The following is a 144,179-nucleotide window of genomic DNA, read 5'->3' as shown; positions in this document are numbered from 1 at the left end:
GAAATCTGCATCTCCATAAAGTTGGTCAGCAGCAGGAAGCATGAAGTGCTCTAAAACTTCCTGGTAGACGGCTGCGTTGACCTTGGACCTCAGAAAACACAATGGACCAACACCAGCATGACATGGCACACCAAACCAAACCATCAATGACTGTGGAAACTTTACACTGGACCTCAAGCAACGTGGATTATGTGCCTCTCCTCTCTTCCTCCAGACTCTGGGACCTTGTTTTCCAAAGGAAATGCAAAAGTTACTTTCATCAGAGAACATAACTTTGGACCACTCATCAGCAGTCCAGTCCTTTTTGTCTTTAGCCCAGGCAAGAGGCTTCTGACGCTGTCTCTTGTTCAAGAGTGGCTTACATTTATATTTACATTTATTCATTTAGCTGACACTTTTATCCAAAGCGACTTACAATTGCTATATATGTCAGAGGTCGCACGCCTCTGGAGCAACTAGGGGTTAAGTGTCTTGCTCAGGGACACATTGGTGTCTCACAGTGGATTCGAACCCGGGTCTCTCACAAAGGCATGTGTCTTATCCACTGCGCCATCACCACCTCTTGACACAAGGAATGCGACAGCTGAAACCCATGTCTTGCATACGTCTGTGCGTGGTGGTTCTTGAAGCACTGACTCCAGCTGCAGTCCACTCTTTGTGAATCTCCCCCACATTTTTTAATGGGTTTTGTTTCACAATCCTCTCCAGGGTGCGGTTATCCCTATTGCTTGTACACTTTTTTCTACCACATCTTGTCCTTCCCTTTCATTAGTTGTCAGTTATAATCATCAAAATTAAAGGAAATAAACATTTGAAATATGTCAGTATGTGTGTAATGAATGAATCTAATATACAAGTTTCACTTTTTGAATGGTATTACTGAAATAAATCTACTTTTTCATGATATTCTAATGTTATGACCATTACCTGTATATGATTATGCATATATACACACAGTCACTGTGTGGTGCGGGAGAGAAGCACTTATATGACGAAGATAACAATAAACAGTATTTAATAATCCACATATGGGTAATCCATAGCAAGGAAGCAGCATACACACACACCAGGGTAATACAGACGTAAGACCGGCTGATGAAACACTGAACTGAATACAACTTAAAGGGAGGTTAATTGACAAGGCACACTTGAACATAATGACACAATCAGACATAGACAGAAACTAGGTCACACAGAGCACATGGGGAATGAAAAAAAACAACAAAACAGTCCTGGGGTGTGACACATACATACATACCGTACCTACGTAGGCTACATAAGTTATTTTGCTATATAAAAATAAAGAAGCAAATTACAAACCATAAAATAAATATGATAGATAAAATTAAATATTAAATAAACAGTTTTTTTTCTAATACTGTAGGTTTATTTAACATGTATACATTTATTTAACATCTTTTGTTGTTTGATTAACATTAATGAGACAGACAGGTATTTAATTAGGCTGCTGTCCCTTTAAGACCGAATGAACGTAATATACTGACACATATCCGGTTTTCACCCACCTGTTTACGTTATTGGTAAGCCATAAGAGACACTGTATTTACGTGAGATTCTCCACACGATGGACATTTTGACAGCTATGTGTGTATTTGACAATGGTGCAAGGAGAACTGATCGCAGAACTGGGATCGCGCAGGCGCGCATCCGAGAGAGCGGTTCTGGTGTCTGTCATTCAGCGTGATTCCGCCTATCTTCACTTACTGAAAGTTAATCGATAACGAATTGTGATTGGATGGTAATTTTGTTCTAGGACAAGCTTAGTTACCTTTGATTAGGCTGTTCTCGCATGCCAGAGCACTAATAATACTTGGCCAGGCATAAAGAAGTTTTGAAATACTGGACAAAACATGATTGTTTTTTAATTTAATTTAATTTTTAATTAAGTCGGGACACTGAAAATAGAGCTGAAATACGGGACTGTCCTGGGAAAAACAGGACGTCTGGTCACTCTATATAAATTGCAGGCTGTAATCTAAAGCGTTACCCAATAATCACTTTAGAATCCATACAACTGTAACAGTGGATGACTATTATGCTGTTGCGCAGAACTGAGAAAGAACTTATGATGGCACAGGTTTTTCTAACCTAAATGTAAAAATGAAAAATCAAGCCGAATACTTGTTTTATTTTTTGTTTATTTATTTGGGGGAAAAAATAATAATTGAAAAAAGCATTGTTTTATTGTTTTTCTGCTTTCAGTATAAAAAAATAAAAAATTAACACAACATACATGGACCCCAATAGCATATGTAAGACACAAGTTTAGTAGTTTACTTGCTGTTGCTTCTTGTCTCAGATGAATCACTGATTATTTTGCAACCTTTTCACAACCCTAAGAGTACTTGATAATACAGGGCTTCATGTCTTCATCTCATCACAAGTAGTCTGGACACTTCATGCTACATTAATGAAGCACCAATTACTCAAAGTACTGAGCTGGCCTGCCCTTCCTAGAACACGATGTTCCTAGGTGCCAGAGCTTATCTGTGCAACGTAATTAGCATTCTCAATAAACAACTCACTCTTTAAAAACTGCATTTCCCAGGCCCTTTTTCAGAAAGACAGAACGCAACACTTTCATTCTTACACCTCTTTGACACCTCTGGAATTGTTGGGGTCACTCTGATTCTGTGAGGCTATGTAATTATCCTGGGGTCACTGTTCCTATTTTCCCCCTGTGGAGGCTGAGTTGTCTTGGGTTTACCTCTGCCCTGTGATGTTGCATCAGCAAAGCTTTTAATTACCTGCTAACTTTTACACAGATTACACTGAATTATTCATGTCCTTAATCCTTGTGAGAGAGAGAAAGATGGCGACAACTGCCAGTGTTATCTATCTATCTATCTATCTATCTATCTATCTATCTATCTATCTATCTATCTATCTATCTATCTATCTATCTATCTATCTATCTATCTATCTATCTATCTATCTATCTATCTATCTATCTATCTATCTGCCATAAGAACTTTTTTCTCATTATTAATTACCTCCTGGGTGCAGAGTCCTGTTGAAAGCAGAAAAAGGTCTCTTAATGTCCAAGCTCTACTTTGCTCTTTGCACACCAAAACAAACCTTTTATTTTATCCAGTCCTGTAAAAAAAGAGAGATGCTTGAGACATTTCAACCCTTTATCTGTCTAATTACAGGAGAACACCGGACTCACACTTGGCCCCAGCAATTCCATAGCCCAGGTTTTACATTCATTACTGTTCACTGTACTATCAAACATTTTGATGATATAATGTTTAGTACGGTGGCATCCTGGAGGACTGCAAGATAGCATCCCTAGTAATTATCCCTCTTTGTAACTGAGTGCGCTTCATGTTTACTAGATTCTAAACATGGCAATAGAGCTTCATTTCTACAGTAACAACTGGTGCAGTCCTCAAATGGAGACAAACATATGTGGCCTCATCACCATGACAATACTGGGAAAATAACAACAAGAACAACAAATATTGGATAGTTAATTTATCTAATCAGGGAGGAAGCCTCCAGCAGGATCTCATTTGTGCAGTGCTGAAATGGTTCAGAGCAGAGTGATAAACCCCTGGGCTTAGCCAAATAACAGCATTATTGAGGAGACCATGGCTCCCTATACATAAGTTTGTGTGGATTCATTTGAGAATTTTAAGTCTTTTTTTGTGATATAACCGTCTATTTGTGTTGCTACTGTATATTATTGTTTTCTGTGTTCATCTCTCACCAAGTAATGAAAGTGACAAAGCATCAGTTTGCACAAACCACTCATTATTTTTTAGGCGTCTCCAACTTGACTCAACAAGATGACAAGATCAGAGTAATACACTTACTGACAAGCAACAGTGTTCCATTGTAAACTTATTTGTCAGGATTTTCTCAAGAGATTTTAGCATCCCCTCTCTAATGGTATGACCTAGTTTACCATATTATGCAAGCAGGAACCCATTAGCTGACTAAAAGTCACATTTGATTATACACTAAATGCTCTACAGCCTTTGGCCTCCCATAAGAGATTGTGACAGATGGGAACGTTAAAGCCAGATTTGAAGACAGTCTGGTTTTGGTCCAAGAAGAAGATTTGGGTGAGTCATCCCACTTTTGCCTGAAGTTTATCTCCAGAGACACACTCTGCAAATTACATAAAATAAATTAATGGATTGTAGAAGGAAACCATATTTAAAAGTCATGCTAAGAGAATTTTTAAGCATACTAATTCATGTTTAAATAAATGCAATTGAAAAGGGACTTTCCAGTGACTACAAATTAGAGGAGGGACAAATAATTGAATTATCCAATAGATCCTTTGAGAAATAAATGTGATTTAAATGTGAAATGCAGATACTGTCTCTAATCTGATGAAATGAGTGCATACTTTTTCTCCAAAACAAATAGATTAATTACCAGCTATCTGGCCATTGAATTCAGGACACCGTTTGTATCTAAAAACCCACATATACAGGGAGAGAAAGAGAGAGAGAGAGAGAGTGAGAGAAAGAGTGGCAGTGTGTTGAGCATGTTAGTGATTCAAGGAGAGACACATGGGCATAAATTATATAGGGCAATGGTGCAAAACACTTCATGGAGGGCCACAGCCCTGCAAAGTTCCAAGCCTGCTCCAACACACTTACCATGTAGTTTTCAAATAAGCCTGAAGAACTTGATTAGCTGCATCAAGTGTGTTTGATTATGGTTGAATCTTAAACTCTTCAGGCCTGTGGCCCTCCATGAACATAGTTTTTCACCCTTTATTTAGGGTGAAATGGAAAAGACAAGAGTGTTTCTTTCCTACTAAATCAAATTTCTAAAACTAATTTCTAAAACCATAAAATGTTAAAAAGGGTATTATTTCTCAGTTGATTCATTTGATAATAATAATAACAATAATAATAATAAATATAGCTGCAAGCAGCGATTACAGGGGTTCAAGCACTTTAAGGCCTTTATGACTTCTATGCTGTTAAGGTGTAGGCCAATGTGAAATGCAGATCTGACACCAGAACACATCTACAAAGGAGAATTCATTAACACCGTCTTTCTCTCTCTCTCTGTCAAATACACACACAGAGAGAAATGAAAGGTTTAACAACACTGATACACAGTAAGCATGCTAACACACACACACACACACACACAAACAAACGTTGTTGTAGATATGAAATAGTCATTCTCAACTCCATTACTAGAGACCTTCTGCTGTGTGCTGCCTTGCTTATTGACCACACCTGATTTAAATCACCGGCTTGTTAGAAGAGAGCTCCATGAAGATTTAAACACTTTAATGCCTGTTTGACATTTATGGTGTTAAGGTCTAGGCCAACGTGAAATGCAGGGCTAACAATAGAATGCATTCACAATGGAGAATTCATTAAAACTGGCTCTCTCTCTGTCACACACACACACACACACACACACACACAGAGAAACGAAAGGTTTAAAAATACTTAAACAGTAAGCACACACACACACACAGAGACATACAGAGAAATTAAAGGTTTAATAATACTTAATACACAGCAAGCATGCTAACACACACACACTCTCACATTGTTGCAGATATAAAATAGTGATTTTCAACTCCATTATTAGATACCTTCTGGTCTGTGCTGCCTTATTGACCACACCTGATTCAGATCATCGGCTCATTAGAAGAGAGCTCCATGAACTGAGTGGAGTGTGTGAGATAAGAAAGAAATACAGTATATTATTACCAACGCATGGCTGACAGTAAAAGACATCCAAAATGGAGAATAGGCTCACAGACACATATACAGAACAATTTAATGGTTAAACTATTATATTAATACCCAATAAGCATGCTTTCACACACACACAGAGACACACACATACACAGACATACATGCACACACATTTTGTTGCAGAGATATATATTTGAAATAAATGATAAGTGACAATACTTATTGCAAGTCTTCTCTTTTTAAGAGTTTGTCATGTCATGTTTTACTGTAATCATAATCTGGCATAATTGTAAAAACTGATAAGGCTGTATGAACAAAATGGTAAACTTTGACTAAATGTGATTTAAAATTTTATAACAGTGATTTTATAATGTCCAAGCATGAATCCATCAAACTTATGAACAGTACTGTTTAAGTTAGTTGAATGAGCCCATTAGTGGTCTTCTGCTGCCATCTAGTGGTTATAAATTGCAATTTCTCACACAACACTGTGTTTTTAACCTTTATAACTATTATAGTGTTATTTTTTGCCCAATCTCTCTTCAAATTTTGCATGCTTGTTTAGAATGAAATTATATATCATTTTACACAGTTTTGAGAATTTGTGGGCTTTGTTTTAGGATTCATAGGCCTTTGGGTACACTATGTAAACAACATATTATAAAATGACCGGTTTATAGTTGTCCAAATGCAAATGTTCAATTTGTTTTTGATAATTATTGACCTAGAGAGTCTAGAGAATAGTACTGCACTGATTTGATTGATTTTGAGTTGAAAACTGAGGGCTGGTTCACAGAAGAAGTTTTTTTTAAGTAATCTCAGATACTTAAAGAACAGTTTGATTGACAGCAGTGATCCGAGAGGCAAAGTTGATCAGAATGAGAAGATATATCATATGATATGAAGATATAGTGTATAAGTGAATATTATGAACATTTTATTAGGTCATTTACTATAAAAATATTGTGTTTTAAAGGCCTTTTTCACTGTTATAGCGCCACCTGTGGTCCAATCTCCATGAAACTCTGCATGCTTGTTAGGAGTCATCTGACACATGTTTTCAACAAGTTTCATAAAGTTTTCGTTTAGGTTTTATAGGCATTTGGGTACATGTAGCCACGCCCCTTTCCCAAATGACCGGTTATTCCTAACCAAAGGACAAAATTCAACATTATTTTTGATAATTATTGATCTACAGAGTCCAGAGAATATTACTGCAGTGGTTTGATCGAGATTGAGCGAAAAATCAGAGATTAGTTCGCAAAAGTAGGTTTTTCTGATATTTGTGAATAATTAATGAACGATTTGATTGAAAGCAATAGCTCTTGAGGCAAAGTTGCTCATCATGAGGAGATCTATCAAATGATGTGCATATTGTGTGGATATGTAAAACACCACGTGATTACTGATCCAAAAAACTCGTCAGCGCCAACTAGTGGCCGATTTATTTCAAAATTCTTACAGACCTTTAGGGCCATGAGTCGAACATGCCCACCGAGTTTCGTTCTGATCGACCTCTTTGAACCTTGTCAAATAGGTGCTTAAATTTGTTTGGCCATGTTTTTTTAGATATGCGAAGAGTTTTGTGCCATTTCAGACAAAGACACTGCATACCAATTTTCAAGTCGATCGGACCAACGGTCACGTAGTTATAGCTGTTTTTATGTTTTTCCCTCTGACAACGCCACCAAGTGGCAGAGCTGCGCAGTTTTTTTTATATTTGACCAAAGATTAAGCTCATACACGTGTTTGGTGAAGATATTTCATTATTTTCACGATTTATAGCCTTTTTCGTAAAATTGGTCAGCGACATTTAAACGTTTTGGGGTACGAAATTTCAAAGTTTTTTTCATAATTATTGATAAGGGAAGTCGTGGTCTAAAGGTCTCTGCACACTGAGTCCGAAATTTTCGCATGCGTTTTTTCGCATTCGCAATCTTAAAAATTCGTCACGCACAGAGACCTTGCACACTGAGTCCGATGCGTTTTAATTAATCCGTTGCGAAAAAATTCGCAAAACTATACAAAATGTCTTTAAGTAGTGAGGATGATTTTGTTGTCCTCTCTCTTTTTAAAAAAAAGAAAAAGAAAAAGGAAATATTGGGTCCATCCAATCCTTAGATTGCGCAGAGAGGAAGGTTCCACCTCCTTATCAAAGAGCTGCGGGATTATCCCGAGAGATTCAAAGTTTATTTCAGGATGTCAATGCCTCAGTTTGATACTTTGCAAGCGATACTGAATCCACATAATAAAAAGACCACCAATTTCCGTGAACCAATTTATCCTGAACAGAGACTGTCTGAGGTATGGACACACACACACACACACACACAAACACACACAGACACACACACACATACACACACCGAACTGCGGCATCGGAAAGGTGCGCGCCAGGCATAAAAAATAGGCTACAGCAGTTCTTTATATTCTGTATTCCGCAATTTGTTTGTCATAAAGTGCGCTGTGCTGCAAGACGAAGTGTATTAATTTGTCTGACACTATTTTGGATTTTGGCTTTCGCTTGTACGGTGGCTCTGAATTGTCAAAACACCTTCTCAAAGCATCTCAAAATGCTTTATACGGATGCGAATAACGCAAAAAATCGAACCCGATCCGAATTTTTTTTTGACGGACGAAAATTTCGGAGGCAGTGTGCAAACGTGATTGACAAAACGTGAGGTCGTATTTATTTTTCAACGTTTCGATTTCAATAGGATACCTGGGGTAGTTGCTAGGGTGTTGCTATGCGGTTGCTAGGGTACCCGGGTTGTTGCTAGGGTGTTGCTAGGCTGTTCCTATTGTACCCGGGGGTGGGGGGTTGCTAGGGTACTTGGGGTGGTTGTTAAGGTGTTGCCATGCGGTTGCTATGGTACCCGGGGTGGTTGCTAGGATATTGCTATGCAGTTGCTAGGGTACTTGCGGTGGTTGCTAGGGTACCAGGGATGGTTGCTAGGGTGTTGCTAGGCAGTTGCTATGGTACCCGGGTGGTCGCTAAGGTGTTGCTCGGCGGTTGCTAAGGTACCCGGTGTTGTTGCTAAGGTGTTGCTATGCAGTTTCTAGGGTACTCGGGTTGTTGTTAGGCGGTTGCTATTGTACCCGGGGGGGTGGTTGCTAGGGTGTTGCTATGTGGTTGCTAAGGCTCCCGGGGTGGTTGATAGGCTGTTGCTATACGGTTGCTAAGGTACTTGGAGTGGTTGCCAGGGTGTTGCTATGCGGTTGCTAGGGTACCCGGGATGGTTGCTAGGGTGTTGCTAGGCAGTTTCCATGGTACCCAGGTGGTTGCCTAGGTGTTGCTAAGTTGTTGCTCTGCGGTTGCTAGGGTTCCCGGGTTGTTGTTAGGGTGTTGCTAGGAGGTTGTTATTGTACCTGGGGGATGGTTGCTAGGGAACTTGGGGTGGTTGCTAAAGTGTTGACATGTCGTTGCTATGGTACCCGGGGTGGTTGCTAGGGTATTGCTAGGCAGTTGCTATGGTAGCCAGGGCGGTTGCTAAGGTGTTGCTAAGGTACTCGGGTTTGTTGAGCTGATAAAATGTAAAAAACTGTAATTTGAATGCAATGTAAGTCACTTTGGATAAAAGCGTCTGCTAAATGCATAAATGTAAAATGTAAATGTAAAAAAATGTAAACGTAAATGTTTGTTTCTAAAGTGTTGCTATTGTACTTGGGGTGGTTGCTAGGTTGTTGCTATGTGGTTGCTAAGGCACCCGGGGTGGTTGCTAGGGTGTTGCTAGGTTACTTGGGGTGGTTGCTAGGGTGTTGCAATGTGGTTGCTAAGGTACCCGGGGTGGTTGCTAAGGTGTTACTAGCATGTTGTTAGCGTGATTAGCAAGTTACTAGCATGTTGCTAACATGATTATATGTTACTAGCTTTTTGCTAGCCTGTTTTCAAACATGCTTAGCATGTCGCTAGCTTGATTCTAGCATGATTAGCATGTTACTAGCAGGTTGTTAGCATGATTAGCAAGTTACTAGCATGTTGCTAGTATGATTCTAGCATGATTAACGTGTAGCACGGCCACATAAAGGGAAGTTTATTTTTAGTTGCAGGTTCCAATAAGGACGGGGCTGTTTATTATATCTATCTTCCTGTGTATCATTTTCCCTTTGTATTGCTGTGTTTGACTCCGAACCATTATCGCGAGATTCAGCTCGCGCTCGGTCGGCACGTGATGTGTCGTCATCCTAGCGGGAAGTGAGGAAGGTGTGGGATGTTCTTCATAGGAAGCGGGGTTTCCTGTGTGGAGAGAGGCGTCGCTCACTACTCTCTTTCACGTTTCCCAAGGATGGATTAAGAGTATTATCCAACGCATTGGCGATGTTTTCATTTTTTCCTCTTCTTTGGAGCCGTTTATGGAATACTTGCCTCGAAGGACATTTGAAAGGCTAGCGCTGGGTGGATTTGCGCTCCTGGAATACAGACATTACTGGTGAGACCGATCCGAACTCTTTTTCTCCTTTTTTGTATATGAAATCCGGCTGGGACTTTGAGAGACATTACACACGCACATACTCACTGAGAGATTTTTGTAGTTTTATTTGGGAGTATTTACTGTTATATTATATGCATAATACACTGGTTTTGGATATTGGACTTATATTGTGATTTTCCTTGATTCCTCGTTCTCCCCTTGTTTCATTTGTGTAGGTCCCACGCTTTACTGGGAACTGTTACAAGCGTGTCATTAGCATGTTGTTAGCATGATTAGCAAGTTACTACCATGTTTCTAGCATGATTATAGCATGATTTGCAAGTTAATAGCATGATTCTAGCATGATTAGCAAGTTACTAGCATGTTGCTAGCATGATTAGCGTGTTACATGTTGTTCGCATGATTAGCAAGTTACTAGAATGTTTCTAGCATGATTAGCAAGTTACTAGCATGTTACTAGTATGATTAATAAGTTACTAGCATGATTTATATAGATTAGAAATATTAGAGTGGAAGTTTGAATGAGTTTGAATGGGTTAAAATAGTACATAGAAGGGAAGCTTGATTGAGTCTAATGGGCTTCAGTGTGTTTAGACTTGAATGTTTGACATTTGGAGTTTGAATAGTCTTGGCTCATCTGAACATTCCGTCAGTGTAAGTCTATGGTATTTTTTGGTGGTTTTGATAGGCTGGTTTTCGAAAACCGTTAGCCGGATCAGTCTGAAAAGATATAGCACACCGAGTCAGACCAGTCTGAAGGTCTGGGCTGAGCTTGGTGGTTCTAGCTTGAAAGCTCTAGGAGGAGATAGGTATAACTAGAATAACTAGAAGCTAAAGCCAGAGTACTTGTCTGTCCAGCGTTCTTGAGCTGCCCTGCTGCAAAAAAAATTCAAATAAAAAGCCTACTAAGTTATGACAACAGCTTGAACAGAGTTGGCTAGCTGGATGCGAAATAAGAAATCCCATTTATTGTTTTCCTGTTTGTTATTTCAAAGTCCTGTCACCAAAGCGTTGTGGGCAACGACACAGAAGGTAACTGAAATAATGCGGTTTAGCTCAAGGCTATCATCTGGGTCCAAGCGCAATGTAGATGATGTAATTACACAATGGACATGTCTCTTTTCAAGTAAATTATGAGTCCTTATAAGTGTACTATTAGATGCACAATATGAAAATAGATAACTAATATAGTGTCCCTTCTTCAGTTGAACGTACATTGTTATGCGTGACAACTTACAAATAAGAAAAAGTAACTAAAACTAAAAGTTAACACTCTGTAAATACTCTATACACACACATTTAAGAAAATACAGAAATTAAATAAAATTGACAAATGCATACAACAACATTTCAATAGTAAACAAATGGAAAAATAAATAAAAATAAAAAGCGATAGGCCTACTTATATCTTTTGCCGGTGTCCCAGCCCGGTGGAGTCGCACGGTAGAGTCCATGGTCTTCACACTAATAACACGAGGGCTGCCGCGACCGCTGCCGCGGTATAACCTTTTTTATACCTATCTAACAAATCACTACTACAATTCAGCTGAACCCACTTTCCTATTAATCACTAAAAGTGGCCAAGCAAGTGCAGACACTGACAAGATATGCGATACAGTATGAGTCCAAACGCCATTTCAGCAACTCTCTATAATATAATATAATATAATATAATATTGTAATTTTAAGCAGCAATTATTGATTATTATGTGACTTGTTAAATTGTTATTTAAAAATTATAAGATATAAACAATATAATGATGAAAAAAGTACTGTCTTCATAAAATTTTCAATAGACACTACTGTCTTCATAAAACTTTCAATAGAAATATTTTGTATTGTAATGAAGGTTTTCATGACAACCAAAATTATAATTACTAAAAAATAAACACTAATTTAATTCATAATGTTTTCATTCATTTCAAAAACTAAACTTCAAGTAGCCTACTTCTGACATTTTAAGCTGCTTGTACGAACTGGTATAATGTGTGACAGCTCTATGAACAAAATTTTTCGATCTGATCGACGGAATATGGCGAATTTGATCATTTTTAATCGGGAGAATTTTCTGAAAATAATGCTGTGCAGTTTTTCAAGATCTATGCATGTTTCTTGAAGTTACGAGCTAAAACATAAAAGGACTGCTACCTCTGTTTGTTTTTTTTGTTTGTTTGTTTTTTTTGCTTAGCTTCATGTCCTAATTCTGTTTTATGTATTATAGCTGTATAAACGAAATGTTTAGATATCCTTTATTTTTTAATTAATCTTGTGTGTTTGTCCAAGAGAAGTGATGATAAATGCTGTCCGGAGCGAGCTGCGCATTGCTCTGCAGTTAGAGAGAAAAAAAATCTCACAACCAGTCATAAGCACTAATTTTATTATGTACTTCTATGTACTGTGTTCGATAGCTGGAATGTTTTGATTTATAAGGCTGCCCTGATAGCACACATACATCTCGGAGACGTCGATTTGATGTCTGCATTTACATCTTCAAGACGTATTTTTTAGGGTGTTTGCTCATCTGCAATACGTCTATAGGATGTTTTGTTTTAGATGTCAAATAGACGTCTATTAGATGTCTTTAAGATGTTTATGATTTAGATTGTATGTAAGACTGACATCTGAAAGACGTCTGCCAGACGTTTGTAGACAGCAGATGCTTTCCAGATCAAGAGATCTTTAACAGACATCTTGCAGACGTACATGTGCTATCTGGGTGTAAAACACATGGAAATTATGTAGTTTGTTGTATGTATTTCTCCTTTCAAACGCGGAGGGCAGCTGCCGCGATTGCGACGTGCTGCATGTCAGTAAAACATTAAAAAACAGCTCACATGCACTCAATTTAGCTTTGCACTATGTTATTCTACATGTTTTATGATAAGTCGCTGGTGTCCTTTAACTTAAAAGGTTGAAAGAAGTGCAAATAAACAAGTTTAAGAGGACACTGCAGTGAGCTCGCGATGTCCACGCTCCGGGAGCGATCGACACAGACTGTTTCACACTAAAACAGCTCACAAACACCTGGATTTAGCTCTTGTTTTGTTCTAATTAGAGTATTGCATGCAATCGCTGGAATGTTTTTTTAAAAGGCTCTAAAACACTTATAAATGCTGTTGTTGTGAGCACGTTCAGACTGCACTCGTTGATCGGTGTGGTGAGAGTTCGCTCGTGTTTAACACTGTTCTCTGGCCAGAGAATCATTATTAATGAGCCCTGACCCGGTAATAATCAGATATGTTGGTTTAGCTTGTCAGTGTGAATGAAACTGATGTATTTATTTGTATTTTTAACCGATGTAAAAGTGAAACTGATCGAGTCATTCGGCTCCGCCCGAGGGGAATTGCTCCTATAGGGGCGCAATTTTTCTCAGACAATGGAAGTATATGGGAAATTTGTCATTTTTAAAAATTAATAAAAAAAAAAACTGCAAGTCTGATCAGTCTGAAAAGATATAGCACACTTCTCGCAATCAGGGTTCAGGTCTCTGCCGAATTTGGGGCGTGTGGCTTTAAAGCCCTAGGAGCAGTAGCAGTTAGTAAATTAACTCTCAGAAGAAAATATAATAATAAAAAGAAGTTTAAATAGCATATTGGCCTTCGCCAAGCCAACATAATAACTAGAATGTACATTTCCTAAAGAAAATGTGAGTGGTGCTTGCCTTGGCAAAACTCGGCACTAGGCCGTCAGTACAGCTTTCAGCATGATTGTAGAGAGCCAACTCCCATGTCTGTATGATGTTGTGGAGCTGAGATATGGCTTCTTTATGTTGCTATACGGTTGCTAGGGTGCTCTGTATAGTTACTAGGGTGTAGCTGCACAGTCGCCATGGTGATACTTACAGACTGGTTTTTCAGCCCAAACAAAAGAGGCCAGCCCCATATCTATACCACTTTCTGGTGCTGAGAAATTGCTTATTCATGTGTTTGTTCAGTTGCTAAGGTACTCTAAATGGTTGCTATGGTGTGCCTATACAGTTTATGGGATGGTATTTAAAGACTATTTGACAGTCTGAATCATCAGAGCCCAACGCCATGTTTCTGCAATGTTTTGGTGCTGAAAGATTGTTTGTTAATGTCCTTTTACGGTTGCTAGGGTGCTGTAAGTGGCTGCTACGGTATAGCTATGAAGTTGTCATGCCAGTACTTATTGGCTGCTTGATAGGCTGAGTCAAATGAGCCCTCCCCCAAGTCTCTGTGACCTCCTGATCCAAAGATATAATCTCACTAATTTTGTTCCAATGTTAAGTCTATGGGACTTTTTCGCCCAAATGTTTTCGTCCACCAGACGAACATCGTACATTCAATTACTTATAAAAGATATAGCACACCTCTCCTCAATATGTAGCATGATTTGCCATCTAATTCATGGGTCTACGACAAAAGGTGCAGGAGGAGTAGCGCGCCAAAGTTTTCTGAAGAAAATGTGAGTGGTGCTTGACGTGACAAAACTTGCCCCTCGGGGTGTTTCTAAGCAGTTGCTAGGGTGTTCTGGGTGGTTACTATCGTGTTGCTAAGCAGTTGGTAGTTGTCACACAACATTACTATGTAGTTTTATAGAGTTCTTAGTATATTCTTAGCCTGGTTTAACACTTAGCTAATCACTATTAGCATGTAGTTATTCACTGCTAGCATGTGTAGCATGCATGAGGGAAGTCCTGTTTGCTATCACGAGTCAAAAGACCAAAATACGCATGTTTCTATGACACTTCTATCCAAAGATGTCCGTCTTGATCTGTTTTCAATGGAGGTCTATGGGGTGGTTGTTAGGGTGCTGTAAGTGGTTGCTAGGGTGTGGCTATTGTAGCGCCCCCATGAATACGTTTTAAGGGGGAAGGCTAACCTGAGTTCTTTTACATCTAATAGACAGTAAAATGTCTGTTATTCGGATAAGGGCAAAAGATTAATTGGTTCGCTCCTGTTCTCAAATAAACTTGCAGTGATAAAGGAAATAAAATAACATAACAGAATAAGCAACAATAATTAAAGCAAACAGATAAACTTTACTGAAAATAAAATAGAATAGTAAACACAAAGACATGAATTGGAAGATAATCAAAAGAAAATGGACAGTTTAACTTTTTCCTGATCCTAAATAAACTAACAGCCGGCAGAAATCAAATTAAACAGTTCTCGTTGCAGGCCTTGGGTTCATAGTAGCCTAAACTCGTCGTGGCTACTTCACTCCAAGGAGCAAAATAAAATAAATAAAAGGAATGAGCTCACCGCGCACGTATCATGTAATAGCACCGTCTGTAGATCGTGCAGCGTTCTCTCAGTCTCAGGGCAGCACTCTATCCAGTCGTACGGCCCAGACTGTACAGGTGCTGGTCATAAAATTAGAATATCATGAAAAAGTTGATTTATTTCAGTAATACCATTCAAAAAGTGAAACTTGTATATTAGATTCATTCATTACACACAGACTGATATATTTCAAATATTTATTTCCTTTAATTTTGATGATTATAACTGACAACTAATGAAAGTCCCAAATTCAGTATCTCAGAAAATTTGAATATTGTGAAAATGTTCAATATTGAAGACACCTGGTGCCACACTCTAATCAGCTAATTAACTCAAAACACCTGCAAAAGCCTTTAAATGGTCTCTCAGTCTAGTTCTGTAGGCTACACAATCATGGGGAAGACTGCTGACTTGACAGTTGTCCAAAAGACGACCATTGACACCTTGCACAAGGAGGGCAAGACACAAAAGGTCATTGCTAAAGAGGCTTTCTGTTCACAGAGCTCTGTGTCCAAGCACATTAATAGAGAGGCGAAGGGAAGGACAAGATGTGGTAGAAAAAAGTGTACAAGCAATAGGGATAACCGCACCCTGGAGAGGATTGTAAAACAAAACCCATTAAAAAATGTGGGGGAGATTCACAAAGAGTGGACTGCAGCTGGAGTCAGTGCTTCAAGAACCACCACGCACAGACGTATGCAAGACATGGGTTTCAGCTGTCCCATTCCTTGTGTCAAGCCACTCTTGAACAAGAGACAGCATCAGAAGCGTCTTGCCTGGTCTAAAGACAAAAAGGACTGGACTGCTGCTGAGTGGTCCAAAGTTATGTTCTCTGATGAAAGTAAATTTTGCATTTCCTTTGGAAATCAAGGTCCCAGAGTCTGGAGGAAGAGAGGAGAGGCACATAATCCACGTTGCTTGAGGTCCAGTGTAAAGTTTCCACAGTCATTGATGGTTTGGGGTGCCATGTCATCTGCTGGTGTTGGTCCATTGTGTTTTCTGAGGTCCAAGGTCAACGCAGCCATCTACCAGGAAGTTTTAGAGCACTTCATGCTTCCTGCTGCTGACCAACTTTATGGAGATGCAGATTTCATTTTCCAACAGGACTTGGCAGGTGCACACACTGCCAAAGCTACCAGTACCTGGTTTAAGGTCCATGGTATCCCTGTTCTTGATTGGCCAGCAAACTCGCCTGACCTTAACCCCATAGAAAACCTATGGGGTATTGTGAAGAGGAAGATGCAATACGCCAGACCCAACAATTCAGAAGAGCTGAAGGCCACTATCAGAGCAACATGGGCTCTCATAACACCTGAGCAGTGCCACAGGCAGATCGACTCCACGCCACGCCACATTGCTGCAGTAATCCAGGCCAAAGGAGCCCCAACTAAATATTGAGTGCTGTACATGCTCATACTTTTCAGTTGGCCAACATTTCTAAAAATCTTTTTTTTTGCATTGGTCTTAATTGATATTCTAATTTTCTGAGATACTGAATTTGGGACTTTCATTAGTTGTCAGTTATAATCATCAAAATTAAAGGAAATAAACATTTGAAATATATCAGTCTGTGTGTAATGAATGAATCTAATATACAAGTTTCACTTTTTGAATGGTATTACTGAAATAAACTTTTTCATGATATTCAAATTTTATGACCAGCACCTGTACGTCCAGTCTGTTTAGTCAACAAATGTGTACAGTCTCTCGTCCCGCGCAGCACTCGCGCTAGCAGCTAGAGGCAAGCGTGCGACTCCAAAGTCCAAGCTGTCCATGAATCAACCGAATCCAGCCTTTAGTCAAAGCACTAATCAGCGTTGAGATATCATCTGATAGCTCGTAAGGATTAGTCATCCTAATCTATCAGATGTCAACCCAGAAATATGTTATTCACATATTACTGTCTCTATTCCTCGCGCTGTCTGCGCACTGCCTTTTTTTACTCCGACATAATCCCCTTCTTCTTCGGCACCTCCACAATACACCCGGTGAGACTCTAACTGTCACTTCATAAAATAAAGTAAACATTTTACATGTCAAGCGACTATAATGAATATTTCTTTTACAGAACTGAAAAAATTTACAATATGAAAATAAACAAATTTAACAAATCACAGACTCATGTCTCATTTATTATATTACCCCATTTACACTGGGTTACACCATGAAGATCATAGGTCATTACTTATTGGTCACTTAAAAGATGAGTCAAATTAGTGTGTGTGAGTTACAGAGAGAGAGAGAGAGAGAGAGAAGGGTTTTCTAAGGGTCTGCTTGTGTGTGTGTGTGTGAGAAAGTGACAGTTGAGATTCAAATTCACGAACATTCCGCCATTGTAAGTCAATGGGACTTTTTTGCCTAATTTGTTCGTCCGCTGTGTGAACATCGTAGATCCGATCGCTTAGAAAAGATATAGCACACCTCTCCCCAATGAGCCGGTTGATTTGACACCTCATTCATGGGTATGAGACAAACGGTGCAGGAGGAGTAGCGAACCAAAGTTTTGTCCAGAAGAAGAAGAAGAAGCAGAACTAGAATGTACATTTCCTGAAGAAAATGTGAGTGGGTGCTTGCAGTGGCAAAACTCGCCACTCGGTTGCTAGGGCACTCTGTTTTGTTACTAGGGAGTGGCTTGGCAGCTGCCAATCATGAAACTCCAAAGGCTGCTTGTCAGTCTGAATGATATTAACCAACTCCCATGCCTCTGCGACATTCAGAATGGAAGATATCCCTCTTTGGATTTTGGTTGCTAGGGTACTCTATTTGGTTGCTAGGGAGTGGCTTGGCAGCTGCCAATCATGAAACTCCAAAGGCTGCTTGTCAGTATGAATTATATTAACCAACTCCCATGCCTGTGTGACATTCAGAATGGAAGATACCCCTCTTTCAATTTTGGTTGCTATGGTACTCTGTTTGGTTGCTATGGAGTTGCTTGGCAGCTGCCAATGATGAAACTGCAAAGGCTTCTTGTCACTATGAAGGATATAAATCAACTCCCATGCCTCTGTGACATTCAGAATGGAAGATATCCCTCTTTGGATTTTGGTTGCTAGGGTACTCTGTTTGGTTGCTATGGAGTTGCTTGGTAGCTGCCAAAGATGAAACTGCAAAGGCTTCTTGTCACTATGAATGATATAAACCAACTCCCGTGCCTCTGTGACATTCAGAATGGAAGATATCCCTCTTTGGATTTTGGTTGCTAGGGTACTCTGTTTGGTTGCTATGGAGTTGCTTGGCAGCTGCCAATGATTAAACTGCAAAGGCTTCTTGTCACTATGAATGATATAAACCAACTCCCATGCCTCTGTGACATTCAGAATGGAAGATATACCTCTTTGGATTTTGGTTGCTAAGGTGCTCGACAATGGTTGCTAGGGAGGGGCTAGGAAGTGTTCAGGTGATTCATGATTGGCTGTTTGCTGCCCCGAGTCAAATGAGACCACCCTCATGTTTCTATGACAATTCAGTCCGGAGATATCCCTTTAATCTCTTTCAATGGATGTCTATGGAACTTGTTGCTAAGGTGCTCTAAATGGTTGCTAGGGCGTGGCTTGATAGCTTCACAATGATCCTGAGAGATTGATTGGTCGTCTGAGTAAAATGAGCCCGCCCCCTTGTCTCTATGACACTGTGATCCAGAGCTATGTTCAATACAAAATCCCTATGCAATTTACCATAGTAGGTGAAACGCATGCATTTCATGGGACGTCCTGCTCCATAGTAAGTCAATGGGAAATTGTGGGCAGCTCCTGCCCCCCAGGAGTGCAACTTTTACCCCATTGTGAGGCATGTTCTCACAGAGCCAGCCAGCCTCTTCAAATGTGGCAAATCACAAGTTTCCGTGAAATCCTCGCTCTGAGCTATGACTCGTCAAAATTTGTCGCAATGTTAAGTCTATGGGATTTTTTGGCCACTTTTTCGCCCCTGGGGCGAACACCGTACCCCCGATCACTTATAAAAGTCATAGCACACCATTCCCGAATAATCCGCACCATTTGACGCAATAAGAAAATAAGTATGAGCAAGCACCCACTAATAAGCATGCAAGATAACAATAGTGATGCCTTGCCCTTGGCAAGCACCACTAATAATAATAAGTATGCAAGATAACAATAGTGATGCCTTGCCTTTGGCAAGCACCACTAATAAGTTTAAATAGGATTTCAGTAAGTTGGCTTTCTCAAGCCAACTTAATAATAATAAGTTTAAATAGGATTTCAGTAAGTTGGCTCTCAAGCCAACTTAATAATAAGTTTAAATAGGATTTCAGTAAGTTGGCTTTCTCAAGCCAACTTAAGTAATAATAAATATTGCAAGATAACAATAGTGATGCATTGCCTTTGGCAAGCACCACTAATAAGCAGAAATATAGCTACAAACAGCGATTACCGGGGCCAAGCCCGCGAATGAGCTGTAGCGCGGCACAGAGCGCAAAGAGCAGAAAAAGCAGAAATAGAACGTACATAGAAAAAACAGATAGGTTCAGAAGCACAGAAGTTCAAAATTGAACAGAAGTTGGGATGAGAATGAACAAACTGTTAAGACTTAAAGAATGTTAAGATTATTAGCATAAGACAATGAACACAGGTACGGTCATCTTCCAAGAGGCATTTCTCGGGAACGGTAGTGAATATAAAAAATCTGTTCAGTCATTTCTGTGCAGGTCGGTCCAAAGATCATATGATTCGATTTTGGACAAAATTGGACAAACTTTGAATGAGGAGTGGCGAAAAAACAGTTTTTCATTTACTTCAATATGGCTGACAGGCACATTCATGGAAAATGACAAATGAGACATCTTCACAATCGGTATATTTTATATAACTTTGGCATATTTCCTCAGTTCATGGTGTTGATGAAGCATGCCAAGTTTTGTGTCGATTGATCAAAGTTTGGCCGAGATACAGCCTCTGAAACTATTTTGGGTCGATCTTGTTAACTTCACAGCATCATAACTTATTTTTTCACCAGTAGGTCAAAAAATTCTGTTCAGTCATTTCTAAGATCATGTGTGCCAAGTTTGGGAAGAATTAGACAGATTTTGAAGGAGGAGTAGCAATAAAATTAGGAGTAGCAATTCAATATGGCTGAGTATATTAATGGAAAATGACAAATGAGACATCATCAGAATCGGCATAACCCAGGGAACGAAACGACATAATGACACATTTTGGACAACATTTTAAAAAGTTTCAAAAGTGCTTTTGCAAGAATCATTATATCTCTGGAACACTAGGTGACGCTGTCTTCATTTTTCCGGGGTACCTCAAGGACATCGTGTTCATATGATCCCTACCGACTTTTGTGCAGATATGTGAAATGGTTCAAAAGATATTGCAATTTATGACAAATTTCAAAATGGCAGACACGTGGTTCAGCCAATCCTGACATCCTGTGATTCGGCATGACCCAAGGAATCCATAGACACAAAGATTATAATTTTCTGACTGACTGTTCAAAATTTATAAGCGAAAATGTGAATTTTTGGTTTGTCACAACCCATAGGTGGCGCTGTTCCCAACTTTGGCATGGACCCTCAGATCATGGTGTTGATGAAGCGTACCAAGTTTCGTTTTGATTGATCAACGTTTGGATAAGATACAGCCTCTGAACCAATTTTGGGTCAATTTTGTTAAGTTCGCAACATCATAACTTTTGAACAAAGATGAATTAAAAAAACCTGTTCAGTCATTTCTGTGCAGCTCAGTCCAAAGATCATCCGATCCAATTTTGGGAAGAATTGGAAACATTTTGAAGGAAGAGTAGCGAAAACTAAGAATACTGTACTTTTTAAAATGGCCGCTACTGTAATGGGTGGAGTCTTAATGTAAGGTATCGATTGTGATCAGCATGCAGAGAGTAATTAGGTGTACTAAGTTTAATTTTTCTAGAATTAGGGGTTCAGGAGTTTATTACCATTTCAATGTTGAATTTTTGAACTGGTGGTGGCGCTATAGAGTTGGTCCTAGAGACCCCAAAGTTGGTCAGATCACTGTTCATGGCCATCACTACAAGTGTGCCAAATTTCATAATTTTCCTATATTTCCTTCATAGGGCTGCCATAGACTCCCATTGGACGAAAAGAAAAATCATACAGAAACAATAGGGGCTACAGCCCTTCGGGCTTGGCCCCTAATAATAATAAGTATGCAAGATAACAATAGCGATGCCTTACCTTTGGCAAGCACCACTAATAATAAGATTAAATAGATCAGTAAGTTGGCTTTTTCAAGCCAACTTAATCACTGTCCAGAGAACATTTCTGCAGTCTTATGGTTCCGATTGGGTGAAAAACCTATAACTAGTTCGCAAAAGTAGGTTTTGAAAATAACTTTCTGTAATAGTTGCATATCCTCAGTGTGGACAGATGAATCTCAAAATCATACAGTCATTGTTGGAAAGGGTTCAAATACACAAAAATGCTGGAAAACCAAAGAATTTGTGGGACCTGAAGGTTTTTTCTGAAGAACAGCAGGCAGTTTAACTGTTCAGGACAAACAAGGGACTCATGAACAACTATCACTAAACAAAAAAAAAAAAACAGCTTTGGATCGTTCAGGTATTGTTACGGGGCTGACGAGACGTGAGATGTGCGGATCCATATGCAAGGCTTTATTATAGAACATGGTCAGAAACAGGCAGGGTAAGACAGTGGCAAACAGGTATGGCAAGGGCAAGACAGAGCAATCCGTGGAGCAAGCGTGGGTCAACGATCAGCGAACAGTATCCGAAGGGGCAAGGCAGAGAGATAATCCAGAGTCGACAGCAATAATCCAAACGGGGAGCAAACACAGTCCAAACGGCAAGGCAAAGGGGTAAATCCAGAAAACACGGGCAGGGTCAGACACGGCAGGAAAACAAGGCAAGACTAAGAATGGCTCTGTAAAGTTGCTATCTCTAGATGAGTGATATACGCTAACAATACTCGGCCCTGAGCAAGAGCAAGTCCCAGGCTTATATGGTGTGTGGTGGTGATTGGAAAATGGTGATCAGGTGTGTGTGATGTGTGAATGGTGACAGCTGTGATCTGTGCAATGGATTGTGGGAAATGGAGTCCAATGTGCTGTGAGTGTAAAAGTCACTGTGGTGAACGGGTGACCTCTAGTGGTGGTTGACAGGGAGAGCATGGACCAGATTCGTGACATAGCCCCCCCCCCCCCAAGGAGCGGCTTCCAGACGCTCCTACACAATCCAGGAGGGCGGTGGAGCGGAGGCGGAACAGGGGGAGGGACGGAGGGCCAGGTCCTTGAGGAAGTGGGAAGACCGGGGACAGAGGCAGAACCGGCAGAGCAGGAAACCAGGGCGGAGCCAGAGACCAGTTCAGGACCGACAGAGCAGAAGACCACCAGACTCAAGCAGAGGACCACTACGGCGGAGCAGATGACCACCAGACCCGAGCAGAAGACCACCACGGTGGGGCAGACGACCACCAGACCCGGGCAGAAGACCCCCATGGCGGAGCAGACGACCACCAGACCCGAGCAGAAGACCACCACAGGGAGGCAGACAGGGCAGGAACCCATGACAGAGACTGGGATCTGAGGAGAACAAGGACAGACAACACAGAGAGAGCAGAGACAGACAACACTGGGAGAGTCTTCGTTGCAGGACAGGACGGGACCAGAGCCCACCTGGGCGGAGCAGGAGACCCCCAGAGCCAGACAACTGACCACCACGGCGGAGTAGACGGAGCCGGAGCCCACCAGTGTGGCGTAGACAGGGCAGAGTATCTCCACGGCAGAGCGGACTGGTCAGGAAGCCATGACAGGATCAGGGATCTGGGGAGAACAGAGACAGACACCACAGAGAGAGTCCCCATGGTCACAGGAGCCGTGACCGAGCAGGTCGAGAGTTCATGGACGGTCTCTATGGCTGTGGCAGGACAGGGCGAGAGCTCACAGACGGCCTCTTTAGCCGTGACAGGACAGGGCGAGAGCTCACAGACGGCCTCTTTGGCCGTGACAGGACAGACAGTGAGTTCAGAAACGGCCTCCGTGGCCGTGACAGGGCAGACCATGAGGTCAGGAACGGCCTCCGTGGCCGTGACAAGGCAGACCGTGAGTTCAGGAACAGCCTCCGTGGCCGTGACAGGGCAGACAGTGACGTCAGGAACGGCCTCCATGGCCGTGACAGGGCAGACCATGAGGTCAGGAACGGCCTCCGTGGCCGTGACAGGGCAGACAGCGAGTTCAGGAACAGGTGCCACCACTTCGGGAGGTTCTGCAGCAGAAGCCGCCACCTCTGGAGGCACTGGAGCAGACTCGTGGACAGGAGAGGCCTCAGGAGCACAGTGTGCAGCCCACACACTCAAAATGGCAACCGCCATAACGGGAAGTACTGAGGTCAGGGGAACAGTCTCTGTAACAGACAGGGTTGAGGCCCTGGGAATGCCAGCTACTCGCACTGACATCAGTGGTGGGTCCATCACACTGGATATCAGACAGGGAACTTGAAGGACTGACCTTAAATCCTTGGGTGTGACAGACTCTGGCTGGAGCACTGTGACGTGGTGTGACTCTGGCTTGACAGCGGAGACGTGGTGTGACTCTGGCTTGACAGCGACGACGTGAGCAGACTCTGGCTTGACAGCGACGACGTGAGCAGACTCTGGCTTGACAGCGACGACGTGAGCAGACTCTGGCTTGACAGCGACGACGTGAGCAGACTCTGGCTTGGCAGGCATGACGTGAAGGGGTGCTGTTGCTGCCGCCATTTTGTGAGTGAGTGAGGTGTCGCGTTCCTCCGCGACACCCACAGTAAAAGAGGAGCCCACACACAGTAAAGCATAGTCCATAAATTGAGAGATGAACGGGGACCCTCGCGGATTAACCTTGACCGGAGCGGCTGATTGATGCCCTCACAAAAAAAGGCTATTAGTGCATAGTCCGGCAGATCAGAAAAATAGGCGAGATCTAAGTACTCCTGTATGTATTCCTCGAGCGGTCTCAAACCCTGCTCGAGGGTTAACAACAGTCGTGCAGTGTCCATACCTGGCCAATGTCCTCTGGAAAAGCCGCTGGATCCTTGTGTGGCCGAGTATTCTGTTACGGGGCTGACGAGACGTGAGATGTGCGGATCCATATGCAAGGCTTTATTATAGAACATGGTCAGAAACAGGCAGGGTCAGACAGTGGCAAACAGGTATGGCAAGGGCAAGACAGAGCAATCCGTGGAGCAAGCGTGAGTCAACGATCAGCGAACAGTATCCGAAGGGGCAAGGCAGAGAGATAATCCAGAGTCGACAGCAATAATCCAAACGGGGAGCAAACACAGTCCAAACGGCAAGGCAAAGGGGTAAATCCAGAAAACACGGGCAGGGTCAGACACGTCAGGAAAACAAGGCAAGACTAAGACTATAAGAATGGCTCTGTAAAGTTGCTATCTCTAGATGAGTGATATACGCTAACAATACTCGGCCCTGAGCAAGAGCAAGTCCCAGGCTTATATGGTGTGTGGTGGTGATTGGAAAATGGTGATCAGGTGTGTGTGATGTGTGAATGGTGACAGCTGTGATCTGTGCAATGGATTGTGGGAAATGGAGTCCAATGTGCTGTGAGTGTAAAAGTCACTGTGGTGAACGGGTGACCTCTAGTGGTGGTTGACAGGGAGAGCATGGACCAGATTCGTGACAGGTATCAACACAGTATTAAGAATCAAGTGTATGTAAACTTTTGAATGGGGTCATTTTTATAAATTCAACTATTATTTTCTCTTGTGGACTACATGTAAACATGTTTTATGTGAAATATCTTATTCAGGTCAGTACCAAATAAACAATAGCATGCATTTTGTATGATCCCTCTTATTTTGGTAAAATAATCAACATTTTGCAGATTCTGCAAGGTGTATGTAAACTTTTGACTTCAACTATATGTAGCAGGGTGGTTGAATCCATCTATGGGAATGTCATACACCTGCGCTTAGTTTAATTCCCCTCCCCTTTTTCGTTGGATATAAGGGATATGTTATGGCCACTTGGCACGCGTCTCGGTACAGCCCTTGTGACGTCATCCGTAGTTGCTGCAGGTATGTGACTCGTTCGGGGGTGAACCGGTGCTTCTCGGGCTGTACAGGCGGTTGATGAGAATTTCTTTCGTTGTTAGGTTTAGACGGTAAGCTGGTTTCCCCCCGCCTGCTGTGTGCTGGCTCCCGACTCCTCACAGGTATGAGTAGCCGTTTTTTTATATAACAAGGAGAAATTGACCACGGTTGGTTATTTACGATTTGTTTCGTTTTGGTGGCATTGATAGTATGTCACTTATGTTCCTGACTGAGCTGCTGTATTGCAATATGGTGCGCGACTATGAAGTGGTTTGTGTGCAGTGAGCATCCCGCGGTATGTAGGATCGTAGTTTTGTGTGTTAGTAACTTGTTTTCTCTTTTTAACACATTATCTTTGTGCTTGGCAGGTTCCCCTGCATAACTGAGGGTCTCTTGGGCTATTTGTGGGAATTGAGCGTCAACGTTGAACTGTGATTGTGTATAATTGCGACTATGTCGTTGTTTTGCCTCGACTTTTATTATGACAGCAACCATTAACTGCTATGGTTTTGTCGCACGTTGCTATCGAGGATTGTGCCTTCGTCTGACTGTACGGGCTGGCAGACTAACGTTACCTCCTTTGGCCGCCGCCTGTTTGACTGCCGTTGGTCTGTAAGCATCTTGTATGTATGTTTAATTTTGGGTAACGTTTTGTTTGATTATTTGGTTTTCTTTTGTTCATTTTCTGTTTAATGTTTTGTTTGTCACTGCAAACCTGAGTGAATTTGGTTTATTTCAATGTTAACTTGTCTTCCTGTGGTATTGAGAGTCCTAATTTTGTTGAGTAGTTTAGATTTTTGAATTATTTAATATTATTTCTGCTTCGATTTAGATTCATGTGTTTTTTTTTTTTTTTTTTTTCCCCTTTCTTTGTTGCAGGAGCTGTGGGGGTTTCTGGAGGGTGAAGGCGACACTGCCATTCGTGTGGTGTTCACACCTAGTGCTGTGTGTCTTCTGGCATCTAACCTTCACGTGTGCGTTTGGGTAGTTGTAGTGGTTTATTCAGGGGGGGTTTTCCAATGTGGCAGCTGGCCCGTCCCTCCAGATACCTCTGCTCTTGGATAATTTGTTTCCTTTAAATTTGAGTTTGTTATTCACTGTTTCCTTTAAGTTTGAGTTTATTTATTGTGTGTGTATGAATAGATGCAAATTGATGGTGTTCACCATTACTAAAATGTTAATGTAGGAGGTTTTAACTTTGAATCTTTTTTTAGTTATATATTTGACATTGATTAAAATAACCTTTTTTTCCTATTTATATGTATACGACTCATGTTTCCTCACTCAAAACGAATCTGTGTGCCCTTAGGGCTATTATTTCCCTGGTTTTCCAGGGTGGCGTAGTCGATCATATATTGCCATTTCTGGCGTCTCTAGTGGAGAATGAGGTATCCACCCCTCACTTTCCTCTACTCCTTTGTACCACAACGCTACATATACATACTGTTAGTATCCTGTCACTGGGGTCTGTCATGTTTGCTAACAGGATCATAACACCCATGTTCCATGTTTGTTTGTTTGCTTGTTTTTGTGTCTGGCTGTTCACACAGCTTCAGGGTTTTTCTCCTTGGCTGTGCACTTTCTACCTATTGTGCTTGGAGCATGGGGTCTGGATCCTGTCGCTTCTGTCTAGTTTATTTTTGGTTCACTGTTTGTATCTTGATACTCGTGCTCCATGTCATTTCTTTCATTGTGAGCAAATCATGGGAGTTATTTGTTCCTGTGCCATGCTCCCTTGTGTCTTTTGTCAAGCATATGGACTATTGTTGTGTTTGTTTGCCATGCACTCTTGTTGTGTTATGTTTATTTTTAGCATATGTCATGTTGGGTGTGAGACATAGCTTCTGTCATATTTGTGTGTGCCATGTGCTCTTATGTCTAATGTCTTGAATCTGTCTCATTGTTTTCTCATTATTGTTTAATTCACCCCATATGCTCTCCCTTGTAACATCCTCATTTACTTCCCTATTCATTCTCTATGCTCTATACTGTCAGATTTTCACCAATGAGGCATGGGTATAGATTTATATGTGTTTAGACTCAGGATTGAGACACTCTGCTGTCACCACACCTGGTCCAGACACCTAGTTACAGATTCCAAAGCTCACAAATCACCATGGAAACACAACAGATAATGAGGCATCAATGCCTCAGCCTTTGACGATATTCATTGGCAAGTGTGAGATGTGTGTGTCCAGGATGATGGGAACCTATAATGGTACACGCCAATGAGACTATAATAAGTATATTTGTATATTTAGATTTGAGCTGTAATAAGTATATTTGTAATTCATATACGACAGAGCATTACATGTTTAAAACACACAGAAAATATTTATATTGTTTAACAAGTTAAGGAAATATGATCCACAATACCTTATTTGGCTGTAGATGCTATGGATTTTTCTGTTCCTTCTGTGTTTGTTTTTGTGTGTGTGTGTGTGTGTGTGTGGTGCCACCTCGCTGAGCTCATCTGGATGACTGGTTGAGGGGAGATGAATGTTGATGGGCAGAGACAGACAGAACAAAGAGAAGGTGTCATCACAGATTAGTGTACTGATGGTAAATGAGCCGCAGGAATCCAATGACTCTTTTACTCTGCATTGCAAATCAAGGCGATTCTGACATGACTCAAGATCGAGGGCCTCCCTGACATCCCTGAGGAATGATGACTCTTATGGTGCCAGGATATCTGATTCTGCACTGGATTATATAACCACAAAACATGCGGAGATTAAGGAAATTTCAGTTATTTTCACACATTAGATATACTTCTTAAATGAAATACTAAAATGACTTTAATATTTAATGTTTTAACCTGTGCAGTATTTTACCTGCATTTATTGTTTGCTTTGTTTTGTTTAGGCAGGTTCAATTTGATTGGTTTCACATTTCTGGCAAACGCCATTATTGGCTAATTTATGAGTCCATTGGAAGAGCTATATTTCAGCTCAGAGTGGCAAACATCAAACAGAGAGAAAATTGAATTAGCTTTTTTTAAAATGAATTTCAATTGTTATGCATACACATATCTACAAAGAGGAGAAATTGCAGTTTATATTTTAATTATTTAATTATGCTTTATTCATTTGTTTATTTACATTTACATTTATTCATTTAGCTGACGCTTTTATCCAAAGCGACTTACAATTCCTATATATGTCAGAGGTCGCACGCCTCTGGAGCAACTAGGGGTTAAGTGTCTTGCTCAGGGACACATTGGTGTCTCACAGTGGATTCGAACCCGGGTCTCTCACACCAAAGGCATGTGTCTTATCCACTGCACCATCGCCACCCCTATATATATATGTTTATTTTAAGGATATATGTAAGGACTGCATAATTACCCAATCCCATACCACCATGTGTGGAACCATTGTGTGTCTAATCCTCAGAGCTCAAGGGTGACAAAATGTCTTTCTATTTTTGAGTATTAATTTAAGTGAATCTTCCGAGTTTAAGTGATTTTATGTCAACTGCTGAGAAGAAGTTTTAACAGCTTTGTGAGTGTTTGAGTGCAGCTTTATTAAACAAGCCACTGACAATGAAGAACCTCTCTATGCATTTTTTTTTAATGAAGAATTTTATATATTGTTTAAAATGTATTTTATTTATTATTTTATTACCACATAAACAAAGGTAGTGTGATTTCTCTGGCCGGTGTTTAGTTGAAATGCTCTGAAATGCGAACTGGTATCTCTACATACAAAAAAGGCTTTTGATGTTAATCTGTTAGAGGGCTGGATGCACATTCACAGAATTTCATCAGAAATGCAAGAGACATGCTGAGAGGCTGCTTCCTGTCTGTCAGTAATGAGAATTTCATCCCAGCTGGGAGAACTCTGGATGTGGAGATGTCAGCTTTTGAACATAACCTTGATTTGTGCTTATTATGTGGCCTCTCTGGCTGTGAGTATGAATATTCACCAACCCTTTTGTTTCTTCCTGCCCTGAGATGGATTAACATTCAGCTATGCTTAACACTACAGTTAGCAACTGTACCTATTTTATAACTATGACAGCAATTCATGGGAATCTTATTCATGTGTGATTTTATAGAAAACAAAATCAACAACAACAAAACAACCTCATGCTTCTGTCAGGATGACACTAATGTTCAATAGTTATGGGATAATTTTTAATGTTTTGAATTGAAGCTCCTTATGCTCACCAAGGCTGCATTTAATTGATTAAACATAAGAACAGTAATAGTGTGAATTGTTACAATTCAAAATTGCTTTTCTATGATAATAATCTAATTTAATCTATTTAATGCTGATTTGGTGCTCAAGGAACATCTTTTATTGTTATCGACTTTGAAATCAGTTGTGCTGCTTTTGTGGAAATTCAGTTTGAAATATTCATTTTTTCCCCCTTTTTCGCAAAAATTTAAAAGTTTTTACTTTCACTATTGATCAGTTTAATGCACCCTTGCTGAATAAATGTAATCATGTCTTACATTTATAACAACAATAATAAAATCATACTGAACCTAAACTTTTGAATGGTAGTGTACATGTAAGAAAATTTGTAATTCCAAATAATTTTATTTATTTATTCAGTTAAGCCCTATTTGGACAGGACTAGTTTTCTCAACTACGTTTGCGTTTTGATCCTTATCACCTGACGTCTGCGATTTTCATGTACCAATTCAGACGGGACTAACATCTCCGTGTTTGTTACAGAGGTGGGAGGGTCTGTTTTGGACATCTGGGCGTTTCAGAGATCACGCGCTCTGTATGAGTGCATTGGATATCATTCGGATTGATTACCATAATCACACAAATACTATGGTGAAGCTAAATGGCTAGTATAATGTATAATGGCTAGTATGGCAAAACCATGTTAATGTGTGGTTACTGTACTTTTACTTTAGTTATTTATTAATTTCATAAAAAGGTACACATGTAATTAAAACATTATGTAACAGTGCAGAAATGAACGCAAATAATTTTACCTGATGCTGATATTACATTACAATACAATACAATACACTTTATTGTCCCCAATGGGGAAATTTGTCTTGGACCCTGGAGCCCACATACACATACACTGATCAACATTACATTTCATGATTAAATTAAAAACCACATTCCAAACTGCAGTAAGAATCATAACCAGCAAGGGTTACATAAATTACATATTTAAAAGTCTAATTGACATAGGTACAAAAGACTTCTTAAAACGAATATATCTGCACATAGGCAGCCTATATCGTCTGCCAGAAGGCAACAACTCATACTCAGGTACAACTATGTGAAGGATCAGATAATATCTTAGTGACCTCCTGAAGGACAGACTGCTCATAAGATGATTCCAAAGTTTGATATTCCCTTTTTCCTATTGTTCCCATTGCCGTCTTTACCAGACGTGCCAATTTGGCTTTAGATTGAACTGTTATGTTTCCAAACCAAACAGTGTAACCGTAATGCAGTACACTTCCAATTACAGCCTGGTAAAATAGATACATTACTTTCTGCTGAACCCCATAAACTCTCAGCCTTCGAAGAAAATGTAACCTCTGCTGTACACGGGAACAGATACGATCTACATGGGGTCCCCGTAAGTGAATTATCCATATAAACACCCAGGTATTTATAGGAGCACACTTGTTTAATGGGTTCCTCATGAATAAATAAGGGTGAATGGTTCCCAACTGACTTGGGGTCAAAAACCATTTCCTCAGTTTTTTTTTAAATATTTATAATGAGATGATTTAGGTCACACCATTTCGAAAACCTTTCTACCTCTGAGTAATATACTGATGGATTAGTATCATTATACAAGAGGCTCAGCAGGGCTGTATTTATTTTTATTTATTTAACCAGGAAATTTAAAAACTGAAATTTAAAATCTCATTTACAAGAGGGTCCTGGCCAAGATAGGCAGCACATTTAGTTACACATAAAACAAAATACATTAGTTGACATACACAAAAACATACACAATTCACTCAAAACATTTACAATCAGGTGACTCTACAACTAGATCCTTTAAAATACATCTAAAATCATTTAGTGATACCAACTCTTTTAAGCATAACTTAGCTTGTAATTGATTCCAATCAAATGGAGCGGCATAACTGAATGCCCGTTTACTAGGGGTGGCACGGTACACAGATGTCACGGTTCGGTACGTACCTAGGTTCGGGGGTCACGGTTCGATACAATTTCGGTACAACAGGGAAAAAAAAGACATCTACTTTGCTCAGTTTCTTTTATTTTGATGTGAAAATGCTAAATATTATTACATGTTATATATATAAAATCTGTTTTGTTTTCATTGTGAGTGTACACAAATAAAAGCAGACCTTTAACTACAAGCAACAGCACAAATAAAAATACAATAGAGTAAAGATACAAATAAAATAATCAGTGATTTTCAGGGGTTTTTTTAGGTACAGAAATTGAAGTACGATTAAAGTAATCAAAGGTAAAACAGCATTGCATATTTGACTGTATAAATTAAAGATTACTCTTTATTAAAGTTACAAAAGCGATTCAATCAAGAGCAGTGAGTGATTTCTTTGTTGTTGCTGTTTATTTAATATTAACTGTCACTTTAAGAGAAAGCACTGATACTGTACGCCCAGCCGGCTATGTCTGCTATAGGATACTTACCAAGACGGGCATTTTGACAGAATTTTGTGTGAATTTATCCATTAAAACACAATACTTCAGAGAGAGCTTCATATTTGCGCGCGTTCTGAGGCGCAGGTTTGTGCGCTTCTGATGAGCGCACGCACAAATCTTGTCACTGCGCGCGCGAGCTCGCGTCCTCAGGCTCTTAAATATTTGAGCTGGCAAAGCTTACATGACTTTAGTCTAAACACCGATATCAACGTGTGCTGTTCAGGTCTCACCTGTGCGCGCGCTATCGGAAGGTGATGACGGAATAAATGCTCATATTCCAGCATACGGCACTCGCATTGAACAAGAGTGAATGATTTGTCCACTTATTTTTTTTTTTTTTCTTTCTCATCGCTGTTGTTATAATGTACTGGGAAGCCAGAATGCGCATCCATTAACAGAAACATACATTAGCCGAACCCTATTTGTTTTACGTGTTATTTATAACAAACCACATGCGTTGTCAGAATTCAGTTGAACCGCGGTCCTAGCGCGTGCCGAACCGTGTGTGGAGAACCGTGCGGTTCGGTTTTTTTCCGCGAACCGTGCCACCGCTACCGTTTACCCATATTAGTACGAACTTTAGGTATGCTTAAAAGATAATAGTCCTGTGAGCGAAGCCCATAATTCTTTACATCTTTTTGAAAGATATTCTGCTGTAAATATGAGGGACGTAAACCTAAAATGACTTTATATAGAAATAAATACCAATGCTTAAGTCTACGGGATGACAATCCCGGCCATCCAACCCAAGAGTACAAAGAACAATGATGAGTAAGGGCTTTTGAATTTGTGATGAACCTTAATGCTCCATGATAAACTGAATCCAACGCCTGTAAACAATGCTTAGGTGCTTGCATATATATGATATCACAGTAATCCAACACTGACAAAAATGTAGCTGCTACCAATCTCTTCCTTGCTGCAAGAGAAAGACAATACTTGACTCTAAAAAAAGAGGCCCAGTTTCGACTTTAATTTTATCACAAGATTCTGAATATCAGGCCCAAAAGAAAGAGAATCATCAATTAAAAAACCCAGGTATTTATACTTAGATACTGCTTCAATTTCCAAACCCTGAAGAGTAGTAATTGAGCATAAGTTTGAATGTGCAGACTTTCTTTTTGTAAACATCATAAATTTAGATTTCTCTGCATTTAGAACAAGTTTTAATTTGCTCAGTGTATGCTGAACTGCATCAAAATCAGATTGAAGATGATTCACAGCCTGGTCCAATGTTGGTGCACAAGAGTAAATCACCATATCATCAGCGTATAGGTGAAAACTTGAATGTACAAGGTTATTCCCAATATTATTAATATATAAAATAAATAATAATGGCCCGAGAACCGATCCCTGTGGTACGCCAATCTTTACATTCCGAGTACTAGAAGTGAGTCCCTCTATATTTATACATTGAGATCTATCCGATAAGTAATTAACAAACCATCCAACAGTATTTACTGATAAACCTACGCTAAGTAGCCTCTGCTTCAAACTTTCATGATCTACGAGATCAAAAGCCTTAGATAAATCAATAAAAAGAGCAGCACTATGGTTTTTATTATCCAATGAAACCATTAAATCATTTAATACTTTTATAATTGCTGTGGATGTACTGTGTTTTTTCCTAAAACCGGATTGGAACTCTGATAAGACATTTTTAGAAGATAGAAACTCTTTTAATTGATCATTTACAAGCGATTCCAAAACCTTTGATAAAACAGACAATTTCGAAATAGGCCTATAATTATTCAATACAGTTGGATCACCCCCTTTAAATAATGGCCGAACATAAGCAGTTTTCCAGATACAAGGAATTTCATTTGTAGATAAAGAAAGATTAAAAAGATAGGTTAGTGGTGGCGCAATAATATCAGCTTAATATCAGCTGCCAACTTTAAGAAATGTGGATCCAACTTATCTGGACCAGCCTGTTTCCTCCTATCTAAAGATTTAAGTGCCTTATTAACCTCTGAAACTGTTACTGGATTAAAATCAAATAATTGATCTACCTTAAAATGATTTCCACTAGAGTAAACAGTTAAGGAGTTGTCATGGGTCAAATTTTGGGACTCATGAAGTGAACCAATGGCCACAAAATGTTCATTTAAACAATCTATTATCTTAGCTTTATCCACAATTTTACATGAATCCTTAATAATACATGATGGAAAATCTGAATGACTTCCAATGAGACTTTTAATATTTTTCCAAATTTTTTTCGAATTATTTATATTATTTGAAATTTCTAAAAGAAAGTAGTCAACCTTAGTCTTTCTAATTGCAGCAGTGGACATATTAAGCAATTGTCTGAAAATCAACCAGTCTTCATTTAGATTAGTACTTCTGGCTTTAGACCAAGCCAAGTTACGATCTCGAAGTAGATTTGACAATTTGGGGGTAAACCATACATTATGTCTACCTTTAACTCTAAATTTTCTAAAAGGAGCATGCTTATTTATAAAATAGGTAAAACTTAAATAAAAATAATTCCATGCACTTTCAACTTCTGGAATAAGATACATTTTTCCCCAATCAAAATGATATAAATCATGTAAAAAACCTTGTTCCTTAAAGTGTTTCATATCGCGTTTAGTAATAATACATGGTTTAGATTTGGGAATTTTTGTATTCCTAACCGTAGCAACTACATAGTGGTCACATATAATTTGCGAATACAGATGCCATGGAATATTTATGAGGGACATTAGTTATAATTAAATCAATTGATGAATTTTCAGGACATTTTAAATTAGGTCTAGTTGGACTATTTACTATCTGAAAAAGATTAATAGAATTACAGTAAGCTTTTAAATCATCAGATACTGGTTGCAACCAATTCCAATTTAAATCACCGATCAGAACTAATTCTTTAGGGTCTAGATCTGATATTATCTGTGCCAAAGAAGATAAGGTTTCATTTACTGCTGAGGATGGCCTATAGCAACCAACTAATGTAATATTGCAGGTTTTAGAAACCTCAATATTTAAAGCTAAAAGATCAAATTGATTTTTTACTGATTTAGATAAAAGTACATTCGTAATATATTTATTTTTAATAAAAACTGCAACTCCACCTCCTCTATTAGATCAATCAGCCCTATAAATATTATAACCGACAATGCTAATGTCCTTATTTGAAATATAATTTAACCATGTCTCTGATAAAACCATAATATCTGCATCAGTTGTATCTGCCCAGATACGTAACATATCCAACTTTGCGAGTAAACTGCGAACATTTAAATGAACAATCCCAAGACCAGTCCTTGATTTAAAATCAGAAGGTGTGTTAAAACTTGTGACAACATCAGGACCTGGATTCGGTTTGAACATTTCCAGAAATCAGAAGTAACAATACGATAAGCGCCCTCTTCATTTTAGATTTCTTGGATAATTTTTCCTCCTTTAAGTTCCTGAAAAAAACCAGCGAACTACCTGGAGTAAAAACTAAATATTCTTGCACAACCACGATTCTGGTAAACCTTGTCAAGTGCACAGAATCGAAGCTACTAATTAAAAAAGAAAATAGTGGGGTAACACTCGTTATATTTTCGAGCGTGCCCTTTTTCAAACAATTATCAACTGAGCATGTAGAACTTACACGGAATTGTTCTACTCCGTGAAAACCTCCACTACAGCTCATCATAAAGAAAAAAGAAATAATACAAAAAGGTACAATGCCATTTTTAGCTTATTCCTGATTTTGACACAAATATACAATTTGTTGGGAAAAATTGTTCAGTATGTCCCAAAAATTTTCCTAAGGCCGTTTCAAATGGCGGTGATATAATTGTGTCTCAAAAGTTCCAGGGTTGAGGACTATTGAAACAATACTTCATCCGGTAAAGTGCGGTACTCATCAAGGCCAAACGATCTCACATCATAAATCCGAATTCGGGAATGCGCTCTAGAAAATCCAAAGCCCATCTTTGTTGTCCCTTAAGGTGCGATACTGATTAATTAAAAACCACCCTGAACAGTATCAACATGTCTTGTGTAACATAGAGAAAATAACAAAAGCACTTTCCTTTATCCGGTAAGGTGTGGTACTCATCAAGGCCAAACAATCTCACATCATGAATCCGAATTCGGGAATGCGCTCCAGAAGATCCAAAGCCCATCTTTGTTGTCCCTTAAGGTGTGATACTGATTAATTAAATACCACCCTGAACAGTATCAACATGTCTTGTGTTACATAGAGAAAATAGCAAAAGCACTTTCCTTTATCCGGTAAGGTGTGGTACTCAAGGCCAAACGATCTCACATCATGAATCCGAATTGGGGAAAACACTCCAAAAGATCCAAAAGCCCATCTTTGTTATCCCTAAGGTGCAATACTCTTCAAGGTCTAAAAAACCATCACATCATACATCCAGTTGAGAGAGATCTGCTTCAGAAAGTCCAAAATCTGACAAGACCCCTTGTTCAATTTGTAAAACCCTTAGAATATTTTTAGATCTAAAAGAAGTAGTCTTAATTTATAAAGCAATGAAAATGATGCACAAGTTAGACAACCACATGCTCAACAAACACAACAGAAAAGACATGCCGCCATCTTGGAATGTATCATCTGAATATTTTATTATGAGGTTACTAGGATCATGACTTGTACATTCATTTGTATACAACGTAAAGAGAATTGGGGAGCTGACACAACCTTGTGGAACTCCTGTACTTGTCCTTCTAACCTCTGATAAACTATGATTAACCTTGACCTGCTGCCTACGATCAGTTAAAAAAGAATAATACCATTTTAATAAAAATGGATTAACACCCAACTGCCTCAATTTTTAGATCACACAATGGGGTTTAGCTGTATCAAAAGCCGAACTAAAGTCGACGAACAACAACCGCGCATAGGCGTTTGGATTCTCAAGATGTTTTACAATAGCATAAGTTATGTTATTAATAGCGTCCACTGTACCACGGCCTTGTCTGTAGGTGAACTGGAGTGGATCTAAAACAGGTTTTACCTCAGTCTTTAACACGGACACCATATACCTCTCGAAGCACTTCATAACACATGTCAAGGCTATTGGCCTATAATCATTGTTCTCCACTGGACATGATATCTTTGGTACAGGAACAATAACAGATTTTTTCCAAGTATCTGGGACAATATGACAATCCACAGATCGCTGAAAAACAGGACACCATGCAGTTGTAATCTCCTCAGCTCATGATTTTAAAAGGGCAGCTGAAATACCATCAGGTCCTGTGGACTTCCTAATATCAATTTGATTGAAAAATGAACAAACCTTCTGGGGGTCAATTATCACTCTGAAAGAAGTATCCTCGTTTACAGAGGTCTCTGGAAGGTACATACCTTCCTGAATATGAGCCTGTATATCAAATCTGAGGTAAAACTCATTTAATTCATTTGCCTTCTCTAAATCATTGTTAGTACAGAGATGCTTATGTCTAGTATTCATATTTGTCATCACCTTGATAGTGTCCCATAACTTTTTAGATGAAGTGGAGGTGAACTTCTGCTCCAATATTTCCTTCTGTCTTTTTCTAGCACCTCTCAACATGCCAGTGAGTTCTTCTTGTACCACTCTCAGTCCAACCCAGTCCTTCTCTTTAAATGCCCGTTTCTTCCGATTAATACAATCTTTAATTTCTTTAGTGATGTATGGTTTGTTATTAGGAAAGACAGTTACACATTTCTTTTCCAAAACGTTGTGTCAGTAGCCTCATGAATGTCCCCATTCTGTAGGATTTCCCAGTCAGTACTCAGAAAGCATCCTTTAAGTGTCTCTACACTGTCCTCTGACCACACAGATATAGTCTTGACCTCTGGTTTACTGCTCTTAAAAACAGTTCTATAAGTTGGAATTAAATGGATCATATTGTGGTCAGAATTTGACAACAGAGGCTTCGCCTTTGCAATATATGCTTTTTTAACATTGCCATAGCATTTGTCCAGAATCCTCTTATCCTGTGTTTCACATCTGACATACTGATCATAGCCAGGCAATGCTAATTCTAACTTACAATGGTTAAAATCACCCATAATAAAAACAGAAGCACAGGGAGTTCTTTGTAGTTGATTCTGGACACAATCAGCGATTTGAGCCGCTGCTTTCGCAGCATTACCATCCGGTGGAACATAAACCACGCATAAAATAATGTTCCCGAATTCCCTGGGTAGGTACATGGGTCTTAAGGACAGGCAAAGCAGCTCCAGGTCAGGGTTACATACCTTGTCCCGTACAGCGTGCTGAGCACACCAGTCGTCTTTGATGTAGACACCGAATCCTCCTCCTCTACTCTTCCTGGTCGTGTCCATCCTATCCAGACGCACAAGTGAGAATCCATCCAGTTCAAACAGCGAGTCAGGAATGCTTTGATGTAACCAGGTCTCTGTTAGCGCTATGATGCCAGCTTCACGATGTGATGTTTTATTAACAAATTTCGGGAGGAGCACGCGCAGATAATTAACACGGCCAATTCACCATCAGCAATCACTCAGTCTATCCTATCAGCCGAGAGAGAACTTCTATAAATAGACCAAGCCATCTTACCTTCATTCTCTCTACAGTTTCTAGCATTCGGTTTTGCTCCTTTGCTATCATATCACAGACGCATCTTTTTCTGGAGAATGAAAAACCTGGACCAGAGATTTTCGTATCACATCGCAATCTGCAAGCTCTAGGCTCACTCCCTTTCCGTCAGTCACCACCGCCGAGCACCAGGCTTCATCGCAGCAGGTGCGCTGCTAGACCAGCCACATGCTCTCCACAATGCCGAGGTTTAACCTCGCCTCAACCGACATCCTCGTCTCATTCGGCCATTCCAATATATCATCCGATCGGAGTCTGTATTTAAGCCCGAAGCAAATGCTGATTTATTCTGACGAATCCTTCTCGCAGAGGGCAAACAAAGCGGATACGTGCGATCCGTTCGTTACACTGCAAATCAGCCAACCTCACTCCTAAATCCACTCCAGGCGCAAAGGCGGCCAATAGATCGAGCAAAGCCCCGATCTCGCCTCACTCTCCACCATCATCGTCCCGTACAAGACCAGGCTCTCCTAGAGCATTGGGTCGCAGTGGCAGGCCTCAAACGAGCAAAACCTCACTCGGCTCTTCTATTCTCCGCAGTTCTTCTGGCCGCAGTGCTATATGTAGCCGGACCTCCAGCTCTCGTAGCAGTCAGCGCGAGGCTGCCTCCGGTAGCGGCGCAGGCCATGTTGCAAACAAACGTTTGTGTGAAGGCAAGTCATTTGTTGCTAAAAAATCGTCAAACAATGTGATGACATTATGGACGTGATGTCATTTCAGTAACCATGACGCAACTGCGCAGATCACGTAAGGAAATGATTCATTTTCTGTATTAATTTTCACCAGCATTTTACATGTATTTTAAATTGCACATTACTCCGATAGACGGATAAGGTGTAAAAGATTGTCGGAACTTAATTCTTAGGAAATCATTGTGCCTAAATGAACAATTACAGGTGCAAACTAACAGCTAAGGCGTATCATAAAGAACCATTCATGCCATTATTGAACAATGCAACCCACCTTGCATGTGTCGTGCATACGACTAGGCACCCCTCTTCTACCAACCGATGTACGGCTTGCCTGGTCAGCTGCTCAAATACTTTCTTCTTTTCATGTGGTTAAGAGGAAAAACATGTACTTTCATAATTTTAAAACTTTTTAAAAAGTTGTTAAAAGCCGCCATATTTTCTCCTGCTACATCTAACCCCTCTTTCTTTTTCTCCAGCTCCCACAGCACACGCTAGCTTGAGTCTGCCTCCGCTAGCTGCGCAGGCTGCACAGGCTCTCCAGCTATTTTTCTCAGAATATCACAAGCCTCCACGGCCTACAGCTGCAGAAGCTGAAACGAGCACAAAGTTGCTCATACTGGCAACACATGCCCTCACATCTCAGTCCTTTCCTCCCGTTACTCCAAATCCTTTTCCTTTTCAGCGGTCTCCAGCTCCCACAGCACACGCTAGCTTGAGTCTGCCTCCGCTAGCTGCGCAGGCTGCACAGGCTCTCCAGCTATTTCTCTCAGAATATCACAAGCCTCCACGGCCTACAGCTGCAGAAGCTGAAACGAGCACAAAGTTGCTTATGCTGCCTCTGCGTGCCCCCACATCTCGGGCTTTTCTAATGACCCCTTTTTCTTTTCAGTCACCTCCAGCTCCCATGGCAGACACTAGCCCAGAGGCCTATTGAAAAGTAAGGCTGCCTCTGCTGCAGGGTTGCGAAATAAATTAGGATTTGAATATTTGTCGAGTTCAAAATAAAAATCCTCATTCGAATACAAACGATGCATTCGAATTTTAGGCGTGTCAGGCAGCCTTATCAGTGGCACACAGAATGCATATCTTGCACATTTTCTAGAGTGACCTTACTTTCAGACTCGCATCTCGCACGAGAGAAGCATGTTTAGAAAGCCATGTAAATGTCTAATTGTCTCTCGTCTCCTTAAATCAAACCATGCATACATGATACTGCTGGTTCACAATTGTTTAAGCAACTTGATTTATATTCGGTTCATAAAGATTATGCACCTTTTCACAGATAGTCATGTTGTTTTATTGCTTTAATAAACGTGCATTAGTAATATTTTGCTCTATGCACCTTCACGTGGCCTAAGGAGAGAAGCCAAAAGCTTTTACCCCTAACCGAAATCATGCCTTTCAAATTTGAATAGAACTCGAATATTGATAATATTTAGGTGGGAAATTCAATTTCGTCTTTCAGCCATTTCTGACAGCCCTACTCTGCCGTCAGGTGTGTCCCATGCTCCTTTCCCCCACAGCTCCCTACTTCTTTCAAATAACATTGTCTTTTTCCAGATCAAGTTCCGGCTCCCCTCGAGATTCAAGACGCAGCAGGCCATCAGCAAGCATGGGTTACGTCCCAGACTCAGCCGCTCCTCACACTGCATTGCCTCTCTCCTCTTCTCAATAAATCACTGCGGCGCCTTCAACTACAGCGCCTCATGCAATGCCGCTGGTTTAGCTTCCCAAACTCCTATCCTTCGCACTCCCTTCTATCAACGGCAGGCAGCCCCTGCTACAGACATCCAAGTAGGGCATCATCAGCCGGCAATGCAACCTTACTGGCCTTCTCCCTCATTTCCTTCTACCTCTTCCTACATGCTTCCCTAAGCACCAAAGGCTAATCCGTGCGTAAGGCTGCCTCCGAAAACGGTTTCGGACCCTCCCTATCTTCCTTTTAACCCTTCTCTGCAATCTAAACCCCCGTACACTTCATTTACTCATCGCAGTCCCACTACCTACCCCACTGAATTTTGCAGCTCCAGAACTACCCCGTATGCCAATACCATCAAGTCTCAGATTCTCACAGAAATTCTAAGTGCTGGCTCCGGAGGCGGACCCATCGCCAACTCGCATCCCTATAACACATCCTTCAAACCTCTCCTCGACATGTTACTAAGTTCCTTCCTCCAAGCAGGTTCACCCAGTACCATCCATTCATATCCAACAGCTGATCCAAGCTCTCGGTCAACGGTCATCGGACGCCTTCAAGAGCTATATCAGGACCAATAATTTTCACAAGGAAGCCATCTAACTCTGATCAGTTTAGTGAAATTTGATACTGCCACTGCAGTGCCCTGCCCATTTAATACCACCGCTGCGGTGCCCCGCGTAATTCAATACTGCCAGTGCCACCGCAGTGCCCTGCTCATTTGATAATGCGGCTGCAGTGCCCCATTCGATTAATGCTGCCGCAGTGCCTCGTTCTATTTTCAGACGCCGCAGCAGCGCCTGCTTCCGCAGAAGCCACATTCCTTTTCAGATGCCGCAGCAGTGCCTGCTTCCGCAGAAACCACATTCTCTTTTCAGATGCCACAGCAGTGCCTGCTTCCGCAGAAGCCACATTCCCTTTCAGATGAAACAGCAGTGCCCGCTTCCGCAGAAGCCACATTCCTTTTCAGACGCCGCAGCAGGGCCCGCTTCCGCAGAAGCCACATTCCTTTTCAGATGCCGCAGCAGTGCCTGCTTCCGCAGAAGCCACATTCCCTTTCAGATGCCACAGCAGTGCCCGCTTCCACAGAAGCCACATTCTCTTTTCAGATTCCGCAGCAGTGCCTGCTTCCGCAGAAGCCACATTCTCTTTTCAGATGCCGCAGCAGTGCCTGCTTCCGCAGAAACCACATTCCTTTTCAGATGCCACAGCAGTGCCCACTTCCGCAGAAGCCACATTCTCTTTTCAGATGCCGCAGCAGTGCCTGCTTCTGCAGAAGCCACACTCTTTTTCAGATGCCGCAGCAGTGCCCGCGTCCGCAGACGCCATATTCTTCCAAAGGCTGCAGCAGTGCCCCGCTTGCCCGATACTGCCGCAGCAGTGCCTGCTTCCGCAGAAGCCACATTCCCTTTCAGATGCCACAGCAGTGCCCGCTTCCGCAGAAGCCACATTCTCTTTCAAATACTACAAGCAGTGCCCTATTCATTCGATACCGCCGCAGCAGTGCCTGTTTCCGCAGAAGCCACATTCTCTTTCAGATGCCACAGCAGTGCTCGCTTCCGCAGAAGCCACATTCTCTTTCAAATACTACAAGCAGTGCCCTATTCATTCGATACCGCCGCAGCAGTGCGTGTTTCCGCAGAAGCCACATTCTCTTTCAGATGCCACAGCAGTGCCCGCTTCCGCAGAAGCCACATTCTCTTTCAAATACTACAAGCAGTGCCCTATTCATTCGATACCGCCGCAGCAGTGCCTGTTTCCGCAGAAGCCACATTCTCTTTCAGATGCCACAGCAGTGCTCGCTTCCGCAGAAGCCACATTCTCTTTCAAATACTACAAGCAGTGCCCTATTCATTCGATACCGCCGCAGCAGTGCCCGCTTCCGCAGAAGCCACATTCTCTTTCAAATACTACAAGCAGTGCCCTATTCATTCGATACCGCCGCAGCAGTGCCTGTTTCCGCAGAAGCCACATTCTCTTTCAGATGCCACAGCAGTGCTCGCTTCCGCAGAAGCCACATTCTCTTTCAAATACTACAAGCAGTGCCCTATTCATTCGATACCGCCGCAGCAGTGCGTGTTTCCGCAGAAGCCACATTCTCTTTCAGATGCCACAGCAGTGCCCGCTTCCGCAGAAGCCACATTCCTTTTCAGACGCCGCAGCAGTGCCCGTTTCCGCAGAAGCCACATTCTCTTTCAGATGCATTCTCTTTCCAGATGCGGCAGCAGAGCCGCTTCCACAGAAGCCGCATTCTCTTTCAGATGCCACAGCAGTGCCCGCTTCCGCGGAAGCCACATTCTCTTTCAGATGCATTCTCTTTCCAGATACCACCGCAACAATTCCACTCCAAGCGACGTCCAGCGCCTCTCCATCCTGAAGCCTTGCAAATTTCGGGGGATTATCAACGCCCCACTCCGGCTGCTGTCCCGCGCTAATCGCATCTTTGGGGGGAGCGCTCTGGGTCCGGGCTAAATGCCGAGCTCGGACCCCTCTCCCCGGACAGGGGGAGTGCCCCGGGTTCGGGAGTAATTTACAGAGCTCGGAGCCCTCTCCCCGGACAGCACGCCAAATACGCATAAACCTTGACTCTGTTCATTATACGCAAGGGCGAACTCGTGAAGTGATGTTTTATTAACAAATTTCGGGAGGAGCACGCGCAGATAATTAACACGGCCAATTCACCATCAGCAATCACTCAGTCTATCCTATCAGCCGAGAGAGAACTTCTATAAATAGACCAAGCCATCTTACCTTCATTCTCTCTACAGTTTCTAGCATCCCACCTCTACCCCAACTCCTCACCATCAGCCCGCTCCTACCCCAGCGTGGGGAGGAGCTCGGGGGGAGCGCTCTGGGTCCGGGCTAAATGCCGAGCTCGGACCCCTCTCCCCGGACAGGGGGAGTGCCCCGGGTTCGGGAGTAATTTACAGAGCTCGGAGCCCTCTCCCCGGACAGCACGCCAAATACGCATAAACCTTGACTCTGTTCATTATACGCAAGGGCGAACTCGTGAAACTCGTAACACACCCGAGCATTGATGTGAAGCTCCTCTATTTTCCGTCTTAATGAACGCACATTCCCAGCAATGACCGATGGAAGCGGAGGCCTGTTGCCTCTTCTGACTCATTGTCGTATTCCGCCTCGCCGACCTCTCTTGCGCAGACGGTTCCGACGTAGTAGCTGCTCTTCCGCAGCCACAGCAAAATCAACTGCCGGAATAACGTTAATGTCCTTTATGCGAAGAGACAACAGTGCGTCTCTAGAGAACGTGAGCGGCGGCAAACTTCCGTCCTCCGTGCTCCTCGACGTAGTACAGCATTTTCCACACAGTCCGAATATTATTAGCCCAAGAAAAACAAGAGCAGTGGTACTCGTTGTCCAGGCCAGCATTATGCTAACAAAAAGTCACTCAATTGCATAATATCCAAAATAACTCTAAAAAGCGTTACTTAAAACCAACAAACATGATCAGTGTAGCATAGCAGCACCTGAGTCCGGGTTGCCAGCAGAGCAGCTCCACCGGAAGTATTTTGGACAGTCTTAACAGTTTATGTGCTCTTGATTGTATTTATTTAAATTTTTAGGGGAGGCAAATATATAAAATGTGCGCAAGTTAAGAGGGTCTACAGTAATTCACGTTGGACAAAACACAAGGAAAATAAATTCACCGGCAATCACAGACATCGCATTCGGACGGGATTAGTTTTCTCAAAGGATCACAGAGTTTGCTGAAAAACAGTAGGTAATTTGCTCTGGAATTATTACAGAGGTTGTCTGAGAAAAACACAGACATGGCAGATGCGTACGGGATTAAAATCACCAAGTACGTCTGTGAAACACAAATGTTTCTAACGACCCCCTGTAAAACTAGGCCCGTCCGAATAGGGTTTAGTAAGTTTAGGCTATCATATGTACCCCGTGATTAAAAATACCTACAGCAGGCCTATAATAGAATACCAATGTATTATTATAAAAAGTGTGTCTTCTTACTAAATCACTCCCAAACATAAGTTTGTCGTTTAGCATAGGTCATTAATATTAATATTATAATACAATAGGTACCCCTTAGTTTCAAAAGACTTACAGGATCAATTATTTATAATTTTTTCCAGGTTGTTACCCCTTTATTCCCCAAACTTTGCATATTATTCCCTTATACATACACGGAGGAGTTGAACAATGGAGTCCAATGACGGTTAATACTCAGGTGTTGGCGCCCTCTGGTGGTGATCAGAGGGAGCCACAGAGGCTGAGTTTGTGACAAAGCCCCTCCCCTGTGAGCGGCTCCTGACGCGAGGCAAACGACGCCGGGGTCTTCCTCGAGGTCTTGGGGCAGGTGTGTCCGTGTGGTCTCTATGAAAATCAGTAGTGAGTGAAGGGTCTAGAATGTCATCAGCATTGATCCAGGACCACTCCTCCGGACTGTATCCCTCCCAGTCCACGAGACACTGGAGGAACCTGCCCCGACGACGAGAGTCCAGGATTTCATGGACCTGGTATGCCTCCTGGCCGTCGATGATGAGGGGAGGAGCCCTCTGGTCACCAGCCTCGTCTAGGACCTCCTCTCGGACCACCAGCAGGCTTGAGCAAAGAGACATGAAAAGTGGGTGAGATACGATAATGGGCAGTTAAGGCTAATCTAAATGAAACTGGGGTGATTTGTCTGATTATTTGGAAAGGACCCACGTACCTGGGATTGAGCTTCTTGCAGGGTAACCGAAGCCGTATGTCACGGGTGGATAGCCAAACCCATTGCCCTGGTTGGTAGTTGGGATTGGCTCGTCGATGACGATTTGCCTGTTCTCTGGTGCGACGAACTGCTCTTTGTAGATGGACATGAGCATTGTTCACACATCTCCACACTGCGTTGCAACCATGAGTTAACTGCAGGCAAGTCTGAGGGGTCGCCTGACCACGGAAACAATGGGGGTCAATTACCTGCTGGCCTCCTTCATCCATTACCCATCCCACAACGGCCATGGTCACACATGACCACAGAAACAATGGGGGTTGACCATGGAAGGCTGAGGATGATGGGATTAAGTGGAGATTGGAAGACAAACAAGCGGATGGTCGGCCATCTAGCGCTGCGACTGCCAAGTGAGAGTCACAGGGAACAAGAGGAATATTATCATTTGCGAATGACACGATGAAGTTTCCTGCAGCCCCTGAGTCGATCAATGCTACCGTCTCAACGACCCTCCCATTGACTTCCAGAGTGACTGCAATCTCTAGACTGGTATCGGAGTTAGAAATTGGACTCACCGCAGCAGGATTGCAAGATGGACGAGTGGGACAGGATGCTCGTAGATGTCCTGGTAATCCGCAGTACAAACATAAGCTCTGTCGAATGGGTCTCTCTCTCCTTCTCGCTGATGCGTGTCAAGCCAATTTGCCTGGGTTCTACGTCTGAGTTAACTGCTGACGGTGTCATGGGAAAAGTGGGCAGACGGTTGGTGCGACGAGATCGAAGGAGATTGTCAATCATGATGGACAGCTCAATGAATTGTTCTAGTGACTTTCCCTCGTCACGACAGGCGAGTTCGGATTGCAGCTCCATAGACACCATAGAGATAGCGGTTGCTCACCGACTTCCTTTCCTCCAGCAGAGTGCTCGAACACCTCCTTGAAGCGTTGAATAAATGCTCTGAACGAAGGGAAGGTTGGTCTGTTCTCACTCCATACTGCAGTAGCCCAATCCAGCGCTTTCCCCGTGAGAAGCAAACACACGAATGCTATGCGGCTCTCGTCTGCAGGGTACAACATGGGTTGTTGATTGACAAACATAGAACATTGAAGTAAGAAGCCCTTACATTTGTCTGGGGATCCATCAAACTTCTCTGGAAAGGCGAGATGAGGGCTAGAGGTGTTGGGAATAGCATGTACCTGAGGTGGATTGGGGATTGGAGCAGGATCATTGGGTGCTTGGAGACGAAGCGTTTGTAAAGCCTTTACCAGTTCTTCGGTAATCGAGGTCAATCGGTTGAGCGGCTGCTGGTGTGTGGCCAGGACCGTTGCTTGAGCAGAGACCTCGGTGGTGAAGTGGTAGAATGCTGCTGGATCGAGATCTGGTGAAGTCTTCTGTAACGAGGAGTCAGTGACGTTAGAATCCATGTGCTGCTTTATTAAAACAGAATGCAAGTCAAACAGGCTGAGTTCAATCACGGGCTTCAAACACAACGTAGATAAGGCAGAATCAAAGTCAGAGTTCAGGCTAGAGATCAGGGCAGGCAGCAAACACACAGGATAATCAAATGACAAGGCAGATTGAATTCGAATAGGCAGGCGGCAGAGAATCAGAGTCCAGTAAACAGTCCAGGTCATACACGGGGAATCTCACTCACAAATTTTTTTTGTAATTTTTTTGTAAGGGATGTACTTACTTTACGCATACATGTCCTGGTGTATAGATGGCCAGTTATCTTCTCATGAATATTGTCTTCGTTTATCTCATGTTACTCATTCATCTCAATACTTTAGACTCTACTCACTGTTTGACAGCTTTTTGTATCTTGCATACATCCCTTCAAGCGTATCAAAAATATTCAGATACTCCCATGTTACATATAGGGTTCTCACTCAGCTCAACAAATGTAACCGTCATTACCCATCCACATTTCTTCAAGATTCAATAGCTTACCTCCACAATTCCCTTGTGAAATCTACAATGTTAGTATTTACTAGAATTGGGCAAAGGCCACCTTAAGACATTAGTTTCTTATTTGTGTTTGTTACTTAACACCTTTGTCTTGTAAACACAAGAATGCATGTTCTCTTCAGATAAAATGTTTGGAATATTTTCGTGAAACAAATTCTGAAGATCCCCTTGCAGTCCTTTCAGTATCTGAGTAAAAATTTAATTTTTGTATGAAAAGGTTAGACAACAGTCAGTTAATCCTAATGAGAAGTGCCTCTCATTTTTTAAATTCTCTAAAACCTGAGGGGTAAGCAAAATGTCTGCTGTAGGTCTCCATATTCCGTGATTTGTTTGTGTCATTTTTCAGCAGATGATTTTCCTTGCTGGTCTAAAAACACTTTATAACAGGGGTGCCTACTCTGGAGATCTACCTTCTAACAAAGTTCAGCTCCAACCCTGATCAAACACACCTGAACCAGCTACCTCTTCAGGAGCACTTGATAATTACAGACAAGTGTGTTGGAGCAGGTCTGAAATTGAACTCTGCAGATAGGTAAAATTCTAGAAACAGGATTGGGCACCCCTGCTATAAAGTGTTTTTAGAGCAGCAAGGGAAGTTTTGCATGACTGAGATTTTGTGTAAATTACAAATGTATACACAAACACAATTGTAAGAATAATTGTCTCTGTGTAAACCACAAAAACACAAGTTTATGAAAAATTTGTGGTGACGTCACATGCTTGCGTTCAGTCTATGGAATGTGCACAGGCGCATAGGATTTCTTTACAAAATGACTTTGCCAACTACAATAATACTATAATAGTATATATCCAGGGCTTGATATTAACACCCGCCAACCCATCAAGTGGATTTTAGCTGTAGTGGGTAACATGATCACACCCACTAGCCACTTTGGCGGGTTGAATTTTATATTCAGTAAAAGAGCTCAACATTAATGCTTGTCCGGGACAAGTAGATTTTTTTAAGGGGCAAGTGAAAGAGAATTTTACTTGCCCAACCTGACAACAAACGTGATTAAAACATCTATTTAGGTGAGAATGATTCTGATTTTATTACATTTGGTGTAAACGGCAATTTATAATGGATAATGTACTGACAGTAACAGGGTGGCACAGTGGCTCAGTGGGAATGAACTGACAGGTGACAAGGTCATGCAAAGCTGTGTGCGAAATAATCTTGTCAAGAAATCTAAAGAAATGAATGCAACTGCACACAGAAGAAACATACTGTGGTAAAAATGTAGATTTTATATTTATAACGTTTGATAATAGCCTAGGTAAGCGACATGACCAAAAGAGTGCGGTTTACCTTGAAAACCAGTTATGACTGCAAATTTGACATTGATGCAAGAGTTCAAACAAGTAGTTAATATTAAGTAATTTAAATTTTTAGACACAGTCAATGCTTACTGTTTGTGCTCGATTTAACGAAAATAGTTCCAAAAAAAAGATCACACCATTAGTCGAGCATGTCTCAGCAACACAGGAAGGGTTTCCTTACCAAATGATTCAGTGTATCGAACGAATGAATGATTCAATAACCCATTAATAAAGACAGCCACTTGATTCATTCTTGAATGAATCATCAGTCTGAACGAATCGTTTGAATTAATGACTGTGAACAAGACTGCTGCTGCCACCTGCTGGCGGTTTACTTTCATATTTAAAATGATTTAATATTTGTATATTAAAAAACTTTTAATTTAAAATTGTAATTTAAAAACATCACATTATTTATGCAGTTATAATTTTGCAGCGTAAATTAATTCATGGCATGCTACATTTGAGCTTCATTATATTTGTCTATGTAAAAATGTATCTAATGGCTCCTTTTCACCGAGCAGTACGATCAGTACAGTACAGTACAGTGCGATTCGGGACCAAACACCCTGATCCAGCTTTCGTTCCCATCGCCAACATTACCCTTACTTTATAGGCGTGGTGTATGCCGGAAAGTAGCAATCGACAATAAAGCACGACAATAAGCACAACTCAGCCACTTTTTGTTAAATGTCTGTTTTAATGAACAATAATAGCCTTTATAAAAGTATAAGTACAAATTATAAGAGGCTTATATAAGAGGAAATAAAGATTAAACATAACTTTGTGCTCAGTCAAAATTAAATGACCAGGAACAAATAATAGATTCATGAGATCACGAATGCCTGTTAAATATACCCAAAACGAATTGTATCCCATGTTTAATCACTACAGAGACACTACAGAGCCAGCGGCAAATGTCGGAAGGACTAACCGAGCTAAGGCTGCTCTAGGCGGATACATGAGCACTGAGTGCCCGGTGATCGCCTGGAGCTCCGAAATCGACAGAGCAAATTTTCAAATAAGAACTATCTTTATAAATAAATCACAGATTTGAGTTTTAAACAACTATATTATCACCTGAAAAACTCTTAAAACTACATTTCATGACACAATAACAGTAATATTTTGAAAATTATGCGGGTTTTTGGGCAATGATGTTTCACAAGTCCACAAGAACAGAAAAGAATGCATATTGAAAAACGGCTATTGTTTGTGTGAAAAGATAAAATTATAAAACTTTATATACACTTTATATATTTTTTTGTGTTTGTGCACTCTGATGTAAATAAGCCCAACACTCATGGACAGCAGAGCGGAATGAGTGAAGGAGAAGCTTTATCCCCTTGTATCACGCAAAAGTGACGATTCTAGTCAACCAATCAATGTTCTGCAGTGAGTTTAGCGCCACCCTTTTGTTACCCTTTGCTGTGCTAGGTACCCCAATGGAAGGGTACCAAAAAAGTGGTATGGTACGGTTCACTATTTTGGTACCATTCACAAATTCCGACAATGGAAACAGACATAATTGCATACTGTACCGCACTGTACTGAACTGTACCACTCGTTAGAAACGAGCCATAAATGCCACTTCAGCTGCTTAACTTTATTCTGCAGTGGAAAGATCTGTTTTATTGATTCTGATTTCATTCGATTGGTAGCAGTCCTATAGTGTCTCATTATATTAACTGTAATTATTAGTAAAATGTAAATATTTCATATGAAAAATTATACAAACATTTAGTAAGGTTAGTAAAAAGACTGCCTTTTAGGCAAAAATTACCTTGAAATCAATTTGTTAATTTTTAGTATGCAGTCGTGAACTTTAATCATATAAAATGTTTTATTTTTTTTTCCCAGCAACAAAATTATGGCCGGTGAAAATGCAGAGTGGCTAGTAATTATGGAAAACCACCAACCACAGTGGTCTAAACGGGTTGTCCCTATTCTCTAAATGAGTAATGGGTGTTTTTTTGGGCATAACATGCAATAAACCAATCAGAGTCTCATCTCCCATTCCCTTTAAGAGCGATTTGCACTCGCGCTATGGCGGATTCGCTTTTTAAATGGTGGAATTTTAAGGCACACCATAGCACACATACATCTCAGAGAAGTCTATTTGACGCGCGTTGTGGACCCACCCAGAGGCGCATTTTCTCAAGTAGGGCTCGTTGCATCCTGCGGTGGACATCCAACCCCTCCCACATCCAAGTGTGACATCATAAGTCATGCCCACGTCAAAACGTTACGTCATAAACCACGCCCCTATCATTTACGTCACCTCTTGTGATTCCCCTTACAGGGGAAACCCAGAGTAACGTTATGTTGAAGCAATTTACAGCCGTTTCGGGAATCTAAATAAAATAATGTTGCCTTTCGTTTTACTAATGCACGTTTTCTTATTTCTTTAAAGGATGTCTAGGCTAAAAAGGCACAACTTAAATCTAATATATTCAGTATGTCTAATGCACGGAGCTGATTTAGTCATCACAACAGCCTGTGCATTGGTTGATTAAATTAGGCTAATTGTAATAAAAAAAAAACTCTACACCTTACCTTATTCATATATGTAATGTAAATTCTAATTTATTACTATCAATTTTAAACTACCTAAGACAACTTTTTGATTTATCAAATTTAAAGGGGACAATTAGATTTTGTTATTATAAAAGTCACAACACATTGTTATAATTTATAATTGTCATTTAATTTTCTAAAGATGTGTTGTTCCACTTATCATCAATTGTTAACATTTGATAGGATTGACAATTCTCCATATGTAGTAGGCTGCACATACATATGCTAAATAGAGATTGCTTGCTTTGATAGATTATAACAAGTAACATGGCATTGACATTCAGGCCTTGTACATCAACAAAACTTCATATGAAGAGTGTCCAGGTCCTCCACATATTTAAAGATGAATAAACAGACATCCCTTGCTTGTTTAGGTACAAAAATAGTTAAATTTAAAATGTTACAAAAAATATATGTTCTATAAGAGAAGTTCCAACTATCGTAAATGAACAGCTGAATGATCAGATAAACAGTTCTTGAAATGCAGTACACATACATACATAAGCTACATAGAGAGATTCCTTGACTTGTTAGATTATTCACAGAAACATGGCTTGGACTTTAAAGCCTTGTTCAGCAAGACAATTTGATATGAATGTGTCCAGCTCCTCCGGATACTCAAACAATCCGAATATTGTATTGTACAGATGTGCTATATACAAATTATGCAAGGGAATGTGGATAGATGTATGATATATTAAATCAAAAACATATATATATATAATAAATATAAGTATGGATAATTTGGTATTGCACATGTTCTATTGCACAGTGGGGAGAACATTTAACTGTTTGTGAGGTAGATGGCCTGAGGGAAGAAACTGTTTCTGTGTCTGGTCGTTCTGGTGCTCAGTGCTCTGTAGCATCGACCAGATGGCCGGCAACTGTTCAGAGAAGGGGTGTGCTGGATGTGAAGGGTCCAGCGTGATTTTACCAGTCCTTTTTCTCACTCTGGATAAGTACAGTTCTTGGAGACTGGGGAGGGTTGTACCAATGATTTGCTCAGCAGTCCGGACTACCCTCCGTAGTCTTCTGAGGTCATGATTTGGTAGCTGAGCTGAACCAGACAGTTAATGAAGTGTAGAGGACCGATTCAAACAATGGTAGAGTAGAACTGTTTCAGCAAGTCCTGTGGCAGGTTGAATTTCCTCAGCTGGCGAAAGAAGTAGAACCTCTGATGGGCCTTTTTAACAGTGGAGTCAATGTGATTGTCCCACTTCAGGTCCTGAGAGATGAATAAAAAGACATCTCTTGCTTCATCCGATTCGACCCCAGGTAGACTTTGATGGCATTTTGTTGATTTTTATTGTCCATCTGGAGCAGTGTTGGGGGTAATGCATTACAAGTAACGCGAGTTACGTAATAATATTACTTTTTTCAAGTAACTAGTAAAGTAACGCATTACTTTTTAATTTACAAGAAATTAGTGTAAATAGCAATTAGATGCTATTTACACCGTGCAAATAGCATATTTTTTTTGTGACAGATGCTATTTACACTAAGTGCAAATAGCTATAGATTCTATTTACACTATGTTAAAATAGCAAGATTTTTTTGCTATTTATACTACTTATTGCAAATAGGGGCAATTATCTGCACCTCAGTATTGTAGTACATTATAAAACAGTATGCAATAACGTACTGAGTGTAAATTATAATTTTAATTCAAATGTATTAAATGGATGCCACCTTATTGGGACAATAAAGCCCTCCCTACACCTACCCTAACCCTACCCGATACTTTATTTTCAACTTTTTGATTATTTCCTTCATTTTTTATTGAAAATAAATGCCTTTCTGATGCGATATGAGATTTGAAAAGGGTTTGGCAAAAGGTGGGCTCGAACTCGGGTCGATCGCGTCAAAAAGCATACGCCTTACCATCTACGCCACTAAAACTGATATTGAACTAACTTCTTTTTTTATTGTTGACTAACCCAATCACACGTTAGTGTGATTTACTTTTCCTTCACAAGATACAGGGCTTGTGAAGGAATTTACTTTTCCTTCACAAGATACAGGGCTTTTACATTTGTATTAATGTAATTTCTTGTATTAAAAACAATCAAGCCCTGCTCATATTTAAAAAGTAACGCAAAAGTAACGCAACGCATTACTTTCCATAAAAAGTAGCTAAGTAACGTAATTAGTTACTTTTTTAGGGAGTAACGCAGTATTGTAATGCATTACTTTTAAAAGTAACTTTCCCCAACACTGATCTGGAGTAAGGCAGGCCCTTTCACCTCCCTGCAGAATAACTCCCAGTGACTCTGTATCCAGCACAACACTGGGCCAATGTCTCTTACAAACTTCCACTTTATGTCCTCTTGGCGCTCCTGTTAAAAATACAGAATACGTGTGTGTTGGTCCACTAAATATTTGTCATACTAAATAGTATTTACCTCATTTTGCATACAAGAATATTTATGATTTTAAACCACAAAAATCAATCACTACAGTATCTAGAGAAATGCTACCACCATTCCTCCATACCTTTCTTTAAAGTTGAAACTGCAGCAGGAACCCCTTATCCCAGCAGAACTGCTCTGCATCAGGCTAGGACCAAAAATGCGTAGAATGCTGTAAAACACGACAAAAAAAACATTGAAAATCATTATGTGATTTTTCCATTAATATAGAATAATACAAAGATAATTTGTCACAGAGTTATCCAGCAATTCATAGTGAAATTATGTAGCTGCTCAACCAAGTTACTGTGCAAGGGTGCTGTGATCAGTGTATATCATTAAAAATATCATATGTGAGTGTTTTATTTTTATTTTTTTGTGTTATAAAAAAATTGCACATTCAGTCAACATTCATTTTATGTTGTAAGAATCAGTGCACTGATTTTTATGACATAAAATGAACTCTAACTGAATGTGCAATTTTTTTAATAACCCTTTTTTTTAATAATACATAACACTCTTACCTATACACACTCTATCCCTCTCACATATGTATTTACCTCTCCCCACACACATGACATTTTTAATGACACTGATCACAGAACCCTTGCACAGTATCTTGGTTGAGGAACCACATCATTTTACTTTCTTGCTGGATAACACACACACACACAAACACAAATATGCATACATATCTATGTTAGTGATATCTAAGTAATAACGTGCCTGTGTACAGTTCAAAACACATAAGCATGCTGAACTGTTATTTACACATGCACACAAACGACGCACACATTCAAGTTGTCAACGTTTTAAGTCTTCGTAAAGACTAAAGATTTGTATTTTTTTTACTTACCGACACAGCAAACTTCGTTTTTTTAGCGGTTTGCAAATAATTCGACTTATCATCTTGTCGATGCTTCTTCCTGTTTCAAAATAATAAGAATGTGACGTATTTGGACACAGGCGTGCCTTGTGACGTCACGCTTGGATGTGGGCGGGGTTGGATGTCCACCGCAGTCTGCAGCGAGACGCTCCTCCATTTTCTACTAACGTGCTCTTAAAAATAACAAAAAATAAAAATATTGCACCATCGACTTTAGACTTTAGACCAGGTTTGAGTTGGTCTATGGCACAGTCTATTTTCAGTTCCTCAAAATAGCAATGCGCCAAAAATGCGCCTGAACACGTTTCTTTTTTAGATCAGCACGCCCCCAAAAATGGGCGCAAATGCATTTGCTATTTAAACAACGTGGTGCAGGATGGGAAAATGAGAACTGCATCGGTCTGAAACTAGCAAAAACACTTGCGCTGTGCCTTGCACCGCATAATGTATGATAAGTGTTTTTAGTCATTTTCATCTATCCATGTAAATAGGGATCATTTTGACAAAATTGTCATATGTACACATATGACATAAAACTGCTGATTTTGTCTGGCCAGAGGAGAATGACACTATTTCGACAAACTATTTCCCCGTCTAAATACTGTAAAGCCACCCAGCTTTATATCAAGCCGATGTAAAGCTGCTTTGACACAATTTTCATTGTTAAAAGCGCTATACAAATAGTATTGACTTGACTTTACTTGACACAACTTTTCACATGTGTGGTCAAATTGATGAAGTTGTTTTCTTAATTTGCAGGTGTTTTGTTTCTTTTTGCAGTGCGTTTCTTCATTTGGTTGTCTTGTGAGCATTTGCAGCACTTGTGCTGTCAAATTGATGAAGTTGTTTTCTTAATTTGAAGGTGTTTTTTCTATTTTCTGCTCGTTGAGCTCTCTCGGCCACCATATAATAGAGCTAGTTTTAATCTCTAAAATATATAAACTCTCTGAAAATGTTGTGTCAGCAAAGAGATGGGACTATGAGTAAAGACCACAAGACAGGTAGCTCATCACGTGGCAGTGGTCAAAGAAAAAGAGAGACTTTAGTATTTATTATATTCATATTCATATCTTAATTTTATTGTATATTCATTAAGTAGTATGACCCTTCCAAGATTAGTATCATGAACCAAAAGAAAAACCAAAATAATAATCATACAGTCTTTTGATATTGATACACCATAATAAACTCAGATACAGAAATTGTAATAGTTAGAAAAATAAAAATGTACCACAGAATATCCACGTTCATATTTGTAGGTTGTTACTTTAATTAGCAGTTTGGGAAATAATGTCACCACTATGTTGAGCACAAACCTAGAAAAAATTGTTTTGAAACAGTCTGCAGTCAAGTCTTAGTAAATCGTTAAGCATTTGTCAGTAAAATACAGCTGGACCATTGTTTGTGTGGATTTGTGGATGTGTGTGATTCAAGGGAAACCTGGCACAGGCCATTGCACAGAGACAGGCTCACTGCCAGCAGGTGGAATTAGCTACATAATGGAAAAATATGTCATGGAAATACAGAAAGAGAGGAAAAAGACAAAGAGTGAAGGCAAAGAAGAGGAAGAGAAAGGTGATGGAAAAGCTGGTAATGTGAAGGAGCCCATTTTAGAAAGAAAAAGATGATTGTTTAGCTGGAGATGGAGTGAGGTAAACGGGGAATATTATATACGTGGAAGGATGGATGCTTGGATAAACTAGATAAATCTAATCAAAATAATAATAATAATAATTTAAAAAAATCCACAATCACACACCGTATCATAAAACATATTGTGTAGTTAAAGGACATATAATGCATGACTTTAGTGGAATAGACCATAATCAGTTATGTTTTTATGTGTGTGTATTATTGCACCACTATTTGGAATGGTGTGTTTCTGAGTGTCTGAGAGCTCATTAGTTTTTTTTTTTCATCCATTATCTATTTGATCTTTTTTTGTTTTTTTTTCTATTTGATTAGCAACAAATTCCTGATCATAATGAAATTTGTGTTTTTGTTATTAACGAGTTACTTTAGTGATTGTGCTTTCTGGGATACAGCATTAAACTGCAAATCTGAGAATAACGGCTAACCTCTTGAATATGCAATTTTATTAATTTATACCTCTCATTTATGAGAAGCAACAATAAGTTTTTATTCAATACATATGATTAAAGTACTGAACAATCAAGACTTTTGTGTGGTTTTTATTTTGGAGAACACCATTTTCTTGATAAAACTGACAAATGAACAGCAGGTTTACGATATTCATTTTCATTGGTCTTTAGTAGACATTGTAATTTAGGTGTAACATTATCATATATATATATATATATATATATATATATATATATATATATATATATATATATATATATATATATATATATATATATATATATATATATATATTGAAACACAAGCCTAAAAGACACAAACACATTACACTACACAGCACAGACAATATCTTAGAGGATGAAGTTATATAAAGTCGAGGTCAAAAGTTTACATACACCTTGCAGAATCTTCAAAATTTTAATTATTTTGCCAAAATAAGAGGGATCATACAAAATGCTTGCTGTTTTATTTAGTATGTTTACATATAGTCCACAAGAGAAAATAATAGTTGAATTTATAAAAATTACCCAATTCAAAAGTTTACATACGCTTGATTCTTAATACTGTGTTGTTACCTGAATGATCTACAGCTGTTTGAAAACTTTTTGAATTTTGAAGATCAGGGTAAATTTAACTTATTGTGTCTTCTGGGAAACATGTAAGTATTATCTGTAGCTTCTGAAGTTACATGGAAGAAAAAAGACATTTAGGCAAAATAAGAAAAATGTGACCCGTGCTGGCATAATGAGTTGGAATGTGCACAGTCTAATTTTGAGCTACCAAATGTACAGGCAAAAGAAGTGAAAAAATGTCTGTTTTGATCAAATTTGAGGTTGTCACAAAAATTAGTTCATTAAGCCCTCTTCTAGCAATACAAATGTTCCAAATAGTAAATAAACATCTAAAATTATCTTTATTTTTAGATTTCTGATAGGAGTAGCCACCTTTTTCTCTGTTCATGTGACAAGTACTTCTGGACAACTGCTGCTGCTTCTCACAACATGTTGTAGGTATATGTTGCAAAGCGCAGCATTCCAGCTTTGTGAATATTTATGTTAAATTCTCAATGGCATGTGGCCAAACCAGTGAAATATGATTTTCAAACCCATGTTGATGTAAACAAAACGATCGTGCTGACTGATATTTGCAAAGCGCGTGCATAAGAAGCGCCTCTCAGAGAGAGTGCAATCTCCCTAAAGTACATTATTGCAAAATATATCTTGGCGAGATTCACACTAACAAAATCTGTTATGTCTTACATGAACGTTTAGTTAATGGTTGGGGGAAAATGTGATGTGTAACATTATGTTAGATCCACGCATTACAATAGCTTTTAATATAGCTCTGTATTTTATTCAAACATTAAAATAAAAGACTGAATCACTTGCTGCTCTTGATTAAACTACTGTTTATTTGCATCTTTGTTATTTTTAATAACAAAGATAAAATAAAAAAAATAGTTATATTGTGATTAATAACAGTAATTATTATTAAGAAAAATAATTGGAGGAAAATATGCAACGTTGCTTGGTGCCTTGGAATCTGAAGAAAACTTTAACTTGATTTTTCTCAAAATCAACTCTGCTGACCATATCGCATTCAAACAGCTGTAGCTCAGTAATTTTTTTTGTCCGATTCCAACAAGTCATATATCATTTTGAAGGTATTTTAAAGATGTAAGTTTTGCCTCTTTACATTTATACATTTACATTTATTCATTTAGCTAACGCTTTTATCCAAAGCGACTTACAATTGCTATATATGTCAGAGGTCGCACGCCTCTGGAGCAACTAGGGGTTAAGTGTCTTGCTCAGGGACACATTGGTGTCTCACAGTGGATTCGAACCCGGGTCTCTCACACCAAAGGCATGTGTCTTATCCACTGCGCCATCACCACCCCTCTTTGTCACCATCTCTGTTTGAAAACCTGGAATTGCAGCTCTGAGCAGAATTATCTTCCCTGTGTGGGGTTGTGATCCGGTACAGCTCCACCGCGGATGAATCTAATGTTTTGAGGAGTAGGGTAAACATACCTTTTAAGCTCAATGAGCTTAAATGCTTTTAAGCTATAAGGCCTTAAAGTTGATCAGTTATATATTCATAGTGAAGTGTCATCTAAGCACATATTAACATCTATACTAGACCACTCTCAGCTAAGTAAAACATTCAAAAATCAAATAAAACAAACCAATAAACATTTCATTCATGGGGATGAACACAGAATCTAGCCTCATTATGAAGCTTCTTTTTAAATGGTTGTTAACTTACCTATAAACTCTTAAGGCTGGAATACACTTCATGATTCATGATTTTTGCCCTGATTTTCCACAGATTTACAGTCTGGAGAAGTTGAGGCTAGTTGACAAAGATCAGAGCCAGTCTGCAGATTTGAGTCAACTGATTCCATAGAAAATCGATTAACTTAACTTAAAGTGACAACCATCAGTTAATATTTAAAGTCTGTTAATGAAGTATTTACATAGACGTTCAATGTGGAAGAGCTTAAAGAGAGCACACTGAGCTTAATTGGAGCAGCAACCATTTTTTAAAAATTTCATGTAATATTTATTAAAATGACAGCATTAAATAGAATAATCTAGGTCATGTATTAAGTTCATACATATTTTAATATGAACAACTATTATTAACAATATCAATGAAATTATACTTTTTTCTTATTGATTTTTATAGTAGTGCACCCTTTAAGTGCAACTTAAAATAATATCAAATCTTTAAAAATTACAGCACTGTAAAACGACAGACCAGCAATAAACTGTAAATTTATAATATTATGGATGTAAAAAGTACAAGCCAGTAATGCCTGTGAAGTAATATGTTCAAGTAGGGTTCGCTGCAGCCCACAAGATCCAGGGGGCGTGGTTGGATCCACATCTAGGGGGTGGAGATTGGTAGGTTTAGGGGTGGAGATGGGTGGGTTTAGGGATCAGGGGGTGGAGATGGGTAGGTTTAGGTATATGTAAGGTGGGAGGAGTTGGATCTGGATCCAACCACGCCCCCTGGATCTTGTGGGCTGCAGCGAGACGCTCCTCAATATGTTAGCGTAGCGCACGATCTTATACAGCTAGTCATCTAACTGTGTTCTGTAGCATCTGCGTTACGTTGCTAAAACTATCTTTTGGATCTAATTTAATTATTTCCCACTTCCAAGTTCCAGGTCATAACATGCAAAAGTCTGAACATTAATCTCTTAATTTTACAATAACTAGTGAAACTTACCCAAAATAAAGCCTTCAATATCTATAAAACACACATTTAAGGGGTTACTCTTTTGATGAAAGTTTTGTTCTTTGAACACATGGAGACTCATATCTCAGTGTGCAAGGGTCTCATTGACTTGAAATTATAGGAGGTATATAGTAACAAACACATCAATTGGTTAAGACATCAAGTAGGATAATAAATTATTTTTTGTTTTTATAATCTGATCTCAAAAATGGAAGTGTGCTTAATGGGTACGTGAGCTTAATAGGTATGTTTACCCTATGTGTGTGTCAGTCTGTCAGTCACCGCACCGGTGTGGATACTGTACTTTGGAATCACAGATTCTAGGCTACGTCTTGGAATATATGACCCAAATAAGAATTATCACGGTATATTGTCATCTGAACAAGTAAGTAACAAGTCTGCCACGTTTGTTCTGACCAACTGAGGAAAAAGGAATTACAATAAATCGCGCTACCAATGGTAATTAAATCTAATGATCGGTTAGCTCATATCACATCTAACTGTACAAATGATTATTATTGTTATACTTTATTCTCAAATTATTAATGTTAACAACATCAGCATTGTATGACAATGAGTATAGTGCAGGGGTGCCCAATAGGTCGATCGCGATCTACCAGTCTATCGCGAAGGCAATGCTGGTAGATCGCGCTTTAGGTCAGTGGTTCTCAACCGGTGGGGCGCGAGATAACTTAAAACTAAAATAATATATTCACTAATGTTATGACTAATATATTAAATAATGTAAAAGGATCGTGCATTAGGCGCGCGTTGTGTCTGTTATAATGATGCGCAAACGAGCTGTGTATGTGCTCTCTCTAACATCATATTTCTGCTTGAATACAGCTCAGTATATTCAAGTAGTTGAATACAGCGAGTGTTTTATAATGGATGCTCGTGTGTTTGGAGAAGTTTGCGAGGAACAGTGGTGTTTATGTACATATGGGCATCAGATGCTCCAAACAGCATTCTGACAGGAACTATTCACTGTGGTGTCGATTTCTGAATGGTTTAATTTTTCATTTGTATTTTGGTGTGTTTAATGATTCTGAATGGACCCGTATGGACCATAGTTTATATGCAGTCTTTTGTCTTCTCCCTGTGGTATTGTTTGGTATGTCTGGTTGACTCGTGCTTATGTTAACATTACTGTATAAGATTCAAGATTCAAGATTCAAGAGTTTTATTTGTCACATACACAATTATACAGAGTATAACCAGCAGTGAAATGTAGGTACCAGCAGTGAAATGTAGGTTTAATTCAATATAATTGAACTATACATACTTTTAAGTTGTATAGAATATCTGCAGTGACATTTTTGCAAAAGTATGTTTGCAAAAAAGAACATGGAATATTTTAATTATTTTGAATTTTTGTTTAAAAAAATACATGTACTTGAAAAGTAATATCAAATACAACGGTTTTAGTGAATAGAAAAGTTTGGGCTTGCAGTGTTGATTTGGAGAGGAGGGGGTCTTGGAGAAAAAAGTGGTTGAGAACCACTGCTTTGTAAATGCAGGCACAGTTCTACGTGGGTACTAAGAATTGAACATTATATTATTATTTAACATTTTTTTTATTAAAAATTAAATGAATGCAATATAAAAATACATCCCAACAAGCTTTTTTTTATTTTTTTCTGTATTTTATTATTTATTTATTTTTCACTTGGTAGATCTCGGTGAGTTTCTTATTTGAAAAGTAGATCCCCACACAAAAAAGTGTGGGCACCCCTGGTATAGTGTGTATTAGCGTGTAGATTTCAATTTCTGTATAGTCTAATCTAATTGTCATGCCATTCGAATTTCATATTAAGACATTCTTTTAACCCAAAAAGCAAACTATGCTCCCTTCGAACTGGTTGTCTTTAAAATAAAAAGCTTGTGTAATTCCCAGGCTATCTGTAATCAGAAGCACATTTAAGACTGAAATATAATTTCATTATATTTATGAATAATTATGATGGCCTAATGGTTAGAGATTTGGACTCGTAATCCAAAGGTTGCAGGTTCGAGTCTCGGGCCGGCAGGGATTGTAGGTGGGGGGAGTGAATGTCCAGCGCTCTCTCCACCCTCAATACCACGACTGAGGTACCCTTGAGCAAGGCACCGAACCCCCAACTGCTCCCCGGGCGCCGCAGCATAAATGGCTGCCCACTGCTCCGGGTGTGTGTTCATGGTGTGTGTGTGTTCACTGCTGTGTGTGTTCATGTTCACGCAATGCATACGTCCTACATCATCGTATGACAGTCAGTGGAAGTGTGAAAAATAAGTGTTTATTACATTTGAAATATGGATATTTTTCTTACAAAACACATGGATTCGCAACAGGAGGCCTTTATTCACCCCCTGGAGCCATGTGAGGCACGTTTTATTACGGATACGCATACTTTTTTTCACATCTTCTGGACTGTTGACAAAAAGCACCTGCTTATCCCCATTGTACTGCTTGGAGGGGCCAGGACAATTTTAATATAACTCTGATTGAATTCGTCTGAAAGAAGAAAGTCATATACACCTAGGATGGTTTGAAGGCGAGTAAAACACAGGGCAATTTTAATTTATGGGTGACCTAACCCCTTAAAGCATCGTTTTTCCTTCTGGATCACCAGTGAGTGTTTGAACCTTCTGTAATAGTTGCATATGAGTCCCACAGTTGTCCTCATGGTGAAAAGCTGGATCAGGTAACAAGTAACAGCATGGTATAAAGAATCAAGCATATGTAAACTTTTAAACGGGATCATTTTTATAAATTCAACTATTATTTTCTCTTGTGGACTATGTATAAATGTATTTTATGTGAAATATCTTATATAGGTCAGTACTAAACAAAAACATTCATTTTGTATGATCCCTCTTATTTTGGTAACATAATTAACATTTTACATATTCTGCAAAGTTTATGTAAATTTTTGACCACAGCTGTATGCTAAAAATGTATAAAACAAGGTGAAAGAGAATGATGCATATGATGGAAAACAACTTTCTAATTCTATTCTATTTATCTTTTTTCCTCTTAAGTCAGTCCTTTGGCTAGCCAAGCTGATGGGTTACAACCAGTGTTCATGTGCAGTGGAAATGAATGCCTAATCTCAGACCGCTGAGCTGGAGAGTTTGAGCCACCCCACCTCAGTATAGGCCCCTGTGATATACCAGTACAATGCTGCCATCAGTTTGGTCCAGGATGTCTGCACTTCTGGTGTAAAGCACTCTCCAAAATCCTCTGCAAGTATCTCCAGAATAACCCCACTTAAGATCTGTTAAAAGAAAAAATATCTTCTGTCAAAGGATTTTTTTTTTTTTTTAAACAGTTAACAAAGACAGCACAAATAATTCATTAGCTGGCTTTAGAAAGGGATCAGTAACTTTCTTCTGGTTAACAAGGTGTTATATTTGCAGGATTTGAGAATGAATGCCGGACCAAAGCAGGTGAATGAATTACATTTATTAATAACTCATAACGCATACAAACTCATGCAGTCCATTCTTTTTCTACGTATATATAATTTGTAACCATTATGTGAACTCTTTTATTACCTTTCATGGCTATTCAACCATAGTGGTTTGCACAGTTTAGTTTGGAACAACGTACATTGTTTGGTTCCGGTTGCAGAGCCCCCACAGCAGGGCACCCCCACCAGCCACTATAGTCCAATGTTTACAAGAATCCTGAGCACCTGGCATCTTGGCAAATTTAAAAGTGCTGGCTAATGCTAAATGTAAACGTCTCGGTTACGTATGTAACCCGGTTCCCTGAAGGGAACGAGACGCTGCGTCGAAGCGCTAGGGGAACGCCCACAGCGTGACCGCGCTCTGAATCAAAGTGTAACGTGTCCAATGGAAGGGCGAGACGTCATAGGCGGGTGACGTCACTGACCGGAAAGCATATAAGCACGTGCGGTGGAGCCGGCGTTTGCTTCCAGGAATGAAGCAACCGCCTGCAGGGATACAGGAAGTATGGCTTCGAGACGCAGCGTCTCGTTCCCTTCAGGGAACCGGGGTTACATACGTAACCGAGACGTTGCCTTCCAGGAACTCGAGCTGCGTCGAAGCGCTAGGGGAACGAGATGCCCACGCCTCCAGACTTCCAAAATACCTGCCCTGTGTGTATCACTGGGAGCACAGCGAGGGCGAGAAAGGAGAGCCGGGAGTGGCCGTAAGATCAAGGTGATAGAACCGAACAAAGGTGAGGGGCGTGGACCAACCAGCAGCATTGCAGATATCCTGCATCGAATTCATAGGCCAAGGAAATAGTATCCACAATCCACCTGAAAGGGAGGAGGACTGAGGGCCTGCAGCACGACAGGTCGTGGTATAGAAGAGAGGATCCAGGAAATAACCCGCTCCAGGGTAGAAAAACGCTTTGGCCAGACCAGGGGCAAAGACGAGATAAGAAGGGGCCATGAAGGGCCTACAAATCCCCACTCTCTTAAGAGACCACAGCCAGGTCCCCGTAGGGACACGTCGTACAGGAGGCCTCAGCCTCAGCGCACCGTGGAGGAAACATGTAACCAGGGGGTGTCGACCCACTGTAAGGCCACCGAGAAGGGCATGGTAGGCCAATAAAGCCGCCACGTAACCTTCAAGGTGGAGTGAGTTACCCCTGCGGAGAAACGGGCCTGCAGGACCTGCAGCACTGTACCAAACGGGCAGTTAACTGGGTTAAGGTGGCGGCTCCGCACCAAGAAGTGAAATATTTTCACTTCAGGGCATACAGTTTCCTCGTAGAGGGAGCTCTGGATTGGAAGATGGTCTCAGCAACCTCGGTTGAGAGACCGGAAGCTATGAGCTGCGCCCCCTCAGAGGCCAGAACTTCCACACGTAATGCGCGCGTCGCCTCGGCAACGTGCGCTGCAACAGCGAGCACTCACTCAGAGGGGGAAGAACCGCACACGCGGGCTTCCACGAGCGAGAGCGCTAGATCTGGGGAATGCAGGAGGAGATAGGGCGAACCCGTCTCCAACCTGTTCACCAGATCCCTGTTGCCATCCAGAACTCCCGGGAGCAAAGCGATCGGGGAAAAACCGTACAGACGAAGCCTCGGCCAGGTCTGTACCAAGCGTCCAGTCCAAAGGAACTGGAGGAACTAGAGGGGCATAGCGCTGACTCTCGAGTCGCACAGCCAAAAACCTCCATATCTGCTTCACCACCTCGGGGTGAAGCATCCATTCCCCGGGCCTCAGCCCCTGCCTCGACAGGATGTCTGCTCCCACATTGAGATACCCAGGGATATCGATGGCTCTGAGCGAGCGAAGTTTGCCCTGGAACCACACAAGGATCTGGTGCGCCAGCTTGTACATGGGGCGCGAACGCAGACCTCCCTGGTGGTTGATGTAAGAGACCACCGCTGTGCTGTCGGTGCACACCAACACATGGTGATCTCTTAGGTCCGGGAGAAAGTGCTTGAGTGCACGAAACACGGCCAACATTTCCAAACAATTGATATGCCACGTTAGATGGCGACCGCTCCACAGACCGCGGGCAGGGTGGCCACTCATGACCGCTCCCCAACCGGTGAGGGATGCGTCCGTCGCTAGCATTACGTGACCTTGATCATGTGAAGCGGGTTTCCCCTCGGGGAGAACCCCTTGGTCTTGAGCTGCCATGAGCCCCAGCAGTTTCTGAAACTGCCTGACAGTGAGTGACTGGCCCTCTTTCACTCTCTTGACTGAGGTGAGGATCGACTCGCTCCGAGCAGGAGACACACGTGCCTGCATCGCGGTCGAATCCCACACCACGCCTAGATAAGTGGTTCTCTATACTGGAGAAATCACACTTTCTTGGCGTTCAGTCTCAACCCCTTCATGTGCGAGAGAACGACATCTCGATGCCGAGTCGCCACCTGCTCTGATCGAGCTAGAATTAACCAATCGTTGATGTAAAATGCAGGGTACGAGTGCAGGGCCAACGGGAAGAACCCGATATCGGTAAGCTTTGCCCCTAAAAGCAAACCTGAGGGACTTCCCGTGAGAGGGAAGGATGGAGACGTGAAATATGCGTCCTTAGATCCATCATGACAAACCAGTCCTCGGACTTGGTCTGAGACACGACTGATGAGTGTAAGCACCCTGAACTTCAGTCACATGACTGAGCGGTTCAACTGACGCAGATCTACCATCCTTCCTTGGAACAATGAAGTACCGGCTGTAGAACCCGGACTCTCTTCCGTGAGGAGGGACCACCTCGATGGCCTCCTTCCCCAAGAGAGTGTCTACTTCCTGTTCCATGATCAGAGCCTGCTGGGGGCCCACGCACGTGGGAATCACCCCGTTGAAAGGCGGTGGCGGAGCGCCGAACTGAATAGAAAAGGCCTTTCTCTACAGTACGCAGGACCCAATGAGATCCATTTGGCAGTAGTTTCCACGCTGCCTAAATGGTCTACTAAGGGAACCAGTCTCTCCTGGTTCGGCCGTCTCCTGCCGGTCTTCCGCTTCAGGGCACCGTGCCAGCAGCTCTGGGTACATCAGAGGCCAGTCTCGAGACCTCTGATGGGAAGCTCTCGGGACCCCCGCAGGGGTGGCGAGCTTCTCAGCTCCGCTACACTTGGGGCGGACGAACTGAGAATATTGCTCGCTGGAGCCAGCTGCGCCCTGGAACTCTGGCAGGGTTGGCAGGGTTGGCAGTCCCGCTTGCGCCTTCTGGCCTGTTCGGCAACGCCGTCAATTACGTCGTCAACAGGTACCAGGAGGCTCGTAGACAAGCAGCAGCGTTTCAGCGGTTTCTCCCTCACCTGTCTCTAGCTCAGGGGGCTGCTGGGCGGGAGCAGCCCTCGCCGCGTGCCAGCCCCTCTTTAGAGAGGTGCAAAACAGAGCGTGGCTACTCGCACCCCACCGAGGTGGGGCCGTGGTGGCTAACGCTCTGGGTCGGGGACCTCTAAGGCTAAGCCGGATCTGCGGACCGTTCTTAAGTCTAAGGGGGTTCTCGGCCAAGAAGCCTACGCTTAGTCAGCCTTGAGTTCTGTCGCACAGACTTACTGTCTCTTACACTCCTCCATCCCCAACTCCTCCCGATGCAGATCCATGATCATTTAACTGCTCGCCAACGGAGATATATCACCTATCCTGCTCATGTTGCTTAATAGTTCAATATTATCCACAGTACGGTGTTACTCTACTTTGTGTATATTACTGTATCTGGCAATTGCTTAGGCTTCAGGGGGGATTCAAACCTCAGTGAGGTTTGCCTGTGGATAGCTCAGAACTGAACCCTTCAGAGCGAAGCCTGCCGCCAAACAAGTCCAGGACCTCTACAATATTCTGACATCGAACAGAGTGGTCCTGACTGAAATATTGTTATTCACGTTGGCACTGATGGTGTCCATCTTCGCCCGTCAGAGATCACTAAAAATTACATTAGCATGAACTGTTTATGACCTCTGGAACCAAGGACAAGCAAGAGCAAAGCCACATTTGTTGTGGGTACATCTGGCAACATGTACCCACTTGTTCTTTTTCGATACTACATTCATACTGCGTTGCTAGATGCTTATGGGGAAAACTCCTTTTTCTCCGATGACTGAAGCCTTTACAGTCACGCAGTGAAACTGCACGGCCATTGATTCATGCAGTGAATTAAAAACAAACTAATGGCTCAGCAATGGTGCTGTACGAGCCTATGGCGAGGAAGCCCGCCAGAATTGGTGGAGCTATCTGGCTATATATGCGGTTATTGTGCCATAGGATCTCAGATCAATTCTCCTTCAGCGAAAACAATCTTCTCTGATACACAGGACTTGAAGCCGCTCGCCGTTGACACGCCACGTAGCGGACAGAAGCTGACTCGACTGCGCCTTCCTGCTGTTCCCGCCCGCTCTTCAAGCGGCCTTCAGCATCCGGTGCAGATACCAGCTCGGCCCCTGCCACCATCTGATGAGCTAAAATAGCAAAGTTCTCTCTAAAAGAGCAGCGGCATTGTTGCAAATGCAGTGCCGTTGTTGCAGCTCGTGCAGTACCACACTGCACGTTGACAATGGCCACTCAGAGTGCTGTAACATTTGGACCAATCAGACACACAACTATTTGTTATATTTAACAAATAATCTCTTATGCCCCCTCACCTAACCAAAAGGCCAACTATGAGGGTCTGTGGACCCTTCCCCCAAAATGCATCTTAACACCTAAAAAGGCAGAACAGAACTCTTCTGGACCCTCTAAGTTTTTGTGCCAGGCCTTGACTTTCCATTCAACCAAGGATCCTCGGATCTCAGCAGATCTTTTTCTTAGCTCTTCTCCCTTTCTACCTGGGAAGAAACTCCCTACTACCACCGAGCCAGAATAACATATTTTGGAGTTCATCACCCTTCAAACCCGGAAGAACTTGAAGAACTCCAACACCACCAATCCTTCAAACCACCAGAACTTTCATCCAAGACTGCATACGGACACTCGTTCAACGACCAAAAGGCAATGCAAGTAACGTACATTTAACTAAACGAAACAGAGGTTTAGTGTAAGTTCTAGACCCCGTTGATGGTTTTACTCAAGTGGTTAAATGACTCTTTCCATAACTGCATTCTCTGGTTTTCCTGATGGTTTCATCCATCAATTCTCATTTGCCCTTTCCCCATGTATGAGTGATTGTTTGTTTGTTTGTTAGACTAGTTTGCGTTAGTGTTTAGTTAATAAAAGTTGTGTGCACAAATTACATGAGTTTCTGGTTCTGCCTTGCAAATTAAATGTCTCTTTACAATTTTGACCCTCGCTACATGCTCTAATAAATTAATAGGAAAGTATTTCCTGTGGCCAAGGAAATATCCTTTCTTAGAGTTGATATGAACTTGCACTGAATGTTCGCTGGATGGACCGATCAGTTAATGGCAATTTAATTCTGCTGCAGTTATTACTGTCAGCCGATATAAATAATTGTAATTAATAATAATTAATTGTAATTATTTATATACAATTCCCTTTTGAGCTTAAACGTTGCTACAGTGCGTTTACTATCCAGGTAAACCCCACGTAGAAGCCGCTCTGACTGAGATGGAATGTTCACACTGGGTGAACATGAACCCAGAACATGAAACATTCTTTTCAGAGAGCGACTCAGCCCCTCACGCCCTCCCATTTTCTTCCTCCCAGGGACCTGTGAAAAAAAAACAGCGGGGCAGAGGGACCCCGAATGCTTCTCTCTCGCCATGCAGAGATGACTCTTCCGTCCTCTTTGAATGCCCGGACCAGAGTCTCTCGACTGATGCGAGCGACATGGTTTTATTTGGTGCGATCGAGGACGAGCTGCTAGATGACAGCATGTCTCTAGCAGCGTCAGTCGCGGAGGATATAGACCCTTTTTCTTTTAGTAAACATTGTGACGTTTTTCTGTGGCCGGAGCTTAGGTGGAGGCAGAAAGATTCCTCTGACAGCTTCACTAACGCTAGCTATGAATCTTGTTTGCTTGTTTTTTAAACAATAACTGGAGAAATTCCGATTTTGCCTGCTTATTTAAGGTCACTCACTGTCTGGGACTGCGATTGGTATTTGAAAAGGTTAACTTTAACGGACAAAACCAGATTGGCCGACCCGCACATGCTTTTACTCAAAAGATGGACGGTCTGAGAGGATTCCCTCCGGTTGAGTGACTCACAGTAACATGAGTAACATGTATATTTAAGACAAACTCACCGTGTCTATCTAGTCATGAAGATGTATATTTCAATTTCAGCCGGCAACTATTTTTACAACTACATTATTATTCCAGCCACAATTACTCACAACAATGTATATACAATTACATATGATTAAGCATATAAATCGTCAGTTTGTTGTTTCACACACATGCACACAGACATTATTTCATGCACGACATAGTGAGATGCATAAGAAATCTTTAGACGCGCCCATAACAACAAAAGACAATACTTTATTTAACCTTTTCTGATAAGAAGTGTGCGCTGCAAATGCGAGCATTTTTGAGCATTTTATATTGTTTCACAGCTGTTATTTTTTTCTGGCAGTGGCTTCAGGTATGCCTTAAAATTTTAAACCGGAGCCTCTACAACATCGATTCGGGCACCCAACATCACAACAAGATGATATTTTAAGATCCTTGTGTAGCCGAATCTGCACTGGTTTGGAATTGGCTGCCTCCAGTTTTCGCTTTGTTTTGCGTCCATCTAGCGCTGTGACGTAATTGTGGCTTCGGCCCTGAAGGGTCTATATTGGGCCCTTCTATCGACTTTGCCCCTTTGCCGTCTACGGATCCTAGCAACACCAAAACAGGGATGGACGCCGAGATTTTTTGCATCCTCTCTAGAGCGGTGGAGGAGCTGGGATTGGAGTGGTCCATGCCGAAGGAACCCACTCGTAGCCGTCTGAACGAATAGTGTCTGCTGGGGCGCCGCCAGGCCCCTCGTCAGGCCCTTCACATGTCCAGATGCACTCGCCTCAGTCAACGCCGCTGAAGAAAAGGGCTATGAAAATCTGCCTCCTCTGGATTAGTCAGTGGCCGCGCACCTCTGCCCGCCCACTGCCATTGGATGGAAAGTGAAGGTCGCTCACCCCTCCAAACCACGCAGGACAACATCTGCCCATGCTGGATGAGCTTACTCCTCTGCCGAGTAGGCGGTCTCAGATCTGCACTCCATGGCAGTGCTCCAGGTCTTTTAGGCCAATCTCCTCCAAGCAATGGATGAGTCCGGACCCGAAGCTTTCAGAGAGCTGCGCAGTGCAACAGACCTGGCCCTTTGAGCTACAAAGGTGACAGCACAGAATATTGGGAAGTCAATGGCCATCTTAGTGGTGCTGGAGCGCCACCTGTGGCTAAACTTCGCTGAGATCAAGGAGGCTGACAAGGTCCTGTTTCTCGACTCTCCGGTCTCCGGCTGTTTTGACCTGCAGAGCTGTGTAGAATTCGTCCCAGACTTCTTGCCTTAGCGCTCCAACTCTGCAAATGCCACCAGTCACCCCAAACCTGCACCAACGCAGCAGCCAGCAAAACCCACGTCATCGCATGCTCAGCCTACTCAAAAGCCTGAACCTCGACAGCGCTCTCGCTCGGACAGACGCTATCCATTTATGAAGTGCCAAGGACCCGGCCCAAGCTGACACTCTCCGCCTGGTGCACAACTCACTGCGAAGACTCAACTTCCTGTGAGATATCTGTGATATTGTCCTTCCTACAAGAGCTGTTGGATAAGGGCTGCATAATAACCCAGTGAGCCCTGCCTGCCTTGAATTTGGGCCTAACGACTCTAAAGCCGGGCTCACACTGTGCGATTTTTAATAGTCTTTTGCGATTGTTGCTTGTCACATTGTACGAACATGATCCCCATGTCAGACTGTAGGATCTCAGTTGTCTTAATGTCACACTGTACGACAGTCAAGACGCGATAAAAACGGACGTACTCAAGAAGACTTGTCCGGAGTTTTACGTCATCAATACGTGACCCGCGTTCTCTCGCTATAATGGTAGCTAGCAAACAACAGCAACGTGTAGCGTTAGTTTTATTAATTACATGCCTTGATGTTAAAAAAAAAAAAAAGACGATGTGTGTGGAGCAAGTCATGGCTGGGCAAAAGAGGACTTTATGGACTTCCAGTTCTACAGAGCGAACTTGAGGTAATATTGTTATTCGAGTTTAAACATCCTGCCCCTTAATAAATCAACTTTAAGTAAACTTTACCTTGTACATGTATTGTTTTTACAAATAATGAATGGTTTGAAGTTGTCGCGCTAATTGCGTCATCAAGTTCAGTGCTCCTATTGGTTCTTGGTTTGACGGTCGTCGTAGGAGATGGCACACTGCAGGAAACTTGAGGAAAGTGTCTGAAATCTTCTGACACTGCCAGAATTTAATCGGAGGGAAAAAAATGATCGCAACGGCCATTAATCGGCTGTCGGTGAACATGTCAAACCAGCGATCTAGACAACCGATTTTAGCCTAGGATTATAGGAATCTTTTAGGATTTTAGGATTTTCAAAATTTGTCTCAGACGAACAAATCGTGGCCAAAATCGCACAGTGTGAGTCGGGCTTAAGGTCATCCTAAAGCCAAGGCATGGATACGTTCCTAAAGTGCTCTACACCCCATTTACAGCACCGGTTATCACTCTCTCTGTGCTTCCTCCTTCAGCGGAAGACCAGGAGTTAAAGCTTCTCTGCCCTGTCAGGGCACTGAGAATTTACATCAAGCGTTTCGCCCCGTTTAGGCAATTGGAACAACACTTTGTATGCTTTGGCAGTTGCACCAAAGGGTCCCCGGTCACAAAGCAGAGAATTTCTCGATGGTTAGTTGATGCTATTGCGCTAGCATACTCCACCCTGGGCCTGCAAAGCCCCATAGGAGTTAGAGCCCATTCCACTCGGGGCATGGCCTCGTCTTGGGCGTGGTCTAGCGGTGTGTCCATGGTAGACATTTTTGTGGTGGCCGGCTGGGCCTCGCCATCCACATTCGCCAGGTTCTATATCTTGGACGTTCCGGCCTTACAGGCTCGGATCCTGTCTGCTTAAAGGGGCACGGTGAGTTCAGCCCTCTTGCCTCCTGCAGAGCTCACCCTGCTTATACTTGGTCCTTCTGAACCTTAATTGCTCAAGGCCAGTTCATGCCAGTCATTCCCCTTTCATGGCATGGCGTGATTGTATTGGTTCCCCATAAGTACGAGTGTAGTATTGAAAGGGAACGTACTCTGTTACTGACGTAACCTCGGTTCCCTATGACACTGCTCAACGCTGTTGTCAGATCCTATGAGCTCAGCTGCTTATCTCCTTAGGCTGTGTGAACTTTGTGCTTCCTTTTTGAACATGTGTTGGTTTGATCTGATGAATTGTCACTCACTGACTGACTTCATAATCCAGAGTATTACTGGAAGGAGTTGTGAACACTGTATGTTTTGGTTCTCATTATCCATGAGACCATATAACATTAAAATGGTAGTAGAATGGAAGGTTTGCAAAAATCCAAAACTGACTGTTTCCATGGTTACTTTTGTAGAACGACCATTTATACACAGTACTTAAGAACCTAAATTAATCTTTCCACAGCCCCTTTGGCTGCAGGATGATACACTGAAGTTCTGGTGTGCATTATATTTAATTCATCCAGAAAGGCAGCAAAGAGTGAGGAGGTAAGTTGCAGTCCGTTCTCTTTTACCAGGCATTCATGTTAGATTAAAACAAATTTCAGAAAAATCTTCAGAAAAAGGTCTGGCAGAGCTAGAGACTACCACAGTGAAGCAGATGGGGCGAAAGATCCCCACAGTGGAGAAGACCACCACAGCAGAGCAGACAGGACTGAAGATGGTGGAACATAGAGTTGAAGTCCACCGCGATGCAACAGGCACAGCTGGAAACCACCACGGGAGAGGGACCGATTTCACGGATGTGACAGGACAGGCAGAGTGTTTGGGAGGACCTGGAGTGGATGGAGGATCTGGATCAGACACTGCACCTCAGGAGAATCTGGAGCAGATGAGCAGTGTGCAGCTTAAGCACACAGGATGGTGGAGGCCATTACTGAGAGCACTGCAGATGAAGGAAGGACCTCCAAGACCACCTGACTTGGGACCACCAGACTGGGATGTGCTGGAACCGCTGAGCTTGAGTGTACTGAGGTCATGGGCAACGTCTTCCTTGTGGCACTGACTGATAGCACTGGGGGGTCTGTCACCCAGATTCCTGCCATATGCATCGAGACAGTCCTTGTAGATTCTTGCATAGTGGCCCTGACAGCTGAGGACTAAAATAATATACTTCCAAATGAAGGACTTATCAAGGGTACAGAACCGTTCTGTGTTGTTCTCATTAGTCTTACTCCCCTGCCAGAGGAACAAGATTCTCTTTACTGGATTATGGTCTATTCTTCTGTTATGCTTGGTAAAACTCACAGATGAACACGACAGGATCCAAATGCAGTTGAGTTTTAATAATGGAATTAACAAGAACCAAAACAAGAGAAACCATGAACAAAACAAAACAGCCATCAAATGACAAAACTAGACAAACATGGGCAAACACTAAGGTATATATACACACAAGTTGCTAAGTGCAAATATTAAGATGAGCACAGAACATTTTTCCCATCAGAATGGGAAGATTTATATTTTTTGTTAAAAAATGGAAAATACTTCTGCTTGACATGCCAAGCAAATGTTGTCACATGTTAATCTTGAGTGCAATTTCCATTCTACCATGGCCTGAGAATTTCCCAAAGGCAGTGAACTTTGCAAGCACAAGGTAAACACTCTGAAACATCAGTCAGAGAAGCAAACTCAGTTTTTTCATACATTTAGCAAGCATTCAGAGACAGTGGTATTAGCTAGCATATGAAAAAAGTAAATTAAAAAAATAAAACCTCAATAGGGAATTTGTTTAAAAAAAGTGCCTTGTTGATGTTGTTGCTATTATTTGTCCCAAAAATTAAAAATGTAAAAGTTCAGTAAGTGATCTTTAACGTTCACAACACAATGTTGAACTGAGAATATTGGACATTAACAACCAACTTAGCAGAAACAAATTAATATTCAGATCTTCAGGAGTGCCAAAATTCTGAATTTCAGCATTGTGTTGGATGAGTTTTGTGATGTTCAAGATAAGCCACAGTTGGCAATATTTGGACAGTTTATGTCAGAAGACTGCACAATCAACGAAGAGCTGCTTGACATTGTGCCGCTGAAAGACAGAATCCATGGCAACGATCTGAAAGTGAAGTGACATTCAGCCAAGTATGGTGACCCATACTCGGAATTCGTGCTCTGCATTTAACCCATCCAACGTGCACACACACAGCAGTGAACACACACACACCGTGAACATACACCCGGAGCAGTGGGCAGCCATTTATGCTGCAGCGCCCGGGGAGCAGTTGGGGGTTCGGTGCCTTGCTCAAGGGCAACCTTCGGATTACAAGTCCGACTCTCTAACCATTAGGCCACGAAAGAGGCACTGATGACTGTTATTGAGAAAGCAAATCTGCAGTTATCAAAACTAACCATAGCAATAGCCACGGACGGAGCTCCAGCCATGTTCCAGCCAATCGGGGAAAGCCGATTTGTCACCAGAAGAGACGGACTACAGCTGCGTAAGTGTTTTGAATAACTTGGTTGCAGTTCTGTTGTTTAAATTTACTTGCTACTAGGAAGGAATAGTTCGTTTCCTACCTATTTCTACTCTGCCTTTTCGCTGTTTTTTCTGTTAATTGCACTTACTGGAAATTAGAATAATTTGCGCCTCAGGTGAGAACGAGCCTTTGTGTTTGTGCAAAGTGTTAGTTTCGTCTTGAGCTATTTAGCAGTCCTTTAACCTCATTGGCTGGGCTGATCAGAAGCCGGCAACAGCTGTTTTCACTCTAGTTTCTTAGACTGTATTTAGTTGATGTCAGAGCAAGCATTCAGCCTCCTCGTGTGAAGACCAACGAGTGTAAAGACAGACGACTTTTTCCTGCGCGACTTTGACCGAGCAACGACACCGAGCACACACTTAAGTATCCTTTATATCTTCCCTCACGCTTTCCTATCCTCCTATGTGTTTCCAAACCATTCCGGTTCTCTCTCTACCTCGCTCTAAAAATACATGCAGAAGGTCACGTAACCCTGCTAACCTGCGCACTATCTCTACATCTTCCACTGCACCTCTTTCTTTCTCTGTAGGTCTTTGGAATTGCCAGTCAGCTGTCAACAAAGCCGACTTCATTTCTGCATTTTCCTTACATTCCACACTCAGCATCCTGGGCTTGACTGAGACCTGGATCCGTCCAGAAGACACGGCAACCCCAGCTGCTCTCTCTCACAATTTCTCTTTCTCTCACACCCCTAGGCAAGTTGGCCGGGGTGGGGGCACTGGCTTGCTCATTTCTAACAATTGGAAATACTCTACCCACTCTCCCCTAGGCAATCTCAACTCATTTGAATCGCATGCTGTTACTGTGACAGCTCCTATAAGACTCCAGATTGTGGTAATCTATCGTCCGCCGGGCCAAATACCACCAACCTTCCTAGACGAGCTGGACGGACTGCTGTCGTCTTTCATGGAGGATGGCACTCCACTCTTAGTCTTCGGCGATTTCAACATTCACCTAGACAGGCCTTATGCTACAGACTTCCAGTCACTCCTAGCTTCATTTGATCTCAAACGGCTCACCACTACTAGCACGCACAAATCTGGTAACCAACTCGACTTAATTTATACACGCAATTGTTCTACAGATAACATTCTGGTACAACCACTCCATATATCTGACCATTTCTTCATTACATTTACGTTACATTTTGCAACTCAGGTGCCACCATCTCCCTTACCGGTTACTTTCAGACGCAACCTACGCTCCCTTTCCCCCTCCCTTCTTTCCTCTGTAGTATCCTCCTCTCTTCCCTCGCCTACCCATTTCTCTTCTCTGGATGTAAATGCAGCCACTGACACTTTATGCTCTACCTTAACCTCTTGTCTAGACGACATCTGTCCTCTCTCCTCTAGGCCAGCACGGGCTGCTCCTTCTAACCCCTGGTTATCCGATGTTCTTCGTGAGAATCGGACCAAACTCAGAGCGGCAGAGAGAAAATGGCGCAAATCAAACAATCCGTCGGACCTGAGTAGGTATCAGTCTTTGCTTTCATCTTTCTCTACTGAAGTCCACACTGCCAAATCCTCACATTTCCACAACAAGATCACCAGCGCTCCAGACATGCGTAATCTCTTAAGAACATTTAATTCTCTCCTCTGTCCCCCTCCTCCACCTCCCACCACTTTGATAACCGCTGATGACTTTGCCTCTTTTTTCACAGACAAAACTAGAACAATCAGCAACCAGTTCTCAACTCCGCAGGACCTCCGATCAACCACATCCACCGCTCCAGCTCCCATCTTCTCCTTCTGTCCCCTCACCGAGGCAGAAGTATCCAAACTTCTCCTCTCCAGCCATCCTACAACATGTCCTCTCGACCCGATCCCCTCACATCTTCTCCAAACAATCTCTCCCACACTCTTACCGGCACTCACACACATTATCAACACATCTCTCCTCACAAGCATCTTCCCCACAGCATTCAAGCAGGCTCGGGTAACCCCACTGATCAAAAAACCTACATTAAATGCTTCTCTTTTAGATAACTACAGACCTGTCTCTCTCCTTCCATTCGTAGGGAAAACACTCGAACGAGCTGTCTTCAACCAGCTCTCGCGGTTTCTCTCACAGTACAACAAGCTGGATGCTAAACAGTCAGGTTTCAGGAGTGGCCATTCAACAGAGACTGCGCTACTCTCAGTCACCGAAGCCCTGCGAACTGCAAAGGCTGATTCCAAATCGTCAGTCCTCATTCTGCTGGATCTCTCTGCTGCTTTTGACACTGTCAATCATCAGATTCTCCTGTCTACACTCTCTTCACTGGGCATCACTGGAATTCCACTTCGCTGGTTTGAATCCTATCTCACCGGTAGATCCTTCAGGGTGACCTGGGGAGGGGAGGTATCCAAACCACATCAACTGATCACTGGAGTTCCTCAGGGATCGGTTCTTGGACCCCTCCTCTTCTCCACGTACACTACATCGCTGGGTCCCATCATACATGCACATGGCTTCTCCTATCACTGCTATGCCGATGACACGCAGCTCTATCTCGCTTTTCAACCAGATGACCCAACGGTAGCTGCACGGATCTCAGGCTGCCTGGCGGACATCTCGGCATGGATGAAAGAACATCACCTACAGCTCAACCTGGCAAAGACGGAACTTCTGGTCTTCCCTGCCACTCCGACTCTACGGCATGACTTCACGATTCAGTTCGGCTCATCAATGATTACCCCATCAACTTCGGTCAGAAATCTTGGTGTAATCTTTGATGACCAGCTGACCTTCAAAGAGCACATTGCAAAGACTGCTCGTTCCTGCAGGTTTGCACTACACAACATCAGAAAGATCAGGCCCTTTCTGACAGAGCATGCTGCACAACTTCTTGTCCAGGCCCTGGTTGTTTCTAGACTGGACTACTGCAATGCTCTTATGGCTGGTCTGCCATCAAACGCAATCAAACCTCTACAAATGATTCAGAATGCAGCGGCACGACTGATCTTCAACGAGCCCAAAAGAGCGCATGTTACACCTCTCTTCATCTCCTTGCACTGGCTACCAGTGGCAGCTCGCATCCAGTTCAAGTCACTGATGCTTGCGTACAGATCTACCACAGGCTCTGCACCCTCCTACTTCCACTCACTATTACGAACCTACATCCCCTCCAGAAGTTTGAGATCTGCTAGTGAGCGACGCCTTGTGGTACCATCACAGAGAGGCTCAAAATCACTCTCCAGAACATTCTCGTTCACCATTCCTGGCTGGTGGAATAATCTTCCCACCCCTATCCGGAACGCTGGATCTCTGGCAACCTTCAAGCAACAACTGAAAACTCATCTCTTTCGGCAGTACTTGACTTCATCCTAAACTTATAAAAAAAAAATAAAAAAAAACTTTCCCTCTATCTTTCTCTCCACCTACTAGTTTGTACTTATTTGAACAATGACTGAGACTTGGTGTTACGAGCACTTCCTCTGTCTGACTGCCTCTTCAAGATAAATCGCTATTTGTATTCCCCAATTGTAAGTCGCTTTGGATAAAAGCGTCTGCCAAATGACTAAATGTAAATGTGTATGTTGGGACCTAAGAAAGGCCCTTGGAAGGCTACGTAAAGCTGATAAGCTTCTGGATCTTTCACTGTATCATAAAGCTGAACTTAGACCACACCATGAAACCTGTGCTGGCAATTGAAAATGTTATATGCACACATGCTCTTAATCACAGACAGTTAAAAAATCTTATTGCTGAACTGGATGAAGATCTTCCATCTGATCTGCTTCAATGCACTGTGAAATGGCTTTTTGTACTTTTTGAGGTAATGTACTTGTTTTATGTACTTAATTTTTTTCAATGAATCTGTTCTTCTCAGTGAAAGCACGATCCTGAGCTCCATGATACCCAGTGGATTTCAGATTTGTCTTTTTTGGTTGACATGCTGCATTTCTGAGTAGACTAAATGTGGATCTGCAAGGGAAGTTAAAGATGTTGCCTGACCTAGTGCAGTGTTTTCACATTTGTCAACAAACAAAAGCTGTTAAAGAAAGAGTTCACACATTTCTCAACCTTGTTGAAGGCAAGTGGACAAACAGCAGAGGTTGTAAAAGGGAGTACTGCATGGTATGCAACACTGCCAGGTGTCCCACTGAGTCATGTAAAAGGAGGTAGGTTGATTAGGGAAACTATTATGTATAATGTAATTAGGTGTATAAGTTATTGTGAGACACAGTTGTTTACACATCTGTTGTGTAACATTTTTTAGTGATAAGTTTTTTTTGCCGATTAGGTTCGTCATCCCTGAACTAATGCAACCGCCATTTGGTCCTCTTTTGCTCTGATGATTTTTGTGATGCTATAAAGTGACCATGGTTCTGCACAATGTCATTGGCACCACCAAACATGAACCCTGAAACGCTAAAATTGTCCATCACACAAAAATGGCAGCATGGGATTTAGAGGTTTTACCAAAGAAGGTAAACCCTTTTCAATCTCAAGGCAGAAAGCTCAAAGCAGGCCCTTGAAACAGGTAGTTCTGCACATTTGGTACACCCTTGAGTATGCACTCCATCATCTTTTGGAAAACCAACGGTTCTGAAACCAAAACATGAGAGACTCTGTAAAACCTGAACAGTCCTTCATTTGTAATGCATGCTGTTAGACCACAGCTTTCTGGATGCAAAGGCACTTGATGATACATGCTCTTAAGATCAACTGTGGAGAAAACCATTGATCCGGGTAAAGCAGTCAGTAAAATTGATTTCTCTGAAATCCATACACATTCTTATGCAATCTGTCTTCTTCCGTGTCACCATGGTGAAACCAGTGGAGAAGAATTTATTCATGCTGTGATTCCAGAGTAATCTGTTCAACACAGCAGATACAGCTGTTCTCACTGAGAAAGGATTTATCCTTATTTTTTGTCGCACTGATATGACCGAATTTGATACTTTGACTTTATGCATAAATCCTGTAACATATTCTACTGAGAATGACTCCTCTGGCTTGTGAAGAGCAAGATGCACGAATTGTAGCAGACTAAAGCAGAATTGTATCTCAGAATTGTAATACACAGTTTAAGAGCTGTAATGAGATTCATGCTCATTAATGGAGTTTTTTGTCCACTACATAAAAGTTCACAGGGCATTTGCATCCATCTTTTACCACCATTGCATTGCATACAGCTGATCGCATTTATCTGAGTTCAAAAGTAATTGACTAGATGCACTGTAAGTGTACTTGGAAGCTGCAAGTGTGCTTTCGCAAAGTAATAAGTATGCTCTTAGGCAAAAATGAAACAGACGCGCCAGTGTCCATTGTAAGTTTAACAGGTCTCTGAATTTCACTAACCAAAATGTAACAGAAGAGCTTTTTTTCCTGGCTTCAAACATTTCCTGTCCTTTAACACTGATCACTAGAATATAATTCACGAGTTCAACCAGGGCAGCTAAGAAATGGTGCAAACTATGCCATCGTTTGCAGCACATTTAAGTTGTTTGCCTCATTGCCAATTTGTTATATTTGGAGGTTTCAAGATGAAAAAGAAAGTTACTTACTGTTAGTAAAATGTCTAAAGTGGACTATCGAAATGAAGTATTACCTACAATTCTGACTTTTTTTTTAGCATCCTAAATCTTTAATCACTTGGCTACTGCTGTCATAACACTTTATATCAGTGTGCAAAATCCTTATCTTAATCTTAATCTTTCTTACTTTGAAGTACATTGGCTCCACTTTGTATTTCAGTGCATGTGCTTTTCCCACTAGTCCCAGAAAAGAAGAAACCTTCTCTGGGTCATGAAGATTCTCCACAACGGTGTTAATTGCGTTCATGATACGGCGGGCATGTTTCCTCAGCTGAGAGCTCTTCTCCATCTCTTCTGGATCTTCCATGTCCTGGAACTGACTGAAGTACTGCTTTGCTGAGGGGAAGTTCACAAAGAACCTGAGGAACACAGGGAAGAACAAAGAAAACAGGGTAACACTTTAGAGTACTGTTTGATCATTAATGAATAACTAGACAAGAACACACGAGTAACACAATATAAGCAACTCTAGTATCTACAAGTATCTAACAAGAAACTGATTAATGAATTAGTCAGTAATAGTGCTTAGTTGAATGTTGTCACGAATCCGGTTCGTGGTCTTCCCTCCACTCGCCATCAGAGGTGGCTCTTCCATCAAACTGACTCTCACACCACACATATTGTTACATGTCACTCCGGACTACAGTTCCCGTCATCCATTGCACTGATTGCACATGCACAGCTGAATGCACTGATTACACATACACAGCTGAATCCCATCAGACACTCTTTATAAGCCTTGGACTTCCTCTCCTTCACTGCCGAGTACTGTCTAGCATTTAGCACTCTCCTAGTGTTAGCTACTTTACCATGCCATTCCGTGTATTTTCTGTTTAGTCTCCTGTATTGTTCTGTGTGTGTATCACTCTCCTAGTGAAAGCTGCCTTACGGAGCCTTGTTCTAGTTAGTCTAGTCATTTCGTGTCGCCTTGTTTCCTGTTTCCTGATGCCTGCCTGTGTATCTTGGATTAACCATTGTCTCGCCGTTCGGACTCGGTTTGTACCTCGTTTGGACTATTGCTCATGTTATTTGACTACTCTTCTCAAGCCCTCTGGATATTGTTCGCCGATCAAAGACCCACGCTTGCCCTAGGATTACTCTTTGTCTTGCCTGTCTTATACCCGTTTGCTGATGTTTTGACCCTGCCTGTGTTTTGACCACATCTTGGAATAAAGCTTGCAAATAGATCTGCACGTCTCACGTCTCGTTCGCCCTGTTACAGAATACTCGGCCACACAAGGATCCAGCAGTTTTTCTGATGAACATTGGCCAGGCATGAACATTGCAAGACTGTTATTAGCCCTCTAGCAGGGTACGCGATCGCTCGATGACTATATTCAAGAGTATTTGTCCGTTGCCTATTACTCTGCTTTGCCAGACTGTTTACTGAGAGTTTTTTTGCGACGACATTAATCAACCGCTGATGTCTAAGCTTAGGGTCCGCTTTCATCACTCTGTCCGTTTATGGACTATGCTTTGTTGTGTGTTGGCTCTCAATTCACTGTGGTTGTCGTGGAGGAGGAGCGCGACACCGCATCTGTGACTGAAATGGCGGACGCACCAGAGCGCACTCATAAAATGGCAGCCACAACAACACACCGTCATGTCTCAGTTGATCTTCGTGAGTCCAGTCAAGTCACAGTTGATCTTCATGAGGCAAGTCAAGTCACAGCTGGTCGTCATGAGTCCAGTCACGTCACAGTTGATCGTCGTGAGTCCAGTCACGTCACAGTTGATCGTCGTGAGTCCAGTCACGTCACAGTTGATCGTCGTGAGTCCAGTCACGTCACAGTTGATCGTCGTGAGTCCAGTCACGTCACAGTTGATCGTCGTGAGTCCAGTCACGTCACAGTTGATCGTCGTGAGTCCAGTCACGTCACAGTTGATCTTCGTGAGTCCAGTCACGTCACAATTGATCGTCGTGAGTCCAGTCACGTCACAGTTGATCTTTGTGAGTCCAGTCACGTCACAGTTGATCTTCGTGAGTCCAGTCACGTCACAATTGATCGTCGTGAGTCCAGTCACGTCACAATTGATCTTCGTGAGTCCAGTCACGTCACAGTTGATCTTCGTGAGTCCAGTCACGTCACAATTGATCTTTGTGAGTCAAGTCAAATTACAGTTGATCTTCCAGAGTCCAGTCACGTCACAGCTTATCTTCCAGAGTTATGTCACGTCCTGTCTGTTGCACCCAGATCTTCAAGGTCAGTTCTTTGTTATCCCAGTCTAGTATCCCGTGTGTAATGGATGCACCGCTGGTGTCTGCACGCACAGCTGGTATCCCCAAACCCACTCACTTTAAGCCTCCTGTTCCTGAACTAATTAACCTGTCTGAAGCACTTCCCATGATGGGGATCACTTTATGTTGATTTTGAGGTGCGGACACCACCACAGAATTGCCCCAGGTGATGGCACCCGCTACAGCTTCTCCAAAGGTGGCAGCACACGCTGTAGAACCTCCCAAAGCAGCGGTACTCGCTTCAGCTCCTTGTATGGTGGTGGCACCTGTCCTGTCACAGCCAGAAGGGCTGTCCCTGAACTCTCGTCCTGTCCTGTCATGGCTAAGGAGGCCATCTGTGAATCCTCGTCCCATTCTGTCGCAGCTACAGAGGCCAGTTATGAACTTTTGTTCTGTTCTGAACCAGCAGAGGAGGCCATCTCTGAAGTCTCGTCCTGTGCTGAATCAGCCATGGTGGCTGATTTTGAATTGCCCATCTGTTTAGTCTCATCTAATGTATCTGGTTTTGAACTGTCTGTCCTGCCTGTTTCCGTCAAGGAATCTAAACTTGAGTTGTCTGCCTGTCTTAATGCTGTTGTTGAGTCTGAATTTGAACTATCTGTCGGTCCTGATTTAAGCATTGTGTCTGATGTTGAACCATGTGTTTGCCCCATTTCAATCTATGAATCTGTTTTTTGGCCCACTAGACCCCTAGTAGTCTTGTCTTTCCTTCTGCTCCGTCTGCTCTGCCATGGTGGTCTTCTGTTCCGTCTGCTCCACCGAGGTGGTCTGCTGTCTAGCTCTGGTGGAATTCTGCTCCGCCATGGTGGCCTTCTAATCAGTCTGGCTTGCTGTGGGTGTCCTTTGCTCCATCTGCTCTGCCCTGGTTGGCGCCTTCCGTCCACTCGCCATCAGAGGTCGCTCTTCCATCACATTGACTCCCACACCACACAGACTGTTGCATGTCACTCCGGACTACAGTTCCCATCATCCATTGCACTGATTGCACATACACAGCTGAGTGCACTGATTACACCTACACAGCTGAATCCTATCAGACACTCTTTATAAGCATTGGACTTCCTCTCCCCCACTGCCGAGTATTGTCTAGCATTTAGCACTCTCCTAGTGTTAGCTACTTTACAAAGCCATTCCGTGTTTATTTTCTGTTTAGTCTCCTATATTGTTCTGCGTGTATCACTCTCCTAGTGATAGCTGCCTTACGGAGCCTTGTTCTAGTTAGTCTAGTCATTTTGTGTTGCCTTGGATTAAACCTTGTCTCGCCGTTCGGACTGTTTGTACATCGTTTGGACTATTGCTCATGTTATTGGACTACCCCTCTTCTCAAGCCCTCTGGATATTGTTCGCCGATCAAAGACCCACACTTGCCCTAGGATTACTCTTTGTCTTGCCTGTGTTATACCTGTTTGCTGATGTTTTGACCCTGCCTGTGTTTTTGACCACGTCTTGGAATAAAGCTTGCAAATGGATCTGCACGTCTCATGTCTCGTTCGCCCTGTTACAAATGTGGTAGTTCACTATTAGCTAATCAGTAACTACTATTTTTGTTATGCCTCCCCAAGAACTACTGTATACATGTTCATAATTAATATGAATTATGCATAAGGTGTAATTAATCCTAAAGTGAAGGTCATGGTAACACACTAGTAATCAAGTTTTACTAAATTCTTCAGAAGGAATTACTAAGTATTTGGATCAGTATTCTAAAGTCAAGCTCATGATAGCTCCCCAGTAATACTGAAATCATTGTAAACTTTTGAGGTTTTTATAAGGTTCTGATTAGGAATTCATTTTGTTAGATTTGGTAACACTTAAATAATTACTAGTGGGTTACATGATCTTCACTTTAGAATACTGATCCAAATAATCAGTAATTTCTTCAGAAGGATGTAGAAACACAAATACAAGTCGTTACTATCTAAAACCTTACATATACCTCAAAAGCTTAAAATGACATCAACCAATATTACTGAGTTGTCATGCTTTTCACTTAGTTCCTTAAGAAGGATTTGGTAATACTTGAGTCATTACTAGTGGGTTACCGTGATCTTCACTTTAGAATTAATTATACATTATGCATAATTCACAGTTCTTAGTAGTTCTCCAGGCTATATGAAAAAAGTAGTTATTGACTACCTAATAGTAAACTAACAGTTTCAACTGAGCACTATTATTTACAAAATCGTTAATCTGAGTTTCTTGTTAGATAATAGTAGTTACTAGAATGTTAATAGTGAATTAGTAATTTGTTCCAATTGTTCCATGTCATTTGTGTAGTTATTCATTAAAGGGGTGGTTGACCTTTTTTTTTTCTAGGCTTGATTGGGTTTATGGGGTGCAGTCTAGCATGTGTTAATGCTTCGTTTTTAAAAAATGCATTATTTTTCATATAATTTACCTTTATTCCACACCGCTCTGTCCCTTCTTTTCTAAACGCGCTGATCATTTCCTGCTTTTATGAAGCCCCTTAATTAATTTAATTCAGCGGCTTAACATGGACTACCGTCGGCACACCATCGGCGAGCCGGCCAATCTAAAAATGCTGTCGGTAAGCTGGCGTTTTTTGGGTGGCACGCCACCAGCGGTTTGCCGCAGCTGGGCCTCCTTCGGTACACCAGTGGCAAGAGGAGGGTCTGTCCTGTGTTCTAATGAACTCTTATATGACATCTTTGTTTTATAATATATTTAAAATTGATGTTTTACATTACATTTTTACAGTATTATTATGTTATTATGAGTTAAAATGAATCTGAAGCACTGAATAAAAATAGTGAGAGAATTAACTAATTATTATTGTTCAGTATAAAAATACTGCAAGCACGTTTTTAAATTAAATTAATTGTTTGAATGATCATAAAAACAACAGCACAAAATCTCATAAAAATAACAAAAATATATGATAAAATAAAAATAAGTGCTAATTTGCCCCACTGTCACGTGCGGTTTCCAGTTTACACCTATGTCATAGAGCTACAAAACGATTAAAATTCAAAATTGTCAAATTATTATTTTTAGTTGTTTATGTTTATTTAAATGCTGCGTGACTGTGACGTGATTTGATTGACGCGCGCTGAGTCTCAATCAAACGCTGCAGAGCGGAGTTACCATGGAAACGGCCACAACTGTCCAACTGACAGCTGCAACACTCCGTCTCTCGCTGCTGTTTTCGGGTGAGTTTATTACCTAAAGTCACACAAATATTACATACAACTGTTCCTGACACTTTTCTTACTATTAATTGACACGCTTCTGTTGAATATTTAGGTCATAAAGACAGTTTAGTGTCTTCGAAAAAGTCCGTTAGCATCTAAACTGTTTTCAGACAAGGTATGCTAACTCTGTATATTGAGCTCTGATTTATCAAAGTTTTGACTTTTCATCACATGTTTATGTGTAACGTTAGATGGGAAGTTTTAATAGCTTTATAAAGGTTTTTTCAATCGCTTACTGGAATTAGATTAATTTATTTAGCCTAAAATATGGGCTGTATCTTTCCTGTTAATCAGTGAGGGTGAATTAACTGAATCTAATTAAAATGTGATTTGATATTTTATGGCAAGCTATTATTGATAAAAATTGTTCTGTGGTTTCAGGAATAACACTTCTGCAACAGATTAGAAGCTCCAAGATCACTATATTTCTGAAGGAAGTTGCTGACAGAGTTGTGGGAAACAGGTAACATTAAGCTGAGAAAATCACTTCATATGCATTTTTTCATTACATATTTGCATGTATCACGATCCATCTGTTACACTTCTTTATTAAAGTTATTTTAAGAAGGTTTTGACATCCAAACATGAGTGAGTGGTGTTAAAATGTATTTTATTTCTGTGATCAGAGCTGGATTTTCGGCCTCAATAACTCTTCAGTTTTACATGATCATTCAGAAATCATTCTAATATGCTGATTTGCTGCTCAGGAAAATATTTCTGATTTGTATTTTGTTTGTGTGCTATTTTTTTTATTTTTTAGGATTCATTGATGAACAAAAGTTTAAAAGTAACAGTGTGTATTTGAAACAAAAATATTTACTCTCACTTCTCATCAATTTAATGCATCCTTGCTGTATAAAAATATGAATTTCTTAAACCTCACTGACTGCAAACTTTTGAACAGTATTGCACACTACCATTTAAAGGTCTGGAATCTATTTAACAATGAATCATGGAACAAAAATCAGTTTACACTAAAATGTTTATCAGCACATCTGTTTTGATAATAATCAGAAATGTTTCTTGAGCAGCAAATCAACATATCAAATTTATTTTTGAAGGATCATGTGACACTGAAAACTGGAGTAATGATGCTGAAAATTCAGATTTGATCACAGCAATAAATTACAATTTTAACATATCCAATTAAAAACAGTTCTCTTGAATTGTAATATTTCACAATGTTATAGTTTTAATGCGTTTTTTTAATTTCTATTTTACAATAAATATAGCTGTGGTGAGTAAAAGAGACTTCTTTCAAAGATGCCAAATATCCTACTGACTTTTGAACAGTTGTGTAAATTACAGTTATGATGTTCCTCTCACTTCAATAATACTGTGGCATATGTAGACTATGTCTGTTCTCTGAATACTGAGGACAAATGATATGCTTACTAAGGGATATAGAATAAAATCGGATTGCGATTTAACCAAATTATAGCAAAGTAAGTTAAATAATGTCACAAAACTCTGGACTATTGACAGTACCCAGAATATCAGACTCCAGTAAAGGAAGCAGAGCTTTTTCGTGCTTTAAGGTCTCTGCACACTGAGTCCGAAATTTCGGATGCATTTTTTCGTATTCGTAATCCTAAAAATTTGTCACGCACAGAAACCTTGCACACTGAGTCCGATGCATGTTAATTAATCTGTTGCGAAAAAATTAGCAAAACAGTAGGTTACTGTAACACACTTGAAGAAGGCAACAAGCGTGATTGATTTTTGGGTTCTTTCGTTTTTTCAGCCAGCAGTTCTTTTACAGATCTCACCACAGCTCCGTGCAACACAACTTTGCGTGAACTACTACCAACTCTTCTCTTTTTCTCTTTCAGGTCTGCTCTGGGATTTTCATCTGGCTACCGTCACCCACTGGACACCCATGGCTTAGCTGTGAGTATGCAAAAAATGGATGCATGTACTGAATATTTTAACAAATAAAACAATAATAGTTGAACAGACATTACAAATAAAAATTTATATATTTGGGGGGCCTAGTTTTTTTTATACAAAAATGAATCTATCAATATGCATATTCTAGATTTCTCCACACTACTAAATGGAGTCTTCAAGCATTGAGGATGATTTTGTTGTCCTCTCGCTTCTTAAAAAAAAGAAAGGAAATATTGGGTCCATCCAATCCTGAGATATAGAGAGGATGGAGAGTTCCCCCTCCTTATTAAGGAGCAGCGGGATTATCACGGGCGATTCAAAGTTTACTCCAGGATGTCAGTGTCTCAGTTTGATGCTTTGCTAGTGATACTAGAGCCACATATTAAAAAGAAAACCACCAATTTCTGTGAACTCAGTGTGCAAGGATCTATATACTAGGCATGGGACGATAATCGGTTTCAAGGTATACCGCGGTTTGGAAAAGTCACGGTTTCAAAACCACTAAAATATTTCATTATACCATTTTTTTTGTGCTGCAAGATGAAGTGGATGAACTTGACAATCGTCATTCTGGATTTTGGCGTTCGCTTGTACGGTGGCTCTGAACTGTCAAAACACCTCTCAAAATGCTTCCTACGGATGCGAAAAACGGAAAAAAATCAAACCCGATCCAATTTTTTTTTTTTATGACGGACGAAAAATTCGGATGCGAATATCGAACCTGATCCGAATTTGTTTTGACGGACGAAAGTTTCGGAGGCAGTGCGCAAACATGATTGACACAACGTGAGGTCGTATTTATTTTTTAACGTGTGAAAATTTCAGATGAAAATTTCGGACTCAGTGTGCAGTGATCTTTACTCTTAAACTCTCGAATAGCCTTCTGATTATGTTTGGAGCTCAGACACACTCTCTGTTTAAATCTAGATTAAAAATACATCTTTTTTAGTCAAGCATTCACATAACACATCTCATAACCTTGTACTCTAGTAATAAATGCACACGATCGTCTTTTGCCTGAAATAATATGAACAGCATCTATGCTAATCCTTTTCCTTTTGTTTTCCTGTCTATCTCTCAGATTGCCCATCCCAATGTTACTACATCTTGGATCCAGCCTCACTTGTGGTGACTTCAGATGATGCCAACACTCATGAAGACTCCAGATGATGGCAACTAAAGATGAACATACCAACCTGACAAATATTATGTATTGTAATCATTGCCTTAAAGCATACGTTGAGTGATTTTCAACCCACTTTGTATTGTTACTATGATGGTAATATATGTGAACGAACAATGTTTAATCTTTCTCTAAGCCCAATAATGTTTTGCATTATCTGAATATTGTTTATTTACATATTACAGACTTTGTGACAGTATGAAGTGGATTTAAATTCACCAAACTTACCCTTTAATGTTTGTCTGTTTAACTGAACATGACTTTGAACAAATAACTTGTATTATCTTAGAGTTATTGACATATGGACGTTAATTTGTTTCCAGAAGATGCTCCTCTTTGAGTCACAGTCACCTCTGGTTGTTTAAAGGAATTTTTTATTATTATTGTAACCTTGAAATATGCATTTTCTAAAGCAGCTTTGATTGTGAAAAGCATTGTACCCTTACAACAGTTGACCATGTTTTTACTAGGGTAAATCTAGTAACCATAACTGTAGTAACTAGTTTATTTTTTTCCTCAAATAAAGGTTTTGATATCATGGTTCTACTATAGTAATATTTTAGTAAGGCTGGAGTAAAACTGGTAACCATAGTGTTTGAAACCATGGTAACGTTTAGGTTTAGTACTATGCTAAGACCATGAATTTACTACAACAATCATAGTTAAACCATGGTTCAGGAGTTCACACTTACATATATTTAGCACGATAAACGTAATGCGTATTTGGCGAGTATGGTAATACGTTATTGGCGTGCTGTCCTGGGGAAGGGCTCCGTGCTCGGGAACTGCCTGAACACAGAGTACCCCCCATGTGGTGAGAACTGAATGGAAAATGGAGGAGAAGGGGTGGTGGAGGGATGCTGAGTAATCGTCAAATGAATGGAGGTATGACGGCTGTATTTATATCAATGTATTGATGAACTTGATTACGTGCCACTTGTGTCTAATTAGGCTAAGTATCTGACGTGCTCCTCCCGAACTTTGTTAATTAAACATCATTTCACGAGTTCACACTTACATATATTTAGCACGATAAACGTAATGCGTATTTGGCGAGTATGGTAATACGTTATTGGCGTGCTGTCCTGGGGAAGGGCTCCGTGCTCGGGAACTGCCTGAACCCAGAGTATCCCCCAAAAGCAATATTGGACAGCCGCCATCTGAGATTCCCCCCCCAAAATATGCACTAGAGATCTGGCGGGAGCTGGTATAACAGTAGCGTAGATGGTGAGCCGGGGGAGCCCGAGTGCTCTGAGGGAGCAGGTTGGCATGCGTGAGTAGGCCCCTCCGGCCGCTGGTGTGAACTGCATGGTTGAGGGCGACCGGTCAGGGAGGGCTCAAACCGAAGCTCAACGGTTGCTCATCACGTTGGGATGGGTGAGCCTTGCCCGCCGATTGGAGGAGCAGCGTGATTGATGCCCTGACCAGGAGGACCCGAGTTGCCTGCAGTGGGACAGATCACGGAGTCGGCGTACGGGCCCTACTGGCTGTCAGCCCCTGCTAATCAGAGGACAGAGGGCGTTTATCTGACCAAGAGGACCCATGAAGCCTCCGACTAGAGCACAATACTCCTTCGTCGGACGAGTAGGACCTATTGGTTTGGCAGGTAAAAAGAGTTTGGGCCATCCGACAAGGATGCTCTCGCAACATCCGATGGGAGATCAAGACTCACGGCATCGAATGGATAAGCATGCCTGTGGGTGGCAAGTATAGGAACCCAGCCGGGAGAACTGCGTCGACGTCCGACACGAGACCAAGGCTACATGCCGGCCGGAAGGTCCTCGCCGGGCGGGTAGGGAGAAGAGAAAACCCGGGACTGGTTTGGCTCTCGCAGACTCCGATGGGAAATGGAGACTCAGGACATCGAACGGGTAAGCTTCACCAGGCGGGGGGAAAAGATGTGGGGATAGAAGGGATAGTTGGACAGTGTTCGTGACATAGTAGGAAAAGGTGAGGTTGTCCAGCCGGGAGGCTTCTGCGTCATCCGACGGGAGATCAATACTCGCAGGTCGGATGGTTCGGCCTCACCAGTAGTGGACTGAAAGCTAAGTTGCTTGACCGGTATGTAGTGATCGACGGGGGTTCGATATGGTGGTGCAGGCGGATAGAAAATGTAAGTTTGCCAGGCTGGGGCTCTCGCCAACATCCTGACGGGAGCTCAATACTCGTAGTGTCAGATGGGTAAGCCTTGCCGAGCCAGGGATTTGAAAAGGTAAGGTTGTCTGCCGGGAGGGCTCTCGCCGGCGTTCGTCGGGATATCTGGGCTCACCGAATCGAACTGGCTAGACGGAAAGGTAAAGTTTAGTGGTCGGGAGACCTCACCGTCCACAGACTGGAGATGGGTACTCGCAGCCTGTATGGGTAAGTTCGCCGGCCGCAGGATGGAAAAGGTAAAATGTCGGGCTGGGAGGCTCTCGCTGACGTCTGACGGGAGATCAAGACTCACTGTGTCTGACGGGTAAGCCTCGCCGAGCGTGGGACTTGAAAAGGAAAGGATGTCTGGCCGGGAGTGCTCTCACCGGCATCTGTCAGAAGATTAAGACTCCCTCTGTTGGACAGTTTAAGACAGAAAATCCGTTGGGTGGTCGGGAGGCTCTTGCCGACATCTGACTGGAGATAACACTCGCAGTCTAGATGGGTAAGTCTCGCCGGCCGTGGGATGGAAAAGGTAAGTTGTCTAGCTGGGAGGCTCTCGCCGACGTCCGAGGGGAGCACAGTACTACTGTGTCGGACGGGTAAGCGTCACCAAGCTTGAGACTTGAAAAGGTAATGTTGTCTGGCCGGGATTGTATCGCCGGCGTCCGTCAGGAGATTGGGACTCGCGTATCAGAAAGGTAAAGACGGAAAGGTATAGTTGGGTGGCCGGGAGGCTCTTGCCGTCACCCAACTGGAGATGGATACTCACAGCTAGGATGGGTAAGGCTCTCCGGCCGCAGCATGGAAAAGGTAAGTTGTCCGGCTGGGAGGCTCTGGCCATCGACCCACGGGAGATTCGAAAAGGTAAGCTTTGAAAGTTGGAAGGCTCCCACCGTTAAAATGTATTTATTTTTTTTAAACTCTTAGGTCTGAGATAGTGGGGTTGGTGTCCAGATCGAATTTAGAGGAGATGGTGAGCTCTGAGCATCTCAGAAACCGGACAAAGGGCTAAAATGAAAACGGCATCCAACGGGAGATCAATACTCATGCATCGGACAGATAAGCTTTGCTGGTAGTCGGACAGAAAAAGGCAAGGTTAGCTCGGCCGGGAGGCTCTCGCCGGCATCTGACAGGAGATCAATGCTCGCTGTGTCAGACGGGTAAGCCTCGCCGAACGGATAGGTATGGTTTGGAAGCTGAGGTGATGTCGACTTTGCCAGCCAGGTGCTGATTTATCATGGATTGCGTGATCAATGCCCTACTATTGGGAGAGAATTTGTCGAGGGGAATCAAGGCGTTTATGCTGAAACGCGTAGTTATGCGGAGCTGACAAATCGATTAGGTGTTTTCTACCCCAGAATTTCCTATCAGCCACTCCAATGGGCTAATGCTGAGACGGCGGTCAACGAAGAGCTGATCGTGAACCCTCATTTAATTTGCACCGCTTAGGGGAAAGCTGAACAGTTTATTTCAGTTAAACAGCTGAACGTAATGGCAACTATTGATTTCCATGTCCAATAATTTAAGTTCAAATTCAAGTTTATTTGTATAGCGCTTTACGATACAAATCGTCGCAAAGCAGCTCTACGGGAAATTAAGTTTCCACAATATATTTATATATTGCAGAACCCTAATATTTAACTTATGGCAAAATTGGGTAATTCTGTATGTTGTCTTTATATTGGCATCCTCTGAGGAGTTGGCCTTTCTCAGGTGTTCAGTCATCTCAGATTATTTAAGGGTTGGATCCAGACTGAAGTTTCTGTAATTCCTAGTTACCACAGGATGTTAATCCCGTGGTAGAAACAGAGAAACAAATAGAGACATAATTAGTGTAGCTGCATTTTTATTTATTTATTTTTTTTGCTTGGATGAAACAGATTTGTTCAACCCAAGCTAAGGAATGATAATAATGTACATTTGATCAGATATAACTGCAGTACAAGATTATAAAATGCATTATGTGAATGCTTGGCTAAAAAGATGTGTCTTTAATCTAGATTTAAACAGAGAGAGTGTGTCTGAACCCCAAACGTTATCAGGAAGGCTATTCTGGAGTTTGGGAGCCAAATGTGAAAAATCTCTACCTCCTTTAGTGGACTTTGCCATCCTAGGTGCTACCAAAAGTCCAGAGTTTTGCGACTTTAGGGAGCGGGTTGGATTTTAGCGTGGTAGAAGACGAGTTAGGTAAAATAATTTACGACTGATGCTACATTTCTGTCGTAAAGAAATTGAAAAATGTTAGAGATTAGGTGGACATTTGCATGGATGTTTTAGCCGAACGAGGATAAGATCGCACGGTGGCATATAGACCAGTGGTTCCCAACTCATCCCGGGGACCCCAAGCCACAGCACGCTCCGCATGCCCCCCCCACTTGACACACCCGATCCAACTCATCAGCTCATTGATAGAGTCTGCAATGGGCGTGGCCCGTGAGAGAGACACACAAAGACGCGCAGCGGCCAGGGGCCCCGAGAACCACCGATATAGACGATTGTCTAGCTATTGGGAAACTGATTTACATTTATTCATTTAGCTGACGCTTTTATCCAAAGCGACTTACAATTGCTATATATGTCAGAGGTCGCACGCCTCTGGAACAACTAGGGGTTAAGTGTCTTGCTCAGGGACACATTGGTGTATCACAGTGGATTCGAACCCGGGTCTCTCACACCAAAGGCATGTGTCTTATCCACTGCGCCATCACCACCCATACTGATAGAAGCGTTAGAGAAAAAAGGGGGTATGAGAAAAAGATGTGTGGGTCTGTGTTGCAAGCGGATGCAGCCTTGCGCTTGCGTCGCTTGCTGTGGCTGTAGGCCACAGGAAGGGAGTCCGGAAAAACTTGTGTAGCCTGCTCTGCTAACGGAGGTAGCCTCACTCTAGTGTCTGCCACTGGAGCTGGAGGCTGCTGAAAAGGACAAAAGGGGTTATTAGTAGCGGGAGGAAAAAGACTGAGATGTGTGGGCTTGTCTTGCAAGCGGAGACACCCTCGTGCTTGCTTCTGCTGCTGTAGGCCACAGAAAAGTGGCTTGAGATTTTTAGCTGGACATGCTAGAATGTCCAGTTAGCCTGCAGCGGTGCTGATTTAGCCATTTGTTGCACTACCCTAGTAACTTTTTTTTTTTTTTTTCCTTTTAAACAACTTTCATCAACAAATTACCTGCCTTTACTTGAGGATTATTTGGCAACACTGGTGGTTGCGTCGCTAGCGGAGGCTGCCTTGTGCTAGCACCTGGAAACAGAAGCTAGAGGCCCGGCTGCATAAGACGCTGCGGCCGGCAGAGCCGAAGCAGGAAGCGAGTGAGGCTTTGCTGCGGTGAGAACTGGGGCAGGGCCCAGGCTCGTTGAAGGCCTGCTGCAGAGACCCGACGCTTGCGGAAAGCCGGGTCTTTAGCGGGACAATAGTGGTGTCGAGCGAGGCAATTTCGGGCTTTCCTCGATCTATTGGCGGCTGGAGTGGATTTAGGAGTGAGGTTGGATGGTTTGCGGGGTGATGGAAGATCGCGTAAATCTGCTTGTTTACCTTCCGCGAGGACGGTGCGTCGGAATTAATCAGTGTTTGCCTCAGGCTAAATACGATCTACATTCCGATCGGAGGAATTGTTGGCAGGGATGAAATCCGTGCATCCGAATAAGCCAGATTCGGACGGTAATTGTTTCTTATATGGACGTCTGTAAAATGAATTTGCATATCACCTCAGTGATAAAACTCATGGATTCGAACGGCGATTTATTCACAGTGGAGGAGCGAGTTCTGTGATCCTGAATTTTATTTACAATTTATTATTATGTAAAATATATTCTTATTATTCCAAGCATATTTTATAATGTAATAATCCTATTTATTATTTGATTATTTAAATCTCCTGTTTAAAAATAGGAAAATACGCGCTATAGTTGTATATAATTATACTAGGGCCGGGACTTTAACGCGTTAATTTAGATTAATTACTTACACAAAAATGACGCGTTAAAATTTTTTAACACATTTTAATCGCACTTATTTTTGCACCGCGGAACGTTTCTCACTGGATGAGTTTCGGCGGACCGATTATACTGGAGCACCAACTAGCGTTCAGACAAAAACAAGCCACAGTGAACATGGACAAAGAAGCTGATGAGACCGCTTTGGTTGGCCCTGTGGATGGGAAATTTAAAAATCCATATGAAAAAAACTTACTTCTCACTGTTCTCAGGTCAAATATTTATATGCGATTAAAATGCGATTAATTTCGATTAATTAATTACAAAGCCTCTAATTAATTAGATTATTTTTTTTAATCGAGTCCCGGCCCTAAATTATACGCAATATCGGTTTATAATACACATTTCAAAATGGTATTGCATACTTGCCGCTGCCATAATAACGACACACTTCGAATGTTTACATGCTTCTCTTTCTGCTCTCACTCGCTGTGGTGGAGCAGTTATGAAGAATTATTCTTTTGAATACTTCCATCATTTCAGAAAAAAAATAAATCAATTTAAAAAAAAAAAAAAAAATATATATATATATATATATATATATATATATATATATATATATATATATATATATATATATATGCAAATTACACTGAAATACAACAGTTACCGTACGGTGTTCGGGAGTGCTTAAAAGGAGTTAAACACTGCATTTTGAATCGATTCCTTCTCGTAAACTCAGAGATGTGGATTCGGACGGCAATTAAATTACCACACGGCCTTGGTGTTTGTCAAAAACCGTAGGTAATTCAGCCGGGGATTTTTTTTTTTTTTTTTACGGAGGTGGTGAGAGAAAAACACAGACGTCTTGGATTCGGACGGCAATTAAATCACCAACTAACTTACCCCCTGTATATGGTGAAAATCACTTACGTCCCCCTGAGAAACGATTACCGTCAGAATCGGGCTTAAGACGCCGGTGGAGGAGAGCGTGTAGCTGGTTGAGCAGAGAGCAGCGGCCGTGTCTGGTGGAGAAAGACCGATCCTGGAGCCGGCAGATTGGCCGGAGGATCCGAAAAGATCCCCAGCATAGGTCTCATGGTTTGGACGGGAGAAGTTGAGTCTGTGATGCAAGAGGTGCTGAGTAATCGTCAAATGAATGGAGGTATGACGGCTGTATTTATATCCATGTTTTGATGAACTTGATTACGTGCCACTTGTGTCTAATTAGGCTAAGTATCTGACGTGCTCCTCCCGAACTTTGTTAATTAAACATCATTTAAATTTGTGGTTGACTTTTGTATACGGACATATGTGAATCGAATGCTTCTATTTGAAAGTCACACTGGATAAAACCATCTGATAAATATACTGTAAATGCATTTGCATGTTTAATCTGTTCACTGAAAATAAATTTGGAATTGCGATTTTACATTGTTTTTGATCCATTATTGTGTGCAAGGATATTTTGGTTAGCGTAATTGAACTGATTATGAACCACGGACCGACCGTGGACCGCCAGCATACAGTAATTATAAACCAGCGGCTCGTCAGAGGACCGCTGTCGGAAAAGCGGTGGCTGCCGCTGGTGGTCCGCTGGAATAACGATGAGCAAAACGCCGGTGAACCGCGGGCGGCGTCCGCCGGTGGGCCGCCGACTTTCACTCCGGTGGGCCACCAGTGGTGGTCTTATGTTAGCTGGGAATAAATAAATAAAAATCCGATCTATGATGTAATGAATAAAACATTTTTTTTTTGATTACCCGAAGTTTATTGGTGTTGTACTCTTATTAAAATTATAAATGATATAACTTTAAAATTATAAATTATATAACTAAACAGTGTAGTGTATTAGTGTAGGCTGCAGTATTAAAAAGTCTTGAACATAAAACAACCGGGTAAAAATATAGTTGACGACTAGACATAATTATTTCATGACTCTAGACACTTCTTTTTGAAGACAGTGGCATAATACAGTGAAATAATATGTTCTTTAGCCATATAAAAAACAGTTGCTATGTGTGTGGGTAAAATTTACCCGTTGGCGCTTTTAGGTGCAGCGACCTCTGGCGGTTCTAGTGTTAAACATTTTACCGAACTGTTGGTTGAAAACAACCCAATTGCTGGGTTTGGCCATATTTAACCCATAATTTTTTAGAGTGTATCAAATACAAATTACTAAATAATATTTTGTATTTGAAATGCGTGTATTATAAATATTTTCTATCCCTGCAGATATTTATGGACCATCTGAAATTAGAGGATGTATTATTACCTATTGGAGATTCATGCAACTATTTACAGCACCCTTTCACAAGGAAAATGGCTGCATTAGATCAGCAATATATGCATTCTACAAAGCATTCAGACTGTTTGGTTTCAAATTCCGCCCTCTGTTGGCGTGTTAGAGCAATTGCACAAGTAACTTTTGTAACTTTTGAGTTACAGTATGGGGTTGAAGTCTCTTAGCTGCTAGGGAAACTGCCACGTAGCCTGAGATCAGAGTTTTCACATCCACATATTTAGCCCATCCCTAAATTTATGGAATTTTGGAATGGCTGGAGTTTGAAATCCAGGTTCAGGAGGACATTACAAGGTTTGCAATAGTCAATGTAGAGGGCCAGTGACACAAACAAAGCCATATAAGACATACAAGACAGTAACAGTTGTTGGTGCTGTGGTAGAACTCAGAAGTCATCAGAGTGCAACCTAAAAATGTGCTGCAGACAGTGCAGCAGCTGACTACTCATAGCCCTCATCATTGTCATAGCACAACAGCATTGTCAGAAGTCCAGAGAGTCCAAAGTCTGCCCAACATCATGAAAGAGATTCTCCTGGGAACCAAAATAGTAAGAACTAAGTTTATGGTGTTGAGAAAAATGCACTCCTCATTTGTGTGTCCAGAATATGGCAGAACTCAAACCTATAGAGGCATTCTTATTGCAGGTGACAGCCAGAAAAAGGAGACCGACCAAAACCCCACAGTAAGCTTATACTGCAGAGATTTTAAAACTTAAATGAGCAAACTATGTTAGGAAACTGCAACAGAATTTTGAGACAGACCTTCCTATTACTGATGCACACCACATGGTGCAGCACAATTGGAAGAACAGGATAGTTTTCAATTGTTTCCTCTAATACTGAGAAACAAAAATCCCAAAATCTGAATTAGCTTCTCCTCCCTAGACCAGTATTGAGGTCATCTCTACTTTCAGCTGCTGTCGGCAGTGACATCAAGGGAATGTTGGGAAGTCGTGGCCTAATGGTTACAGAGTCGGACTTGTAATCCAAAGGTTGCGGGTTCGAGTCTCCGGCCGGCAGGGATTGTAGGTGGGGGGAGTGAATGTCCAGCGCTCTCTCCACCCTCAATACCACGACTGAGGTGCCCTTGAGCAAGGCACCGAACCCTCAACTGCTCCCCGGGCGCTGCAGCATAAAATGGCTGCCCACTGCTCCGGGTGTATGTTCACGGTGTGTGTGTGTTCACTGCTGTGTGTGCGCACGTTGGATGGGTTAAATGCAGAGCACGAATTCCGAGTATGGGTCACCATACTTGGCTGAATGTCACTTCACTTCTACCAATTAAGATTGCTCCAAGACTGGTAGGCTTCCTCTGAAAAGATCTCCAAAAACAAGAACCTAGTGAATTCTTCCATCCAGCACCACATAATGCTGCTTCATTTTTGCACTACAGAAACACATCCTGATAATAGCCTGCCTAAGGATATCTGCAATTCTGTACTGAAATTGTTTTATGTGAACAATCGCCTACAAACCTTCACTTCAACAAAAGAGGCAAATCCTGTTGTTGACAGGCTCAGGAAGCTACTGGCAGATGAAGGCTTTGAGCTAAAGGAGTGTCTAGCAACACAACCTCAGTCATCTGCACCAAAAGGCAATGTCAGACAGTGCAGAACTCTGGGCTCCTCTGGAATCATCAGACCAACACAATCTCCTAATAACATGTCGCGGAAGGTACTGAAGATACCATGTGTAACATACAGTATACAGAATTCAGAACCTGTTAGGTTATCTCATTCCTTAGTATGGGACAAGAAAGGGGACTAGGATGATCCGCACTTGCCCAAAGACTTACTACAAACCTAGAAATACCTTCCAAAAGTAACCCAGCTATGACATAGGCTAACATGAGTATATGGGATCTTACTGAAGTCACTGGTGCCAGGGACCCACTTTTCTTGTAAGATCCACCTAATCTGTGGCCCGAATGCCAAAGCTTGGTGAATCTAGACAATAATGCACTACAGTTGTGTATGACTGATCATGCAAAAAGCTTACTTTTAAGGATAAAGATCATTTGAAGCTGTTTATTATCACATAGTTATTTGTCCCCTTTTAAAATCATAATGATAACAGAAATCACCCAAATGGCCCAGAACAAAAGTTTACATACCCTTGAATGTTTGGAATTGTTACAGACACACAAGGTGACACCCAAAGGTTGAAATGTTTGGTAAATTTTTCTATACCTGTGGCTTTTTAAATTGCAATTAGTTTCTGTGTATAAATAGTGTCTGTCAAGAGACCTGTAAAACAAGGTAATGGGACTTTATAAAGATGGAAAAGGATATAAAAAATATCCAAAGCCTTGAAAATGCCACTCAGTACTGTTTAATCAAAGTGGAAAATTTGGGGATCTCTTGATACCAAGTCAAGGTCAGCTAGACCATGAAAGATTTCAGCCACAACTGTCAGAAGAATTGTTTGGTATAAAAAGAAAAACCCACAGGAAACCTCAGGAGAAATACAGGCTGCTCTAGAAAAAATTGTGTGGTTGTTTCAAGGAGCACAATACGATGATACTTGAACAAAACTGAGCCCCACGGTCGAGTTGCCAGAACGAAGCCTTTACTGTCAGGTGTGGGTGAAGGGATAGAGCGAGGACTCAATTGCTGGAGGAAAATAGGGCTTTATTAATTATAAAATAAAACAAACAAACAAACAAACAAACAAACAAAAACTACCCCGTAGGGGAAAACACACTGGCAAGGCAGGACAGGACTTCACAAGGGTAAGGTCGACGACGAACCGGCACAGGACTGCAAACACAAGGAGATTATAAGGGGAGAAAATGAGGAGGGTAATGAGGTAACAGGTGGGGCAAATTAACCAATAATCAGGAAACAAGGTGGGTGGGGTCAAGACAATTGACATGAGAGCACATGGCGCATAGAACTAAACAAGACCAGCCATGTGCTCAAACAAAACAAAAACACAAGCACATGGCCAGCAAAACAAATCACTAGCCATATGCAAAACAGGACACGAACACGCAGCTAATGAGAAGACTCATAAGCCGCGTGTTCACAAAAAACAAACATGAAAGCACGCAGCCAGTGAAAAAACACCAGATGCGTGCAACACGGAGCAAAACAAAACAAGAAAAAAAGCACGCGGTCGAAACTGAACCGCGTGCCGAACAAAACATACACACACACAGGACAGAGGAGCGCACGGCCCGAGCGAACTCGAAATCGCACGCTCCCCAGCATGAACAAACCTAGAGCGTGAGTTTCCGAACCCCGACATGAAACCAGAACAGAGTCTGAACAAGACAGGAGTGCCGGGATCCGAACACCACGCCCCAACATGAAACAGAGCATGCAGACAAGAGAGCGCGCAGCTCGAGCACACTCGAAGCCGCGCGCTCACCAGAAAACAAGACAAGAAGGGAGTGTCAGGGCTCCGTCACAAAACCATGAATAAACTAGACCGAAGTGACAGAACCCTGACATTTACTTCACCAACAGCACAAAAAAAAAGCCTGGTTACAATATGACCGACAACACCTTGTAAATATTACACTGTAATTTGGAGTGACAAGCCCAAAATAGAGCTTTATGTTCGCAACCATAAGTGCTACGTTTGGAGAGGGGTCAACAAGGCAGTTAAAAGCGAAAAGAATACCATCCCCACTCTGAAGCATGGTGGTGGCTTACTGATGTTTTGGGGATGTGTGAGCTCTAAAGGCACAGGGAGCAGGGTGCTGCTGAGAGGTTTGCAATTGTAGCTCCGTGTAGCTTCGCTTTTCTGTTGAATCTCTATCTTACTTTCACTCTCTGTTGTTTAAGTGGTAGAATATAACATAATTCCCCCTATATTTCTGATATTATCTATCAAACTAACCTGACTAATTTGATCGTTCGCTTTTAATCTAAAACCACGAGTGCAGCAGCCTTGCAGCACGTTAGCATTTGTTAGCCGGCTAGCTTGTCATAAGTGTTTCTACTCACGTCTATTACTGTTTTCTTTTTTCTGGTTCCGTTTCATTTCTCTCTCGCTCCGTTTTTCACGAGTTAGTCAAACAACAGTTGTAAGTGGTAAGTTAAGTTGGTATCATTCATCAGTCACGGTGATTAATGGCTTCTTCTCCTGCTATTGTTGTTTGCACTGTTTGCCACATGTACAGTTTATCTGTCTCTGTCAGCAGAGAGGGATTCACATGTGATAAAGGCAGGGAAATAGTTAGGCTGACAAAGGTTTTAGAACTAGAGACACGCATCCAAACTTTAGTTGAGGACAGTAAGAATGTAAGGGCTGTAGATACTGCTTTGGATGTGACTAGCTCAGGGAGTCCTGTACATTGTTCGGTTCCAGTATTAGAGTCCGTGCAGCAGGGCAACTGGTGAAACTGTGAGGCGGCATAGTCGCGGGTCAAAACACCGCTCTTCCGTTCTGATCAAAACATGAAACAGGTTCTCCCCACTCAGTGACGCACCCACTGAGAAACCTGATGAAAGTGCTCTAGTTACTGGCGATTCTATTGTACAGAATGTGAAAATAGAGACACCAGCCACCATAGTCCATTGTTTACCAGGAGCCAAATTTAAAAGTGCTGGCTAATGCTAAACTTAAATTCAGTAAGATTGTTATACACGTTGGCGCAAATGATGTTTGACTTCGCCAGTTGGAGATCACTAAAAATAATGTTAAAGAGGTGTGTGAACTTGCAAATACGATGTCAGGCACTGTAATATGCTCTGGCTATGATGAGATTCATAGCAGACTGTCGTCACTCATTGGCTGGATGTCTAAGTGGTGCCCACAGAATAACATAGGTTTTCTAGACAGTTGGACAAGTTTTTGGGGCAGACCTGACCTGTCGAAAAGTCAAGTCAAGTCAAGTCTGCTTTATTGTCAATTCTTCCACATGTACGGCACATACATACAGAGAATTGAAATTGCGTTACTCTCAGACCCTCGGTGCATACAGTTAACATTAAACACTGACAGTAGACATTCAAATACAGATAAGTACAGTTTAAACATATGTACATACAACTATACAGATATACAAATGAGGACATTGTAAAAAAATAATAAAGAAAGAGATAAAGTGGCATAAGGCACATGGCAGATAGAGTGCAAACCAGTTAAATAAAACAAAACTGTGCAGTTATATGTGTATATGTATAGAGTGTATATAGTGCAAGAGGAGCTTATCAGTCTGGGGACATTGTAGAAAAATAAAAAAAGAGATAAATAAAGTGGCATAAGGCACATGGCAGATAGAGTGCAAACCAGTTAAATAGAACACAACTGTGCAGTTATATGTGTATATGTATAGAGTGTATATATATAGTGCAAGAGGAGCTTATCAGTCTGAGGACATTTGTAGAAAAATAAAAAAAGAGATAAATAAAGTGAATAGATAGCAGAATAGATAGAGTGCAAACCAGTTAAATTAAACAAAAACTGTGCAGATATAAGTGTAGTGCAAGAAGAGCTTATCAGTCTGTTAAAGTGACAGGAGAACAGTCTTTTTATCAGACCATCCGAAGAGGTAGTTTGCAGTCAATGCTGGATGAGGTAGTGATCAGTCCAATGCTGCACAACTGACAGGTGCTGGCCACAGTTTTTAAGTGGGTGGGGGTCCTGGGGATGTGGGGAGCTGGGGGGGGGGGGTCGTAGTGTCAGTGTTCAGTGTCAGTGAAGTGACTTGCGGCAGGATGCGTTGCAAGCGCCATACCACACAGTGATGCAGCTAGTCAGGATGTTCTCGATGGTGCCTCTGTAGAAGGTGCACATGATGGGGGCCGGGGCTCTGGCTCTTCTAAGTTTTCGGGGGCAGTATAGCCGCTGCTGTGCTTTCTAGGCCAGTGCTACAGTGTTTTTAGTCCAGGAGAGGTCTTCTGTGATGTGCGCCAGGAACTTGGTGCTGCTCACTCTCTCCACAGTCACACCGTTGATGGTCAGAGGGGCATGCTGAGTGTGTACTCTCCTGAAGTCAACAACAATCTCCTTCGTCTTCTTCACATTCAGAGAGAGATTGTTGTCACTGCACCACCCGGCCAGGCGGCTCACCTCACTCCTGTAGTTTGTCTCATCTCTGTTGCTAATGAGACCCACCACAGTCGTGTCATCCGCAAACTTAATGAAGAGGTTGGAGTTGTGTGACGGTGTGCAGTCGTGGGCAGCAGAGTGAAGAGGAGGGGGCTCAGCATACATCCTTGGGGGGCCCCAGTGTTCAGTGTGCTGGTGCTGGATGTGTTAGTGCCGACCCGTACTGCCTGAGGTCTCCCGGTCAGGAAGTCCAACAGCCAGTTGCACAGAGAGGTGTTGAGCCCCAGCTGGACCAGTTTGTGGGAGAGCTGTTGAGGGATGATTGTGTTGAATGCTGAACTGAAGTCTATGAACAGCATCCTGACATATGAGTCTTTTTTGTCCAGATGTGTGAGGGCTGGGTGGAGGGCACTGGCGATGGCATCATCAGTCGAGCGGTTGGACCTGTATGCAAACTGGAAGGGGTCCAGGGAGGGGGGGGGGACAGACTTGATGTGGTGCATGACTAGCCATCCAAAGCACTTCATGAGAATAGGAGTGAGTGCTATTGGACAGTAGTCATTGAAGCAGGATGGAGATGACTTCTTCGGGACTGGAATGATGGTGGTAGCTTTGAAGCATGTGGGGACAACGGCCTGATTTAGCGAGATGTTGAAGATGTCTGTGAAGACATCAGTGAGTTCCACTGCACAGTCTCTCAGTACACACCCAGGAATGTTGTCAGGACCCGGAGCTTTGCGTGCATTGATCCTGCTGAGGGATCTCCTCACACTGTCCGGGGACAGCGTCATCACCTGGTCGCCGGGAGGAGGTGTAGTCTTCTGTGCAGTGGTGCTGTTTTGTGCCTCAAAGCAAGCAAAGAAGGCATTCAGCTCGTTCAGCAGGGGGATGGTGCTGTCACAGGTCTGTGGTGGGGGCTTGTAGTCCGTAATGGTCTGTATCCCCTGCCACAGGCTCAGAGTGTCTCTGCTGTCACTGAAACGATGAGCTATCCTCCTGGAGTACTGTCTCTTGGCCTCTCTGATGCCGCGGGAAAGGTTGGCCCTAGCTGTCTTCAGGCCCTCCTCATCTCCAGCTCTAAAGGCAGCGAAGTCTGTACATCTCCCCTGTCATCCACGGCTTCTGGTTGGCCCGGACAGTGATGGTCTTTGTGACTGTTACATTATCAATGCACTTGGTGATGTAGGCAGTAACAGTCTCCGAGTAGGTCTGTAGTGTTGTTGTATGTGGCAGCCTGTTTAAACATATTCCAGTCAGTGGTGTTAAAACAGTCTTGAAGTGCCTCTGACGACCCTTCCGGCCACACTTGTATCTGTTTGTGTATTGGTTTGATGGCTTTAACGAGCGGTCTGTATGCAGGCATTAGCATGACAGTGATGTGGTCTGAGGCTCCGAGGTGGGGGAGGGGGAGGGCCTTGTAAGCTCCTCTCTGGGTGGTGTAAACAAAGTCCAGAGTATTTTTTCCCCTTGTTGGAAAGTCTATGTGTTGATGTATTTTTGGGAACACACTCTTTAAGTCTTCGTGGTTGAAATCCCCAGCCAAGATGAGAAAAGCATCTGGGTGGGCTGTCTGCTGCTCACTGGTGTGCTGGTACAGATCATTTAGTGCCTCACTCCTGTTGTTGTTGTTGGGGCTGGGAGGGATGTATACAGCAACGAGCAGTATGGCTGTATATTCCCTCGGTAGATAGAATGGCCGGCACTTAATAATCATAAACTCCACCAAGGGTGAGCAAGGGTGAGCAGTGTTTGCAAACCACAACAGCGTCGCGGCACCATGCATCATTGATGTAAACACAAAGCCCACCGCCGAGGGAGGTAAGAGCTCTGTCAGCTCGATAGCATGTTAGCTGGTCGAGCTGTATGGCGCAGTCCGGTACGCTGTTGTTAAGCCATGTTTCTGTAAACACAAAAACACAAGAGTCTCTTACAGTCCTCTGAGTAGAGCTAAGTAGTCGGATGTAGTCCTGTTTATTGTCCAAAGAGCGTACGTTCGCCAGTACGATGGTGGGTATAGCTGGCTTGTGTGGGTTGGCCGTTAGCCTTGCTCGGATACCTGCGCGCTTACTCCTCTTCTGCTTCCTCTCACGCCGCTTGTAGCGCCTCTGCTGTGGGCGAGATGCAGACCGAGGTCCCGCAGCTCTTCGGCGTGTGCTGAGTTTTAACTCTAAAAATGTGATTCTGCCGACATCGAGCAGAAACTCATGACTGTATGCGCGCTTGAAAATAGGTAGACGTGACGAAGGTGTACAAAAACATTGCGACTTACAAGACAAAAAACACGAAAACACCGTTCTGTCGGGAGAGAGAGAAGCCGCTGCGTCTGTGCGCGCCGCCATGTTGTGTTGTGCCATGTTGCGTTGCGTTGAAAAGAGATGGTCTTCATCCCTCCTCGGGTGGTGCCGCTCTTCTCTCTAGAAATATGGCACATAGTCTTATAGTTCGTACTTGACTAACTGGGGCCCAGGTCAGGAAGCAAACAGACTGGCTAAACCGACCGTCTGCTGGCTTCCTCATGCCACAGAAGTCAGTTAATTCTCATCACATAGAGACTCCTTCACTTAGATATCAAACTATAGAGACTCCCCAAACTAGAAAATACAAAAAACGTCCAAACCAATTTCTGAGTAACAACTTAATTGATGTTCAACAAATGAAAAATGTATATCACACAGAGAAACAAATGATAAAGCTTGGCTTATTGAATATCAGGTCCCTTTCTACGAAAGCGCTTTTTGTAAATAATATGATCACTGATCATAAACTAGATGTGCTCTGTTTGAAAGAAACCTGGCTAAAACCAGATGAATGCATTAGTTTAATCGAGTCTACCCTCCAAGATTACGGTTATAAAAATGAGCCGCTTCCAAAAGGCAAAGGGGGAGGTGTTGCTACAATTTATAGCAATATTTTCAGTATTTCACAGAAGACAACCTTTAAGTATAATTCCTTTGAAGTAATGGTGCTTCATATAACATTATCTAGAGAAAAAAGTATTAATGATAAATCCCCGTGATGTTTGTACTGGCTACTCTATACAGGCCACCAGGGCACCATACATACTTTATTAAAGAATTTGGTGATTTTCTATCAGAGTTAGTGCTGGCTGCAGATAAAGTCTTAATTGTGGGTGATTTTAATATCCACGTTGACAATGAAAAAGATGCATTAGGATCAGCATTCATTGACATTCTGAACTCTGTTGGGGTTAGACAACACGTGTCAGGACCTACTCATTGTCAAAATCATACTCTAGATTTAATACTGTCACATGGAATTGATGTTAATGGTGTTGAAATTCTGCAGCAAAGCGATGATATCTCAGATCATTATCTAGTCTTGTGTAAACTCCATATAGCTAAAGCTGTAAATTCAACTCCTTCTTACAAATATGGTAGAACCATCACTTCTGCCAAGAAAGACTGCTTTGTAAGTAATCTTCCTGATTTATCTCAATTCCTCAGCATATCCAACAGCGCTGAAAAACTTGAAGATGTTACAGATACTATGAACTCTCTCTTTTCTAGCACTTTAGATACCGTTGCTCCTTTACACTTAAGGAAGATTAAGGAAAAGAGTCCAACACCGTGGTATAATTAGCACACTAGCGCCCTAAAGAGAGCAGCCCGGAAAATGGAGCGCAGCTGGAGGAAAACTAAACTAGAGGTATTTCATATTGCTTGGCGGGAAAGTACCCTATCCTAGAGAAAAGCATTAAAAACTGCTAGATCTTATTACTTTTTGTCTCTTGTAGAAGAAAACAAAAATAACCCCAGGTATTTATTCAATACAGTGGCAAAATTAACAAAAAATAAAGCATCAACAGGTGTTGACATTTCCCAACAGCACAGCAGTAATGACTTTATGAACTATTTTACTTCCAAAATCGATACTATTAGAGATCAAATTGTAACCATGCAGCTATAAGCAATAGTATCGCATCAGAGAGTGCACTATAGATCCCCTGAGAAACAGTTCCATTCATTCTCTACTATAAGAGAGGAAGAATTGTATAAACTTTTTAAATCAACTAAATCAACAATATGTATGTTAGACCCTATTCCATCTAAACTACTAAAAGAGGTGCTTCCAGTAGTCATAGATCCTCTTTTGGCTATTATTAATTCGTGATTGTCATTAGGATATGTCCCCAAAACCTTTAAATTTGCTGTTATTAAGCCTCTCATTCAAAAAACACAACTTGACCCCAAAGATTTAGTTAATTACAGACTGATCTCAAATCTCCCTTTTCTGTCAAAGATACTAGAAAAGGTAGTATCCTCACAATTATATTCCAATTATATTCCTTCAAGCAGAAGACGCATGCGCTGATTTGTGACTGCGTGTTTTGAGTTTGAGCTCTATCAAGTTTCTTTATCGTCTATTTTCTATCTTAAAAACAATTTTATACACTATCATTTTCGTTTCTATAACGTGTGAATATATCCCCTATAGCATTCTAAAACAAAATCAATCAGAGCGCCTTGTTATCACTAGTTTTATTTTGATTTCTAGAGTCTGCTATTAGCTTATACCCCATTAGCATCGCCAGCATGGCTGCCGCTAATCTCGCTTACATTGCTAATACTCTATTCACACACATTACCATTGTTTCACTGTTACTTGCTTAAATGGCGGATTTGTGTGCAGGTGAGGACACGTTCGAGCTGCATTTGGTGCAGCTGGAGCTGGAGGCCGTGGAGAAGCAGATCAGCGACCTGGTGGAGAAGCAGATCCGCGACCTGGTGGAGAAGCAGCCACACTGGAAACATCCCGGGCTGACGCTCACAAGTCCGGGGTAAGTATACAGCACGCTGATAACACTCCCACCACCTCTACTCCGTGTGTTTCTCTGCACAGACCCTGTGCACCCAGGACGCGATCTTCCCAGATGTCCTTCACTCCGGCGCCGGGATGCCACGGACCCTGGGTGCACCAGCAGCAGCAGCAGACACGAGCCAGGCCCCGGGCGACGACCCCTCCGCTGCCTCCGGGTCTTCGAGATCTCCACCCGGAACCGCTTCGCTCCCTTCCGCGAGACGGAACGCGACGCTGTAATCTTCTGAGACTCCATCGTCCGGCACGTCCGTGCTACGTTAGCTGAAGGTAAAGTGCACACTCATTGTTTTCCCGGTGCTCATGTTCTCGATGTCCTGCGCAGATACCCACGATCCTGAAGGGCGACGAGAGCATCGGTGCTGTCGTGCTGCACGCGGGGGTTAATGACACCAAGCTGCGGCAGATGGAGACACTGAAGAGGGACTTCAGGAGCCTGATCGAGATGGATACGCAGCACATCACCCGCGACGATGGTCATCGTGTCAGGATCGCTTCCCACGTATCAATGAGGACACGAAAGGTTCAGTAGACTTTTTTGCTTTAAACGAATGGTTATTGTCATGGTGTAAAGAACAGAAACTGCTCTTTGTTAATAACTGGAATATTTTCTGGGAGCGTCCTAGGCTTTTCCGTGCTGATGGCCTGCACCCCAGCAGAGTCGGAGCGGAACTCCTGTCGGACAACATCTCCAGGACGCTATGCTCCATCTGACTAGTAAGCCAATTCTTAAAGATTAGATTAGATTAGATTAGATTCAACTTTATTGTCATTTATGCAGAGTACAAGTACAGAGCTAATGAAATGCAGTTAGCATCTAACCAGAAGTGCAAGAATATAGTGTTTTATATACATATAAGTGCAGAGTAAATGAAGATATGATTTACAGAATGTACAGTGGAATTGCTATATACAGTATTGAGCAGAGTATATACAGAATATAAATAGGAATGCAATGTAGGGATTGTATGTACATTATGAACAGAGCAATGTAGGATTATATACATTATGAACAGCAGAAACGTGAGAACAGTGGTAATAAATAAATACAGCTGGATGAGTGTGCAAAATATTGATAGGACAATGTATTCTATGCAAAATAGCAGTAGTGCAATATTTTATAGAAATATTTTACTGTGCTTTGTGTAGTAACAACTTTATACAGTTTATAGTGTGATAACTTGTACAGTCTGTGCAAAATAAGAGTAGTGCAAATGCATGTGTGTAAAGTACTGTGACCAGTGCAGTAATAAGCAGGTGCAGGAGTTAGATTGGTGGTGTGGCGTTCAGAAGTGTCACAGCCTCGGGGAAGAAGCTCTTCCTGAGCCTACTAGTGCGAGAGCGTAGGCACCTGTAACGCCTGCCGGATGGAAGGAGGGTGAAAAGTCCATGGTTAGGGTGAGAGGCATCCTTGATGATGTTTCTTGCCCTGCCCAGACAGCGCTTATAATAAATGTTCTCAATGGAAGTTAACTGGGTGCCGGTGATCCGTTGAGCAGTTTTCACCACCCGCTGGAGTGCTTTGCGGTCAGATGCGGAGCAATTGCTGTACCATACTGAGATGCAGTTCGTGAGTATGCTCTCAATGGTACAGCGGTAGAATTCCACAAGGATCCTGGGATTCAGGTGAACTTTCTTAAGGCTCCTTAAGAAGTAAAGGCGCTGCTGTGCCTTTTTGACCAGAGTAGAGGTGTTATGGGACCAGGTGAGGTCATCAGAGATGTGGATGCCAAGGAACTTGAAACTCGACACACGCTCCACTTCAGCTCCGTTGATGTAGATGGGTGTGTGTGCATGACTCCTAGTCCGCCTGAAGTCCACAATGATCTCCTTTGTCTTCTGGGTGTTTAGCTGTAGATTGTTGGTGGCACACCACACAGCCAGGTGCTGCACCTCATCCCTGTAGGCTGATTCATCGTCATCCTTGATCAGACCTACCACCGTGGTGTCATCTGCAAATTTAATTATGGTGTTGGAGCCATAAACAGGAACACAGTCATGGGTGAAGAGGGAGTACAGGAGAGGGCTCAGTACGCAGCCCTGTGGCACGCCGGTGTTCAGGGTGATGATGGAGGAGGAGAGGTTATCTAACTTGACGGAATGAGGTCTGTTAGTCAGAAAATCTAGAATCCAATTGCAGATGGGTGTGCTGATTCCAAGCTGGCTGAGCTTGGAGATCAGCTTGGAGGGGATTACTGTATTAAATGCAGAACTGAAGTCTATGAACAGCATTCTCACATGTGTGTTTTGACTGTCCAGGTGGGTGAGGGCAGAGTGAAGCGCTGTTGAGATGGCGTCCTCTGTTGACCTATTGTGGCGATAGGCAAATTGGAATGGGTCCAGTGTAGCAGGGAGACAGGATTTTAAGTGGGATGCAACCAGTTTCTCAAAACACTTGGCAATGATGGGGGTGAGTGCAACAGGACGGAAGTCGTTAGGGACCGAGGCAGTGGAGTGTTTCGGTACTGGTACGATGGTGGAGGTTTTGAAGATAGTGGGGACAGTTGTTTGGGCCAGGGACAGATTGAAAATGTCCGTGAAGACCTCAGCTAGCTGCTCCGCACAGGATATCATAGTAAATAACTAGCATAGCAGTAAATAACTGCTATGATGACTTTTGTTCTATCCACTTAAAAGATATAAGTACTTGTGTTGTCCAATCTATACAGACTGTGTCTGTTCCCCGAATAGCAAGGTCAAAATATAAATTTAATGCAGGATCTAGAAATAATCTGATCGTGATTAAACCAGATAAACGCAAAATAAATGAACAAAACATTTTTTTAAAGCTTGGGCTCCTAAACATTAGATCACTCGCACCCAAAGCAGTTATTGTAAATGAAACGATAGATAATAATTTTGATGTACTCTGCCTGAGTAAAACCTGGCTTAAACCAAATGAATATATTGGTCTAAATTGGTCTACTCCACCAAGCTACTGTTATAAACATGAGCCCCGTCAGACTGGTCGTGGCGGCGGTGTTGCAACAATATATAGGGATATATGTTACTCAGAAAACAGGATACAGGAGGTTTAACTCATTCGAAATACTTCTGCTTAATGTTACACTGTTAGATATGCAAAAGAAATCTCTCCTATCTCTTGCTCTGGCTACTGTGTATAGACCACCAGGGCCATATACAGATTTCCTAAAAGAATTTGCAGATTTCCTCTCAGATCTATTGGTTATTGTTGATAAAGTGCTAATTGTCGGAGATTTTAACATTCACGTTGACAACTGACCTAATAAACTCTTTTGGAGTCAAGCAAAACATCACCGGGCCCACTCATCGTTTTAATCATACGCTAGATTTAATTATATCGCATGGAATTGATCTTACCGATATAGATATCGTACCTCAAAGTGATGATGTGAGAAAAACTAACATTTTCTCCATGCAAATGGAGAAAAACTAACTTGGACGTTTTTAGAATTGCGTGGAAAAGCAGTATGTCCAGCTATAGACAGGCTCTAAAAGCTGCCAGGGCAGAGCATATCCGCAAACTCATAGATAATAGCAAAACAATCCAAGGTTCTTATTTACCACAGTGGCTAGATTAACAAATAAACAGACGCCACCCGATCTAAATATTCCCTCACAGTTTAATAGTAATGACTTTATGAATTTGTTTACTGATAAAATAGATAACATCAGAAATACAATAACAAATGCAGATTCTACTACGTCTAGTATTTCAGCTTCATTCATCGCACCCAAAGAAAAGCTGCAGTGCTTTACAACTATAGGACAGGAAGAGCTAAATAAACTTATCAGTGCATCTAAACCAACAACATGTTTATTAGATCCTGTACCCACTAAACTACTGAAAGATTTGTTGCCTGTAGCAGAAGAACTGCTTCTCAATATTATTAACTCATCGTTATCTTTAGGTCACGTCCCAAAACCATTCAACCTGGCGGTTATTAAGCCTCTTATTAAGAAACCACAACTAGATTCTAATGAACTGGCAAATTCCAGACCCATTTCAAATCTTCCGTTTATGTGTAAAATTTTAGAAAAAGTTGTGTCTGCTCAATTGTGCTCCTTCTTGCAAAAAAATGATCTCTATGAAGAATTTCAGTCAGGTTTCAGGCCTCACCATAGTACAGAAACTGCACTTGTTAAAATTACAAATGACTTGCTTCTTGCTTCAGACCAAGGCTGCACCTCATTGCTAGTACTACTTAATCTTAGTGCTGCGTTCGACACTATAGACCATGACATACTCATAGATCGATTACAAAACTATACTGGTATTCAAGGGCAGGCTTTAAGATGGTTTAGATCCTACCTGTCCGATCGCTACCACTTTGTTCATTTAAATGGGGAGTTATCTCAATTATCACCAGTAAAGTATGGAGTACCACAAGGATCTGTTCTAGGTCCTCTGCTATTTTCAATATACATGTTGCCCCTTGGTAATATTATTAGAAAATACGGGATTAGTTTTCATTGTTCTGCTGATGATACTCAACTATATCTCAACAAGACCAGATGAAACTTCTAAATTATCTAAGATAATAGATTGTGTAAAAAATGTAAAATATTGGATGACCAATAATTTCCTCCTATTAAATTCAGATAAGACAGAGATATTACTTATTGGACCAAAAAACAGTACACAGAATCGCTTGGATTACAATTTGCAACTAGACGGATGTACTGTTACTTCCTCTAAAGTCAAAAATCTGGGTGTTATATTAGACAGCAACTTGTCCTTTGAAAATCATATTTCCCATGTTACAAAAACAGCATTCTTCCATCTTAGAAACATTGCCAAGCTTCGAAACATGCTACCTGTTTCTGATGCAGAAAAGCTAGTTCATGCATTCATGACCTCTAGACTGGTCTATTGTAATGCACTGCTAGGTGGTTGTCCTTATCTTCAATAAACAAGCTACAGATAGTCCAAAATGCAGTGGCTAGAGTTCTTACCAGGTCAAGAAAATATTATCATATAACCCCAATTTAACAATCATTGCACTGGCTACCTATTAAGTTCCGTATCATTTACAAAATATTATTACTTGCCTATAAGGCCCTAAATGGTTTAGCTCCTGCATACATAACTTGTCTTCTACCACGCTACAATCCAACCCGCTCCCTAAGGTCGCAAAACTCTGGACTTTTGGTAGTACCTAGGATAGCAAAATCCACTAAAGGAGGTAGAGCTTTTTCACATTTGGCTCCCAAACTCTGGAACTCAGGCCTTCCTGATAACGTTCGGGGTTCAGACACACTCTCTCTCTGTTTAAATCTAGATTAAAGACACATCTCTTTAGCCAAGCATTCACACAATGCATCTTATAATCTTGTACTGCAGTTATATCTGATCAAATGTACATTATTATTATTCTTAAGCTTGGGTTGAACAAATCATTTTTGCTTAGATGGAACCGCAGCTACGCTAATTATGTCTCTATTTGTTTCTCTGTTTCTGCCACGGGATTAACATAGCTAGGAATTACAGAAGCTTCAGTCTGGATCCAACCCTTAAATGATCTGAGATGACCGAACATCTGAGAAAAGAAAATGCCAACCCTTCAGAGGACCTCAGAGGATGCCAACGCTCAGACAACATACAGAATTACCAAATTTTGCCATAAGTTAAATATATTAAGGTTCTGCAAAATATAAATATATTGTGGAAACTTAATTTCCTGTAGAGCTGCTTTGCAACGATTTGTATTGTAAAAAGCGCTATACAAATAAACTTGAACTTGAACTTAGAGAAACATGATATCTGTGAGGATTTCCAGTTAGGATTTAGACCATTTCATAGTAATAATAATAATAGTACTGAGACTGCTCTCATTAGAGTTACAAATGACCTGCTCTTATCATCTGATCGTGGTTGCATCTCTTTATTAGTGCTACTGGATCTTAGCGCTGCGTTCGACACTATCAATCACAACATTCTTTTGAACAGACAAGAAAACTTTGTTGGCATTAGTGGAAGTGCATTAGCATGGTTCAAATCGTACTCATCTGACCGCCATCAATTCGTAGCAGTGAATGAAGAGGTATCATATCGATCACAAGTGCAGTACGGAGTACCTCAAGGCTCAGTACTTGGGCCGTCACTTTTCACGCTTTATATGTTACCCTTGGGAAATATCATCAGGAAACAGGGGGTTAGCTTTCACTGTTATGCTGATGATACGCAGCTCTATATTTCTTTGCGGCCCGGTGAAACACACCAAATTGAGAAACTTATTGAATGCATAGTTAATATAAAAAACTGGATGACGAGTAATTTCTTACTGCTAAATTCTGAAAAAAAACAGAGGTGTTAATTATCGAACCTAAAACCCCCACAAGTAATAACCTAGAACACTGTCTAACACATGATGGCTGCTCTGTCGATTCTTTGTCATCAGTCAGGAACCTAGGTGTGCTATTTGAAAGCAATCTTTCCTTTGACAGCCACGTTGTAAAACTGCTTTTTTTCCATCTTAAAAATATATGTAAACTGAGACCTATACTCACAATGTCAAATGCAGAAATGTTAATTCATGCGTTTATGACATCAAGGTTAGATTATTGTAATGCTTTATTGGGCGGTGTTTCTGCACGCTTAATCAACAAACTACAAATGGTTCAAAATGCAGCAGCTAGAGTTCTTACTAGAACCAGGAAGTATGACCACATTAGCCCAGTTCTGTCAACACTGCACTGGCTCCCTATTAAACATTGTATAGATTTTAAAATCTTGTTAATTACTTATAAAGCCCTGAATAGTTTAGCTCCTCAGCACTTGAGCGAGCTCTTATCACATTATAGTCCTCCACGTCCATTACTTTCTCAAAACTCTGGCCATTTGATAATACCTAGAATATCAAAATCAACTACTGGCGGCAGATCCTTTTTCTATTTAGTGGTTCTGTTCGGGAGGCAAACACACTCTGTCAGTTTAAATCTAGATTAAAGACCCATCTCTTTAACCTGGCATAAACATAACACACTAATACGCTTCTAATATTCAAATCCGTTAAAGGATTGTTAGGCTGCATTAATTAGGTCAACCAGAACTGGGAACACTTCCCTTAACACACAATGTACTTGTTACATCTTAAGAAGATTGACATCTACGCTAATATTAGTCTGTTTCTCTCTAATTCCGAAATCACTGCAGTCACTAGATCCAGTTCGTAACCAGATCAGATGGTGGATCAGCACCCAGAGATGACCTCTACAGCCCTGAACGTCAGCGGAGACCAGGACACCTAGATGAGCCCCAGAGACAAATCCCCAGTGAGGACCCCGCCACCTAGACAGCCATCGGGAAAAGACCACTGGAACCAGTTGAGCCATTACAATCTGACTTTGCTGCAGTTGGAACAAACTGCTGGTTCGTTTGGCCAGAGGAGAACTGGCCCCCCGACTGAGCCTGGTTTCTCCCAAGGTTTTTTTCTCCATTCTGTCATTGATGGAGTTTTGGTTCCTTGCCACTTTCGCCTCTGGCTTGCTTAGTTGGGGACACTTCATTTCATGCGATATCGTCGACTTGATTGCACAGATACTATTTAAACTGAACTGAGCTGGACGATGACATCACTGAATTCAATAATGAAATGCCTTTAACTGAAAATTTAGTGTTTAATCTTGTAATTTTATATTATTGACACGCTATTTTCCTGTTTTGATATTGTGCAGTTGCTTTGACACAATTTGTATTGTTAAAAGTGCTGTATAAATAAAGGTGAGGGAATCTTGTGAAAATTGATGGCAAGATGAATGCAGCATGTTGCCAGAAAATACTAGCAGAAAATACTGTGCGAAAGCTGTGCATGGGACACTCTTGGACTTTCCAGCATGACAATGATCCTAAGCACAAGGCCAAGTTATCCCTCCAGTGTTTACAGCAGAAAAAGGTGAAGGTTCTGGAGTAACTATCACAGTCTCCTGACCTTAATATCATCAAGCCGTGCTGGGGAGATCTCAAATGTTTGGTTCATGCAAGATGACCAAAGACTTTGCATGACCTTTAGGCATTTTGTCAGTGTAAATTGGCAACTATAGGCTACCACCTGCAAGAATTTGGAGCCTCACTAACAAATATTATGCAGACTAGTATGCAGACTTTTGAACAGGGGTCATTTTTTTTTTTTTCCTTTGTTGTCATGTTTTGTTTTATGATTGTTCCATTGTGTTATAACCTACAGTTCAATATGAATCCCATAATAAATAAAAAATAAATGTGTACAGCACAACTGTACATAAGATGGGTTCCCACACACTTGTCTGGCTCTTGTTCACTAATTATAGCCAATTAAACATTTGCAATGAGTTAGTGGAGTCCATTGCTTTTTAAGAAGTTGGCTGATGTTACTCGATGGACAACAAAGCCACAAAGGTTAAATTACAGCAGGCACAGCAGGAATGTTTCCTGTCTGACTTTGAACAGTTAAGAAATGACAAGCCACTTGCCTATAATTTGATCCCCTGCTGATTTTGTTCTCCCACTGACAAAGAAGTTATCAGTCTATAATTTTAATGGTAGGTTTATTTGAACAGTGAGAGACAGAATAACAACAAATAAATCCATAAAAATGCATTTAAAAAAAGTTATGAATTGATTTGCATTTTAATGAGTCAAATAAGTATTTGACCCCTTCGCAAAATATGATTTAGTACTTGGTGGCAAAACCCTTGTTGGCAATCACAGAGGTCAGACGTTTCTTGTAGTTGACCACCAGGTTTGCACACATCTCAGAAGGGATTTTGCCCCACTCCTCTTTGCAGATCCTCTCCAAGTCATTAAGTTTTCGAGGCTGACATTTGGTAACTCGAACCTTCAGCTCCCTCCATAGATTTTCTATGGCATCAAGGTCTGGAGACTGGCTAGGCCACTCGAGGACCTTAATGTGCTTCTTTTTGAGTCACTCCTTTGTTGCCTTGGCCGTGTGTTTTGGGTCATTGTCATGTTGGAATACCCATCCACAACCCATTTTCAGTGCCCTAGCTGGCTTCCATGCCCTGGCCCTGACGGTACATGGCCCCGTCCATCGTCTAGCAGAAAAACACCCCCAAAGCATAATGTTTCCACCTCCATGATTGACGGTGGGGATGGTGTTCTTGAGGTCACAGGCAGCATTCTTCCTCCTCCAAACACAGCGAGTTGAGTTGATGCCAAAGAGCTCGATTTTGGTCTCATCTGACTACAACACTTTAACCCAATTCTCCTCTGAATCGTTGGCAAACTTCAGACAGGCCTGTGCATGTGCTTTCTTGAGCAGGGGGACCTTGCAGGTGCTGCAGGATTTCAGTCCTTCACGGCGCAGCGTGTTACCAATTGTTTTCTTGGTGACTATGGTCCCAGCTGCCTTGAGATCATTGACAAGATCATCCCGTGTTGTTCTGGGCTGATTCCTTGCGGTTCTCATGATCATTGAAACTCCATGAGGTGAGATCTTGCATGGAGCCCCAGTCTGAGGGAGAGTGACATTTATTTTGTGCTTCTTCCATTTGCGAATAATCCCAACAACTCACCTTGTCACCTTCTCACCAAGATGCTTGGAGATGGTCTTGTAGCCCATTCTAGCCTTGTGTAGGTCTACAATCTTGTCCTGACATCCTTGGACAGCTCTTTGTTCTTGACCATGGTGGAGGGTTTGGAATCTGATTGATTGATTGCTTTTGTGGACAGGTTGTCTTTCATACAGGCAACAAACTGAGATTAGAAGCATTCCCAAGAGAGTGCTCCTAATCTCAGCTCTGTCAGGATCCTGGGGGCTGTTCCATAAAAGACGCTAAGAAAAGCGGGGATTAAAGTCCAAAACCTGACTTGAAATAACCTAACAAATCAATCGGGACTAAAGCTAAATGCTATCCAGGTTCAGTGAGTCAGGATAATGTGGCGTACACGCTTATTCTGAAGCAGCCCTTAATGTCGATCATGGATCAAATCGATCCACCATAGCAAACAGCGAATATTTGTGCTGTTTAACGCATTTGAAACATTGTGTTTTCCTCAGTGCATAACTGATGCGTCACAGGTATATTTTTTACATCTGTAAATGTCAGAAAGCCATGCAAATATATCCATTTAGCTGTCAGGAGTGGGCGAGGCTTCTGCGAGAGAACGAGCGCTGCGGCGCGCATGCGCGCTACACAGACAGAGCAGAATAGAATACAAGCGCAAGAATTCTGAATAAAATATACATTCTGCTAAAATATTTGTTGTTGGACATTAAATGTGACACATAGAATTTTACTACATATAAGTGTATTTTTATGATAGCAGCAACTGTTAATCACTAATGTGTGTTCCTCTTATCAGTTAAAATGTACTCTGATTTCTATTATAAATTTACATTTTTAATTCAGTGATTTTAACTTTTGATTGTGTTTTTATGCTTTAATGCTTTAAAGAGACATTTTAGATTGTAATGTTTTAATGTTCTAATAACCATAAAAGGTACAGCTGTCATAAATTCAGAGAGAAAGGCTGCATGGCTAGAAACTTCTGATCAACTGCATGCACAAGTAGCAACTATGTTAAAATGTTATTCGCCTACATTTTGGGCACAATACATTAAATACAGTTGGTTGTAGCCTATTTTTTATTTATTTGATTATTTAAGGTGTATTTTCTGTATACTTTTATTTTTGGACCGATAATAAATTAAACTGACTGTATGTGAGAGAGTCAGTGGTAATATCGATGCGTTCCTATTGGTCCGTGTTAGAGGAGCTCAGCTTAGCCTGACAGTTAGCCTGCTCCGGACCAGGTTAGTTTGCCAGCATAAGTTGCCGGGGTAACTGAGTTTGAACTTTTTTAAGTTTGATTTATGAAACCGAATCTACCAAAAATAAGCCTGACTAACCGAAATAAGCCTGGCTTATACTCTAATCTTGGTTTATGGAACAGCCCCCTGGACTGTTTTGTTGTGTTTTTGCTCCTCATGTGTTCACTGTGACCCAGTTTCTCCCCAGTCTGATTGTGTTAATTTGCTCCAGGTGTGTCTCGTCGTCTTCCCCAATTATCCTATGTTTAAAAGCCCCAGTCCTTCTGTGAGTGTTCGTCAGTTCTAAACGTCTCTCCGTGTGTTCCTGTGTCTCCTACTTTCCCTGTGTACCCTGTTGGCTGATTAAAGACTCTCGTTTTGAAGTACTCATCGTTCCTTGCTCCGTGACCCTAGTGAACTGTGACAAGCTCCTTACCTGTAAAAAAAGACACCTGGGAGCCAGAAATCCTGCTGATTGATAGGGATCAAATTCTTATTTGATTCATTCAAATGCAAATGAATTTATCACTTTTTCAAAATGCATTTTTCTGGATTTTTTGTTGTTATTCTGTCTCTCACTGTTCAAATAAACCTACCATTAAAATTATAGACTGATCATTTATTTTTCAGTAGGCAAACGTCCAAAATCAGCAGGGGATCAAATATCCCCCCCCCCACTGTATGCCATAGCTCATATCTTAAACCAGGCAATATGCACCCAGTTGTGCTTGATCCAAAGCACCCATTCCAAACTCATAATTCAAAGTTATCACTCAAAACTTCATCATCCAGGTCATGAGAGGATAATATGTAAAGAGGCAAAAATGGAGGAAGAAACCACAGGAATCAGCAGATTTAGTCACATTTAAACCCTCCTAATTCTCTGAACTTTGGTTGCTGGGAGAGAGATATTTGATCCATACTTGCCCACACTCAGTACTATGGTACTCGATCTGTAACCTTTGAGGTTCTTCATTATTGGACCAGGCAACCAAAAGGGTCATCATAGATGAATTATGTGATTAATATGTGATACACTGTGTTGTGTGGCACATTCCTCTTATAACCATCATTAAAAAAAATAAAATAAAACACATCATGTTCTGATCTGCTTCTGGTTGACAAGCGATCTCCCCACCCTCACAGAGACTTTAGGCAAGTTCATCACCATAATAATCTGTATACATAGTGTTAAACTCAAACTAAATCAGTTGAGTGTGAGTAGTGACAATAAAAGGGTTATTCCCAGAAATCCTTTGCTGGATCCATACAGTGAGCTGGCAAATAACTTTAAATGGTAAAGGAATGTAATTACTTGATGTATCACATAGTTGCTGTATGTTTTAATTATATGTAGAATATTATGAATATGCATTATTAGTATTTGTAGTAGTGACTCAAATTCATACTACCCTCAGCAATACACTAAAAATTCCCTAAGGCCCATGATAACCAAACCATCACTCTTTGTTAACATTTTGCCCATGGATACCCTTCGCAGCTGAGATGAAATAGAATATTTATACCTTTGAAATCCAGAGAGCACAAGCTGCATAAATTACATAGACACAAGCCAATAAATGCAAATTATGAAAAATGATAAACTGGAAGACTAGGAAGAAGGAATTAAGATAGCTGAAAGGAGGGAGAGAGAGAGAGATTTTGGGAAATGAATGGCAGTGTGGTGTATGACTGCAGTGCAGAGCTTAAGTGGCTCTGATGAGAAGGATGTCATTAAGTCACAGCAGGGAAAATGAGAGTCAGGTGCACACAGAGAGAGGAAGAGAGTTCAACCATAACCAGAGCTTCAGCTCTTTTGGTTTAAAAGCCTCAGCACTGATAATGAACACGCTCTAATAATCATAGTGCAATTCTGACATAAATGACGGACTGCTGCTCTGTTTCTGTTTTCAGTTCCACAGCAGGCGCTAAAATTGTCAGCTTTGTGCCTGGCAGAATCCTGTTACAATGGCTGTATTCTTTATGAGGATCACATATCAATGATCAAGGCTGTTTAAACAGGCATTGGTAACAATAATTAAAAATGCTTGACTTTTGTGTATATGCTTTGAAATGATTTGTCGTGCTGAGAAAGCATAACATTTTAGAGTGGTGTACATGGGGCAGTCGTGGCCTAATGGATAGAGAGTTGGACTTGTAACCTAAAGGTCGTGGGTTCGAGTCTCAGGTCCGGCAGGGATTGTAGGTGGGGGAGTAAATAACCAACACTCTCTCCACCCTCAATACCATGACTGAGGTGAGACCCTTGAGCAAGGCACCAAACCCCCAACTGTTCACTACTGTGTTACACTTGGATGGGTTAAATGCAGAACATTTTCCCCATTTAATGTTATTCCTTATACAGTTTAGGGGAAACCATAATCTTGGTGTGATGAATATATTATTAATACCAACAGCATTACCAGTAGTAACCTAGTAATCAGTTTTAATGACAGTTTTAAGATCAGCTCCTCTAGGTTTCTCTTAAAGTTGATGTTGATTGCAGGAGATTTTAACCTAGAAACACACATCAATGCATAGCATCACTGTGCATGTGATGTGATTTTAACTTGGTTTAACTGATGAGGTTGTTATGAGTCCAGTTTTTCCTGTGAATAAATCTATTAACCTAGTATTCTTTTCTCAGTATCCCATACTGCTCTCTTCATATTGACCTTGTTTCACTTATCGGGATGCTCTTTTATGCCACTTAGACAAACTAGAGACATTATTAGCTTTAGCCTTTGGCCAATACACTAAAGTGCATCCTAGATCCCATCACTGAAGATGAAAATGTGTGACAGCTCATAGCTGGCCATGCGTAACCTCCGCAGCTGTCACTTCACTCTCTTAGAAACACAGACATTGAGCACAACAGTGCGCTCGAGTATAACAAATGCTGCACTGTTTAGTGAGATTTAACATGGTTCATGCAAGCTACACATTTATCATAAAAGATATGTGCACAAATTGTGCTACCAAGTCAGCATACTGAAAGTTGTAACTGTTAAACCCAATTTTTGGGCCCTTCATACTTGAGTAGTAGGCAGCACTTTGTATACTTGACAGCCCTTAAGTGTGCAGTTGGAGGATAACATCTTATGCTTCTGTAACTCTTCCTCCTGAATCTGAATGAATTCATAAGAACAGTTATCTAAAGGTTCATTAACATAATCCATATTAGGACATAATTTCAATGTGACCAATGCCTCTTGTGTTTTGACTTTAAAGGGGTCATCGGATGCCCATTTTCCACAAGTTGATATGATTCTTTAGGGCAGTGATAGGCAACTTCGGTCCTGGAGGGCCGGTGTCCTGCAGAGTTTAGCTCCAACCCTAATCAAACATACCTGAAGAAGCTTATCAATGTCCTCAAGATCACTAGAAAGTTACAGACAGGTGTGTTTGATTAAGGTTGGAGCTAAACTCTGCAGGACACAGGCCCTCCAGGACCAAAGTTGCCTATCCCTGCATTAGGGTCTTAATGAAAATTCTACAACATAATTTGGTTAAAATTTCTCAATGGTAGTGTAAAAAACACCCTTTATACCTTGTCAAAATCAGCTCTGTTTGCAGCATTGGTCTCAAACTCAATTCCTGGAGGGCCACAGCTCTGCACAGTTTAGCGCCAATCCTGATCAAACACACCTGATCCAGCTAATCAAGGTTTTCAGGATTTCTATAAACCTCCAAACAGGTGTTTGGAGCTGGTTGGAGCAAAACTCTGAGCTGTGGCCCTCCAGGAATTGAGTTTGAGACCACTGGTTTACCGTTCTGTTGCATGTCGCTTTAAATGCTAATGAGCTCTGCTTACCCCACCCCTCTTTTCTGTAGGGTGATGAGCAGACTGTAAATTTTAGCTGCGAAACTTGCTAACTAGCACATTATTAGGAAAGGTGATTTATAAAGATTCATAAAAAAAACCTTGAGAGCGTATTTAGGCCACGCCCACACTAGGCGGGGGGGGGGGGGCAATCCAACACTCTCCATTGACTTTGTATTGCGGGAAGCTGCCTCCTTGTCATTTCTGACTTATAACAAAAAACAGAACAATGCCTAAAAGCTGCTATGTGACAAGGTGTACAGCAAACAAGCTAAAAATCCAGAACAATGTTTTTATAAGCTATCTAAGGACACAAATAGTAGATGTCAGGGTATTTCGTTAGGCCTTTCAGTTGGATCATTTCTCAAACAAAAGGAAGGTAAAAAAAAGGGGCACTGACATAGATCAATAAAATGTAGTTTCTCAATATATCTCCTCCTCTCAGGTTCACACAGGGTGGTAAAATAATCATTTGACATGGTTAAAAATAAAGAATGGTTCCTGTCTCCAATTACATTTCACGTTAACATTTTATATAAATGTTTTTAAGGGCTCGTAAAGGGGTTCTTTAATGACTAACTGATATCATACTTTAATGACTAATAACTCAATTTTAATGTAAAATCTTAAATTTTACATAGTACTTAATACTAACCTAATCCCAAAGCTATGTTTAATTCATATGTTTTAAAATGTCTCCATGATATCTAAAGGTTCACAAAGGTTAAGATCTGAAAATGTCCAGGCTTAGTGTATTACTGTTACGTATCCCTCCAGGCAGGCAGAACAGACTCGGGCAGACAGGGTAATCCAAGAAACGGCAAGTTTAATAACATAAAAGTAGGAACATGTAACATTGACAATAACCGGCATCGACTGAAACCAAAGGGGAACTTTAAATAGACTGTAACTAAGGCAACACACAGGTGACGGGGATTAACTAATAATGACTTGATGAGGTGACTGATTAAACAAGCTAGGAACTAAAACCAAATAAGGAAACTCAGGAACAGACAGAAAAACCAGAAAGATAACAACTTAAAGTCCAGACATATAACAATTACAACCCAATTTCTAATTGAATAAAAAAAATTTAAAAAAAACTTTACCACAAAAAATTATCACAATAACACGAATTAAAAAAAATCATAACTGAAAGGTTTTACATATATTTTCATGTATAATCCAAATAAAATCATTTAAAGCTCCGTGCTGGATGCACTGTCATTTGTAGCAGGGACGTGCACAGGGGGGTTGCTCAGGTTGCCCTGGCAACTGCCCATATGCCCTTTTCGACTCACGTTGCCCTTCCTGGGAAAAAAACAACAACATCGTACAATGGATGCAGATTTTCACGTAGGCCTAGATTAATAATAATAATAAAAAAAAAAATCGAAAAGCCTCATTCACTTCTATTCGGGCACCGAAAGTGAAAGTCAGTAGGGGAAGGGCAAACTCTGTTTACGTGGCTGCTGCAGCGCTGCACGTGACGGGCACCTGAGCTGAGCCTGCATGAGCGGGCGCGAGATTGTCGCGGTTGTCGGGTGAGGCGTCTCATATGGAGCGATTTTTGTGCCGATATTTATCAAACAAATCAAGTGTTTTGCAAATAAACACAATCTGCTTTGCAAAGAAAAACTCAACTTTCAAACAAACGCAAAGTGATTTTCAAATACAAAACTCTATTTGAGAGAAAATGCAGAGGTGTGGACAAATATATGTATTGTGTGTTACAACTGTGAGACCCATTTGCTTTTTTATGAGGAAACTTGGCTTGATTTTCTCACAAATGCGACAGGCTGATTTTCTCACACGTGTGCGGGCAGATTTTCTCACATGTGCAATTGAGCAAATTTCTTTTCCAAAACAGCAGATAGCGCTGTCGGTCAATTTATGCTAGTCTCCCGAGACCTGAAACACCTCTTTACCTTTTCAGACCAATATGAGTGGGGAACAGGTGAGTTTCTGTCTTACTAGATCTATAATTAACCATTTAGATTTAGATTTTCACAAAGTGACCCTACTACAGTGTCAGTGAAATTCACAACAAGTGCTGTAAAGTTGTTAACATGATTGATTAGCTCAAAAATCAGAGGTGAGGAGGCACATAGGGCAGGTAGGCCTAAGTGATGATCACCAAATATGAGATGAGAGGACCATGCTAGAAAGTATAGGGTTAAAGAGCTGCATGCTAAATAATTGTAATCTAAAAAAACAATGGCTATTTTAGAGGTCATTTCAAAGATCTTGCCTGAGCAGAACATAATGACTTGATAGGATATTGATAGGGATATTGATGTAGGGATTTTCATGTTTTTCTGTGTTATTATTAGTAGTAGTTAAGGTGATTGAGTGCTGTATTTCAGTGTTTTACTTCTTTGTGTATATATATTTTAATAAAGACCCTGTTATTCTCAGTCCTTCATATAGCCCGTGAGTTGTTGGTTTTTTTTGGGGGGGGGGGGGGGGGGGGGGGTGCTCTTTTTTCAGGTCAGAGCACCTGCCCCTCAAAATTCCTGTGCACGTCCCTGATTTGTAGTATGGACTAATACTAAACAATATGCCTAATGCTTCACGGTTTAATTGCTTTGCTTTGCAGCGATGATGTTCATAGATTATTGTTAGACAAAATTTTGGCCATATCTTAAGATTTTCAAGCAACAGTCAATTCACGTAACAAGAAACAAAGTGTTTTGCCTTTGGGACATTTGGGACATACACTGCAGAAAAGTAAAGACCTCACTTTTTTGCCTCACTTAGGTTCATAAATGATGATGGTGTTAAGTACATAATATTAATAAATGCATTCAAAAATGTTTGTAAAAGTATGTGAAAACTGCATGTTGTTACATAATTACACATAAAATTTTTAAATAGGCACTAATTAATTTTTATTGTCAAATGCTTCCAAGAAGAATGGTCTTGAGAGACTGCAGGAATATAGCCTTAGAACAGTCTGAATATTGAGGGTTAAACGAATAAAATCAGCTACAAGTGCATTAATGTTAATTAATCATAAATTTATTTCATTTAAAATAGGGTGTTAAAATTCTCAATGTAATATAAAATTTTCTTGTATTATAGTTGTTAAAATTTAAACATTTAATTCAGATCGGGTGCATATGTTTGAACAGTTCATAGACAACAAAGTCTACAGTTTTTATAAAGTTAACATAGAGGGAGCTGAATGATGCACACCGAAGGTGCCAAGGAAAACCATTTCTATGTGGCCAAAAGGAAAGTGAGAGACATTAACGAGTGGCAACAGTGGTTACTGACATTCACAGATAACACGCACACAGACACACACACACGTTGGTTTTTGTGGTTTATGGGGACTCTCCATAGGCGTAATGGTTTTTATACTGAACAAACTGTGTGTGCTATTGCCCTACACCAACCCTACACCTAAACTTAGCCCTCACAGGAGACTTTGTGCATTTTTAGATTTTCAAAAAAACACCATTTAGTATGTTTTTTAAGCCTTTTGAATTACGGGGACATAGGCAGTGTCCTCATAATCCACCTTCCTATTGTAATACCTCTGTCATACCCATGTCATTATACAAATTTGTGTCCTCATAAACCACATAAACATGCACACACACACACACACACACAGTCTATTAACCTAAAATCACAAAATTATCCCTGACAGTTGTCCTGGCAACCTAAAGCATTCTATTTTAATGAGTCCTGTAGGCACTGCCTGTTTAAAATGTATGTCCGCATAAGCATGTGCTAAGTTAGGCTATATGTATTTATTAATTAGGTGTTTTTTAATAGACATTTTTTGTCAAATCTGCCACTGGAATTTGTTCTACACTGGCATGTACAGCATTCTGACATAATCTACAGAATTACCCCAGAAACCATACAACGATATTGCAAGGTGTATTTCCATACCTGCTATAATCAATTAAAAATAGAAACTCTAAAGAAGGATAGATTTACTTGATGGTGTGGATGTTAGAGAAGCTTTCACAATGAGAAAAAGCATGCAGAAATTCCTTTGCTATCAATCCATTATCCATCCATTATTATATAATGGATGGATAATGTAATAATATATATATATATAGCGCATTTTTATATATAAAGTATAATATATATATAGGGTGCGATTTGTAGGGGGGGATTTCCCCCCATCTGGTCTATGCATCCCTGCCTCAGCTGGATTATTTTTATCCCCGGTGGGGATAAAATGATTCGCGAAGCGCATTATGAAGTCCCGTTCTGAATCAAATGATTCGCGATACGCGATCCGAATGGAGCACTTCGAAACAGTGAATCATTTTGCGACGCAATGGTTTAAGCTCCGTTGATAATGTTCTTTGTTCGGCTTTCTCTATATGAATAACCGGGAAAATGAAATCCTTACAATTAATAGGTCTAACTACAGTGGTTTTATTAATAACGCACATCATAAATCCGTCTTTTTAGGCAAGTAAATGGGTGTCACATCATAAAATGTGTTTAATACGACGGAAACTGTATTTAACGTGATCACAATTTAACAGATTGCACTAACATCAGGTTAGACTATAACCTTACCCTGGAGAGAAAAAACTTTTCAAAAGCACCCCCCCCACCCCCCCTCTGCTTTTTTCACAAATCGCACCCTGTATACACACACACATCTATTTTTCCTTTCAAATAATATTTCATGTAAATTCATGTTAGTAATGATTTTTCCTATTTTTCCCCATCTGTATGTATTTACTATGTATATATCTGTGTGATTTTATGCCAGTGACTTTTTCCTATATGCTAGAATATCCATCATGCACAATTAATCTGCTTGCCAAATAATCTTCTCTGCCCACTGTGCAGCTTCACATGCTGTATTTCCAAATGCACAAGAAACACATCTAATAACATAAAAAAAATAAAAAAATACATCATTATAAAATGATTATCCTTTTGGTTGTTTTTTTGGTGGGGGGGGTAAATTTACTGCACCTGATCAGAATAGTGACGCCCACATCCTCACAGCTCTCGTAAACACGCGCCCAGGTGTCCTGAATGATGCCCCGCTCCACATCCGTCAGCGGCTCCGGTCTCTCCCTCCCCTCTGTCTCTTCATCCTCCCTCTCTTTCTCCATGCCACAGACACAGCACGAGGTACTTGCGCCTGAAGCAGGCACAGACGGTGGAATGAGCGGTTGTGGTGGTGGAGAGGAGCGACGAAGTTGGTGGAAGGGGCAACAAAAACGCAGGGCAAGAGAGTAGAGAGTGTGCATCCGCCCCCCTCTCACCCTGTGCCCCTCACTTCCTTGAGCAGGCAGGATGATTTCACTTCTGACAATCGTTCAATGAATATATCTGCCGTCACTGTTCTCTCTCTCTTTCCACTTGCTTTTCCTCTGCTTGTCTTCCGAGCTGCTCAGGTCTTTGTCTACCCTCTAAAACAGATGTTCTCTATGCTTGGAACTTCTGGATTTGTAATGACCTCAGATATGGAAAGTGGGGAAGAGAGAGAGGGAGCTGAAGGGAGGTGACGGGGGGGGGGGGAAGAGAGAGAGAGAGCGATGGGGTGGGGTAAGAAAGGATATAATTTATTGTTACCTATCAACCCTCTCAAAACTGTGCCTTTACACACAGAGATTTCAGATACATAAAATCACATATTCAGCAATCAATTTCTTTAAAAAAGTTAATAAGAAAAGGCAATATGAAGTCTGTAACACAAAATAATATTCATATTATTTCCAGTACTCTGTGATTACAATGTAATACTAATATCAGCCCCTCCCCCAGTCAGAAAGTCTCATGTCCTTTATAAATAAATAAAAAATAGACAGACAGACAGACAGACAGACAGATAGATAGATAGATAGATAGATAGATAGATAGATAGATAGATAGATAGATAGATAGATAGATAGATAGATAGATAGATAGATAGATAGAGTAACGGGGCGAATGAGACGAGAGACGTGCGGATCCATTTGCAAACTTTATTATACAGAGACGTGGTCAACACACAGGCAGGGTCAAAACACCAGCAAACAGGTATGGCACAGGCGAGAAACAAGAATAATCCAAACCAGGCACGAGTCAGTCGACAGCGTACGTTATCCAGAGGGCTTGACAAGTGGGGCAATCCAGAAACATGAGCAATAGTCCAAGTGAAGCACAAACAGAGTCAGAATGGCGAGACAACGGTAGATTCAGGAAACACAGGCTAGAAAAAAAGAAACAGGTTCCGTATCGCAGCTAAAACTAGGAAAGTAATAAACGCAGAACAATACTGGACCTGGACAGAAACACAGAATGGCTCGATAAGGCAGCTAACACTAGGAGAGTGCTATACGCAGAACAATACTCTGCGATCTGTGAAAGGAAGTCCATGGTTAATGTAGTGTGTGCGATTGTGTGATAGTTCTCAGGTGTGAGCATGTGATTAGTGAAATGGCTGCTGGGAAATGGAGTCCAGGGTAAATGTGAAACACTCTGTGTAATGTGAGAGTCAATGTGATGGAGGAGTGACCTCTGGTGGCGAGTGAATGGAAGTCCATGGACCTGATTCATGATAGATAGATAGATAGATAGATAGATAGATAGATAGATAGATAGATAGATAGATAGATAGATAGATAGATAGATAGATAGATAGATAGATAGATAGATAGATAGATTTTCCAACCATTGCTACAGTTTTCACTGTCAATCATAGCAATGACGCGGAGTAATTTAGTGGATTCACTCACATAATTTTTTACAATACTGTTTGTCTCTCTTGAAACAGTAGGCTATACATGGACGTTCTGTCCTCTTAGATGATAGACAAAACTTTTATTCAAATTGTGAATGGATTATATAGAGAAAGCAAACAATGATTCTCCATTTATAGTGTAACTGACCGAGCTCACTCAAAAGTATCACTGTAACAGAGACTGAAAACTCCTGTTATAATCAATGACACACCACACAACACACAATAATTCTGCTATTTACATTGTGTTTGTTTGTTTGTTTTAATTATTAAATTATTAACTAATTGTTATAATTAGAGGATTTGCGAGTGTATAGATCTCAGTAAACTTCTGAAAAAAAGTTCTGTAAACACCTCTGATTGGCCATTACTTTCAACAGAGACACCTGAGATTGGCTACAATACTCAACGCTGCAAAACATGTTGAAAAAAAAAATGGAGCAATTTTCTGCTTTAGCTGTTTTGCAAATGATTTTTTTAGGTAACACTTAATAATAACTGCACACTATGGATCATTAGGTAAGCTTTAGTAAATAGTCAGTTCATCCTTTATAAAGCATTGTCCCAACATTAATAATCATTAGTAAGCAGTTTATTAATACAGCTATAAATGCCTTGTTCTTGATTTATAAGCATATCTATTACAAAAGGAGATTTAAAGGCTCAGTATCTTCCTAACAGAAAAAAATAAACAAACACAACACAGAGAACTCAGAAATGAAAACTACAACTGTACATTTCAATTTGTTTTTTCTATGAAACTGCAGAGGTTTATTTTTCATTTTTTATCAAGTGTACAGTTTAATTTTTTGCATCCTGAAAAAATATTTCTGTGTTCTGTATCCCTCTGTGTTGTGTTTGTTTAACTTTTCTGTTTGGAAGATAAATGTGCCTTTAAATCTCCTTTGTAAATGCTTTACAAGGTATGAATTGTCCTCACTTTAGATGAGCTCACAAAAAAATAGATGGCTGGCAACTACTAAATGTTTTATAACTACCTGACTTAATCATGACTTAATCAATTACAGCAGGAATGTGTGTTAATAAAGCATTTATAACGTAATAATTTAGAAATTATAAATTGATAATAAAGTATGAAAATACAATTACTAAACATTATAGATATTGTCATGAATCCGGTTCATGGTCTTCCGTACACTCACCATCAGAGGTCGCCCTTCCATCATATTGACTCTTGCACCACACTGTTGCACTTCACCCTCGAACTACAGTTCCCATCATTCACTGCACTGACAACACATATACAGCTGATTGCACTAATCACTGTCACACCTGAGAATTATCACACAATCACACACTTAAACCATTGACTTCCTCTTCCTCTCTGCCGAGTATTGTTCTGCGTTTAGCACTCTCCATGTGTTAGCTGCCTTACCAAGCCATTCTGTGTTTATGTATAGCTCCGAGTCTGGTTCTGCGTTTAGCACTCTCCAAGTGTTAGCTGCCTTACCGAGCCATTCTGTGTTCTCTAAGTCTAAATTTTATGTTATTTTGTTTATAGTCTCGTTTCCTGTTTCCTGCCCTTGTATCGTGCATTAGCCCTGAGTGTACAGCTTGTATAACAGTGTAAATTTGCTGTCCCCTCAAAATAACTCAACACACAGCCATTAATGTCTAAACCGCTGGCCACAAAAGTGAGTACACCCCTAAGTGAAAATGTCCAAATTGGGCCCAAAGTGTCAATATCCTCTTGGGCATGGAGCTCACCAGAGCTTCACAGGCTGCCACTGCAGTCCTCTTCCACTCCTCCATAACGACATCACGGAGCTGGTGGATGTTAGAGACCTTGCACTCCTCCACCTTCCGTTTGAGGATGCCCCACAGATGCTCAATAGGGTTTAGGTCTGGAGACATGCCTGGCCAGTCCATCACCTTTACCCTCAGATTCTTTAGCAAGGCAGTGGTCGTCTTGGAGGTGTGTTTGGGGTTGTTGTCATGTTGGAATACTGCCCTGCGGCCCAGTCTCTGCTTCAGTATTTCACAGTACATGTTGGCGTTCATGGTTCCCTCAATGAACTGTAGCTCCCCAGTGCCGGCAGCACTCATGCAGCCCCAGAACGTGACACTCCCACCACCATGCTTGACTGTAGGCAAGACACACTTGTCTTTGTACTCCTCACCTGGTTGCCGCCACAAACGCTTGACACCATTTGAACCAAATAAGTTTATCTTGGCCTCATCAGACCACAGGACATGATTCCAGTAATCCATGTCCTTAGTCTGCTTGTCTTCAGCAAACTGTTTGCGGGCTTTCTTGTGCATCATCTTTAGAAGAGGCTTCCTTCTGGGACGACAGCCATGCAGACCAATTTGATGCAGTGTGCGGCGTATGGTCTGAGCACTGACAGGCTGACCCCCCACCCCTTCAACCTCTGCAGCAATGCTGGCAGCACTCATACATCTATTTCCCAAGCACAACCTCTGGATATGAGGTTGGGCACGTGCACTCAACTTCTTTGGTCGACCATGGCGAGGCCTGTTCTGAGTGGAACCTGTGCTGTTAAGCGCTGTATGGTCTTGGCCAAGACGTTTTAGGCAACCTCAAGTAAGGAAAAATGTGTATCAAATGTCATTTGTGCCAACTGCTGTTAGGATTTTAAATACTAGGATCTAAGTGTGAGATGGGGGGGATTGTGTTACTTTTGTATTTTTTTTTTTTTTTTATGTGAATTATGTCAAGATGTTAAATGTATTTGTGTGGTGAAGCCAAAGACAAATTTCCACTTGTGGACAATAAAGTGACTAAACTAAACTCAGTTTCAGGGTCTTGGCAATCTTCTTATAGCCTATGCCATTTTTATGTAGAGCAACAATTCTTTTTTTCAGATCCACAGAGAGCTCTTTGCCATGAGGTGCCATGTTGAACTTCCAGTGACCAGTATGAGAGAGTGAGAGCAATAACACCAAATTTAACACACCTGCTCCCTATTCACACCTGAGACCTTGTAACACTAATGAGTCACATGACACCGGGGAGATCCATAGGTTGTATTTTTATATTGTGATTTGTGAAATGTATACTTGAATAGATGCTGTTTTATGTGCATAATGTGATCAGAAGTGCATATGTAAGGAAGTAAACTTACCTGTAGATTGGTACATCCCGGGGTGTGGCCTAGACTATAAAATGGCTGCCGGAGTTGTACATGTGGGTTGCCAGTCGTCGTGGTCGAGGGTCAGGTTGGTTTGTGTGGAGGGAGTAAGAAATAGATGCTTGTGCTTGGAAGTTTGTTAATCAAACTACGCAACTGTTGTTGTGGCTAAGGTCCAACAAAGAGACTTGTAAATACTGGTTTTGTTTTGTTTTTTTGCTTGTTTTGCTGTGAGATCTACACTATCTGTACAATAAATTCACCTCCACTGGCATTTCCTGTCGCTGTGGTCTTATTATGCCTCCGACCGCAAGTGCAATCTCTAACAATTAGAATGATTTCTGAAGGATAATGTGACACTGTGAAGACTCGAGTAATGATACTAAAAATTCAGCTTTGAAATCACTTGAATAAATCGCATTTTATAATATATTAAAATATAAAACCGTTATTTTGAATAGTAAAAATATTTATATATTATAATAAGTATAATATACTATCTTTGCTGTACTTTGGATCAAATAAATGCAGGCTTGGTAAGAAGGAGACACTTCTTAAAAAAAAAAAAAAAAAAACATTACAAATCTTACTGTTTAAAAACTTTTGACTGGTTGTGTATACCCTGTTTGCTTTGTCTTTGTCCGTTCATTGTGTTGCTCGCATCTGTTTTGTGTTTTCTCATGCAGTTTCTGCTGTCTCCCCTGTCTGCCACTGTTTTAGATATTGCACCTACAACTCTTCTGTTTATTTGTTTGTTTGTTCCTAATAAACTGGTTAACTGCACTCACAAGTGAATCTCTGGTTATTTTATGTTATATATATATATATATATATATATATATATATATATATATATATATATATATATATTCTAAATAAACTGCAAACAAAAAATATGTATATTTCTTTTTTCCTCACATTCTTTCTTGTAGCAATTCCCTCTCAGTCACATACCAGACTGAATGGCTCATTATGCAGCTCATTATGTGGGCCTTTGTCTTCAAAATCACAATCAGGTACATACATGCTGCTCACATATTATTGTAGCCCAGATTGTGCTGAATACAGTGTTTTTAGACTTTAGCCATTAAAATGTTTATAAGCAACTGAAAAAAAGCACAAAAGTCAGGGCATGTCAAAACTTCTCCGGGACCCCAAAACACCTTCAGACCCCAGAGGGTTAACCATAGGGGCAATTTACAGTTTAACCTCTTATAATATTTAACCGATTAAAGGGATCATCGGATGCGATATGCACTTTTACAAGCTGTTTGAACTGAAATGTGTGTTGGCAGTGTGTTTACACAACCACCCTATAATGATAAAGATCCACCCAATGGTTTTTGTTTAATCTCGTTAAATCATTTCCCCTTTCTCAAATTGAGCCGATCTCAGATGACGTCACACAGACAGGCTCCTCCCACGATTGTTTGATTGACAGTAGCATTTCAGCACAGACTGGACTGGTGCCTTACCTTAGACCCGCCCTGAGTGAGCTGCAGATGTAGACAAGAATGACTCCTAAGCGATTGAAGTGTTTTGTTTTTGGATACATTAATGAACATAGCTGTCGTCATTTACGCCAGACATCTGAGCCGCTGAAGATGCAGTGGATTACGTTTGTTTCTGAAGGGAGTGCACTCCCGATCTACCTATATGCGTCTATCTTAGCCCGACTCATTTATGATCCAGCTTCACCTCACAAAGAAGTGTAATGTTTTTTTAATGAACCTTTGCAAATCGCCTTTCCTAATAATGTCCTAATTAAGTTTCACGATGAATGCTGCTAAAGTTTACGGTCTCTCAGAAAGCGGCTCAGAAGAGAGGGGCAGGGTGAGCAGAACTCATTTGCATTTAAAGCGGCATGCAAGAATACAGCTTCCATTATACAGAGCTGGTTTTGACAGGGTAAAAACGGTGTTGTTTTACACTACCACTGAGAAATTTTAACCAAACTATGTTACAGACTTTTCATTAAGACCATAAAGAATTATATCAACTTGTGGAAAATGGGCATCCGATGACCCCTTTAATGTTGTTTTATATGTATTTCTTTGCTTTTATCCAAAGCAACAAATAAAATGTAAAAATTTAATGGATACAGCTATTGTTAAGAGGGTCAAGGTTTTTTTTTATATAAATAAAAGAAAACAAGTAGATAGAATAGAAATAGAATAGAGAGTGCTAGTGCTAGAGGGTTAAGTCTATATGGAAAAGATGTGTCTTTAGCCGTTTCTTGAAAATGGATAAAGATTTAGCTGCTCGGATTGAGTTGGGCAGGTAATTCCGCCAGCAGGGAACTGTTGAGGTAAAAGGGTAAAGGGGTGCAGAGCCAGTAGTTGTTTTGTAGGCAAACATCAGTGCCTTGAATTTTATGCAAGCTGCTACTGGTAGCAAGTGCAAACTGAAGAACAGAGTTGCAGAGGTTAGACAGAGATGTTAGATGGAGAAATTGTGATGAAGTGTTGGATTGGCTGAAACCACAAGCAGTTTTGTCTTGACAAGGTTGAGTTGATGGTTCTTGATCCAGCAAGAAATGTCTGTTAGACATGCTGAAATGCAAGCAGCTATCGTCAGATCATCAGGATGGAATGAGAGGAAAAGTTTAGTGTCATCAGCATAACAGTGATATGAAAAGCCATGTTTCTGAATGATAGAACATAATGATGCCACGTAGATAGAGAAGTGGTCCAAGAGCTGAGCCCTGAGGCAACCCAGTAGCTAGATATTGCGACTTGGACAACCCACCCCTCCAAGATACTTTGAAGGACCTATCTGAGAGGTAAGACTTGAACCACTGGAGTGCAGTTCTTGAGATGTGCACTTATGAAGCCAGACTAGTTGCTGTCCAGTAGGTTGTTCTGTGTAAGAAAAGCAGAGACTTGGTTGAACACAACTTGTTCGAATGTTTTTGCAATGAATGGCAGAAGGTATACCTGGGGCTGTATGTATAAAGCCACTCAAAGAGTATAATTTTAGTCCTAAGTGTGTCAAAATTCTAAGAATGATGTAATTTTACTCTTATTCCTAGACTTAAGAATAAGAGTGATTCATAAAGGTTTCTAAGTGTTAAGACTAGGTCTCAGTTCCTAAATTATTTAAGAGAGTTGAAGAGGTCTCCTAACCTAGTTAGGAGTACCAAGATGGCAGCAAAGAGGAGGAGACAAACACTTTCCAGCAAAAATATGACATATTGGACTTATATGATAATATGGAGTTGATAAAAATGATATAAACTTGATTGTCAAGATCAAAAAGTCAAATTGTCAAGATCAAAAAGTGTTTTTTTTTGTAACTGGCAAAGTAGGAAATTTAATGACCTCTTCCACTATTCTTCCATATTACTATGTTTTGATGGGTTGATTCGAATCGATGATCGATTGCTGATCGATTGCTTCTGTCTGTCCCTGTCTGTCGTGCTGCTGAGAGGTTTGCGATTGTAGCTCCGTGTAGCTTCACTTTTCTGTTGAATCTCTATCTTACTTTCACTCTCTGTTGTTTAAAGTGATAATATATAACTTAACTCCCACCATATTTCTGGTATTATCTATCAAAGTCGTGGCCTAATGGTTAGCGAGTCGGACTCGTAATCCAAAGGTTGCGGGTTCAAGTCTCGGGCCGGCAGGGATTGTAGGTGGGGGGAGTGACTGTTCAGCGCTCTCTCCACCCTCAATACCATGACTGAGGTGCCCTTGAGCAAGGCACAGAACCCCCAACTGCTCCCTGGGCGCCGCAGCATAAATGGCTGCCCACTGCTCCGGGTATGTGTTCACGGTGTGTGTGTGTTCACTGCTGTGTGTGTGCATGTTGGATGGGTTAAATGCAGAGCACAAATTCTGAGTATGGGTCACCATACTTGGCCGTATGTCACTTCACTTCAAACTAATTTGATTGTTCGCTTTTTAAAACCGCGAGTGCAGCGCATTAGCATTCGTTAGCCGGTTAGCTTGTCACTCGCGGTTCCATCTGCGTTTCTATTCGTGCCTATTATTGTTTTCTATTGTCTCGCTCCGTTTTTCACGAGTTCATCAAACAACAGTGGTAAGCGAATCATTTTTCAATCACGGTGAGTAATAGCTTCTTCTCCTGCTATTCTTGTTTGCACTGTTTGCCACATGTACAGTTTATCTCTCTCTGTTGGCGACGAGGGATTCACATGTGATAAATGCAGGGAAATAGTTAGGCTAACAGAGAAGATTTCAGAATTAGAGACACGCATCCAAACTTTAGTTGAGGACAGTAAGAACGTGAGGGCTGTAGATACTGCTTTGGATGCGACTAGCTCAGGGAGTCCTGTACATTATTCGGTTCCGGTAGAGCCCGTGCAGCAGGGCAACTGGGTGACTGTGAGGTGGCCTAGTCACGGGTCAAAAAACCACTCTTCCGTTCTGATCAAAACATCAAACAGGTTCTCCCCACTCAGTGATGTACCCACTGAGAAACCTGATGAAAGTGCTGTAGTTATTGGCGATTTTATTGTACGGAACGTGAAAATAGAGACAACAGCCACCATAGTCCAATGTTTACCGGGAGCCAGAGCGCCTGACATCTTGGCAAATTTAAAAGTGCTGGCTAATGCTAAACGTAAATTCAGTAAGATTGTTATTCACGTCGGCGCTAATGATGTTCGACTTCGCCAGTCGAAGATCACTAAATATAATGTTAAAGAGGTGTGTGAACTTGCAAATACGATGTCAGACACTGTAATATGCTCTGGCTATGATGAAATTCATAGCAGACTGTCGTCACTCAATGGCTGGATGTCTAAGTGGTGCCCGCAGAATAACATAGGTTTCATAGACAATTGGAAGAATTTTTGGGGCAGACCTGACCTGTTGAAAAGAGGTCTTCATCCCTCTTGGGGTGGTGCCGCTCTTCTATCTAGAAATATGGCTCATAGTCTTAGAGTTTGTACTTTACTAACTGGGGCCCAGGTCAGGAAGCAGACAGACTGGCTAAACCGTCCGTCTGCTAGCCGCCTCACGTCACAGAAGTCAGTTAATTCACATAGAGACTGTTTCACCTAGATATCACACTATAGAGACTTTGTCTGTTCCCCGAACTAGAAAATACAGAAAACATCCAAACCAAAGTAAGAGTAACAATTTAATTGATGTTCAACAAATAAAAAAACAGATATAATACAGATAAACAAAATGATAAAGCTTGGCTTATTGAATATTAGATCCCTTTCTACAAAAGCACTTTTTGTAAATGATATGATCACTGACCATAAACTAGATGTGCTTTGTTTGACAGAAACCTGGCTAAAACCAGATGACTACATTACTTTAAACGAGTCTACCCCCCAAGATTACAGTTACAAACATGAACCGCGTCCAAAATTAGAGGTATTTCGTATTGCTTGGCGGGAAAGTACCCTATCCTACAGAACAGCATTAAAAACTGCTAGATCTGCTTACTTTACGTCTCTTTTAGAAGAAAACAAACACAACACCAAGTATTTATTTAATACAGTGGCTAAATTAACAAAAAATATAACATCAGCAGGTGCAGACATTACCCAGCAGCACAGTAGTAATGACTTTATGAACTACTTTACCTCCAAGATCAAAACTATTAGAGATAAAATTGTAACCATGCAGCTGTCAGCCACAGTATCGCATCAGATAGTACACTATAGGTCCCCTGAGGAACAATTCCACTCATTCTCTTCTATTGGAAATGAAGAATTGTATAAACTTGTTAAATCATCTGAACCAACAACCTGTATTTTAGACCCTGTTCCATCTAAGCTCCTAAAAGAGGTACTTCCAGAAGTAATAGATTCTCTTCTGAATATTATTAACTCATCATTGTCATTAGGATATGTCCCAAAAATCTTCAAACTGGCTGTTATTAAGCCTCTCATTAAAAAACCACAACTTGACCCCAAAGAATTAATTAATTACAGACCAATCTCGAATCTCCCTTTTCTGTCGAAGATATTAGAAAAGGTAGTATCATCACAACTATTTTCCTTCTTAGAGAAAAAATATATATGTGAGGATTTCCAGTCAGGTTTTAGACCATATAATAGTACTGAGACTGCTCTCATTAGAGTTACAAATGACCTGCTTTTATCATCTGATCATGGTTGTATCTCTCTATTAGTACCTCTGGATCTTAGCGCCGCGTTTGACACTATCAACCACAACATTCTTTTAAATAGACTAGAAAATTATGTTGGCATTAGAGGAAGTGCACTGGCATGGTTCAAATCGTACTTATCTGACCGCCATCAATTTGTGGCAGTAAATGAAGAGGTATCATACCAATCACAAGTGCAGTATGGAGTACCTCAAGGCTCAGTACTTGGCCCCTTACTTTTCACGCTTTACATGTTACCCTTGGGAGATATCATTAGAAAACATGGTGTTAGCTTTGACTGTTATGCTGATGATACCCAGCTCCATATTTCTTTCACGTCCTGATGAAACTTACCAATTTGCAAAACTAATGGAATGTATAGTTGATATCAAAAACTGGATGACTAGCAATTTCTTACTTCTAAATTCTGAAAACACAATTTTAATTATTGGACCAAAAACTTTTACATGTAATAACCTAGATCACTGTCTAATACTTGACGGCTGCTCTGTAAATTCTTCTTCATCAGTTAGGAACCTAGGCGTACTTTCTGATAGTAATCTTTCCTTCAAAAAACATGTTTCTAGCATTTGTAAAACTGCATTTTTCCATCTTAAAAATATATCTAAATTACGACCTAGGCTCTCGATGTCAAATGCAGAAACATTAATTCATGCATTCATGACCTCGAGGCTAGATTATTGTAATGCTTTATTGGGTGGTTGCCCTGCACGTTTAATAAACAAACTCCAGCTGTTTCCAAATGCAGCAGCTAGAGTTCTTACTAGAACCAGGAAGTATGACCACATTAGCCCGGTTCTGTCAACACTGCACTGGCTCCCTATTAAACATCGTATACATTTTAAGATCTTGCTAATTACCTATAAAGCCCTGAATGGTTTGGCACCTCAGTATTTGAGTGAGCTCTTATCGCATTATAGTCCTGCACGTCCGCTGCGATCTCAAAACTCTGGCCATTTGATAATACCTAGAATATCAAAATCAACTGCAGGCGGGAGATTGTTTTCCTATTTAGCGCCCAAACTCTGGAACAATCTACCTAACACTGTTCGGGAAGCAATCTATAATTATATATTCACACACAAACACATTACATAAATTTTATCTATATATCTAAATAAATATACTTCAGTTCCAACCCTGCTTACAACTGTCTGTAATTGTCAAGTAGCCCTGAACACCTTGATTAGCTGGTTCAGGTGTGTTTGATTGGGATTGGAGCTGAAATCTTCAGGATGGCCGCTCTCCAGGAGCAGGGTTGGAGACCCCTGCTATATATATATACAGCAGTGGGGATTTCTTTAAGACTGCAAGGGAAGCTCGGCTTCCCCTATAATGTCAAAAAATTAATGGTCAAATATGTACTATTGTGTTAACATTTTATTGATTAAAAGTGCGTTAGAACACGTTCATCTCGAAGACGAGTTCGTTCAGAATCAGCTACATATAGCAGGTGACTCGATTTCCTTCTCATATATTCCCGTAGCGTCACAGTGTATTTCCTTGTTGAAGCCTAGCGTCCATTGACTTCAATGGGGCTGCTTTGAAAAGTTTTTTTCAGTGCTTCGAAACTAGATGATCATTGGATAAATGCTGCGATTATGTCCCGCCCACGGACGCTCAGCGTCTCTGGGGGTGAATGGAGGAGTGGGCGGGGCTGGAATCCGGGCTTCTGCGTGATGATTGGAGGGTCTGTCGAAAGACTGCATCTCCTTTTGATTGACAGCGATTGTGTTCTATAAGAAGTCGCTGATGCTGAAGCTATTCGAGCTCAGTCCCATAGCGGATTGACAAACTGCTGCAACCTATTTCTTGGTATTTGCTTGGCGAAATTGCTGGCCAATTTTCATCATAACAGGAGAAAGCTGTGTGATTACTTGGTGTTCCTTAACCCACTACTGTCTCGCTTTTCTTTATAAAGCGAAACAAACTAAAAATACTCCACGAGTTTTGATCGTATAGATAAGAGCATGGTATCATTTGCAACTGCAAAGGGTCTACTTCTATTTGTGTATAGTCATAATAACAACACAACAATGTGCTTTTAAAAAAAATAGAGAAAATAAACCGGGTGCGTTTTCTGCGGGCTCTGTCTCGGTCACCTCTTCACAGACCCGTAAATAAAACAACATGAATACAAAAACAAATATTCTATGTTAAAGTAATCCGTATGAAACCAATGCGATGTCCAGTTTTCCCATCTCAACTCATTATATCTAATGCTGTCAGCGGAAACAAACAAGTTCATCCCGGATACGTTCTGTTTCTGGAAGAAGATCTGCTGAGAGAAATAACTCAGAATTTCTAAATGTGTTGTTGTTTTTTCCCCTTCAGAGCACATAAACAATATACACTATGAAAATGCCAGGTGCAAAAGCTTGGAGACAGCATATATAGAAATTAAAACTTTTATTTAGCACACAAGTGATGATAAAGACGTGTATCATGTTACAAACGATGCTGTTCTTCTGAACTTTCTATACATCAAACAAATAAAAAATTCTTCTTAGCTCTTTTCAACATAATAATAAATGTTTTTTAGCAGCAAATCGCAATATTAGAATGATTTCTGAAGGATCATGTGACTGGAGTAATGATGCTAAAAAGTCAGCTTTGAAAGACAGCTTTGATTGTTCCTAATAAAATGTTTAACTGCACTCACAAGTGAATCTCAAGTTATTTTGTGTGGTAGCTAAATATATACTTAATAAACTACAAAGAAAACAAAAAATATTTAAATTTATTTTGTCCTCATATTCTTTCTTGTAACTCTTCCTCTCAGTCACATACTTGACTAAATGGCTCATTATGAAGCTCATTATGCAGGCCTGTCTTCTCAGGTGTGAATGTGAATGTGTGAAGGTTGACCAGTGCTACCAAGTTCATTTTGAGCCCTGAATCATGTTCACTTCAAATACTCACTATACAATTCAATCAAGGAAATGGAACACAACACACTACACAATTAAATGAGTGAATTCAAAGATATATTATTATGAATTCGTGTAAGCAAATGCCAAAAAATATATGAATGCTGTAGATGTACTCTATGTTTTTAACAATAAATGAATTCAAAACACAAAAGGAGAGAAATACAAAACAAAAGATATACCAATAAATAGGGGCAGTCGTGGCCTAATGGATAGAGAGTTGGACTTGTAACCTGAAGGTCATGGGCTCGATCGTCTCAGGTCAGGCAGGGATTGTAGGTGGGGGAGTGAATAACCAACACTCTCTCCACCCTCAATACCACGACTGAGGTGAGACCCTTGAGCAAGGAACCAAACCCCCAACTGCTCCCCGGGCGCCGCAGCATTGGCTGCCCACTGCTCCGGGTGTATGTTCACTACTGTGTGTACACTTGGATGGGTTAAATGCAGAGCACAAATTCCGAGGATGGGTCACCATACTTGGCCACACACCACTTCCCTTTCCCTTTAAATGGATTAATGCTTTTAAATAAAACTAATTTATTTCTCTTCAACAGTTCGCTTTCAACTAATATGCTCTAATTTATCCTTTTCTCTGTTTTACACTTAAAAGTCTCTCACAAACTGGAATTTACCTTTCCACGTAACGTGAACGATTTTTTATAGCATTAGCTTATAACACTTCAAACTAATACTAACAATTGTGTTATTCTAGGCACAAACTTTAACAAACCTAATTTTAACAGTATCAATCAGCTCAGATTTAGAAAATAACAGTGAAATACTATATTAAGACAGATCAGATTAAGAGAAGGGTATAACTGCAGCCTGGAGATCTCCAAAACAAGGTGGGAGCTACAAAATAGGGCGTGGCTTCCTCCCATTAACAGACAGGCACATGACACGCATGCACAATTTTTTCTCCCAATCAACTTCAGCACAAACTCCGCCCCACAGATGATTATAAAGATTTTATTGGTTGTGTCAATCACAGTGTTAATTTCCTACACTATGCTACTGTAGTATCCTGGAGTATCCACTAGGTGTCATCTGTATATTAGAGTTGTTGGGTTTTATCTTGGTAAAGTGAAGCTAGAAGACGGGGTGCCATGTGGAAGGCATAGAGTGTGGGATGCCTGTTGCTGTAACGGCTGCAAACAGAAAGTAAAGGATTAACTTCAACTCAATACATGTGTGGTGATTTATATGGACGATATCACATTTTTGGCGACGAGGATGCGGAAGCGGAAAGCCTGTGTTGACAACAGATTAAAATTGGGAAAAGAAGCAGAGTGCTGATAACTGTTTGTGAAGGATAAAGAGAAGATTAACCATGGCTACAGGAACTATTGGCTCACTGGCAGCATTTGATGCAAAAGCTCAAACATGGGAAGAGTATTCGGAAATAGTGGAGCAATTTTTCGTGGCTAATGGAATCGAAGATGAGGGTAAGCAAAGAGCTATTATCATAAGTGTTGTGGGACCACAAACTTACAGTGTGATGCGAAATCTTCTTAGCCCTACAAAACCAAGTGAAAAGACTTATCAGCAACTGATAACGATGTTAAAAAATCATTTTAATCCCAAACCAAGTGAGATTGTACAGAGATTTAAATTTAATTCAAGAACGAAGAAGCTGACAGAGACTGTGACAGAGTATGTAGCTGAGTTGCGTTGCTTAGCACAAGATTGTAATTATGGAGCAACTTTAGACCAAATGCTGAGGGATCAGCTTGTTTGTGGCATAGATGATGATCGAATTCAGAGACGGTTGCTTTCAGAAGCAAATCTGACATTTGAGACTGCTTTTAAAATTGCAGTAGCCACTGAAGCCGCAAGCAAAAATGTACTCGATTTACAAAATAAATCCGGTGTACAGGCATGTAACAGCATCATGTTTAAAGAGAGGAAACCGGATCACTGGAAAAGAGGAGAATCTGGTGAACAAAAAGAAATCAGAGAATGTCACAGATGCAGTGGGAAAAACCACAAAGCCAACGAATGTAGATTTAAGAAGGATAAATGTTATGTGTGCGGGAAAATCGGACATATCGCCAAAGCCTGTCGAAACAAAAGCCAACAGAGTGGACACGCAACAACTGGAAAAGGTGGAAAAGGAGTGCGTCCGCATCGAGCATTTAATGTAAGTGAAAATAATGAGAGTGATGAATCTGAAGAAACATTCACTTTGGCATGTGTAAAAACTGAGGCATTGAAGAAAGTGAAACCCCTCACTGTTG

The 144,179-nt window shown here is 41.3% G+C and overlaps 1 protein-coding gene across 1 annotated transcript; it reads right to left on the bottom strand.

Moving 5' to 3' along the window:
• Positions 1 to 63,304: 63,304 nt before the first annotated feature.
• Positions 63,305 to 128,310, bottom strand: LOC306878692 (cytoglobin-2; the record flags this gene model as incomplete). Its single annotated transcript, XM_079431179.1, has 3 exons — positions 63,305 to 63,469; positions 80,911 to 81,142; positions 128,030 to 128,310. 3 exons carry the CDS (start codon positions 128,308 to 128,310, stop codon positions 63,305 to 63,307), a joined length of 678 nt encoding a protein of 225 aa, XP_079287305.1.
• Between the last annotated feature and the right edge of the window lie 15,869 nt (positions 128,311 to 144,179).

Source organism: Barbus barbus (assembly GCF_936440315.1).
Source record: "Barbus barbus genome assembly, chromosome: 13".
In the NCBI taxonomy this organism is placed as follows: domain Eukaryota; kingdom Metazoa; phylum Chordata; class Actinopteri; order Cypriniformes; family Cyprinidae; genus Barbus; species Barbus barbus.
This window is presented reverse-complemented; position numbering and strand designations above follow the sequence as displayed.